This window comes from Bufo bufo, chromosome 4 (assembly GCF_905171765.1).
Source record: "Bufo bufo chromosome 4, aBufBuf1.1, whole genome shotgun sequence".
NCBI lineage: Eukaryota > Metazoa > Chordata > Amphibia > Anura > Bufonidae > Bufo > Bufo bufo.
In genome coordinates, this window is record NC_053392.1 from 264,320,775 (window position 1) to 264,464,953 (window position 144,179).

General features: G+C 44.4%; 1 protein-coding gene across 1 annotated transcript; it reads right to left on the reverse strand.

Moving 5' to 3' along the window:
* Positions 1–43,312: 43,312 nt before the first annotated feature.
* On the reverse strand, positions 43,313–107,197 carry GCLC (glutamate-cysteine ligase catalytic subunit). Its single transcript, XM_040428567.1, has 16 exons — positions 106,939–107,197; positions 80,314–80,426; positions 71,511–71,693; positions 67,342–67,455; positions 66,696–66,754; positions 66,045–66,181; positions 63,763–63,837; positions 62,685–62,801; positions 62,427–62,565; positions 53,953–54,065; positions 53,508–53,600; positions 53,070–53,174; positions 52,619–52,700; positions 51,575–51,672; positions 51,358–51,478; positions 43,313–44,784 (listed from the first exon to the last, which is right to left on the reverse strand). Exons 1-16 carry the CDS (start codon positions 107,086–107,088, stop codon positions 44,585–44,587), a joined length of 1,899 nt encoding a protein of 632 aa, XP_040284501.1. The 5' UTR covers positions 107,089–107,197; the 3' UTR covers positions 43,313–44,584.
* Between the last annotated feature and the right edge of the window lie 36,982 nt (positions 107,198–144,179).

Consider the following 144,179-nt stretch of genomic DNA (forward strand, 5'->3'; position numbering starts at 1 on the left):
GCAGTCCTGTGTGTTTAGTGGGCAGCGTGTAGTGGGCACCATGCGGTAAAGCTATGTGTGCAGTGGAACCCATGTAGCAGAGCTGTGTGTACAATGAGCACCATGTAGAAGAGCTGTATGTGCAGGGGGCACCATGTAGCAGGGTTGTGTGTGTAGTGGACACCATGTAGCAGAGTTGTGGGTATAGTGGACACCATGTGGCAGAGCTGTGGGTGTAGTGGGCACCATGTAGCAGTGGTGTGTGTTTAGTGGGCACCATGTAGCAAAGCTGTGTGTGTAGACTAGTGGGCACCATGTAGCATAGATGTGCGTCTAGTAGGCACCATGTGGCAGAGCTGTGTGTACAATGGGCACTATGTAGCAGAGCTGTGTGTACAATGGGCACCATGTAGCTGAGCTGTGTGTACAATGGGCACCATGTAGCAGTGCTGTGTGTGTAGTGGGCACCATGTAGCATATCTGTACCTGGCCTCTACTCTGCTCTCCCAGATTCCAGAGCAGTCTCCCAGGAAAGTTATTGTAGTTCCTACCCAGACTAATTCAGAACTGCAAATCACAAGAAGAGGTTGCACATGGCAGGGTGATAAGGAACCTCTGTCCACTCCTATACCCAATCTCCCTGTTATCATATCAACCAATCCCCCCCCCCCCCCCCCAGCCCCCCCTCCTCCACATGCCCAGAACTTTTTTGCAGGCAAGGGCCAGGGGGGCAATGTGTGCCACTGTGCCACTCCTCTTCAATGCTGCGCTGTTTCTCCTGCCTGCTGCTCCATCTGGTCTTCAGGAACTTGGTGAGCATAGAATAGCACGCTGCCAGCTAGTACTGTTCTCTAGCTGGCGGCACATGGCAGGCACTGGCTGCTGAATCTGGGGTACAGTGGGCGACCTTCTTTTATTGATTGTGGGAATGGCAGGGAGCTGTCACCCCAATGTGACCGCACTGTATGTGAAGGGGGGTCGGGGGCACTGGCACATGACAGGCCAGAGCGCTGTCATCACACAATGTGTATGCTTATGACAGGACTGGAATGTGTTTTACAGCCCTAATAGACATGGCAAAGTGCGGACACCTGGGATGTGTATTGGGAGCTATAAAACACATTGCAGACTGGGGCTGTCATTAGCAGGGAGAAAGAGACAGTGCGCGCTCCCGTGTGGAGTGAGGAGGTTTTACAGAGTCTCGGTAAACTCACTGAGAGCAGCCTGCTGTGCATAGGAAGCACAGCAGGCTGTAGAATAAAAATGAAAAAAAAAAAAAAAAGAAGATAAATACAACCAATTGGAGAAATGATTTTCTCCACAAAATAAATTGGTGGAAATTATTATTATTATTTTTTTTTACAAAGGTGTCCATATCCTTTAACTTAACTGAAACAGAATATGAAGTTATTTCTGTTCCAGAGCCCTTTTTTCCAGGCGATCTACTGTACTTACTTGATTGACCTCCTATTTCAAGTGTCTAAATACCTATTGGCCTTTATACCATTACTATGTATAAATATATCGGGGTTCAGTACAGAGATCTATCCCGTCATCTATTTATCCCCAGGACTGTGACTGTGATGAGGGGACATCCTCTGCGTCTGGAGGAAAGAAGGTTTGTACACAAACACAGAAGAGGATTCTTTACGGTAAGAGCAGAGAGTCTATGGAACTCTCTGCCTGAGGAGGTGGTGACGGTGAGTTCAATAAAGGAATTCAAGAGGGGCCTGGATGTATTTCTGGAGTGTAATAATATTACAGGCTATAGCTACTAGAGAGGGATCGTTGATCCAGAGAGTTATTCTGATTGCCTGATTGGAGTCGGGAAGGAATTTTTCCCCATTAAGTGGGGAAAATTGGCTTCTACCTCACAGGTTTTTTTTTGCCTTCCTCTGGATCAACTTGCAGGATGACAGGCCGAACTGGATGGACAAATGTCTTCTTTCGGCCTTATATACTTTGTTACTATCTTACCATGCAACACTAGTAAGGAGAGTTTTTTGAAGGGGTGGGTTGCTCTCACAACTACTTTGTACATACAGACCCTATGTTAACGGTTAGTATTAAATTGCATTGATAGAAAATAACACCACCCTTGCTGAGGGTGATCTCATGAACTTTCCTTATGGTTGGTGGTCTATCTGTGAGTAGTGTTGATTGCGAATATTCTAATCGCGAATTTTTATCGTGAATATCGGCACTTCTAGAATTCGCGAAGATGTAGACTATAGTGCTATATCTTCGTAATCACAAATATTCTAGATTTTTTTTTCCATCAGTCCCCTTTTGCTTCTTGCTTGTGGGCCAATAAGAAGGCTGCAATATATTTGTCAGAGCTTAGCAACATCCCTAGCAACCAATAGGAAAGTTGCCTACCCCATTAGTATATAAGATACTCCCCAGTAGCCATTTTTGCAGTTTTTTGCAGTTGTGAGAGAGAGAGAGAGCAGTGTCATTGCTGTGCTCTGTGCTTTGCTGAGTCATCTGGATCCTTATTCAATTACATTAGATAGTTAGCTCATATACACTCACATAAAGAATTATTAGGAACACCATACTAATACGGTGTTGGACCCCCTTTTGCCTTCAGAACTGCCTTAATTCTATGTGGCATTGATTCCACAAGGTGCTGATAGCATTCTTTAGAAATGTTTGCCCATATTCATAGGATAGCATCTTGCAGTTGATGGAGATTTGAAGGATGCACATCCAGGGCACGAAGCTCCCGTTCCACCACATCCCAAAGATGCTCTATTGGGTTGAGATCTGGTGACTGTGGGGGCCATTTTAGTACAGTGAACTCATTGTCATGTTCAAGAAACCAATTTGAAATGATTCGAGCTTTGTGACATGGTGCATTATCCTGCTGGAAGTAGCCATCAGAGGATGGATACATGTTCTCATTCTGTTTACGCCAAATTCGGACTCTACCATTTGAATGTCTCAACAGAAATCGAGACTCATCAGACCAGGCAACATTTTTCCAGTCTTCAACAGTCCAATTTTGGTGAGCTCGTGCAAATTGTAGCCTCTAGGAATTAGTAGTGGAGACGAGTGGTACCCGGTGGGGTCTTCTGCTGTTGTAGCCCATCCGCCTCAAGTTTGTGCGTGTTGTGGCTTCACAAATGCTTTGCTGCATACCTTGGTTGTAACGAGTGGTTATTTCAGTCAACGTCGCTCTTCTATCAGCTTGAATCAGTCGGCCCATTCTCCTCTGACCTCTAGCATCCACAAGGCATTTTTGCCCACAGGACTGCCGCATACTGGATGTTTTTCCCTTTTCACACCATTCTTTGTAAACCCTAGAAATGGTTGTGCGTGAAAATCCCAGTAACTGAGCAGATTGTGAAATACTCAGACCGGCCCGTCTGGCACCAACAACCATGCCACGCTCAAAATTGCTTAAATCCCCTTTCTTTCCCATTCTGACATTCAGTTTGGAGTTCAGGAGATTGTCTTGACCAGGACCACACCCCTAAATGCATTGAAGCAACTGCCATGTGATTGGTTGACTAGATAATTGCATTAATGAGAAATAGAACAGGTGTTCCTAATAATTCTTTAGGTGAGTGTATATATAATACAGATAGTTAGTGGGAGATGATCAGTGTAGGTTAGATAGTGATATAGTGTAGATGATAGGTTCCAGTGCAGGGTGTTAGGTAGTGTGATAGGAATTACTGTGCTGTGCATTTTCTCCAGTCTCAGGAAACTTCTAGCAGCTTGAAAAATGTAGCAAAAGTGAGCCACGCCTGTATTGTGCACGCAATACGCGCATATTACATTGCCGGGTTTCGCAATCAAGAAAATGACTGGAGATCACAAATTCTAGAATTTGCAAATTCATGGTGAATATTAGGCCAAAAATTCGCGAAATATCGCGAAAACGAATATTGCCTATGCTGCTCATCACTATGTGTGCGAGCCGTCATTGATTTAAAACTGACTGTGTTTTATGAAACCATATAACGAACATATGGTCTGCAGAAATGATAGGTCATTCAAATGGTTTTGTCCGGTATGCAAAGTTTAATAGACCATCAGGTTCTTTTAACCATGTAAAGTATATTTACTACAAAACTAGTGTGACATAGAACTACGCATTTCGTGCCTGAAGCAGATAATTTGTCAGGTTCAATAACAACCAGATCATACACCATTACGTAAAAGCTCTGAACAGCCAATTCTGGCAGGTTAATGTGGGCAGGATGTCTTACTGCCGCAACATACAGCATGGAAACAACAAAGCCAAAAGAGAAGATCAATATATGCACAAAAGGCATACTATTTGCATTGTAACACTATTACTAGATAAAAATATCAATTTGACATCTCTGTGCAATACCAGACACAACCTATATATGGATCTGGCACTGTTTGCGGTAAAAAACAAACTGATCATCCCCTTTAAATTTGACTGTGTACTGCCATGTAAATTTCACATGTCCCAGCCCTTCTTTACCACTATTAAAGAGAACCTAAACCAGGAAAATGCAGTGTAATCTGCCTGCAGGCAGCAAGTTATAGAGCAGGAGTAGCTGAGCAGATTGATAGACCGTTTTGTCAGAAAAGATTCAGCAAAATGTATAATGAGCATTCACACGACCATGTGAAGCCCGTGCCCGTATTGCGGACCGGATTTGCGGATCCGCAATACATGGGCACCGTTCCGTGTGCATTCCGCATCACGGATGCGGACCCATTCATTTCAATGGGTCCGCAAATCCGGAGATGCGGAACGGAAGCACGGAACGGAACCTCACGGAAGCACTACAGAGTCCTTTCTGAGGTTCCGTTCCGTGCTTCCGCACCGCAAAAAGATAGAGCTTGCTCTTTTTGCGTAACGGAGGGATCGCGGACCCATTCAAGTGAATGGTGCCGCGATCCCTATACAGCTGCCACACTGCAGGTGCCCGTGCTTAGTGGACCGCAATTTGCGGCCCACAGCACGGGCACGGGCTTCACACGGTCGTGTGAATGCTCCCTTATACAGTTAAATCTCTGCTCTTGCTGAGCTCAATAGACACGTGGGTTGTCTTGCTCAGTGACTGACACGTACTTGTATCTATGTATACAGTTATCTATATAGGATTGCCCACATGGCTACTGAACATAGAATGAGCACTAAAAATAGGAGCCAGCCTGGATGCTGGGTGACACAAGTGCTGTGTGGATAGACAGGGTTAATGTAAATGTGTGCTCAAAAATGACCCATTAATAAAACCAATTTTTTATGCTAAACATTTTTTTTGACATTTTTGCGATCCCGAAATCATATACTGGGAAAGACTATGTTTTAAATGTAGCTTTTAATTAGTATAGATAAAATATAAGGCCCAAACCAAACAAAACACCTTTTTGAAATCAGAAAATATACAAAAGAGGAACAGTATTACGAGATCTAGTAGAAAATGGCTACCGTGTAAAATGAATACTCTAGGTGGGATCAGGAAGGGAAGACCTGGCTGCCCCTACACCTGATCTGATTGTCCAGGTGAGCGGAGTGTCCGAGTGACCGCCCTGTCGAGAGTGGTCCCCCTGGCAGTTTCCCTCCCTATACAGTCTTATAATTTAAATGTCCAAAACATGCTGATTCAGGAGTGCGTATGCGTAGTTGATGCTGTGGGCTATGTCCCAATGCTTTTTCACTGAACTACGGCATTCAGTTTCATCAGGGGACATCTTGGTTGCCAGAAACAGTACGGCATGTGGTACAATGTGGGGAACAGATATCACAGAAAGGATTTCAATGATAGCACCTCTGTAAAGATAACACAGCATCAGCCATTTACAATAGGTGATGGTCACATCTACTCCCCCTCCCTGCACAATGACCGGCGTATTGTTGAGTCGCTCACCCCTTACCCTCCCCATTCCCAACCCAGACTCAGCAAGTGGATTCATTGGCCACAGCAGCCTTTTATTAATAACATAAATACCATAAATATAACTAACCCAAGGCCTTCCTACCTGAAGGCCCCCGCCCCAAGAACCTTACCAAGAACCTAGAGAAATGACAGCACAGGGAGGGTCCTTGGAGCCCCGTAAAATGACGTATAACTTCCCCGCCATCAGTTAACTTACCTCTAGCCGATAAACGCCAGCTCAGAGGTAGAAACTAGTAACCAAGAGCAACAAACGTGGGCCGCTACCCGCCATATCACACTCAGAAATCAATACCTGGGGAGTCAAGAGCCCCCTTTGGCTCCCTCCCCACCACGCCAGAGCCACCATAACCACCAACTCCAAGGACCCACCATCACCCACGACACAAGAAGGTGAACACCTCAACTCCTTGCGTCCCGCCACACCCGTAACGCCAAATTAATCCCGTCCTGCAAATCTGAACACCAGAGATCAATCCCTACCGCATCCAGGTGTACCCCATCACTTCTCCAAAATGCCCCCTCACCCGACTCCAGCTCCCTATGCCGAACAACAATTCCACCGTTCCTCTCTACAAACCTACCCACAGCCTTGTTCATCCTCACTTTATTCAGCCGTTCCACAGACCTCGCGTCCCTCCAGTGCTTACACGGCACCATGTCTGACCAAACCGTCACCAGTTGCGAATACTGCGCCCACAACCGCAGTAAGTCAAACTTGATGTCCTTCACAAGCTCCCGGAAGGGGCGTGTCCCCAAACCTTCCCCCCTACATGCAACACCAAAACTCCGTGGGGCATATCTAACCGTGCAAACCTGTGAAACTCAGTAAGAACCCGACTCCACAGCATGCCTCTCATCCCCAACCATCGGATCAACGGCACCTCTCTCAAAAAATCCAACTGCCTTCCGTCCAGCCTGACTGCTGCGCATAACGCTCCCCGGACATGTAAGAGTGCCCCATAATCCACACCAGACACTGTGAAACACCTGTAGGGAACACAAAAATAACACACATCAATCCACGACCGCCGCCAAGACCCAACTCCCGCCAAAAAAAAATCCCCCCCATTATACCCACGCGGGTCTAACATATGACCGGAACCGAATAGACTCCCAATGGCTAATGCGCCAAATAACTTCCTCCCCAACCCCCTTCTAGCCGCTTCCATGGCTGCGCCTATCTAAAAAGAATGACCCCCATACAACTAGGGGTCCCAATCCAACCCCTTCAAGAAGGCTCTCATAACAGCTATAAACTGGAAACGAGAAAGAATCAACCCATCCTCATGAACCTACAACGGTCCAACCCCCCCAAACTCTCTCCCTCCCTAAAATTCCCTAAGGCATCGAACCAGGCACGCGTTCGACCCTGCCACCTGATACACCACCATCCGACAACTCCGCCCCAATTGGTCCGTCTTTGACCTTCTGATGCAAAACTCCAACCTATCATCAAATAACTCCACATCCTTTCCGCAAAGGCCCCCGGTTCGACTCTTACTTGGACTAACCAACTCCCCAATCCTCAATGCCCCAAAAGCGAGCGAAAAAGCCAGCTTAAACACCCCGAACTCCCCCGCCGACACACAAATCTGCTCTAGCTGTCCCATCATATCTACCAACAAAGCGAACGAAACGGTCGACGTTGATCCACCCCGATGAACGCTTCCTCCAACCCCTTGGGGCCTGCGCAACCCAAAACGATTTGGTCACATCCGCTGCCTCCCGGCACCTACAATTAAAAGCCACCCCTGCCATAAACTTGTTCAATCTGGAAAACGACCATCCCTCCTCCCTACAGTGCCCCACCCAAAGCAACATCAAAGCTCCATCATCCAACCTACTTCCTTGAAAACGCTGCCTCCAGACCTGCCAAAAGCCCCATGCCCTCGCATACGCCGCCCAGGTCCCCGCCGACAAGGAACCCCTCACCAGATCTTCAACCGACCAAATGGCAGATTCCACAGCTCCTGGGGAAAGCTCGTTCCTTCGATCTCCGCCTCCGGTGCCAACACCTGAAAACGCTCCCACTGGAAACTGCGATTGAGTTACTAACCCCAGGGACATGAGACGCTACCACCCATGCGTTCAAGGATAAGCAACCCAAAATGAAATGCTGAAGCAAGCGCACAACCGGCAGCGATGAAGCTGAATTGCGATTAATGGCCTCAACCACCACCATATTGTCGCAATGAAAACACACCTTCCGGTTGCAAAAAAATTCACCCCAAATGGACACCGCCACCACAATGGGAGAGAGCTCCAGCAACACCAAGTTCTGCACTAAACCTTCCTCCTTCCATTTATTCGGCCACTCTCCCACACACCAACGACCCCCCAAATACGCCCCAAAACCCTGACCCCCCAGCCGCATCCGTAAACAAATCCAAATCTGCTGCCAACACCCCGTCCGCCATCCACAAAGACTGCCCATTATACGTCTCCGAAAATGACGCCCACACCCTCAAGTCATCTTGCAACTCACGATTAATCCGAACAAAATGATGGGGAGCCCGCACCCCCACCGTCGCCTGCGCTAACTTCCTACAAAAGATCCGCCCCATGGGCACTATACGGCATGCAAAATTAAGCTTTCCCAATAGGGATTGCAACTCGCGAAGCCGCATTTTCTGCACGCCGCAGACACCCCCCGCCGTAGATCCATGACTTTATCCTCCAGCAACCGGCACTCCATAGCCACAGTATCAATGACTATACCCAAAAAAATTAACTGTGTCGTAGGGCCCTCCGTATTCTCAGACGCCAAAGGAACCCCGAAAAGGCGAGACATGGCTTCAAACGAATGCAACATTTCGGAACAGCCATTCGAACTGGACGGACCGATGAACAAAAATCATCCAGATAATGGATCATGGAAGCCCAACCTGACCACTCTCGTACCACCCACTCCAAAAAAGTGCTGAACGGTTCAAAATAGGCGCATTAAACCGAACAACCCATAGGCAAACACGGATCAACGAAAAATCCCCCGTCCACTTTGGCCAACAAAGCTCCCTGCCCATAATACCGTACCCAATGAACCACCTCAAATGACGTATACACGACAGAACACAATTCTGGCGCAATCCCATCATTAACCGAGCCCCCCTTTGGGAACGAAAGGTGATATATAAAGCGAAATTTATTAGGCTCCCTTTTCGGCACAACCCCTAACGGTGACACCCGCAAATCCTGCATCGGCAATTCCCTAAAGGGCCCTGCCATGCGACCTAACTCCACTTATTTCTGCAATTTCTCCGACACCACTCCAGGAAGCTCCGTCGCTGACCTCAAATTCTTCCCCCCCTTGCTAAACGACCCCCTCCACAAATAGTAAACAAAAACCTTCCGTAAAACCAGTTAGCCAGAATTCCGCCGCCTCCGCATTGGGGTACCTATTTAGAAAATTCTCCATCTCGGCTACCCGGATTGGTGTCCGCCCCTTTTCCCGCCGCATCACCCCAACTATTTCCTTTTCGCCCTTTGAAGCACCTCTGTGCTCTGCGATTCCCATCGCATGAGGAACACTCGTGCTTAAATTTGCACTTGTCCCCATACTTGCATCCTCCCTCCTTGAACAGAAAACATAACACCTTAAGCGAGGCTGCCGAGCGCTCCGATTGCCCAGAACCCCCGGCGCCCCCCGGAAAGGCCTGCCCTGCCCTGACAGGAGTCATCACCCGCATCCACAGACCAATGTCCTTATGGTCCCAGCGCATACTAGGCTGAACCGCCTTTCGCTGCCAAAACTGCTCATCGTACCTCAACCACCCCTGCCCCCCATACACTCTATACACCTGCCCTATTGCGTCCAGGTAACAGAAAAGTGCCGGTCAATTGACCGGCGCTTTCTCCCCAATAACACTGGCCAGGATCACAAACGCCTGCAACTAGTTAGAGAAGGTCCGCGGAATCAAAAGGTACTGCCGCTTGTCTTCCTCCTCCTTCCTCCTATCTTCCCGCCTATCCCGATCCAAATTAAAATGCTCAAGCGGGAGCAGCGAAAATATGTCCACGTACTCCCCTTTCCAAATTTTCTCCCTAACCTCGTGCTTCAAGTGGGCCCCCAGGGGCCCCTCAAAACACACATAAACCTCCCCCTTAGCTGCGTCATCCACTCGCAGCTCCTCCCTCTCTTTAGTCCCTTTTCTCTCCTTATCCCCGTCCTTATCCGCCGATCCATGCTGCGTGGCCCAAGCGCCCCCCCGTACCGCACTTGTACTCGGTAACCCCGCTCCTTGTACGCCCCACACCGCCAATGGTGACCCCGCCACAGACCCCATACCTACCAACCCCGTCACCAAATTCCGCAACCCCAATAATAACTCCCCCGACCCCGGGAGCCCCCCCACTACAAGCAACCACTAATGAGGAATCCCCGCACATCTCGCCTGGCTGCATGAATGCTGTGATTCCACCAGCCGAAACGTAAGGAATTGGGACTTGACTGGTGACGAACTCTCTTCCGGCCATCCTCTGATCTTCAGCACCACCTTCTTGCTTCCGCCGACCCCAAAGCCTGCAAATCTGCAACCGCGCCACTAGATGCCACCCTTGTCACAATTGGAGATACCAAGGCCTGCAGTTCCGCAGCCTCGCCACTAGATGTCACCCTTCTTCCTGGAGCCGCCTCTGAGCCAGCACTGCGCTGCCCGAGTAAGTAACCAAGCACAGGGCCGCCATCTTGATCCCACCGTCCTGACGCTGCGACCTGCGCATCTCTCCCCCGCTGGGCAAGGGGACCACGGCCTGGCTCCCCCACTGATCCAGGTCCGCACTCCCCGCCCCCTGCATCTGTGGAGGGGGCATCCCGCAGCCGCCTCCTAGGGTCCTACTGAAAAAACTGATCCAGTAAAAATGGCCCGCAAAACACTAAAAAAGTCATACTGTCGTGTGAACAGGCCCTAAGGCTGCATGCACACGAACGTTTGTTTCCGTGTCCGTTCAGTTTTTTTTTGCGGATAGGATGCAGACCCATTCATTTCAATGGGTCAGCAAAAAATGCGGACAACACACGGTGTGCTGTCTGCATCAGTATGTCCGTTCCGTAGCCCCGCAAAAAAAATAGAACAGGTCCTATTCTTGTCCGTTTTAGGCATTGTTACAATGGATCCACAAAAAAAAACGGATTTGCGGACCGCAAAACACATACGGTCGTGTGCATGTAGCCTAAGGCCTACCTGCTGCTGGTGAGTAGTTTCTTCAGTAGGTAGGTGAATAAAACTGCTCATCAGCGACTCTAGACTTAAGTTGGTGGAGCTGGTACTGCCCCTGCCCCCCACCCCCCTCCAGCAGCCATGGCAGTGGAACGTGAGTGCAGAGGGCCCCCCCCCGTCAGAACTGCGTGAAGATGGGCGATGGCGCACATAGGCAGCGGCCAACTGACTACATAGGATGTCTCCACAGTAGTTCAGTTTGTCCTCCCTCTCAGCGGGTGTAAAAAAGGCCCCCATTTTGGACCGGTAGCAAGGGTCCAACAAGGTGGAGAGCCAGAAGTCATCCCTCTGCCGAATGGTGACAATTCGGCTGTCACTACGCAAGCAAGAGAGCATGCATCGGGCCATTTGCGCAAGTGACTCGGAGGGACTCCCTGCCTCCATCTCCACTGCATACTGCCACGTTGTGTCTGGGTCCTCTGCCTCGTCTTCCTCATCGCCCCGTAGCTCCTCTGGCTGCTCCTGCTCCTCCTCTCCTGTCACCTGTGTAGAAAAACCACCCATTTCGCTACACATTGCTTGTGCTCCAATGTCCTCCTCCTCCTCCAGTTCAGCCCCCACAGGGCTCATGTGGCCATGAGATCTAGGAGCCACGTCTCCAGTCCCCTGACCAGCCAGATTTACCAGCATCTGTTCCAGGACATGAAGCAGTGGATTGACATCGTTCATCCCCTAGTCCTGGCGACTGACAAATAACGTGGCCTCCTCAAAGGGCCTGAGCAAACGGCAGTTGTCACGCATGAGCTGCCACTGACTAACATCGAAGTTACACAGGGGAGTACTCCTGTCCGCTTGGATCATCAGGAAATCGTTTATGGCCTTTCTCTGTTCGTACAGTCTGTCCAACATATGGAGGGTGGGATTCCAACGGGTGGAAACGTTGCATTATTTAAAAATCATACAATGTGATTTCCTGATTTTTTTATTCTGTCTCTCAGAGTGGGAATGCACCTACAATGTGAATTTCAGACCCCTCCATAATTTCTAAGTGGGAGAACTTGCAAAATTGCAGGGTGTTCAAATACTTTTGTTCCTCACTGTATGTTGACGCAGGGCCATAGTGCCAACATTGGCACCCTGGCCACGCTTCACCTTCTGCCCACAGATTCTACATATGGCTATGTTCACCTCCTCCGGCAGCTTAACAAAAAAACTGCCACACCGCCGAGTAGGTGATTTTACCCTCAACACTACGCACTGACTGACTGCTACCGCTGCTGCCTCCGTGAACCTGTGCACCGCTACTTCCTGGGCAGGTAGGCTCCCGCAAAGCGGGTGGTCTACCCCGGGCACGTATGGCTACAGTCATCCTACTGCTGCGACCCGGCTGACTCCCGGCCATGCTAGCAACTTGCTGGCTCCGCCTCTGCCTGATGGGCAAGCTGCCTACCTCTTCTTTTGATGATGCTGAAGCTCCTTTGTTACCGGCTCCCAAGTGAAATCAGCTACATAAATCATCGAGTACTGTCTGCACGTCACTGATGTCCTCCTTAACCGTCTCTGAATCAGGAGCCTGACCGCTCGCAACACCAGCTCTCACGCCACTCTTCTCCTCACTACTTGCCCACCTAACGGAGGAAGCGGCGGATGTCTCCTCCAGATGTTGGCTGGGCAGTAGCTGCTGACCGTCATCTAGTAGCTCATCCTCGCTGAAAAGTGGAGCCGAGCCTACAGCATATAATACTTCTCGTGATGAGGAAACTGAAAATGACAGAGGAAGGTTCAGGACAGGTGGGGGCACAGGGCCTGCTCCCAGGCCATGCCAACTAAGCGTTGTGTCAGAGAAACCCACCGAAAATGGCTGGGGGTGTCTGATGTCACTTGAGACGAAGTGGATGACCGAGTCAACCATTCAAAAACTGCTGGGTTGCTGGTCAAGACACGACCCCTAGATGACACCGGGAGCTCAGGCCTCTCGCTGTGACTCCTGCTGCCACGTGCCCTTACACTGCTGCGACCTGTGCCTGCGCCAGAAACATTTAGGTCCCTGCCACTCCCCTGTGCAGGGCCTGGCACTTATATATCTGACATACTGTTAGATCAAATAAATAAAAAGGAAACTAAAACACCCCAAAAAACTTCAGCACACAACGGCTTATAAGCACTTTTTTTTTTTTTTACCACTAATACACGCCTAAAAGGGCTGTAATTTTCTCACTTCACCACACAATGGCAAATACTTTTTTGTGCCACTAATACATGCCAAAAAGGGCTTAACAACATATAACTGCACCAATGAATGGCAAATAGGCCCTTATTTTTTTCCACTTTTATACGCTACAAAAGGCTTTAGAACATATAACTGCACTGCTGACCGGCAAATATATTTTTTCTTTTTCCACTAATACACGGCACAAAAGGCTTTAGGACATATAGATGCACCGCTGAACTTCAAATATATTTTACTTTTGCCACTAATGCATGACAAAAAGGGCTGTAATTTTCGCACTTCACCACACAACAGCTAATAAGCCCTTTTTTCCCCACTAATACAAGCCAAAAAATGCTTTAGAACAGGTATGCTCAACCTGCGGCCCTCCAGCTGTTGCAAAACTACAACTCCCATAATTCCCAGACAGCCTACAGAAGGGCATGGTCGGAGTTGTAGTTTTACAACAGCTGGAGGGCCGCAGGTTGAGCATCCCTGCTTTAGAACATATAACTGCACCGCACAAGGGCAAATAAGACGTAGAGATATTTCCTTGTAATAAACCCTGTTAATGCCTGTTTCAAACAGCACTTGCACCCAGGGGCATAGCTAGAAATGACTGGGCCTAATTGCAAAAAAATTTTATAGCCCCCCCCCCCCCCCCCCCGGATCTCCCACCCCCACATACCTCTCGGACCTTGCCGCCACATCCGCGACGGTTACGCGTAGGACTGAGCACAGACAGTTGGTCACTGGCAACGCATTTGTGCCAGTGTAGGAAATGTATGAATCTAAATGTCTGTGTATTAATAAAGATTGTTAAATTGTACAAGAGTCTGTAACACAAGAAGGTGAAAGTACATATCGTGGGGTGAGTATGTGTATTAGACAGAAGGTAGGGATATGTATATTGTGTAGTTTGGGTATTAGGGAGCGTAAGGGGTATATATTTAGTGCTGATAGACGTGTATATATATTTAGCAGAAAATTCAGTGCAACATAAAACGTAAACAAAAAATGGAATTTGCGCTTTATGTCTGTTCAGACATAATTCGTCTCTTTCATATTATAAGCTCCCCTTATATAATTTACGTACAGTTCTGAAGACTCAGGGGTGCTGGCTGGCTTGGCCTCAGGGGTGCTGGCTGGCTTGGCCGGGCAGAAGGAGTGTGGGAGACTGTGAGGCCTTTTTTCTCCAAGCTGCTCCAGAAAAAAATATTTTTCATTATACCTCAGGTCAGACCACCATTCAGACCCCCAATGTTAATCAGACCTCAGCTAACAGCCCCAATAAGATCTCCAATGTTAATAAGACACCAATAAGACTTTAGATAACACCTCAGCTCAGACCCCAATATGAATGACCCCCAATCAGACCTCAGATAAGAGCCCCATGCCCCATAGCAGCCCCCAGTAGCCTCATAGCAGCCCCCAGTAGCCTCTCCATCAGCCCCCGGTGCCTCTCACCAGCCCTCAGTGCCTCTCCATCAGCCCCCAGTGCCTCTCAATCAGCCCCTAGTGCATTTCCATCAGCCCCCAGTACCCTCTCCATCAGCCCCCAGTACCCTCTCCATCAGCCCCAGCCCCCAGTACCCTCTCCATCAGCCCCCAGTTTGCCCTCCCCGGTATTAAAATCATTGGAGGGAAGTGCACCCCCCCCCCCCCAAGTATTAAAATCATTGGTGGGCAGTGCACACCCCCCCCCCCCCCCCCGGTATTAAAATAATTGGAGGGAAGTGCACCCCCCCAGTATTAAAATCATTGGTGGGCAGTGCACCCTCCCCAGTATTAAAGTCATTGGTGGGCAGTGCGCCCTCCCCCTCCCCCCATCATTGGTGGCAGTTCCAATCGGAGTCCCAGCAGTGTAATGCTGGGGCTCCGATCGGTTACCATGGCACCCAGGACGCTACTGCATACTTACATGCGCTGTGGCCGCCCAACGCTCCTTCTTCTTGCACCGCACAGACCTGTGACGAGTTACAAGAAGGCGCGCCGGGCGGCCACAGCGCATGTAAGTATATTGCTGCAGAGTAACTGGCCATGGCAGACAGGACTTCAGTAGCGTCCTGGCTGCCATGGTAACCTATCGGAGCCCCAGCATTACACTGATGGGGGGGGAGGCCGCCCCCTATCGCACCGCCACTCACCCCATGAATTTTTTTTCAAAAATCCTCAGCCGGCGGCCCGGGCCATTGCTATGGCGATCCCTACGCCACTGCTTGCACCCTAATAAGAACGGTTTGCTGGAATTACAGAGCTGTATAATAGCAAATTGGATCCCCAGTCAGTGCAGCAAGGTGTAATCGGATTGTTCCTATTACCCAGGCTGTAATATCCCCTACTGAACCCTGTTCTACATAAATGCTGTGGAATGATTCTTCCCTATCCTTTCCCTACACCTTAAATAATCTTGCCCTGCACTAGTAAATTTTTTTTTTAGCACAATGAAGTTTTTTCTAACACTGTCCCTAGTGCCTGCTGACATCTCTCCCTGCACTAAGTACACTGGTAAATGGCAGAATCTAAGATGGCTACCGCTATTTATAGGGCTGTGACATCACAGGGCTGGCTGGCTGCTGATTGGCTGCATGCATGGCATTATGGGTGATCCCGCCTTACCAGAGTTCCTTGCTCCATGTCCTCACATGTGCAGCAGCCATTTTAGGAAAAAATGCGATTCGTTACCACGAAGCGCGAGGAAATTCGGAGGGAATCTAGTTTTTCCTGAAATTCAGAACGAATTCCACTTCGCCAGCTTCGATTCGCTCATCTCTAATCACAATGATTGCTGTTGTATAAGAACACCATATACTATCGGGCCTACTCATTCCTTTGCAGGAGTGCGACCTGCGTGATCAGAGACTACAGTAGGTATGAACGGACGTTCTTCAGCCCCCCCCCCCCACCCCCACAGGACACACTGGGGAATTCATTATTGATGATAGATAGATCAGAGGCAGGGCCTACTGAAGGATTCCGTGGAACTCCGACACTGCTGCTAAAAACTAGTGACGCATTGGTTTGCCCTTTAATCGGGGGCATTGTTAATGGATTATTTCTCAGTTGACATTCTGTGCTGCACAAGTGTATTGCTCTCATTAAGGCTACATGCACACGACCGTATGTGTTTTGCGGTCCGCAAATTGTGGATCCGCCCAAAAAAAAAAAGGATGCTTACAGGTGTGAAATTCTCAGATACCTGATGTCCCCGCTATCTCTGCAGTTTTGAAAAGATTTAATATAAGTTGTAATTTAGACATTTCAATTCCTGCTAATTCTGGGCGTTAAAGTCAAGGAGGCGGTCTTATCAGTGATTGACAGCTATCTCTATAATGGATACAGCCGCATCCTCGACTTTAAAGTCCAGAATAAGCAGAAATTTTTATGTATAAAATACAAATTTTAATGAATCTTTTCCCATAAAATATATAGATCAATCTGCTCAGCTCCTCCTGCTCTATAACATACTGCCTGCAGCTCAAACACCAGTTTCAATGTGACAGATTCCCTTTAATAGCATTTGTTCGATAAAAATACTAGGTAAAAATAATACAAGTAAAATGCGGACTAGAGAAGACAACCTCTTTACCATCTCTACCTTTATTATATTTCACAAATAAATAAAGCACACAGAATACCAGAACAGCAAGGATTTAATTTAAAAAGTGGAGCTTTGCTTTTTTGACCTGCTCTTTACTAAACTGCACTGTCCTCTGGTGGACATTATTGGTAATGCAATTAACCAAGCCACAGTTTTGACTCAAAAAATGTAGTTAAAGGGGTTGTCTCACTTCAGTAAGTGGCATTTATCATGTAGAGGAAGTTAATACAAGGCGCTTACTAATGTATTGTTATTATCCATATTGCCAGCTCAAAGGAAGCGTCTCTTCTGCTGCAGCTCGGGAGTTGTGTCCATGCTCTCCCTATCACAGCTCAGGAGGCAGTTGAAGGATGAAGGATGTGTAGCCTTCTTAATGAGCCGGACAAAGTATTCAGATCCAGGTGCTAATTTAAAAACTGCAGAATATTTTTTGTGGGACAACCCCTTAAAGGCGAGCTTACACAGCCCGATGGATCATGTGATGGAGCAACACTTCCTTCCCGATAACTGCCTGCTTGTCCGTGGAGGAAAGAGCTGCACTTACATACAGCGATCACCTCCACAGTATGGGGAGGTGCGATCGCTAATGCATTCTCTCATCCTCAAATTCATTTTTTCTGGTCAGCTTTACAGGGGCTGCTTATTTGGAATGAGCGTATAAATATGAAAGACTGAACTTGAGTTTAGCACATTAAAGTATTATGTTTAGGGGAAACATTTTAGCGGTTATTAGGGAAATTATCAAACCGGTTCTGGCTTGGTACAAATGATGGCTTCATCAGCGCTATTGCCATTATGCATAGTGTGGAGACACATGACCAACACCAGGTGTCATGGTGTCGGGTGCCATTAGCTACTATGGCCGTACCCGTCTGATATTACTGGAGGGAACATCCAGCCTTCAGTATGTTCAGGACATTTTGGAACCAGTCCTACTGCCCTTTTGGACTCGGGTAGGACACGTGGTGTTTCAACACAATAACGCCTGTCCACACATTCCCTACACTACACAACATGCTCTTCAGGGTATCCAACAATTCCCCTGGCCAGCTCTATCTCCAGATCTCTCCCTCATTAAGATTGTCGGCTACTGGATGGGGTGACGGATCTTCCATGCACAGCAGCCGACAACCACCTTTGCTGAACTACGATTCCAAGATGAAAGAGGTTACAATGAGGAGGATATCCAGCATCTGTATCAGATGCCACCCAGTATTAACCTCTTAATGACCACCTTTTTGTGATTAAGCGTACATGGTGGTTTAACGGTAGTAACTTTTTAAAATTATTGAACTATCAAAATCATTTTTGGTATATTTTTTTTACAGGAGACATTTCTTTTTTTAATTATTTTTTTTTAGCAATTTCAGTTTTTATTTAGTTTAGTTTTAAAAATATTTATTTCAAGCTTTTTATTCTTTAAATATGCAAACTGACACCAAAATAAATTATTGAAATAGTTCCCTATTTTGTGCCTGTTTTTTTTTTTTTTTTAATATAATATGTAATTTCACCAACGGAGTGGTAATGGCAATGGTTTTGGTTGGCATTGTATGCCTCTGGGGGCATTGAACACAGGCAGAGCTGATCAGGGCCCGCGAAGGATGGATTCTTTCTGGGTCTGTTCAGGAAAAAACTGATGGTTTTGCACACAAGTTCATTCAGTTTTGTCTGCGATCACGTTCAGCGGTAAATTTTTTTCCACATGGACGCAATCAGTTTTTGATGTGTTTTTCACGTACTTGAAAAAAAAATGAAGAATAACAATTTACATCTCCTAGCAATAATAAGTGAACAACGCATTGCATCCAGATGCAATCCATTTTTCACTAAAGCCCCATTCACCAAAAATGCAGAATATAGAACATGCTGTGGTTTTTCCTCAATGCAATTCACTGCTTAGTGCTCATTGGGCACTATGCACCGAGAAATGGACTAGACCAAAAGACAAAAAAGAAGCCGGAAACCAAAATCAAAGAGAAAAAAAAAAACGCAAAAAGCCACCTCATGAACAAAAATGCCTGTGTCTCCCGCATTCCATATTTCTCATAGACCTTCAGCTAACATCTGTACTGTAGTTGTAGTGTTTTTACTGCAAAAATGCACCAAAAAAATAAAATAAAACACAGGAGCAAAAATGCCACTAAAAACACACAAGTGCTGAAAAACACCAGCAAAAAGCTGTGTGAAAGCAGCAGCTGTGGGGGTGATCCCAGGGGAGGTGGATTATCTAGGAAAGCTAAATTGACGAAATTGTGAGCTACATCTTGTAGCTGAACTACCATCAATGGAAAATTCATTCATTCATGATTTAACAGGTAAATAGTAAATATCGGGTTAACATCTTGTGCATTACGTCCACAGTTAGTTCAGAAATATTCACCTGCAGATAAGCTGAAACTTGGGCTGTAATATGGACATTAAAACGACTATATTCCAGACGGCTAGATACAGTAGTGTGTTAGGATCATCAAAGGTGGAATCTATTCATTACAACATTCAAATATTTAAATTGTAGTCAAGACAGCAGTGCATCCTATCTGAATATGTGCTAGGTCATTCTCTTAATAAAAAAAACAGACGACATTACTGGCTGCCCAGAGGGTACAAAGGACTGATCAGAACAAGAAGGCCTAACCTTCTCTCAAATGACATCACTTTACTCTTTTACAATTTCAGCATAATTAAATATTGACCTGGGCATGTTCATTTCACTGACCTGGCAATGTTCATCGGTACGTAAAACATTTACTTACCTTGTCTTTTTAGTTTTGAAAGGAAAATCAGGTGAATATCTTAGACCAGTTGGCCTATTATGGCTGCACCAAAATATGTTTCCTATGTTCAGAAAAAACGGAGTAGTCTTTGTTAGGAGCTATTACAAGAGACACATAAATTCTCATACGGCATTAATCTATATGAAAAGTTACGGTAAGTAACCCAGTATATACATTACTCATCTTGTACTTTGCCTAAGGCCCCTTTCACACGGGCGAGAATTCCGTGCGGGTGCAATGCGTGAGGTGAACGCATTGCACCCGCACAGAATCCGGACCCATTCGCTTCAATGGGGCTGTTCAGATGAGCGGTGATTTTCACGCATCACTTGTGCGTTGCGTGAAAATCGCAGCATGTTCTATATTCTGCAATTTTCACGCAACGCAGGTCCCATAGAAATGAATGGGTCAGCGTGAAAATCGCAAGCATCCGCAAACCAGTGCGGATGCGGTGCGATTTTGACGCATGGTTGCTAGGAGATGATGTAAGTAAATTGATAAAAGTTAATTTACTGTAATATTTTCCCTTATAACATGGTTATAAGGGAAAATAATAGCATTCCTAATACTGCTGAATGAAGATAGAAATCTTCTATCTTCATTCAGCAGGACCTGCGCTGACGTCACCGCGCTCACCACGTGGTAAGCGCAATTACGTCATCAAAGGTCCTTTGGCAGGTCCTGAAAGAAGAAGAAAGAAGATGATGCCGGCTGCGCGAACATTATATATATTTTTTTAACCCCTCATGCCACATTTTACTTAGCATTCTGTATTAAGAATGCTATTATTTTCCCTTATAACCATGTTATAAGGGTAAATAATAAAATATACAGAACACCTAACCCTAACCCAAACCCGAACTTCAGTGAAGAAGTCTGGGTCTGGCTACCACAGTCAGTTTTTTATCACGCGCGTGCAAAACGCATTGCACCCGCGCGATAAAAACTGAACATCGGAACGCAATCGCAGTCAAAAAATTGCGTACCCACTCGCACGATTTTCCCTGATCGCAGACGCAACACATCCGGACCTAATCCAGACACGCTCGTCTGCAAGGGGCCTAAGGCCTCTTGCACACGACCATATGTATTTTGCGGTCTGCAAAAAACGGATCCGCAAAAAATACGGATGACTTCCGTGTGCATTCCGTATTTTGCTGAATGGAACAGCTGGCCCCTAATAGAACAGTACTATCCTTGTCTGTTATGCAGACAATAATAGGACAAGTTCTATCCTTTAGCGGAACAGATCTACGGAAACGGAATGCACACGGTTCCGTATACGGTCCGCAAAAAAAAAACGGAACGGACACGGAAAGAGAATACGTTCGTGTGCAAGAGGCCTAAGTCGCGACCTCTTTTATAGCCCTTGATACATCCTGGGATATCTATTCTTTACATCAGGCACTGTACAACAATCTGATGTAGGAAAAAGGAAGGGTCAGGTGGGCTATACGGTCTCCACAGACACAATTCTAATCAGGTTGTACCAATTGCAGTAGGAGAGAGACAATAAAAGCTGTTTCAACAAGAAACCAACGTGTCCTGAACCCAGGAAGGGAAATCAGAACAACAGTCTAGAAAGAGGAAGACAAATAAAGAACAGAGGGTGGTGCCTGTGTCCCCCAATTAATTGAACAAGGAATTATATGGTAATTTCCGAAATCCAATTTTCTCACTAATATAATTGGGGGGACACAGCACCATAAGGGCTCATGCACAGGAACGTGTGCAGGCTGGGCCCGCACTGCAGACCGCAAAGTAGGGTCCAAAACGCACGGGCACCAACCGTAGGGCCGCTGTATGTGGACGTGGGACCCAGTCACTTGAATGGGGTCTGCGATCTGCATCCGACGGTCCGCACCACAAAGAAGTATTGCATGCCCCTTAAGTCCTGGGCCCATTTTTGGTTTAGCATTTTCATTTTTTCCTCCCCATGTTCCAATAGCCATAACATTTTTAATATTCTTTAAAGGAGCCATTTCATTTATCATTTATCATGTCTGTTATTGTAAAACGTGAAAAAAATTCTTTGGCGGGTTAAATTGAAAAAAGAAATAATAATTCCGCCAAAGTTTTGGGGGTTTTGACATCACGCCGTTCACTGTGTGCTAAAAATGACATTAAGTGCTTATTCTTGGTCTCAATACGAATATAGTGATATTAAACTTTTTAAGTTTTTTTTTGTTTTACTATTTTTAAAAAAAATAACTTTTGACAGCTATAACTTTATGAGGGTTTGTTTTTTGCGGGACGAACTGTATTTTTTTTATACCATTTTTGTGGTGCATACGGTACGACTTTGATTTTGATCACAGTTATAATTTTTTAAATTTTTTTTGTGGGGGGGGTGGACAAATTTTGATCCCAGCGATTTCACTAAGAGGGCAACAATTGGAAGAAAGAGGGAGCCACATCTCTCTGTCTTGCCTCACAGGTGCCGCGATCAGCACGAGGGGTTAAATGACAGGGTTTGGCGGGATAGCTGTTCCCAGTTATTACGGACGGGTGCCTGCTGTATGATACAGCCGGCACCCAGCACGTATTGACCGGGCTCACAGGAGCAGCCTGCTCCATACAATTACCTCAACCACTGTAACATACGGGTATGTCACGCTGTTTGAAGGGGATAAACAAAAAAAAAAACAACAACATTGCGGGCATCGCAGCGTGCGAAGACGCCTGTGCTATTAAACAACTAATCCCATAGGGTGAATGGCGTGAAGGAAAATAAATGACCGATTCACCATTTTTTCATCACTCCCCCAAAAAATTTATAAAAAGTGATAAAAAAATTATACACACCCCAAAATGGCATTAACAAAAACTACAGATCGCCCGCAAAAAAAAATCATGGGAATCAGAGTATAGTGATGAAAAGAAAAATAAAATTTTTTAAAAAGTTTTTTTCAGTACTAAAATTCAAGAAAAACACACACATATATACACACACACACAGGTGAAACTCGAAAAATTTGAATATTGTGCAAAGTTAATTTATTTCAGTAATGCAACTTAAAAGGTGAAACTAACATATGAGATAGACTCATTACATGCAAAGCGAGATACAGTCCTGATCAAAAGTTTAAGACCACTTGAAAAATGCAAAAAATCATATTTAGCATTGTTGGATCTTAACAAGGTTCCAAGTAGAGCTTCAACATGCAACAAGAAGAAATGGGAGTGAGACAAAACATTTTTTGAGCATTCAATTTAATGAAAACAACGAATAAACTGAAACAGGCTGTTTTTCAGCTGATCAAAAGTTTAGGACCACACCTCCAAAAACAACTAAACCCCCCCAAAACAGAAATCCAACTTCCAAACATGAACTCAGTAATGAGTAGCTCCGCCGTTATTATTTATCACTTCAAAAATTCGGGAGTGGGAACATTTCTCCAAGTGGTGAAGACGGCCGCACGAAGGCCATCTACTGTCTGGAACTGTTCGTTTTTGTAAACTTCCCTTGCCATCCATCCCCGAAGGTTCTCAATTGGAACCTTTGGCTCTACTCGGAACCTTGTTAAGATCCAGCCATGCTAAATATGATTTTTTGCCATTTTTCAAGTGGTCTTTTGATCAGGACTGTATTTCAAGCCTTTATTTGGTATAATTTGGATGATTATGGCTTACAGCTTATGAAACCCCAAAGTCACAATTTTGAGGTACCCTTTGCTTAGGGGGTATGGATTAATTAGCTGACTAGAGTGTGACACTTTGAGCCTAGAATATTGAACCTTTTCACAAAATTCTAATTTTAAGCTGCATTTTGCATTACTGAAATAAATGGACTTTTGCACGATATTAAAAATTTTAGCGTTTTACCTGTATATTGTTGTGCCTTTTCATAGGTAAATGCATTGATATCCAATTCATTCTAGTCAAGATGGATGTTCATTACCTTTAAGAGCCATGCTCGACTATAGTTGCAATTTTGTATGTCTTGAGTAGGCCGAAGTAAGGTCACACAAAGGTTTCTGCTTTTTAGTGTTATTCTTCTCATGAATGTACCAGTCTGAGAAGAATCCTCCTTGTCTACTTTTAAATTTCTGACGGGAGATAAAGATAAGCTCTATGCAGCTGGTGATAATTACCTATACAATTAGGCATTTATTAATGAAGCAAAATATATAATAGTCATGTATTCATTTAATGAGCCTTAGTTAGTCCTTAGCATAAGACAATCAGTAGGACATATATATATATATTTGTTTATATTATATTGTTATATGTTACGAAGACAACATGTATTCAGTATATTGTATATATCTTTCTCATTAGGAGAATATCTGTCTCTAAAAGAGTGTCTGTGAAGATGTGTGTTTTGTAACAATTATTCACATCTTTGGTATGACAGGAGGTACTGATGTCTCTGTGAGAAAACAAGGCCATTCACATACCATCATGGTCCATAAATCAACAGTGTGAGAAACATTCAGAGAGACGCCTAGAGGTCTGTCTCTAATTGCTACAAGTGTCAGAATTAATCCCTATGGCTTTGAATTAAAGCTTTTAAGGTCAAAATGTATAGAATACGTTTTATTCAGACTTACATAAGTTAACCCTTTATACTATGATGCAAATAGCTTATACAGCAGTGCCACCTAGGTATCAGTAGGTGATATTACAACAGTAGAAAAAGTGCATTCTGGGTAAGGTTATGATGTCACATTTTTTATCAATGGTCACGCCCATCCGACAATGATTGGAAAGTTCCAAACTAGGAAGGTGTGTCTAACTGATAAGTTTGTGATCATAAACCATACACAGAAGGAGAAAAGAAAAAGAAAGAGAAGAGAAGTTGAGCTCTCTAGAGGGGTCTATCAAGATGACAGCCATGGTGAAATGTGCTATGATGGACCACCCAGCTTTTTCTAGGAGCAGAAGTGAGATTCCTACTAGGACTTGGTAAGAGACACAGAAAATGATATTTCATTTTATTAAGACTAATTTGATAGTGTGGGTGAAATTATACCATCTAGATTGGCGAATAAATAAATAATTAAATTAATTGATCATCTCCATATTGAGATGTAGTCTTAGGATATTGTGAGGCTTCATTCTACCTGCAGAAGAATCTAGACTCATAATCTAGCAAAGCATTAAATGATTGCTTTTATATATATATATATATATATATATATATATATATATATATATATATATATACACTGCTCAAAAAAATAAAGGGAACACAAAAATAACACATCCTAGATCTGAATTAATTAAATATTCTTCTGAAATACTTTGTTCTTTACATAGTTGAATGTGCTGACAACAAAATCACACAAAAATAAAAAAATGGAAATCAAATTTTTCAACCCATGGAGGTCTGGATTTGGAGTTACACTCAAAATTAAAGTGGAAAAACACACTACGGGCTGATCCAACTTTGATGTAATGTCCTTAAAACAAGTCAAAATGAGGCTCAGTAGTGTGTGGCCTCCACGTTGCCTGTATGACCTCCCTACAACGCCTGTGCATGCTCCTGATGAGGTGGCGGACGGTCTCCTGAGGGATCTCCTCCCAGACCTGGACTAAAGCATCTGCCAACTCCTGGACAGTTTGTGGTGCAACGTGACGTTAGTGGATAGAGCGAGACATGATGTCCCAGATGTGCTCAATTGGATTCAGGTCTGGGGAACGGACGGGCCAGTCCATAGCATCAATGCCTTTGTCTTGCAGGAACTGCTGACATACTCCAGCCACATGAGGAACCCAGGGCCAACCGCACCAGCATATGGTCTCACAAGGGGTCTGAGGATCTCATCTCGGTACCTAATGGCAGTCAGGCTACCTCTGGCGAGCACATGGAGGGCTGTGCGGCCCTCCAAAGAAATGCCACCCCACACCATTACTGACCCAATGCCAAACCGGTCATGCTGGAGGATGTTGCAGGCAGCAGAACGTTCTCCACAGCGTCTCAAGACTCTGTCACATGTGCTCAGTGTGAACCTGCTTTCATCTGTAAAGAGCACAGGGCGCCAGTGGCGAATTTGCCAATCTTGGTGTTCTCTGGCAAATGCCAAACGTCCTGCACGGTGTTGGGCTGTAAGCACAACCCCCACCTGTGGACGTCGGGCCCTTATATCACCCTCATGGAGTCTGTTTCTGACCGTTTGAGCAGACACATGCACATTTGTGGCCTGCTGGAGGTCATTTTGCAGGGCTCTGGCTGTGCTCCTACTGTTCCTCCTTGCACAAAGGCGGAGGTAGCGGTCCTGCTGCTGGGTTGTTTCCCTCCTACGGCCTCCTCCACGTCTCCTGATGTACTGGCCTGTCTCCTGGTAGCGCCTCCATGCTCTGGACACTACGCTGACAGACACAGCAAACCTTCTTGCCACAGCTCGCATTGATGTGCCATCCTGGATAAGCTGCACTACCTGAGCCACTTGTGTGGGTTGTAGACTCTGTCTCATGCTACCACTAGAGTGAAAGCACCGCCAGCATTCAAAAGTGACCAAAACATCAGCCAGAAAGCATAGGAACTGAGAACTGGTCTGTGGTCACCACCTGCAGAACCACTCCTTTATTGGGGGTGTCTTGCTAATTGCCTATAATTTCCACCTGTTGTCTATCCCATTTGCACAACAGCATGTGAAATTGATTGTCACTCAGTGTTGCTTCCTAAGTGGACAGTTTGATTTCACAGAAGTGTGATTGACTTGGAGTTACATTGTGTTGTTTAAGTGTTCCCTTTATTTTTTTGAGCAGTGTATATATATATATTGATAGAACATTTTTCGCCAAGCTAAGTGATGGATTCCCACAGGAAAGACTTGTTTCAAGTCCTTCCCATTTAAGTGCCTAGATCCCTGTTATTTGTCTTAATATTCTTACCAAAGTTATATATGTGAAAATAGTCCAGGATGGGGCGGAAGGATACAGTTGTCTCTTCTAAGTTATATCCTTGGATGATGGATTTACCCATCTTGAAGTCATGTGATGTGTAGTTGGTTGGGGGGGGGGGGGGGGGGGGGCAGAATGTATTTAGCATTCTATAATGATGTCTAGGATTAGACATGCCCATCCTGATATCATGAGGTTTTCTCTGAACAGAAGTAATGTATATAACTTATGTTCATATTTTGATATCCTAACCTATTAACAGCTTGTGTATAATGTAACAAGTTATTTACACTCACATGTATTGTTAAGCTTGTAATGCTTTATATTAACGCTATATATATTCATTTGCATGTATCATTGTGTTTATTTACTTATACAGTACAGACCAAAAGTTTGGACACACCTTCTCATTCAAAGAGTTTTATTAATTTTCATGACTATGAAGGCATCAAAACTATGAATTAACACATGTGGAATTATATACATAACAAACAAGTGTGAAACAACTGAAAATATGTCATATTCTATGTTCTTCAAAGTAGCCACCTATTGCTTTAATTACTGCTTTGCACACTCTTGGCATTCTCTTGATGAGCTTCAAGAGGTAGTCCCCTGAAATGGTCTTCCAACAGTCTTGAAGGAGTTTCCAGAGATGCTTAGCACTTGTTGGCCCTTTTGCCTTCACTCTGCGGTCCAGCTCACCCCAAACCATCTCGATTGGGTTCAGGTCCGGTGACTGTGGAGGCCAGGTGACTGTGGAGGCGCAGCACCCCATCACTCTCCTTCATGGTCAAATAGCCCTTACTTTCAAAGTTTTCCCTATTTTTCGGCTGACTGACTGACCTTCATTTCTTAAAGTAATGATGGCCACTCGTTTTTCTTTACTTAGCTGCTTTTTTCTTGTCATAATACAAATTCTAACAGTCTATTCAGTAGGACTATCAGCTGTGTATCCACCTGACTTCTCCTCAACGCAACTGATGGTCCCAACCCCATTTATAAGGCAAGAAATCCCACTTATTAAACCTGACAGGGCACACCTGTGAAGTGAAAACCATTTCAGGGGTCTACCTCTTAAAGCTCATCAAGAGAATGCCAAGAGTGTGCAAAGCAGTAATCAAAGCAAAAGGTGGCTACTTTGAAGAACCTAGAATATGACATATTTTTAGTTGTTTCACACTTGTTTGTTATGTATATAATTCCATATGTGTTAATTCATAGTTTTGATGCCTTCAGTGTGAATCTACAATTTTCATAGTCATGAAAATAAAGAAAAGTCTTTGAATTAGGTGTGTCCAAACATTTGGTCTGTACTGTATATGTTTATAACCTTGTAACCAATAAATCTGCATATTTTTATAATACCTGTGTATTATTGTATAATGCAGAACTACATTTTATCATTAACGTCATCTCACGTCAAAAAGAACTTATTTATCTGAGGAAATAGTCGGACTCAGATGTGAATTGTATCAATTAGGTTGTCTACAATTCACCAGGTCATGATTTTAAGAATTTATGACAAATTTAATAATTTTTTTTATGGTTAATAATTTTTATGACCATAATTAATAATTCTTAATTGAATTATTAACCCCCAACAATATATACACTCACCTAAAGAATTATTAGGAACACCATACTAATACGGTGTTGGACCCCCTTTTGCCTTCAGAACTGCCTTAATTCTACGTGGCATTAATTCAACAAGGTGCTGATAGCATTCTTTAGAAATGTTGGCCCATATTGATAGGATAGCATCTTGCAGTTGATGGAGATTTGAGGGATGCATATCCAGGGCACGAAGCTCCCGTTCCACCACATCCCAAAGATGCTCTATTGGGTTGAGATCTGGTGACTGTGGGGGCCATTTTATTACAGTGAACTCATTGTCATGTTCAAGAAACCAATTTGAAATGATTCAAGCTTTGTGACATGGTGCATTATCCTGCTGGAAGTAGCCATCAGAGGATGGATACATGTTCTCATTCTGTTTACGACAAATTCGGACTCTACCATTTGAATGTCTCAACAGAAATCGAGACTCATCAGACCAGGCAACATTTTTCCAGTTTTCAACAGTCCAATTTTGGTGAGCTCGTGCAAATTGTAGCCTCTTTTTCCTATTTGTAGTGGAGATGAGTGGTACCCGGTGGGGTCTTCTGCTGTTGTAGCCCATTCGCCTCAAGGTTGTGCGTGTTGTGGCTTCACAAATGCTTTGCTGCATACCTCGGTTGTAACGAGTGGTTATTTCAGTCAACGTTGCTCTTCTATCAGCTTGAATTTCTCCTCTGACCTCTAGCATCCACAAGGCATTTTTGCCCACAGGACTGCCGCATACTAGATGTTTTTCCCTTTTCACACCATTCTTTGTAAACCCTAGAAATGGTTGTGCGTGAAAATCCCAGTAACTGAGCAGATTGTGAAATACTCAGACCGGCCCGTCTGGCACCAACAACCATGCCACGCTCAAAATTGCTTAAATCACCTTTCTTTCCCATTCTGACATTCAGTTTGGAGTTCAGGAGATTGTCTTGACCAGGACCACACCCCTAAATGCATTGAAGCAACTGCCATGTGATTGGTTGACTAGATAATTGCATTAATGAGAAATAGAACAGGTGTTCCTAATAATTCTTTAGGTGAGTGTGTATATATATATATATATATATATATATACAGTGGATATAAAAAGTCTACACACCCCTGTTAAAATGTCAGGTTTCTGTGATGTAAGAAAATGAGACAAAGATAAATCATTTCAGAACTTTTTCCACCTTTAGGCCCCTTTTACACGGGCGAGTATTCCGCACGGATGCGATGCGTGAGGTGAACGTATTGTACCCGCACTGAATACCGACCCATTCATTTCTATGGGGCTGTTCACATGAGCGGTGATTTTCACGCATCACTTGTGCGTTGCGTGAAAATCACAGCATGCTCTATATTCTGCGTTTTTCACGCAACGCAGGCCCCATAGAAGTGAATGGAGTTGCGTGAAAATCGCAAGCATCCGCAAGCAAGTGCGGATGCGGTGCGATTTTCACGCACGGTTGCTAGGAGACGATCGGGATGGAGACCGAATCATTATTATTTTCCCTTATAACATGGTTATAAGGGAAAATAATAGCATTCTGAATACAGAATGCATAGTAAAATGGTGCTGGAGGGGTCCTTTGCTGAACAGGACCTGTGGTGACGTCACTCTGGTCATCACATGATCCATCACATGATCTTTTACCATGGTGATGGATCATGTGATGATCGGAGTGACGTCACCACAAGTCCTGTTCAGCAAAGGAGACAGAAGGAGATGCCGGGCTACGCGAGCAAGTGGATTAAGGTGAGTTAAAATATATAGTTTTTTTTTTAACCCCTCCAGCACCATTTTACTATGCATTCTGTATTCAGAATGCTATTATTTTCCCTTATAACCATGTTATAAGGGAAAATAATACAATCTACAGAACACCGATCCCAAACCCGAACTTCTGTGAAGAAGTTCGGGTTTGGGTACCAAACATGCGTGATTTTTCTCACGCGAGTGCAAAACGCATTACAATGTTTTGCACTTGCGCGGAAAAATCGGGGGTTTTCCCATAACGCACATTTTCCCGCAACGCCCGTCTGAAAGAGGCCTTAATGTGACCTATAAACTGTACAACTCAATTTAGGCTATTTTTTTACACTTGCGGCAGTGTGATCCGGCGGGCAGTTCCGTCATCGGAACTGTCTGCCGGATCCGCCCATCTGCATGTGACTGAAAGCATTTGTGAGACGCATCCGGATACGGAACCGTCTCACAAATGCATTGCAAGAACGGATCCGTCTCTCCGCTTGTCATGCGGACAGACGGATCCGTCTTGTATCTTTTTTCACATTTTTACCGGTCTGCGCATGCGTAGACCGGAAGGACGGATCCGGTATTCCGGTATTTTGAATGCCGGATCCGGCACTAATAAATTCCTATGGGGAAAAATGCCGGATCCGGCATTCCGGCAAGTCTTCAGATTTTTTTCGCCGGAGATAAAACCGTAGCATGCTACGGTTTTATCTTTTGCCTGATCAGTCAAAACTACTGAACTGAAGACATCCTGAACGGATTACTCTCCATTCCGAATGCATGGGGATATGCATGAACAGTTCTTTTCCGCTATAGAGCCCCTGTGACGGAACTCTATGCCGGAAAAGAAAAATGCTAGTGTGAAAGTACCCTTAGTTGAGTCTTTTAGGTAGATGGAAGAAAAAATATAAAAATAAAATAATATGGTTGCATAAGTGTGCACACCCTTAAACTAATACTTTGTTGAAGCACCTTTTGATTTTATTACAGCACTCAGTCTTTTTGGGTATGAGTCTATCAGCATGGTACATTTTGACTTGGCAAGATTTACCCACTCTTCTTTGCGCCAAACATATCTTTTGGATTTATGGCCAAAAAGTTCAACCTTGGTTTCATCAGACCATAACACCTTTTCCCTAATGCTTTTGGGAGACTTCAGATGTGTTTTTGCAAAATGTAGCCTGGCTTGGATGTTTTTCTTTGTAAGAAAAATCTTTCGTCTTGCCACTCTACCCCATAGCCCAGACATATGAAGAATACTGGAGATTGTTGTCACATGTACCACACAGCCAGTACTTGCCAGATATCCCTGCAGCTCCTTTAATGTTGCTGTAGGCCTCTTGGTAGCCTCCCAGACCAGTTTTCTTCTCGTCTTTTCATCAATTTTTGAGGGACTTCCAGTTCTTGGTAATGTCACTGTTGTGCCATATTTTCTCCACTTGATGATGACTGTCTTCACTGTGTTCTATGGTATATCTAATGCCTTGGAAATTCTTTTGTACCCTTCTCCTGACTGATACCTTTTAACAATGAGATCCCTCTGATGCTTTGGAAGCTCTCTGTGGACCATGGCTTTTGCTGTGGGATGCGACTAAGAAAATTTCAGGAAAGACCAACTAGAGCAGCTGAACTTTATTTGGGGTTAATCAGAGGCACTTTAAATGATGGCAGGTGTATGCTGACTCCTATTTAACATGATTTTGAATGTGATTGCTTAATTCTGAACACAGCTACATCCCCAGTTATAAGAGGGTGTGCACACTTATGCAACCACACGTTTTCTTCCCTCCATCTAAAAGATTTCAGTTTGTTTTTCAATTGAGTGGTACAGTTTATAGGTCACATTAAAGGTGGAAATGATTTATCTTTGTCTAATTTTTTTTACAGCACAAAAACCTGACATTTTAACAGGGGTGTGTAGACTTTTTATATCCACTGTATATATATATATATATATAAAAAAGGAAAAAAGTGGCAGCACCGTCTATTGAAAAGACAAGGGGGTGCAGCTGGCCCAGTTGGGATTAAGCAAACCCAATATATAAAAATCGAAAAACGGGCAGCACTCCATGAAATAAAAAATAGAAAACTTTATTCACCCAGACAGGACATGCGACGTTTCGGCTCTATGCTGGAGCCTTCCTCAAGCAGTGTATGCAGACAAAGTGCTCAGTATATATAGCAAACCAAGTTAATGTGCCAATTCACAATAATCACAGACAATCATGTAATAGCATAATAGAAAATGGATAAAAGTGAACTGTGACAATTACTTAATGTATCCTATGATGACATCATAGATATCAGAGTGATTACAATGCATACAAAAATTCATCTCATGTGAAAAAATACATATATATATATATACATAATTAATATAAATAGCATTATTAGTGCCATGTGCAAATGTTGATTTAAAGTGCTAAGTGCTTACTGGATGATGTAGCCATTCTCCTCATCGCTCCTCCTTCACGCTTCGTCAGCTACATCACCCAGTAGGCACTTAGCACTTTAAATCAACGTTTGCACATAGCACTAATAATGCTATTTACATTAATTATGTATATATGTATTTTTTCACATGAGATGAATTTTTGTATGCATTGTAATCACTCTGATATCTATGATGCCGCCATGCCGCTTGCATAGTGAAGGATAGGATCGGGACACGGAGCCGACGGAGTGGAGGCAAGATATTTTCCGACAATGTCATTGAATTTTATGGGCAGTGGCCAGCGGTGCTCAAGAGCCAGCTGCCCCTTTTGCCCCACGTTAGAGACAGCCCTGATGGGGGATCTGTGGATGATGCACTGTTATGGGGGATCTGTGGATGATGTATTGTTATGGGGGATCTGTGGATGACGTATTGTTATGGGGGATCTGTGGATGACGTACTGTTATGGGGGATCTGTGGATGACGTACTGTTATGGGGGATCTGTGGATGACGTACTGTTATGGGGGATCTGTGGATGACGTACTGTTATGGGGGATTTGTGAATGACGTACTGTTATGGGGGATCTGTGGATGATACTGTTATGGGTGCAACTTTGGATGACTCGCTGTTATGGGGGGATCTGTGGATGATGCACTGTTATGGGGGATCTGTGGATGATGCACTGTTATGGGGGGATCTGTGGATGACGCACTGTTATGGGGGATCTGTGGATGACGCACTGTTATGGGGGCAACTGTGGATGACACTGTTATGGGCATCTGTGGATAACACTGTTATGGGTGCAACTTTGGATGACGCACTGTTATGGGGGATCTGTGGATGACGCACTGTTATGGAGGTAACTGTGGATGACATTGTTATGGGGAGATCAGTGGATGATGCACTGTTATGGGTGCATTTGTGGATGACTCACTGTTATGGGGGGAATCTGTGGATGACACTTATGGGGGGAATCTGTGGATGACACATATATAGCATCTTATGCTATATATGTGTCATCCACAGATCCCCCATAAGTGTCCTGCAGCCTCCTCTGACCTGTAGATTGTTACATTGCATACTGAAGCCCGACCCATCCCCTAGTCCTCTGTTACATTGCTGCTCCCCCCCTCTGTATGGCAGATTTGGGCTCTGTGTGTTCCCCTTGCCCACGTTGGCCAACCTACCTGCCCCCTCCCTCTCCTCCTCCTCTGCCTGGGATGTCATATTTGGCGGGGCCTGTCTCTCCTGCTTTCCCGGCAGCCCCCCCAGTATGCAGACCCCTCTAATGCTCCTCAGCCTGGGGCTGGTCCACTCCCTCACCCTGCAGCCCCCCGATGAGTTCCTCTGGGATGGGGTCTCTCTCTTTTCCCGGGGACAGTGGTCGGAGGCCTGGGATAAAATTTTGGGGGCAGTGCGGAGCCTCCAGGAGGTGCGGAGAGTCTGGCTGAGATGCAGAGGTCAATGTGGGCTCCAAGGGGCCCAACTGGAGGAGGCGGTGATGGAAAGGGCTGAGTGCCTGCTGAGCTGCGAGCGTCTGCAGATGGGGGAGCCTTACCGGTACCTGCTCTGTACTAGTACTCACTATCAAAGTAGCGTAGCAGGCAGGCTGGCCAGACGGCAGCGTAACGTCACTCACTGCGTCATCTTCCTGCTCTTCCACTTTATTAATGAAGCAGGCCCGTGACGAAGTGAGTGACGTTACACTGCCGTCCATCCGTCCTTCTGCGCTACTTTGATAGTGAGTAGTGTACTAGTACACTGCGGGTGCAATGCGTTTTGATGCGTTTTTCACGCACGTGATAAAAAACTGAAGGTTTACAAACATCTCTTAGCAACCATCAGTGACAAATGCATTGCATCCGCACTCGCTTGCGGATGCAAAGCGTTTTTTATTGAAGCCCTATTCACTTCTATGGGGCCAGGGATGCGTGAAAAACGCAGAATATATTACATGTTGCGTTTTTAACGCAATGCAGAACTGATGAGTGAAAAAAACGCTCATGTACACAGACACATTGAAATCAATGGGTCAGGATTCAGTGCGGGTGCTATGCGTTCACGTCACAAGTTGCACCCGCCCGGAAAACTCGCTCATGTGAAAGAAGCCTAAGGCCTCTTTCACACGGGCGTGTCCGGATTAGGTCCGGATGCGTCCCGGTGCATTGCGGCAAACCCGCGCGAATAGGAACGCAATTGCAGTCAGTTTTGACTGCGATTGCGTTCCGATGTTCAGTTTTTATCGCGCGGGTGCAATGTGTTTTGCACGCGCGTGATAAAAAACAGACTGTGGTACCCAGACCCGAACTTCTTTACAGAAGTTCAGGTTTGGGTTAGTTGTAGTGTAGATTGTATTATTTCCCCTTTTAACATGGTTATAAGGGAAAATAATAGCATTCTGAATACAGAATGCTAAGTAAAATAGGGCTGGAGGGGTTAAAAATAAATAAAAAAATAATTTAACTCACCTTAATCCACTTGCTCGCGCAGCCCAGCATCTCTTCTGTCTTTAACTGTGAGCAATAGGACCTTTGATGACGTCACTGCGTTCATCACATGGTCCATAACCATGTTATGAGGGAAAATAATAATGATCGGGTCCCCATCCCGATCGTCACCTAGCATCCGCACTAGTTTGCGATTTTCACGCAGCCCCATTCACTTCTATGGGGCCTGCGTTGCGTGGAAAACGCACAATATAGAGCATGCTGCGATTTTCACGCAACGCACAAGTGATGCGTGAAAATCACCGCTCATGTGCTCAGCCCCATAGAAATGAATGGGTCAGGATTCAGTGCGGGTGCAATGCGTTCAACTCACGCATCACATCCGCGTGGAATACTCGCCCGTGTGAAAGGGGCCTAAGGGCTCTTTCACACGAGCGGATGCCATGCGTGGAATCCGCTGCGTGAAAGGATGCCAAACCCCGCTCTGGACAGCAGAGACACGGAGCATTATCTCACAGTGAGATAAAGTGGTCACCGTGATTTTGTAATAAAAAGGTCACAGAGAGGCACAGAGCATTATCAATCATGTTAATGCTCCGTGTCTCTGCTGTCTGGAGCGGGGTTTGGCATTCTTTCACGCAGTGGATTCCACGCATGGCATCCGCTTGTGTGAAAGAGCCCTAAGAGTACGACCACCTGGAACGGCCGTGTACAGCAGCTGCCACTAAATAAATGAATGAGACTGCACTGTTCAGTGGACAGTTTAACCCCTTCTTTCCCGGGCCACTTTTCGCCCCCCCCCCCCCTGCCCAGGCCATTTTTTGCAAATCTGACATGTGTCACTTTATGTGGTAATAACTTTGGAACACTTATTTATCCGAGCCATTCTGAGACTGTTTACTCATGACACATTGTACTTCATGAATTTAAGTCAATATATTTCACCTTTATTTATAAAAAAAAATCTCAAATTTACCAAACAAAAAGTGATACCTCATAAAATATTTATTACTTTACGTTGGCATGTCTACTTTACGTTGGCATCATTTTATAAATGTCCTTTTATTTTTTTTAGGACGTTAGAAGGCTTACAATATTAGAAGCAATTGAAGTCTGAAGTCACTTTGTGGGGCTTAGGCTTATTGCACACGACCGTATGGCTTTTTCTGTGTTTTGCGGTCCGTTTTTCATGGATCCGTTGTTCCGTTTCCGTTGTGTTTCCGTTTTTGTTCCGTTTTTCCGTATGGCATATACAGTATACAGTAATTACATAGATAAAATTGGGCTGGGCATAACATTTTCAATAGATGGTTCAGCAAAAAACGGAACGGAAACGGAAGACATACGGATGCATTTCCGTATGTGTTCCGTTTTTTTTGCGGACCCATTGACTTGACTGGAGCCACGGACTGTGATTTGCGGGCAATAATAGGACATGTTCTATGTTAAAACGGAACGGAAAAACGGAAACGGAATGCATACGGAGTACATTCCGTTTTTTTTGCGGAACCATTGAAATGAATGGTTCCGTATACGGACCGTATACGGAACGCAAAAAACGGCCAGTAAACGGGGAAAAAAAACGGCCGTGTGCATGAGGCCTTGTATAGTGGAAACACCCCATAAATGACCCCACTGTAGAAACTACACCCCTCAAGTTACTCAAAACTGATTTTTACTAACCTTGTTAACCCTTTAGGTGTTCCACAAGAATTAAAGGAAAATAGAGATGAAATTTCAAATTTTTTTGGCAGATTTTCCATTTTAATCCATTTTTTCTTTAACCCATCGAGGGTTAACAGCTAAACAAAACTCAATATCTATTACTCTGATTCTGCGGTTTAAAGAAACACCCCACATGTGGTCGTAAACTGATGTAAGGGCACACGGCAAGGCACAGAAGACAAGGAGTGCCATATGGTTTTTAAGAAGGCAGATTTTGCTGGACTGGTTTTTAGATGCCATGTCCCATTTGAAGCCCCCGATGCACCCATACAGTAGAAACTCCCAAAAAGTAACCCCATTTTGGAAACTTGGAGATAAGGTTCCAGTTTAATTGGTACTGTTTTGGGGTACATATGATTTTCAATTGCTCTATATTACATTTTTTGTGAGGCAAGGTAACACAAGGTTTTGGCACCACGTTTTTATTTTTTACAACATTCATCTGACAGGGTAGATCATGTGCTTTTTTTATAGAGCAGGTTGTTACGGACGCAATGATATCAAATATGTCTACTTTATTTGTTTGTTTTACATAATAAAGCATTTTTGAAAAAAAAATTATATTTTTGTGTCTCCATTTTCTGAATGCCATATTTTTTTATATTTTTCTGCCGATCGTCTTGTGCAGGGGCTTGCTTTTTCCAGGAAGAGTTGACGTTTTTATAGGTACCATTTTTGGGTTCATATGATTATTTGATCATTCATTATTACACTTTATGGGGCAAGCTGACAAAAAAAATTGGTTGTTTTGGCACAGTTTTTATTTATTTATTTTTACAGCGTTCACCTGAGGGGTTAGGTCATGTTACATATTTATAGAGCAGATCGTTATGGACGTGGCAATACCTAATATGTATACTTTTTCTTATTTAAGTTTTACACAATAATAGCATTTTTGAAACCAAAGAAATGGCGTTTTAGTGTCTCCATAGTCTGAGAGCCATAGCTTTTTTATTTTTAGACCGATTGTCTTAGGTAGGGTCTCAATTTTTGCGGGATGAGATGACGGGTTGATTGCTACTATTTTGGGGGGCATATACCTTTTTGATTGCTTGGTGTTGTACTTTATGTGATGTTAGGTGACAAAAAAATTGCTTTTTTGGCACAGTTTTTATTAAAAAAATTACGGTGTTCACCTGAGGTGTTAGGTCATGTGATATTTTTATAGAGCAGGTTGTTACGCATGCGGCAATACCTAATATGTCTACTTTTATTTATTTCACCATTAACACAATAGCAGTTTTGAAGCAAAGAAATAATAATCATATTTTAGTGTCTCCATTGTCTCAGTCATATTTTATTTTTTTGCGATTTTCTTATGAAGGGGCTTATTATTTCGGGATTAGGTGAAGGTTTTATTGGTACCATTTTGTGGGACATATGCCTTTTTTATCACTTGGTTTTTGCACTTTTTGTGATGTAAGGTGACAAAAGGCTTTTTTTGACACCGTTTTTATTTTTATTTTTTATAGTGTTTATCGGATGGGGTGGATCATGTGATATATTTAAAGAGCCGGTCGTTACAGACGCGATGATACCCAATATGTGTGTTTTTCCTTTTTTTCGATTTTTTTTATTATAAAATCAGGGGAAAGGGGCTTTTTTTACTTGATTTTTTTTTTCTTTTTTATTAAAAACACTTTTTTGGGTCTTTTTAAAAAAAAAAAAATTCTGCCCCACTCTGGGACTTCAACTTTTGAGGGTCTGATCCTCTCTGCAATGCATTACAATTAGTGTTGAGCGAACCCAAACTGTAAAGTTCGGGTCCGTACCGAACTTTGCAAATTCGGGTACCCGGACCCAAACCTGAACTTTGCTGGAAAAGTTTGGGTTCGAGTTCGGGCATTTAATAAAGCTTTTGAAAGGCTACAGGGCAGCCAATCAACAAGCTTTTAAACTGTGGGCACTTAGAAGCCATCACAGCCATGCCTAGTAATGGCATGGCTATGATTGGCCGGTGCATCATGTGACCCAGCCTCTATACAAGCTGGATCACATGTAGCACCGCCCATCAGCTCTGAGTAATGCAGGGACAGGAAGCAGGCAGCTGAAGCGAGGGAGTGTTAGGAATCGGCTATTTGTTTTGTGGGTGACCTATAATGGTTTTTTGCAGGTGCAATACACCAGCTTTGCACCCCTGACACAGAAATATAATAATAAATCTGGCTATTAATTCTATGGGTGACCTATAGTGATTTTTTTGTGGGTGCAATGCACCATTTTTGTACTCCTGACACAAAAATATAATAGTTAATCTGTCTGTTAATTCGATGGGTGACATATACCCATTTTTGGTCTGAGACACACATGCAGTGCATATGTGACAGGGAAATTAAAGTTCGGTGGCGTCACAAGAGGAAGCGAGGCGAAACGCACGTCGGGGTTGGTGTTCTCTCCAGGATCCTGGTCTGTATTTGTCTTCTCTGCTACATTGCACAATTGTTCATAACTTTTGCATTGCCTTATTCTGTATGTCTCACCCACTATGGTTTACTCATTGTTATTCCCTATTGTGACCTTTTTGAATGAATTTATGGATTGGCATAGATTGTATTGAGTTGTGCAATACCATCTGTACAATTTGAATGATTATTTGCAACCTGCATTAAGTTACTGACATTTTCTGTCAGGCCCTATATATGGATATTGCTCATCCTCTGAAGATTTAAGTATATGGTCCTGTGTGCCTGAGGGGGAGCTTTTCTGTTATAGCACTTCATGTATTGCTGCTATTTGATTAATTATGATATTTGTTATGTTGTATGAATTTCTATCAAATTATGATGTTACATTATATGTGTGTTTTCAAGTATTTGGTCATCTGTTTGGGAGAAAAAAAAAATGCCGCACAGGAGCTGTGGACGGGCATGGAACAACAGACCAATGAGTGGTTGGTGCCACTGAGCCTGGCGGTGTGCGATAACGGGCAAAATCTCGTAGCAGCTCTGGGACTAGCCGGTTTGATGCACATCCCTTGCCTGCCACATGTGCTGAATTTGGTGGTGCAGAGATTCCAGAAAAATTACCCCGATATGTCAGAGCTGCTGCAGAAGTGCGGGCCGCCTGTGCGCGCTTTCGCCGTTCTCATCCTGCTGCTACGCGCCTGTCTGCGCTGCAGCGTAACTTCGGCCTTCCCGCTCACCACCTCATATGCGACGTACCTACAAGGTGGAACTCCACCTTGCAAATGCTAGAAAGACTGTGCGAGCAGCAGCAGGCAATAGTGGAGTTTCAGTGGGTCTCTATGTGGGACATGTGTGCCGTGTTGCGCTGTTTTGAATACTCCAACATGGCCAGTGCTGATTACGCAGTCCTCAGTGTTATTATCCCACTTCTGTGTCTCCTTGAAAAAACACTTTGGGCGATGATGGAAGAGGATGTGGCACAGGAGGACGAGGGATTATTTTCACAGTTATCAGGCCAGTCAGTCATTCACATGTGGCTCGGAGGGTGGGTTCCTGCACCAACAGATACCAGGTACACAACTGTCCAGCCAGGGCACAGTTCTGCAGGATGATGAGGAGGAACAGTGTTCACAGCAGGGTGGCAACCAAAGCAGCTTATGGGCATCAATTGAGCGTTGCTGGGGAGGGGGGATACAGATGATACACCTACCACAGAGGACAGCTTGTCATTGGCTGGAACACATGAGCAACCACATGCTGCAGTGCCTGCGCAACGACCGCCAATTTGCCCACATTCTAACCAGTACCGATTAGTGTGCGGCCACCCTGCTGGATTCCCACTACATGGACATCGTGCTGTTCTTAATTCTGTCACTGGAGCATGATCGGAAGATGCACAAGTACAAGCGCACGCTGGCAGATGTGCTACTGATGGCATTCACACCTGACAACAGGCGCTCAGTTGAAGCACAAGGCGAGGGCAGAGGAGGAGGAAGTCACCAACGCAGCTGGGGCACCACCAGCACCTCAGAAAGGCAGGGTTAACATGGCCAAAATGTGGAAAAGCTTTGTCAGCACGCCGCCACAACAACTGATACGAAACGTATTAGCAGGAGGCAGCATTTCCGCTACATGGTTCAACAGTACATGGTCACATGCCTACATGTACTGACTGATGGGTCTGCCCCCTTCAACTTCTGGGTCTCCAAATAGGGCACATGGCCTGAGCTTGCCCTTTACGCCTTGGAGTTGCTGGCCTGCCCTGCAGCCAGTGTATTGTCTGAACGTGTGTTTAACACGGCAGGAGGCATTATCACAGACAAGCGCAGCCACCTGTAAGCAGCCAACGTGGACAAGCTCACGTTCATTAAAATGAACCAGGCATGGATCGCACAGGACTTGTCCGTACCTTGTGCTGAGTAGACAAGTATAACAGCCGCTCCTAGCCATTGTTATACTCCAGCGCACTTGCTCTCTGCATTCTCTTTTCTATTTCCCAATGTTTTGGGGTCTTCCCAAATTTATTAAATAAAAAAAAGTTTTGGCTACCTCCTCCACTTTGACCTCCGCCTCCTAGCTCAAGAGCATTTTTTTCTATTCTATGTTATTTTAAGTCATTTAGCTATCCACATTTGTTTGCAGGGCTACTGTCTTGCTCTTACTCCCATTTTGCAGCCCCCTAGCCCTTACTATGACTATTTTACAGCCATTTTAGTGCACCAAAGTTCAGTTTCCCATTGACTTCAACAGGGTTTGGGTTTTGGTCCAGAACCCAAATTCTGACCCAAACATTCACAGGTCCGCTCATCCCTAATTACAATATATCTGGGGCTGTATCTCCTCAGCCCCCTTAGAAAACAGGTCCCGATGCCATGCAAGGCATTGGACAGACTTGTCACCCATCAGGTCCCAGCCACAGCATGCCCAATGGGCTCCATTACCCACCGCATGCACCTTATATGCCGCAGTCAGCACTGACTGTGGCATAGAAGAGGTAAATCCGCCAGCATTGGATTTACAGCAATGCTGGAGGATACAGCCAGGCCCCTGCAGTGATAAGGCACGCACGCTCAGATGCCTGCATGATGACCATGATGTAATAGTACATCAAAATACAGCAAGTCTGTATTATGTCATATGGCAGGAAAAGGTTAAATAGAGGCAGCTGTGGTCTGTACAACTAGAGCACAGAACAGCCACAACCTCACTGTTCGGTTGTACCCCTAGGCCTAAATCTAGCCATACACAGTATATATTTTTTTTGGCTGAACCTGCCAAGAATGGTGGGTTCAGATGACTAATGTGGACGGAAAGCTTTAGACTCTACACCGACAGATGATGTTAGGGAAGACAAGGATTGGGCAAAATATTTTTGTCCAATCCTTTTGTTCTCCTGGGAGATAAGCCACAAGTGTCTAGCAGTGGTTTTCTCTGCTCTCCCCATAGAATACACAACATGTTCGGTCATACCATATGCGCATGTGGAAGTTGGGAGGGAGCAGTGAGCCAAAAAAATATCTTTTGGTCAACAGCTATTAAATGTGTTTAGGCAGCTTTAGTCTGCCTTCACACAGTCATTGATTGGTGATTATGCGGCAAAGCAAGGAGTGGATCCTACACAGAGAAAGAACACTGGAAAGATTTGCACCTGAACTGTGTTTTTGACCCACACCTGGTTTTGGCTGTGATGAGTACACAAGAGACACCACCACTGAAGCCAGTTAGTGGCTGCAGAAGAGCAGATTATCATGACCACGCCAGTGACAAATTACACAAGCAGCAGAACAGAATATGGACACATGGGAGCCAGCAAGCAGGACCAGGGTGGTGGGGAACAGGCAAGTTTTATTCTTTCCATACCAGAGGGAGACTGTAGGGAACCTGTGAAAAGTTACCTATACCCAGAAAACCCCTTTAATGCCATCTTTCCGTTCCGAGATGACTGCAGGCATGCCCAGTAGTGAACTTCCTCCTATGGTCCTCACTAGTGAGCATGTGCAGCAGTGTCAGGCATTGTAACTAAGAGCCTTGGAGCAGGATGAAGATAGAAAGTTCAAACTGAGTAGATCAGCAGTAGCGCACCCTGCTGGATAAAAAAAAATAAAAAAAAGCCTTAAACTGATCAAATGTAGAATATATTTATGATCAACATTTCTAAACTTTTCATGTATATGAAAGTGAATTACACAATAACCAAAAACTTTTTTTTTCTTTCAGTACATTTGGAAAGACTCCGACCCCACCCCAGCCCTGGATCAAACAGACTGTGTGAAAGCAGCATTTGGGTGCTGTCACATATTGTGGAAGTTTTGCTTTTTGAACTACCAGCATAAAAAAGGTACAGTCAAACGGTCAGATTCTTTAAAGCAGTTTTTGAAGTCAAGCCAGTAGATTTAAAAATAAAAAAAAGTAAACAATCTTTTTTTTTTTTTTTAGGGTATTTGTAACAACTATATTGATGACCTGTCCGCAGGATAGGTCAGTCTCCGACAGGCAGGGCTCCAATTACCAGCACCCCCACCAAACAGATGTTTGAAGAGCAGACGGCCCTCATGCATGTGCTACTTCTCCTTCAAGATTACACTGCATCTGTGCTGCCTCTGGAAGCGAGACAATGTGCAGTGTGATGTTAATGAGGAAGCTGTGCTTGTAGGAGTGTCGCCTCCTCTTTAGTCGGATCCTGACCATTCAGATATTGATGACCTATGCTGAGGATAGGTCGTCAATATTACTGGCTGCACAACCCCTTTAAGGGCCTTTTACACAGGCCAATAAGTTGCCAAACATTACCCTATATAAAAGCCCCGATCAACTGAGAAACCAGCTAATTTGTTTGCTGGCAGAACATGACCTTGTGTAAACAGATGTGCTGCCAGCAACAGTGTAAATGAATGATCCCTGTAAAAAGTCCCAGATCAGCACTCACTACCCCATGTAAAGTGACCCTCATGTTTGCATGTTGCACGCTCCTCCCCCAACAAAAACACAAACATGCCGTAGGTACCAGTTATGTATTTTTTAAATATACATCAGGATTAAAATAATGCTGTAGAACAATTGACCGTTCTTCTCCAGACTTTATAGCATACTTTATAGCAGGCAAGCATCGCAAGTTCAGCTACTGGAATAAAAGTTTAAACATCACATCTGTAATTTATAATATATATATATACATATAAAATATATTATTTTTACAGACAAGTAGTAGAATGGTAACAACCCACTTTATATTCAGTTATTAAAATAAACCTGGACTTGCAGTCAACAGTCAAAAACAACCAAACTGTTTGTTATAATTCCTTTACAACAGATAAGAGCAGTATTAGAAACAGTTAAATATTACAAAATCTCACATAAAATCAGGCTAACGTTCTTTGTACATAACGCACTCAAGTTTTAAGGCCAGTGAGGTTGTCAGTTGGACATGCTCTGATAAGTACTATAGGTAAAGCCTACAGCACAAGTCACGTTATCAAAACTGGAGTTCTGAAGTCATTTTAACTGCTCAGGTGAAAATAAAAAAGCCTAAGGCCTCATGCACACAACCTTATTTTGCATCTGTCCGATTCTGCATTTTTTTGCATATGGATCCATTCATTTCTAGTAACGGGAGTGAGAAAAATGCAGATTGCACACAGAAGGCGTCTATATTTGATGGGTCCGAGGTTTGCAGACACAGTTGTGTACATGAGGCCCAAGCAGTATTTTTCCTAAAACATGCAGAGTGGGAATCTGGCTGATCTTTACTGTGGAATTAAAATGGTTTGACAAAATCACCGAGTACAGGTCTCCCCGAGGCAACGCCAGTCCACTGGGCAAAAGGTGCTAGCTTCAGCACAGAGGACTTTCACCCGCCTGCTTCTTCATTTGGCAACTTTATAATCTGACATAGTAGTTCTGAAACTTGCCAATTTTTTGTACATTGGTTATAAAAAGGGATGCCATTCTACACATTCCTTTAAAAACAAAAAAGATAAAACCTTGAATTACATACACCTATTGGTAACTTAGTGTAGAACTAATGAACAGAACTGTATTCCCAGAGTATACATAAAAATAAGCTAATTTCACAGTAACATAATACAATGTTAACCAAATACATTGTTAGTCAAAAATATTTTACTATTTACATGTATACTGTATAAATGTTAATAGGATTCATTATGAAGCTACCACTACATAAAATCAGATCGACCCTTAAGTGCAGCGCCCCTTGGTCACCATACCACCAGGACTGACCGTACACTTTATAGGCGATAGGTCCCATCATATATATTTGTTCCCACTTTGCTTTACTCTAGTTGAAAACCCCAGCAGCTCTGGACAGCTCGCCTGTTCATTAGCTATTTGATTGCATTTCACTATCAGGTCATAATTAATTCTGTCAGTGATCACGCTGTCTTGCTTGTAATCCGGATGATTTGATACAAATTCTCTCATCCACCGGGCAACGGTCATCAGCTCTCCTACAAAACAAACATTTACGGGAATATGCATCAAAAATGGAAAGTTACTCATGCAGGTATCAATATATGAGCTTACAGAGGTTGTGTAGTGTCAAGATATTGACGACCTACAGTGAGGAACAGAAGTATTTGAACACCCGGCGATTTTGCAAGTTCTCCCACTTAGAAATCATGGAGGGGTCTGAAATTCACATTGTAGGTGCATTCCCACCTCAGACAAAATTAATATAATTTAATTTTTTTTCCAGGAAATAACATTGTATGATTTTTAAAGAATTTATTTGTCCACAATTTTGTCTGGCGTCTTGACAGCTTATTGGTCTTGCCCATGGTAGTAGTTGGCGTCTGACTGGGGTGGACAGGGGTCTTTAACCCCTTAAGGACCAGGCCATTTTTTGCAAATCTGACGTGTCACTTTATGTGGTGACAACTTTAAAACGCTTATACTTCTCCAAGCCATTCTGAGATTGTTTTCTCGTCACGTATTGTACTTCAGGACAGTGGTAAAATGGAATTTTTTAAAATTAGCAAATTTCCAAATTTCAATCTCTACTTTTATAATAGATAGTAATACCTAAAAAAAAAAAATGGATATTACTTTACATTCCCCATATGTCTACTTCATGTTTGGATCATTTTGTGAAAGCCATTTTATTTTTGGGGATGTAAGGCGGCTTAGAAGTTTAGAAGCAAATCTTGAAATTTTTCAGAAAATTTCTAAAACCCACTTTTTCAGGACCAGTTCAGGTCTGAAGTCACTTTGTGAGGCTTACATAATATAAACAACCCAAAAATGACCCCATTTTACAAACTACAGCCCTCAAGGTATTCAAAACTGATTTTACAAACTTTGTTAAACCCCTTAGGTGTTCCACAAGAATTAATGGAAAATAGAGATAACATTTCACATTTTTTGGCAGATTTTCCATTTGAATCCATTTTTTTTCCAGTTACAAAGCAAGGGTTAACAGCCAAACAACTGAATTTTTTTCAATTGGTCAATCAGACCACTAGTTGTCTCTGGGTTGACAGGTGCTACTGGATTACTAATGTTAAAAATTAACGTTTATTATATACCCATAAAACATAACTAGAACTCACACATTAAAATTGTCAGTGGTGCCTGCCCTATTGCACTAATATCTTGTATATATATATACTTTTAGGCCACTGGGGGGGCACTCAAACTATTTTCCTTAGTGATTCCTGCTATCTCAGGTTAACAGTTGTCACTGTTATTTTGTTGCGGCCTGTTATTTGTACAGTGCGCTCCTTTTAGGTACGAGCGTCCTCCCAATGCACCATATATTAGCAATCATATCATACATTATTGCTCGGCATGGCTCTCACTGGCTAAAATCACATATATAACACTCTGCCCCCCGACATGTTTCGCCAAACTCGCTTGGCGTCTTCAGGGGAATGGGCAGCCAAACAAAACTCAATATTTATTACCTTGATTCTGTAGTGTACAGAAACCCCACATGTGGTAGTAAACTGCTGCACGGGCACACGGCAGCACGCAGAAGGAAAGGAATGCCATATGGTTTTTGGAAGGCAGATTTTGGACTGGTTTTTTGACCCCATGTCCCATTTGAAGCCCCCCTAATGCACCCCTAGAGTAGAAACACGGGATAGGGTGGCAGTTTTGTTGATACTAGTTTAGGGTACATATGATTTTTGTTGCTCTATATTACACTTTTTGCAAGGCAAGGTAACAAATAGCTGTTTCTGCAGTTTTATTTTTTGTTATTTACAACATTCATCTGACAGGTTAGATCATGTGATATTTTTATAGAGCAGATTGTCACGGATGCAACAATACCAAATATGACTTTTTGGTTGTTTGTTTCAGTTTTACATAAGGTTAAAGAGCTCAGACAGGTGCTAATAAGTTAGTTAGATTAATGAGTGGAGTAGAGGTGGCCACAGTAACAGGTCTTTGAGAGCCAGAATTCTTGCTGTTTCTCAGGTGTTCAAATACTTATGTTCAGCAATGCAAGACAACAATTCTTTAAAAAAAAAAAAAAATCATACAATGTGATTTTTTGAATATATATATATATATATATATATATATATATATATATATATATATATATATATATAGATAGGATCGACCGATATTGATTTTTTAGGGCCGATACCGATAATTTGTGAACTTTCAGGCTGATAGCTGATAATTGATACCGATATTCTGGGAATTTTCATTTTTGAGAAAAAAAAAAAAATTCCTACACAAATCTGCTGAAAATTAATATGTTTATTGTTAATGTGTATTTTTTTGTTTATGTGTATTTTTTTCATAAATCTTTTTCATTTATACTTAATATTTTTGTGTTTTTTTTTTTTTACTAACTTTTAGCCCCCTTAGGGACTAGAACCCTTGTCCTATTCACCCTGATAGATCTCTTCACCCTGAATAGGAGCTCACACTGTCCCTGCTGCTCTGTGCATAGTGCACACAGCAGCATGGAGCTTACCATGGCAGCCAGGGCTTCAATAGCGTCCTGGCTGCCATGGTAACCGATTGGAGCCCCAGGCTTACACTGCTGGGGCTCCGATCGGAGGAGGAGGGGAGAGGGGATCCTGTGGCCACTGCGCCAATGTTTTTACTATTGGCCGGGATTGGGATGGGGGTGGGGGGGCGCACTGCGCCACCAATGATTAATAATGGGGGGCTTGGGGGGTGCGCACTGCACCACCAATGAAGATGTCTCTCAATCATTCATACAGGAGGCGGGAGCTGGCTGCAGAATCACATAGCCGGCTCCCGACCTCTATGAGCGGTAGCTGCGATCCGCGGCACCTGAGGAATTAACTACCGCGGACCGCAGCTACCGCTCATAGAGGTCGGGAGCCGGCTATGGGATTCTGCAGCCAGCTCCCGCCTCCTGTATATGAATGAATGAATGGCTTATCTTCATTGGTGGCGCAGTGGCCACAGCCCCTCCCCTCCTCATGTCCTCCCTCCTCTCATTGGCGGCAGCGGCAGCACAGGGGGAGGGAGACACTGCTTCCTTCTCCCCTGTGCTGCTGAGGGAACACGGAGAGCGCTGTCAGCAGTGCGTTCTGTGTTCCCAATACGTTATCGGTATATCGGCAAAATAGATGCAGATACCGATAACGTTCAAAATCCTCAATATCGGCCAAACCGATAATCATTTTTTTATTTTTTTTATTCTGTCTCAGTGGAAATGCACCTACAATGTGAATTTCAGACCCCTCCATGATTTCTAAGTGGGAGAACGTGCAAAATCGCAGGTTATTCAAATACTGTTCCTCACTGTATCCTCAGGACTGGTCATCAATATCAGATTAGTGGAGGTCCAACTTCCAGCTCCCCCGCCAATCGTCTGCTTTAAGAGGCTATGGCAATCAATATTTACACACATGCAGTCTACACCATATCACTGATGCAGTGTAATTACAGCTTCCTCTCTCACGAATGGGATGAGCAGCTGTAGTTACACCGCACTACCTCTACAAGCTAGAGCAGTGCAGCTAAATACTGAAGAGGACACAGCGCACCACTGATCACTAAGATCACCGACAGCACATCAGCAGGGGTGCCAGGAGTTAGCCCCCTTCCCTTGAGCAGATTGATGGCTTGTCCCAACATAGTACCTTATCCCCATGCATAGGCGAGGGGGGGGGGGGGGTAACTATCTGCCAGCTCCACCACCAAGTACAAAAAAGGGGTGCCGCATTTCTACAGACAGGTATAAGTTGAGCTTGAAATCAAAGGCAGTTTATCCTTATACTGAAACAGGTTAAAAAGGGTTGTCCAAGTTCCAGAGGGTTAACTGCAGAAATGCATTTTAGTTTTTCTGATCTGTCCTCTCCATCTGACGCAGCCTTGATGCAACGTTTTGTCTGCACAGCGATGGCCTTTATACTGATACAGCCAGCCACTCACTTGCCTCAACGGTTTTGAGCCATACTTTGCTTAGGCAGTGATTGGCTGTGGCGCTACATGGGGCATTACCACATAAAGGATAACTGTCTCTATTTTTATTTGTTAGTTTATTACAGCTAGGCCTGTATACCTGAGTTAGTCAATGATTGTCAAAAGATCTGTAATTACCTTATAACAGCTTTCATTAAAGGGGTTGTCCAGGTTCACAGCTGAACCCAGACATACCTCCATTTTCACTCCGGCAGCCCCCCTGACATGAGCATCGGAGCACTTCATGCTCTGATGCTCTCCTTTGCCCTGTGCTAAATCGCACAGGGCAAAGGCATTTTTTGGAGCTCCATGGGGCTGCGAGGAACCACGGTGACGTCACCGAACACACTGCCGGGCGGAAGTTTCTGCCCAGGAGTGTGTTATTTAAAACAAAATAGACCTTGCCCTGCGCGATCTAGCGCAGGGCAAGGGAGCGCATCGGAGCATGAGATGCTCCGATGCTAGCCTCAGGGGGGCTGCCTGGGTGAAAATAAGGGTATGTCCAGGTTCAGCTCTGAACCCGGACAACCCCTTTAAATGTCTTCTGTCCCTTTCCACTGCTCCCTTAATAGACCACCATTGCTATGGCTCATCTGTCTCCGGCTAGGAAGACAGAGGGGCGGTCCTCCACACTGCATGCTTACATTAGGCTTCAGAGTGAGGAGGAGTGCATCTCAGTAATCCAATCGGATTGGCTGGCAGGAAGCTTCTGGCTACAGCAAGTTTTTATGCGACCTGAGGGAATGCAGTTTTGGCCTCAGAGAACTGGCAAAGGAGCCATCTTGAGTAGATCCTCATAATGTAGGATTCAAAACAGCTGTAACTAAGGGGAAAACTCAAGGAAAACAGTGGTAAGTGAAGAAAGTAAAGATTGCTTTATGCATAAAGCTGCTGCAGCAGTAACATATGGCTAAAATAGATTTTTTTTAATGAAAATATGACAGTTATCCTTTAAGTAAAAACATTAAATAAGGGCTGCAGCCAGGCAGAGAGGACAGATTTGTGGCACTGGATCCAAGGGGTGTTTTTTTTTTTTTGAACTGCCTCTCCCTGCAGTTTGCTCATAAAAACCTTCAAGTTAGACAATCTCTTAAATGACTGGAATACAATGGTTGCTGTCAGTTTGCAATTCCAACACTATAAATGGACAATATATCAAGGCTTTAATCATGGCTCATGTATAATTAGTAATATACTGCCGTAAGACCATGATATCAGGCTTTTCATCCCCATTGTGTAATATTTTTATTTAGAAGATACAAATTGGTGTCAGTACCAACTCCACAGCTCAGATATATAGGTAAAGGAAGAATATAATGATAGAGTTAATTCCATTTTCCAAGATTAAATGGCTGAAGTGATCTTAACCCAAGTTGCTCATACATGTAACTAACTAGGCATCTAAAAATGTGTTGGGGGTTCATGCAGACCCATATCAGTATGCCAGGACCAAAAAGAAATAAGAGTCATATTAATCTTATTCAACACTATTGAAAGGATCAATCACTGTCCTTCCACTAAATATATAATACTACCAAGAACCACCTTTTCAGTTCTAAAAAGATTAAAGGGGTTTTCTGAGATTTTCATACTGATGACCTATCCTCTGGATAGGCAATATGGATATGAAAGCAGCACAGATATCCTTCCAGACAGGCAGCAGGAATGCACCAGCCCGTCTGCACTCACCGACCCACAGTGACTGCCTCAGTTAGGTACCAAAGAAAGTTGTAGACAGCATATTGTCCTCAAGTTCCTTTATTCAAGTGGAATCCATATAATGTACATAAAGTGCAAGGTTTCAACTAATACATACATGCTTGAGACTATGTATTAGTCAAAACCGTGCACTACTTACACTTTATGTACTACATGGATCACACTTGAATATAAGTAACTTGAGGATATGCTGCCGTCTACAACATTCTTTGGCATGTCCGGATAAGGCCTCTTGCACGCAACCGTATGGCTTTTCAGTATTTTGCAGTCCGCAAAAAATACGGACGACGTCCGTGTGCATCCCGTTTTTTTGCGGAACGGAACAGCTGGCCCCTGATAGAAAAGTACTATCCTTGTCAGTTATGCAGACAATAGGACATGTTCTATCTTTGAACAGAAAAATGGAAAAGGAAGACATAAGAGTACCTTGTCTTTTTTGCGGATCCATGGAAATGAATAGTTCCGTATACAGAACGCAAAAAAAAAAAAAAAAAAGTTTGTGTGCAAGAAGCCCAAGTCATGAGCATCTGATGGGTGGGGGTCCAAAACCTGGGACCCCCACAGATCAGCTGTTTGAGAAGGCGGCAGCGGTCCTGAGAGTGCTGCTATCTACTTGCAGCTCACCCTAGGCCAGTGATGACATGTTTATTGGTCACATGGCCTAGGCACAGCTGAGCCCCCAGTGCGATACCAAGCACAGCCACTATACAACGTACAGTACCATGCATGGCAAGTTGCGAGAAGGCAGCGGCGCTCCTGTGATCTAATTGGCGGTGGTCCCGGGTGTCAGACTCCCACTGATCAGATGCAGTTTACCTATCCAGAGGATAGGTCACGAGTATTAAAGTTTCGGAAGACCCTTTTAACATGTAGGTTAAAATCCATTTCTCTCCATATAACCTTACCAGATGCTCTTTTCTTGATAAGTTTTAGGTAGTTTAAGATGGTGCAGCGAGTATCTACATCAACCTCCATATTTTCAAGGTAGGAATTGAGAATTGGTAATAAACCTGGAAACACACCATCCTGTAAAATTATAAAGTAGGGACTTAATCTACTGCGCAAACAGACATTCAGATAATATTACTATACCTTATTAAAAAAAAAAAAACAACACCTTACCTTTCCATTGATGATTGTATCAATGCTCATTAGAGTGTATTCTTCAGCTTCTGTCCCATTAACTGCTGTGCAGCAGCCATCAACAGGAGCTATACTAGCTATTTGCAAGAAAACAAGAAAAAAGATTCAATAACCCTACAACACTGGTAAGACGGAGTCAAGATTTTTTTTTATCTAATGGATCCATCTTTACATGTGCAAAAACAAACCTTTATGGTTGCCTGTGCCTCTATGACAATTTACTAGGTATAGTGTGGCAGGAAATTCAGCAAGTTAACTGTTCTGCTTGCTGATACACAGGAATAATCAATGATTAAAAAAAATAATTTTTGCAGCATTAGCCAAAATATTGTGTAGCAGTCAACTCAAATGGTAAGACCTCCTATATTGATAGAATCCATTGCCAGATTACTGCTGCAATGCTCTTTATAATATTAGGTGTAGAATTTGGAGAACAGTACAATAGATCCATTGTTCTCATGATTACCCTGTGAGGCCATAACTGCGCCAGAAGGGCCAAGTTCAGCTAAGTTCACATATGCGGTGTGAACTCTGGCAGAGGAACGGGCTAGGGCTGCGCATCACCAGATCCCCATTGACTACAATGAGATCCAACAGCTTTCCAGCATAAAAAACAGAATTTATGCCAGAAAGCGTTTAAATCCCAGTCAGATCCCATTGTAATCAATAGGGATCTGGCTATGCCGTGTTCGGTGAATTCTGTCAGTACGTTCTTCTGCTGGATCAGGCTGCCGAAGTTTACATTGCATGTGAACCCAGCCTAAGACAGTTTGCCATGCTCAAAGTCCAAACAAATGAGGACGTAGAAGGGCCATTCCAGTCTCAATTACTGTAACCCATTACTAATTGGTCCCCCTTCACCAGACACTCCCCTCTCCAATATATTATGGAACTGCCTAATTTTCCTGTGCTAGATGGCTACTGCTCTAAGCTTCCTGAAGAGAAGCCTGTCAATCAGATCGCCCACAGTCAGCCTCTCATACTAAGTAGGCACATTTGACAACTACAAATCATAGCACATACCTTTACTAATATCCTTTCTGAAGTAAAACATGCCTTTCCGAACAGCATCTCTTTTTTGGGCCACTTTCATGTTTTCATCAACCTGTGAGAAAATAGATTAAATACAATGCTAATCTACTTCCAAATAAAAATAAATTGTTGTGCAAGTGTACAATAGGAATAATCCTATATCTAGAACATGTACTGCGGACCCACTGAAATGATGGAATCTGTTTACGGATCTGCAATATGCAGACCACAAAAAGGAAAACGGTGATATGCATTAGGCCTAACCGAGAGGAATTTTAGTGGTGATCTGAGTGAATTATTAGCACAGAAGAGAGGAGGAAAGATGGCTGTTGAGTGGAAAAAGACAATTATATTACTTTGCTTGCAGTACAGATTTATGCAAAGTTTGTTGAAATGACAGTGCCCATTTGATCTCCACCCAGAGGTTTCCGATACTACTTACCTTTGACAAAGGAATTAGAAAATCCAACTTGTATGAAAGAATTACTCTCGTCAGTAAAACCACAAACACTACATATGCAGAGTTCTCAAAATCTGTCAACTGAACCTAAAAATTAAAAAGTAAGCAGTTGTTTATGTACAATCAAACTTTGCACGTTCCTAGTTTTATGCCAACCAAAACCCTTCAGACACGAGCCCCTTTAGGAGATGCTCAAAAGAGCGACATCCTATCTGGCCTACGGCCAGATGATGCATTACATTCTTTAGGGTGTTAGCAACACCCACTTGTCACCGATGCCTGATGTAATCATTACGAGTTCTCTTGTAAAAATGCTAAACTATATAGAACACAGCTTTGCTTTTATAGCCTTAGAAGAGGGAAATACAGACAGGCATAGCAGTTAACCGGCTAAGATCTACTCATAAAACACAAACTAACCTCCATAGGACGAAACTCCACTCTCCAACCTATATCAGAGTTGGGTGGAGGTGGCTTAAACCTCATAGTCTGCCAATTTGTCGACTGAATATTCTGTGGGATTAAAGAAACGTAGGATAAGGCAACAAAACTGAACTCCTGATTCAAACTATGACAAACAGGCGTGCAAGATACACAAGGAGAAACAGAGCCAAGCCTGTCAATATCACAATGTACTTCTGTGGGCTTCCATAAGATCACAAGTAACTGTAGCAAGCTACTTAGGGGTGGTCCGGGATTACACACCTTCTCCTCATTGGGTTGTTAGACTAGGGTCACTTTCACACAGCAGCTTCAGCATTTGTTTAGGCTTACAAATAAGCAAAATACTGCCCAGAATATATTTCCATGTGAAAGCAAGTCGTAAAGCATTCCATATGCCCCATATTTTGTCCTGTCACCGTACCTCAAAATGATCAGATTCATTGGCGTCGTCCAGATCTATTTTCTCTTCAAACAAGGTCAAAGGATCTCGGATAAATAGATGTGCAATGTGTTGAGCCAAGAGATGGTCAATCCCTGTTTCACAAAGTAAATCACAAGAGGATTGAAATTGAATCGCCATGCTGGTGTGGTTTTAATATGAGAGGGAGTGGTCAGAATTTTAACCCCCTAGTAAAGTGCTTGGTTATTTCAGGTAGTTCCTTAGGCCTCTTTCACACGAGCGTGTCCGGATGCGTCCCAGTGCATTGCGGCAAACCCGCGCGAGTAGGTACGCAATTGCAGTCAGTTTTGACTGATTGCGTTCCGTTGTTCAGTTATCGCGTGGGTGCAAGGAGTTTTGCACGCGCGTGATAAAAAAAAAACTGAATGTGGTACCCAGACCCGAAATTCTTCACAGAAGTTCAGGTTTGGGTTCAAGGTTGTGTAGATTGTATTATTTCCCCTTATAACGTGGTTATAAGGGAACATAGCATTCTGATTACAGAATGCATAGTACAATAGGGCTGGAGGGGTTAAAAAAAAACAACACAATTAGACTTACCGGTAATTCCGTTTTCTTGAATCCACCATGACGGCCCACATTGAGATTGACCCTTGACCTCTGTAGGGGCAGGAACACAGAGAGTTTAAGAACCCCCCACCCCTCCACCTCCTCAGTGCTTTACAATTACCCGAAAGGTGGAACAAAAAGTAAAAGGATATTGATTCATACCCTTAAACTCCTAAATAATCATCTGCATGTATATGCAACTTATATACAAAAACATTTTTTTTTTTTTTTTTTGGGAAGGGGAATAGTATGGGCCGTCATGGTGGATTCAAGGAAACGGAATTACCGGTAAGTCTAATTGCAGTTTTTCCATTTCATCCACCATGACGGCCCACATTGAGACATATCAGATAACTAAATGGGTGGGGATATCGCCTGTAAAACCTTCCGGCCGAAAAGAGCTTCATTCGCATCCGGAAGATTAAGACGATAGTGTCTTACAAAAGTATTAGTACTAGACCAGGTTGCGGCTTTACAGATCTGGTCCAGCGAGACCCCTCCTCTCTCGGCCCAAGAAGAGGCAGTGGCCCTAGTAGAATGGGCTTTAATATTACCAGGACTGGGTTTGTTCTGGATCTTGTAGCAGCATTCAATAGTGGATTTGATCCATCTGGCTATGGAAGACCTGGCTAACTTCTTTCCTTTATTTTTTCCTGAAAACTGAATAAGAAGGTTGTTATCCACCCTGAAATCTCTGGTAGAATCCAGGTAATGGATAACTATGTCCCTAACATCCAGGAGATGTAACCTATCTCTAGACCCTGTATGTTCAGACCTAGGGATAGAGGGTAGGAAGATCTCCTGCTCTAGAGATGGAAAGGTGAGACTACCTTAGGGAGAAAACCTGGGTCGAGAGTTAGACGGATATAATCTTTGCTAATCTGGAGGTAGGGCTCTTTACAAGAAAAGGCCTGGATCTCTCCAATGCGTCTGGCTGAGGTGATAGCGATCAGAAAGGCAGTTTTTAGAGAAAGGTGTTTTAAAGAGATCTCAGATAATGGTACAAATTGAGGTTTTGTTAGGCCCTCCAGGACGATGTTAAGATCCCAAGTCGGAGCTCTAGATCTCAGAGAGGGTCTCAATCTAGAAACTGCTCTGAAGAACCTCCTGATCCATCTATGGTTGGCCAGGCTGCAGTCATAGAAGGAGCTGAGGGCAGAAACTTGGACCTTCAGAGTACTAGGTCTCAGGCCTAACTCAAGGCCGCACTGTAGAAAGTCCAAAATTCTGTTGATGGGAGGAGAGGTGGTGTCTGGGTGCTCAACTCCTAACCAGGAACAGTATTTCTTCCAGATCTTAAGGTAGATGGAGGAGGTCACCTTTTTTCTACTCGCCCTCAGAGTAAGTATCACCTTTTCCGAAAGTCCTCTGCTTCTTAATGTCTCGCTCTCAGGATCCAGGCCGACAGTCTGAATATACCTGGGTCTGGATGAAGAAGAGGGCCCTGGACTAGAATATCCCTCTGGAAGGGAATCTCCCACGGATCTTCCAGCGATAGCTGTTTTAGAGTGGAGTACCAACTTCTCTTTGGCCATAGAGGGGCTATCAGGATGAGAGTAGTTGGTTCCTCCAGGAGCTTCTGGACGACCCGCGGTATTAGTGGTATTGGGGGAAAGGCGTAGGCTAGTTTCCATTTCCATTGTATTGACAGGGCATCGATTGCCCATGGACTGTCTCCTGGGTTTAGGGAGCAGAAACATTTTACCTGCGCATTTCTTCTGGAGGCGAATAAGTCTACCTCTGGACAGCCCCATCTTTCTGCGATCTTCTGGAAGATATTCCTGTTCAGAGACCATTCTCCTGGATCTACTGTCTCTCTGCTCAGAAAATCTGCTACTACGTTTTCGCAGCCCCTTAGGTGGATGGCGGACAGAGATAAAGCGTTCTCTTCTGCCCAGGAGAAAATTCTTTTTGCTATCTCTCCAAGAGGCCGGGACCTTGTCCCTCCTTGGTGACGCAGATAAGCCACCGTTGTGGTATTGTCTGACATTATTCTTAAGTGTCGCCCTTTTAGAAGACACTCTCCCTTTAATAATGCCTCCAGGACTGCGTATAGTTCTTGGTAGTTGGAGGATCTGTGTTTTATCTCGGCAGGCCAGGTACCCTGTAGAAGATGATCTCCTATCTTTGCTCCCCAGCCTCCGAGGCTTGCGTCCGTGATTACTTGTACGGCGGGATGGTTCCGCCACTGAAGGCCTCCTAGCAGTCGTCTTTTTACTTTCCACCAATCCAAGTCTGTTTTTACGGCCTGAGGGATCCGAAAAATCCTGTCTAGACTTACTTGTCTTCCGTCCCAGATAGTTAAGATCCAATTTTGGATTACTCTTGTGTGGCTTTGGCACCATGCCACTGAGGGAATGCAGGCGGTTAGGCTTCCCAGGAGACTCATGGCCTTTCTGATGGAGCAATTGCGAGCCCTCTGGAATGTTCTGATCTTCACTGTCAGTGCAGTAGCCTTGTCCTGAGGGAGGAAGGTCATCAACAGGGACGAATCTAGTTCCACACCCAGGAACTTTATTCTCATGGACGGGGTTAGGGTGGATTTTTTTGTATTTATAATCCAGCCAAGGTTTTTTAAGAATTCCGAGAATCTTTGGGTTGCCAAACGGTTCTCGGATTCTGTCTTGCCCAGAATTAAAAAGTCGTCGAGATATGGAATGATTGTGATTCCTTCCTGACGAAGGTAGGCCACCATCTCTACCACGACTTTTGTGAAGACCCTGGGGGCCGAGGAAATACCGAAAGGGAGGGCGACATATTGGAAGTGATGGATAGACCTGTCTGGTCCTCTTAGAGCGAATCTTAGATATTTTTGGGAAAGATGATGGATGGGGACATGGTAGTAAGCGTCCTTTAGATCGATTGACGACATGAACGCCCCTTTTGGAATCAGAGGGATTGTGGATGGGATGGTCTCCATCCTGAACCTCCTGTATAGAATAGACCTGTTTAGGGGTTTTAGGTTTATTATCGTGCGAAAGGATTGGTCTGGTTTTTTTACTAAAAAAAAGACTGGAATAAAATCCTCTCCTTTCCTCTGAGATAGGAACCTTTTGAATTACCCCTAGCTCTAAGAGGTCCTGGACGCCCTGCCAGATTTTTGGAAGATCTGATCTGTTCTGAGGTGTGATGCAGAATCTTCTCGGGGGGACTGATGTGAGCTCTATCCTGTAACCGTGAGAGATTACATTTAGCACCCAGGGATTTGAAGTTACCTGACTCCAGGAGGATAGAAAACCCATCAGTCGCCCCCCGACCCTGGCGTCATTGCTGTTTATTTTGCCTATTCTGGGGATTGAGGATGAAGCCTCTTCCTCTCCCTCCTTTGGGATAGCTCCATCGGCCAGACTTCCCTTTCCCCCTGTAGGATCTCTGCTGGGGTTGGTACTGACGAAAGGGCTTCTTTTTTGGTTCTTTGTCCTCTGGAAAACCCTTCTTGTCTGCTGCTCCCTCTAGGATTTTATCCAGAGTGGGGCCGAAGACAAATTCCCCTGAAAAGGGGATAGAACAAAGCTTGGCCTTGGATGCCTTGTCTCCTGACCAGGCCTTCATCCATAAAGCCCGTCGGGCTGCATTAGAGAGAGCGGCATCCTTGGCGGAAAACCGGATGGACTCTGCAGACGCATCGGCCAAAAAAGCTGTGGCGGAGCGGAGAAGGGGGAGAGAGTCCCTGATCTCTTCTCTTGGAGTCTTATTTTTTAGATGTTCGTCCAACTCTCCTAGCCATATATACATTGCTCTGGCGACGGAGCAGCAATATTAGTTTTTACCCCAAACATAGCTGACTCCCAGGATTTTTTTAGGAGGCCATCTGCCTTTCTATCCATAGGATCGCCTAGCTGAGAGGAATCCTCAAAGGGTAGGGCGGTCTTTTTTACTACTTTGGCCACCTGTAGATCGACCTTAGGCGTCTGGTTGTATATCTTGCTTTCAGCCGGGTCAAAGCAGAGCCTATTCCTGAATTCTTTGGGAACGCCAAGCCTCTTTTCTGGATCTGACCACTCCTCCAATATCATTTCTTTTATATTTTCATTAATGGGGAAAACAATAGAGGACTTAGATCTGAGACCCCCAAACATCTCATCCTGCACCGTACGGGGCCTAGGAGTATCTTCAATGCCCATAGTGGACCTGACCGCACGTAGCAATTCCTCCATCTCCTCGGCAGAAAAAAAGTATTTTTTATCTTCTTCTAGAATTTCCCCGTCCGACAAGGGTTCCTCATTAGGAAATAGTCTGGATGAGGCAGAGGCCACTTCAACCTCTTCGCCCTCAGAAGAGGAAATAACAGACAGTTTGCGTTTCTTAGAAGGGATGGGGTTGCTGGAGGGGGTAGACAAGGTGGCTAAAGAGGACTTAATCTCGTCTGAAATAAAAGACTTCATTTCCGAGAGTATATCTGGTTGCTCTTCCTTCCAAATTTCCGTAGTGCAAGGTTTGCATAGCCTCTTTTTATAATTTTCAGGGAGACGCTTGGAACAAGCACAGCATTTTAAGGGTTTTGTTTTTGTTTTTAACTCCTTGCTGCCCTGCAGAAGGAAGCAACCAGATATACCAGCATTAGTAATTCAGATTAAGGAACTGAAATATATACCCCCCAGAAGGGGACTCACGGTACTGGTGGCAGAAGGATCAGGACCCTCCTGGCGGGGAGCAGGTGTCTCAGACATCACGGTGTAGCAGGCGAGGGGCCGAAAGGAACCGCGGTCTTCTCTTTTTAAAATTCCCGGCGTCTGACGTCATCTAGCTGCGCCCTGTTTGATGGCATAGGCCTGCGCCGCACCAGCCTACTAAGAGGTACGTGCGTCGCCCGGCCCGCCCATAGAGACGCTCCATGCGCCGCACCTGCTCCCCCTGCCGGACGCTAGAACTCGGCCCTCCTCCAGAAGGAAAGGACGCCGAGCGCAGCGCGCGATGATCCGAGAAGCCGACACCTCCAACTGCTTCCTCAAGGAGGGAAGGGAGTCTGAAGGTATGGGGAGGACCGCAAGCCTCAGCATAAGCCAAGACGAGGGTCCTCGATGCTCCTAGCTGGCCAGCCTTAGCTCCTGCCGCGGGAGGCCAGCTGGAGAACCTGTAAAGAAAATAAGGTTGCTTTATCCTCCATAAAGGAGGAACTCTCCACATGTTGGCCCCTGTAGGGGCAGGAAAGCACTGAGGAGGTGGAGGGGTGGGGGGTTCTTAAACTCTCTATGTGTTCCTGCCCCTACAGAGGTCAAGGGTCAATCTCAATGTGGGCCGTCATGGTGGATGAAATGGAAAATAATAATTTAACTCTCCTTAATGCACTTGTTCCCGCAGCCGGCATCTCTTCTGTCTTCATCTGTGAGGAAAAGGACCTTTGATGATGTCACTACGCTCATCACATGGTCATTCACATGATCCATCACCATGGTGATGATCATGTGATGAGCGTAGTGACGTCAAAGGTCCTTTTCCTCAGATTAAGACAAAAGAGATGCCGGCTGCGCGAACAAGTGGATTAAGGAGAGTTAAATTATTATTTTTTAACCCCTCCAGCGCTATTTTACTATGCATTCTGTATTCAGAATGCTATTATTTTCCGTTATAACCATGTTATAAGGGAAAATAATAATGATCGGGTCCGGCGTCTCGTAGCAACCGTGCGTGAAAAATCGCACCGCATCCGCACTTGCGATTTTGACGCAACCCCATTCATTTCTATGGGGCCTGCGTTACGTGAAATACGCACAAAGGAGCATGCTGCGATTTTCACGCAACGCACAAGTGATGCGTGAAAAATCACCGCTCATGTGCATAGCCCTATAGAAATGAATGGGTCCGGATTCAGTGCGGGTGCAATGCGTTCACCTCACACATTGCACCCGCGCGGAAATCTCGCCCGTGTGAAAGGGGCCTTAGAGAATGAAAGGAGTAGCAGAGCTCATGCTTGACCTGCTGCTCCATTCAGATGGGGGAACAGGACTCCAAGACGGTCTCAGTGGTCAGACTCCCCATCCAAGTGATAACATGTAAAATGGTATAACCTGAGGATTCAGCCCCCCCTTTTCTTTATCCCTGCATCTTTATCGCTGTAAGCTTTTAGTTCTCAGTCCACAGTCTTACAGGACTGACATTTACAAATCATTGCTCAATCGCCACATTCAGAAAGCCATAACAGACTGCTTCATAAGGCTTTTGAAGCACAAGTTATATTACCACCATTTTGGGGTACACAACCCATTTATTAATTATTTTAAGGAGGGTTAATTGAAACAAACCCAGCAGCTAGATGACTTTTTGGGCTTTATTTCTTTTTTTCTTTTTCTTTTTTTTTTACAGCTTTCACCATGTGGTTTAAAGAGGCAGTCCCATTTTCTTATATTTATGACCGATCCTCAAGATAGGTCAATAATATGTTGTCAGGGATCCGACTCCCAACATCCCTGCCAACCACATTTGCTTGAATGGAACAGAGCATATGTAATGACACTGCTCCACCGCTGCAATGTTGATGCCAAGCAGGTAAACAGTCAAAGGAAATAGTGCTTGCACGAGTGCCACCTTCCCTTCAAACTGATCAGCAGGCTGCTGGCAGTTGGTCCCTCACTGATCTGATATTGATGACCTATCCTGAGAATAGGTCATCAATGTGAGAAAATCAGACAACCTCTAACATCTTGACTAAGTACTAGTTGTCGACCGCCCTATATATCCATAGCAGGAAGAGGTGAAGGCCTACTTAAATCTCACCACTTTTATAATCAAATTCACTAAAAAACCCACCTAGTGGTAAGTTTTGAGATTGCATGTACTTTGTCTCATGGTAAAACATTTAAACTTGTGCAGCTCCTTTGAGTAATCTGGCCCTTTTATTTTCGCTGTTCTCCTGACTGGATGACAGTGAAAAACATTAGGTGCTCCTGGCTATACACAACCACCTTTGCATTTAAGGTGCCAGAACTACAGGCCTTGTCAATTTATTACTATATAAAACTTTTGAATATTTAAACCTCCCAGGCTGTGAGCTCTGCACTGCAATTGGCCAGCGCTACAGCCTAGGAGAAGGAGACGCCCAGCAGAACAAGGGCAGACTCCGCCTACTATAACCAAGTCCCCTGAGTCTCCGCCTACCATAACCAAGTCCCCGAACATACCGGAGGACATAACAGGAGAACGGAGCGGCGCCCAGGGATAATAGTAAGTGCAGCGAGATCCCTGGGCGCCGCTGTATATGTCATGATACTTAGTTCACAATGTCAGGATCGGTGAAAGGTCCTCTTTAAGGGAGAGGTGCAGAATGAAGGTGGTAGGCAGATTTAAAAGACAGGTTCTCTTTAAATGAACGACTGAATTACAAAGTGGTTATCCAACCCCTATAATGACCTCCACCCCACAATGCCCAGGCCCATCATATAGATTATACTTACCCTGCTCGGGAGCCTCCCACCCCCCCATGCAGCCTGCTATTGGTAGTTTCTCCCCTCCCCCCCTTAATCACCAAATGTTTTGATCCACGCGATAGGGAAATGCAGCAGCGACCGTGGGGGCATCTGGAGCGACGTAGGTGCCAGGGAGCAGGGTACGTGTAGTCTATGAGGTAGTAAAGATAAACCACAGCACTCGTTCTACAGAGTTGAATCAATTATGCTTTTTAATCATATATCCTTCCAGGAATAAGTAATATAAACTGGCCAACGTTTCGGTCCCATCTCCGGACCTTGCTTACAGCCTTAGTATCAGATGCAGGGTGTCTACGTTGATCCCAACTACCACTGAGCACCGTACTAAAGAAAAAAAAGAGGAGTGCCATCCAATTAAACTTTTAACACTAGTGTATATGAGGGGCCTGGGCATTGGGGGCGATTATAGGTGTTGGATAACCCCTTTAAACATTCGATACTTTTATGCAGATGTAATCTTACCTTCTCTTGTTAGCTGGCTATAGATTTCTTTATCTATAGTTAAGTCAATATCATTGTACTTTTCACCACATGTAGACAGATAACTGTCTATAGAATCATATCTAGATTTACTGATTCGATATTTGTCATTTTTTAAAGGCTAAAGGAAACAGAATAAAAAATACATTATTTCAACTTCAGCCATAAGAAACAATTTTATACTAAAAGAGCAGGGATGCAAACAAACAAAAAACATTATGCAGTAATATTAAAAGTTACCTCCAGGCCCCGTTCTTCTTTAGTGCGATCATCTACAGAGGCAGATATAACACCCCACCGGCAGTCAATATCAGATACATAGCCTCTGTAGAATGGAGCAGCAGCACTTAAAGCCATCTAGAAAACAAAAAACTTTTTTTTTTAATCACAAGGCTCCAAGAAGGCAAACTTGTCACTTAAACCCACATGAGAAAAGTCTGAAACTAGGAGCATTTCGCAAACTGCATATTCAGGGAGATCTGAAATTAATGAAGATGGGCCTTAAAGAGGACCTTTCATCTGGCAAAAAATTGTGAACCAAGTGTCATGATCTGTACAGCAGCACCCAGGGATCTCACTGCACCCATTATCCCTGGGCGCCGCTCCGTTCTCCCGCTATGCCCTCCGGTATGTTCGGTCACTGTGTTAAAGTAGGCAGAGACTTAGGGGACTTTGTTATAGTAGGAGGAGACTTCCCTTGTTCTCCTGGGCGTTGTCTTCTCCCAGGCTGTGAGCTCTGCGCTGCGATTGGCCAGCACTACAGCCTAGGAGAAGGCGACGCCCAGGAGAACAAGGGAAGTCTCCTCCTACTATAACCAAGTGACCCAACATACCGGAGGACATAGCAGCAGAATGGAGCAGTGCCCAGGGATAATAGTAAGTGCAGTGAGATCCCTGGGCACCGCTGTATTAATCATAATACTTCGTTCACAATTTTTTGCCAGATGAAAGGTCCTCTTTAAATTTTGTGAAATCCTGAAATCTCATCCTTTCATTTGAACTCATTACAATTAAAACGGATACATTTATGAAGAACCCTTCTGTGTGCTAGACAAGTTCAGACATAGCCCTCCTCCTCCACCCTGTCCTGTGTCTAGTCGCAAAACTGGCTGCAGCAAGATAAAAAGGATCATTAAATCCGGGGGATATCAGGCAGAGCCAAAAAAAAAAAAAAAAAAGCAGATTAACCTCTGTTCTCAGACAATCCTGCAGATGTAGAAAACATGAAGGTGATAATCTCCTTTTTACTTTTTGAATTCATGTCCTTTAAAGAATGAAAGAAATATGAAATACTGAAAAAAGAAAACTACACACTTACCACAATTGGGCATATTGTTGCTAGCTGGTCATAAAGACATCTGGCTTCTGAAATGCTGCACGCTTGGAAAGTTACCTAATGTAAAAAAAATATATACTAAATTAAATAGAATATCTCCCTCTCTGTTTCTCCAAAAATAAGACAGGGTCTTATACACTGCTCAAAAAAATAAAGGGAACACAAAAATAACACATCCTAGATCTGAATTAATTAAATATTCTTCTGAAATACTTTGTTCTTTACATAGTTGAATGTGCTGACAACAAAATCACACAAAAATAAAAAAAATGGAAATCAAATTTTTCAACCCATGGAGGTCTGGATTTGGAGTCACACTCAAAATTAAAGTGGAAAAACACACTACAGGCTGATCCAACTTTGATGTAATGTCCTTAAAACAAGTCAAAATGAGGCTCAGTAGTGTGTGTATGGCCTCCACGTGCCTGTATGACCTCCCTACAACGCCTGTGCATGCTCCTGATGAGGTGGCGGACGGTCTCCTGAGGGATCTCCTCCCAGACCTGGACTAAAGCATCTGCCAACTCCTGGACAGTATGTGGTGCAACGTGACGTTGGTGGGTAGAGCGAGACATGATGTCCCAGATGTGCTCAATTGGATTCAGGTCTGGGGAACAGGCCATAGCATCAATGCCTTCGTCTTGCAGGAACTGCTGACACACTTTAGCCACATGAGGTCTAGCATTGTCTTGCATTAGGAGGAACCCAGGGCCAACCGCACCAGCATATGGTCTCACAAGGGGTCTCGGTACCTAATGGCAGTCAGGCTACCTCTGGCGAGCACATGGAGGGCTGTGCGGCCCTCCAAAGAAATGCCACCCCACACCATTACTGACCCAATGCCAAACCGGTCATGCTGGAGGATGTTGCAGGCAGCAGAACGTTCTCCACAGCGTCTCAAGACTCTGACTCGTCTGTCACATGTGCTCAGTGTGAACCTGCTTTCATCTGTGAAGAGCACAGGGCGCCAGTGGCGAATTTGCCAATCTTGGTGTTCTCTGGCAAATGCTAAACGACCTGCACGGTGTTGGGCTGTAAGCACAACCCCCACCTGTGGACGTCGGGCCCTCATATCACCCTCATGGAGTCTGTTTCTGACCGTTTGAGCAGACACATGCACATTTGTGGCCTGCTGGAGGTCATTTTGCAGGGTTCTGGCAGTGCTCCTCCTTGCACAAAGGCGAAGGTAGTGGTCCTGCTGCTGGGTTGTTGCCCTCCTACGGTCTCCTCCACGTCTCCTGATGTACTGGCCTGTCTCCTGGTAGCGCCTCCATGCTCTGGACACTACGCTGACAGACACAGCAAACCTGAGCCACTTGTGTGGGTTGTAGACTCCGTCTCATGCTACCACTAGAGTGAAAGCACCGCCAGCATTCAAAAGTGACCAAAACATCAGCCAGGAAGCATAGGAACTGAGAAGTGGTCTGTGGTCACCACCTGCAGAACCACTCCTTTATTGGGGGTGTCTTGCTAATTGCCTATAATTTCCACCTGTTGTCTATCCCATTTGCACAACAGCATGTGAAATTGATTGTCACTCAGTGTTGCTTCCTAAGTGGACAGTTTGATTTCACAGAAGTGTGATTGACTTGGAGTTACATTGTGTTTAAGTGTTCCTTTTATTTTTTTTGAGCAGTGTATTTTTTTTATCCGAAAAAAAAAAAAGGTTAGGGCTTATTATTGGGGGGGGGGACGACGACTTATTTTGGCTGCATGAACATATTTTATATAGACACATGCCAATTACAGAACAGTCCCTGGACAGCGTTTATATTAAATATGATTATAACCCACCTTATCCATAGGAATGCACCCATATACTGCAGTACATGGGTGCATTACTATGGATGAGGGGGGGTACCGTATATTGCCCCCGAGCTGTCCTTACCCAAGGGACCCTAGGCAGCAGTCTACGGTACCAGGGAGAGCAGATACGGCACTGGAGAGATTTAGAGAGCTCCTCCAGGCAGCAGAGAGGAGAAGGAGGCAGCAGTACAGGGCAAACAGAGAAGCCGCCAGCCCGCCCAACGTGAAAGTGAAGGGAAGCGTGGCTGACTGCATCATTTAGCATTTAGTGAAGCCGCCAGGTGCTGTAATGTATGCAGGGGCTGGCGGCTTCACTGAAGCCTGCGCTGCACACCCGCTCAGGCTTATTTTTGGAGTAGGGCTTATATTTTAAGCCTACTCCAAAAACCCTACAAAATAGCACTATGGCTTATTTTAGAGGTATATATAATTTTTATTTTTTTTCCTCTCACACATACCTGAAGACAGCAGTTGCCCATCCCAAAACCCATGGCATCCATGTATATATGATCAGGTAATGCCGCTTTTCCTTGGTCACCAGGATCATTTGCAAATCTTTCAATAAATGGTGAGGGAGTATTTCGGTCTCTAAAAACTGCGAAACAAAAAAAGGGCACTGTAACAACAATTTTTTATTTTTGTAAACCACGTTTTTATTACGTTTCTTAGTAAACACCTACAAAGGACAAAGGTGCGGAAGGGGTGAAGTGAGACCCAGGAAGTTATGCATGATTACAGATCAATAAAATTTACAGGAAAATTATGGGTATCACATCAAAACAGAGCTTCCATGTATATTCCATTTTCCCAACTACCACTCAAAGGCCATTTTCATAGCAAAACAAACCAAATAGGACCTGCAGGAAGAAAAGAAAAATGTATCCATAGTCCCATCTTGTATGGGTCTGTCTGTACTGTCTTTTTAAAAGCTGATGGCGCATTGAAGAAAAATGTAGCGAGAAGATTCGATCAATGCAGTTTGAGCATCAGATACACTAGAATTTTATTATTTACTACTCCAAATTACTTCCTATTATCTGCTAAGAAATAAAGAGAGAGGGGAGCACTGTAACAAGTTAGTAATAACGGATACCTTAAAGTATACTTACTTGGAACATTAATGGCTACTTTATCACCACGCCTGTGTCGAATATTTCTGGTTAAAGTACTGTGTAAAAGAAAAGCCAAGAGTTAAGCCTCATTCACACGACTGTCCTTTGCAACCACGTGCTGTCCATATTTTTTGCGGATAGCACGCCGACCCATTCATTTCTGGGGGGCCAGGCACACATCTGTATTTCTTAGCGATCCGTGTGGCCATTCTGCAAATCATAGAACATGTCCTATTCTGGTCTGTACTGTGGACGAGAATAGTCCTTTCTAGTGATGGGATTTGGAAAAATGCAGAGTGCCCACGGAAAGTGCATGTATTTTGCAAATCCATAATTTGCGGACCAAAATACAGACACGGCCGTGTGCATGAAGCATGATCCTGAATCCAAGAGCCGTGACAATAAACTAAACCAAACTGCAAAACAGAAACTCCAAAAAACATTTCTTCCCACCTTCATAAAATATTTGCAATAAGGTTCATTTTCTTCTGCTATGAAACAAAAAAAAAAAAAAAAAAAAAAAAGATTTCCTAGTTGTATATAGTAACAGACGTAGCTCTAAACATATCCGGAGTTGGGAAATTCACTCGAGGTGTATTACTGAGCAATATTCAAAGTTTTACAGATTGAACCTAACATGTACCTAAACCGAGGATGCTTGTTAATCGCTTCATCTGGAAAGAAGAGAGACTTGGAGGCTCCTTGTTCCACTGGAGTTGGTTGAAATTCTGGAAAGGTAAATCCAGGACATCCCAATCTAAAACCATAGAAGGAATAGAAGGATTAGTACCAGGTCACAGACAGCTGTCATTTTAGAAAATGAAAGCTCATATACATTACTGCAGTTTTTCAACAGTGATTAGCCTTTATATAAAAATGCTAAAATGGTGTATTATAAGGAATGCAGACGTTTAGGAAAAGAGATTTTAAAATGGCCACTAAGGTATCAAACAACTTCTTAAAAGGTGGAGGTGAACCTGTACAAATCTGTAAATCATTTTGATGAAAAAAAAATTGTCATTTTATCCACCTTAAAAACCACATCTGAAATGTCTAACAGTTTTGCTGTCCACTCAACTGTAACTAGGTGAATCTCATCCTTAGCAGCATAGACCGACTGAAGGAAGTCGGTGTGTATCTTTAGTGGTTGGTTTTGGAGCTCAGTGCAGAGGCCCCTTCTCCATCCAGTTTGAACACTACAGAATGCTCAGACTGCTGTTTACTATGACAACCAATTCTTTGTTCCAATACATTGTAAGTGCATTTTTTCACCCCAGTCATAATAGATTTCATTTATGAAGTGCTTGAGTGCCTCTGTATGTGTTGGTTTTAGCTCATTAGTCAGCATCCCTCACTGGACTGACTGCATTCAGTTTAGGCCTCATGCACACAGCCGTTGTTTTGGTCCGCATCGGCGGCTTGGATGCCGACCCATTCACGTTAATGGGGCCGCAAAAGATGCGGACAGCACTCAGTGTCTGTCCGCATCAACAAAAAAACAAAAATAAAAAAACACACCACAACATGTCCTATTCTTGTCCGCGCTTTGCAGATAAGAATAGGTATTTATATTAAAAAGTGTAAAACAAAACATGCAATGCAACAGCTCTCTGCAAACCAAATAAAGCACAAAAATGCATAATTGCTAGTGCTATACTTATAAATTAGAGATGCTTGAAAAATAATTTTGTACAAAATTACTTGTGCCTGTCTGCCTTAATGTGCGGCAGACGGGCTCAAATAATTTTGTACAAAATGATTTGCAGAGCATCTCTAATTTATAAGTATAGCATTAGCAATTATTATGCATTTTTGTACTTAATTTGGTTTGCAGAGAGCTGTTGCATTGCATGTTTTGTTTTACAGAGTTGTTCTCAGCCATAGCAACATGCCCATGCGCATTGGGATGTGCTGACTGACCCCCTATTTATATTAAAGGCTGTCCGTGCAGTTCCGCAAATTGCACCATCTGTGTTTTGCGGATCCACGATTTGCAGACCGCAAAACACACCACGGTCGTGTGCATGAGGCATTACAGACAAGTAAAACTCCAAAAAATTTAATATCGTGCAAAGTTCATTTATTTCAGTAATGCAACTTAAAAAGGTGAAACTTACGAGATATCTCGCTTTGCATTTAATGAGTCTATTTCAAGCCTTTGTTATAACTTGGATGATTATGGCTTATAGCTTATGAAACCTCAAAGTCACAATCTCAGGTCCCCTATGCTCAGGGGGTATGGATTAATTAGCTGACTAGAGTGTGACACTTTAAGCCTAGAATATTGAACCTTTTCACAATATTCTAAATTTTAACTTGCATTAATGCAAATCCTTTTAAGTTGAATTACTGAAATAAATGACATTTTGCACAATATTCAAATTTTTCGAGTTTCACCTGTAGTCCTTGCCCCGTCTGCATTGTAAGCAATGATTCCTTGTCATCTGGATTTTTCGTCTCAAACTATCCCTCTCCCATAAGCTGTCTTCTCTGACCTGCAATTATTTTCCCCCTCTTTATGTCATCATCATATCTATTCTGAGTCCTAGATCAGTATGCTATAAGGATAAACTGTCTTACACACCATGTGTGCTGAGGATAGGTGCAAGGATTAGGATAGGGCTTACTGGCCTAGGAGTATGGGAAAGGAAGTCTAGAGCAGTATAGTACTGGCAGACTGCCTGTGTGTGGACATGCCCCAGGCTTGAGAACTGCTGGATAGAGGAGCAGCTAGAAGTCAATATAGCAGCACACTGGAGGAGGCTGGAATGGATACTCAGTCACCAGCAAAAGCAGAACTTCCTTTGTGAGAAGCTGTAAGACTCAGTTACCCCTTGACCATCTGTCGACAGGTTCCACCCTTTCACAGCAGAGAATTTATACATCTACTACATACCACTGTTTATGTTTTGTGATTTTAGGATTTGTCTTACAAATTCTACAACATTTACACTATGCACTTTAGTTATTTATTTTATGTACTTATACATGCTTTACAGACATTAGCATTAAGCCATCACCAGTGAGGCTCACAATCTAAGTTCCCCATCTGTATGTCTGAGTGTGGAAGGAAACCAGAGAGAACATATAAACTCCATGCAGAGGTTGTCCTTGGTCAGATTCGAACCTAGGACCCCAGCGTCAGCTTCAGACAACAGTGCTTTGTATTTTTCGATATTGAGGCGAGCTTCTGTTATTTATTTTTATAAGTATTGTAGTTTAACACTTGTGCAGTTCCTTTTAGGGAGGTTTCACACAAGGGAGTCTGTTGCGGGAATCATGCTCTATACGGCTATATCATGATTTATAATCTCTGCTTGACCTTACTTCATAGTGACATACAGCTGTCACTATGATTCTGTATCAGTATGGTGAAGCAGAGGCACACAGCATTATCAATCCGTATAATGCCCTGCGCTCCTGAAAATTCAGAACAGAGGATCACGTTCCTACACAGCGAGATTCCCACAATGGACTCGCTCGTGTGAAACAGCCCTTATTGTTAACAAGAGCCTAGGCCCCTTGTTTTACTTTGTGTGCAAGCGTACATAATGCCTGGTGGGGATGATCCTGCTGAGGAAAACCATACCTGAAATTAAGCAAATCAAATACATTGTTCCTGAGTAATTTCACTTTTCAACGCATGTAAATTAGGTCTTCACAAACCAAGAGGCAGGACCAAGACCTTTTGTACAGAAAGCCACTCACTTCCCCTGATGAATGGCAGGGCCAGGACCCTTGTCTGGTCCTGTAGTCTCGTGCCCGAGCCATAGACTACACTATCAGCGCATGAGCATCATATTGGTTTTTGCTTCCCCAGCATTGCAGATGACTATTGTGCATATGCCAACGGAGTCATCCTCCACCTGGAACAAGAAGATACATGGCTTCGTTTGGGTGGGAGGACAACATTGGTGTATGTGAATTAGTCTACAACTGAGGCGAGAGTTACAGGGCCAGATGGGATACTTGGCCCTGTCGTTCAAGGAGAGAAAAAAAAGTGGCTATCAATGCAAAGCAGAAATATTCCGGTACCCTGAAGAAACCACCTCTTAAGGAGCCAAAAACCTAATTTACGTATTAAGTTACTCAGGGAAGTCAGCTGTTATCAGCAGTACCTAAAACATGCATTGGGAATATACTGGTGGGAGGCGATCACCACTAAACGTGGTGGTTGTCTGTTAACCCCGGATATACAGCCCCCAATAAGAGTATCCTTTGGTGCTCTACAATTGACAAGCCGAGAGAGATTAGGCGGATGGGACCCATTCAACATACACTGTAATAAGGATCATATTTTACAGTTCTGATACTTCTATACACTCAGTGAGACACTAACCACTATAGAATACATTGCTCATTTCCTGGTTAACATAACAGAAAACAGGCATTCATGTAGGTGGGACAATATATTATAGTGGTTTTATGGCAGGGATGCTCAACCTGTGGCTGTTGCAAAACTACAACTCCCAGCATGCCCTAATAGCTGTAGGCTGTCCAGGCATACTAGGAGTTGTAGTTTTGCAACAGGTGGAGGGCCGCAGGTTGGGCTTCCCTGTTTTATGGGATATGAAATAAGAGGTAAGGTTTAATATGCCCACTATCTGCTGGGAAATTCAATAATTAGTGGAACGCTGCTGAGGGACTGCCATCCAGCACATTTCTACCCTCTCTATGCAATTAGGTATTGTTTTACTTATCAGCATCAACCTTACCAGGCTTTGACTGGTTCAATGGGGTTGATCCTGCTGACAGATGCTCTTTAATTACACATCACTATTGTCAATGGAATAAAACACCACCACATTTCACCTCGGAAAGGAAGTTATTGTGCAAATTGAGACGTAGTCTGAAAGCAAAGAAGAGGCTTCCTGGCGTCGTTTCCTCATATTATCTTCCACTGTGTTAAATTCGGACATTGTTCCACCGTAGGGCTGGCCAGGAGTCCCCTCAATCATATAGCTGCCATACTCGGGTCTCCAAAGTGTAGGATGGCTAAATATGGGATAAAGAAAAACACATCAACATTTGCCTACTGCAAATATGCAACAGATACGCACAGAATTACCTGCTACCAAGTCTCACAAATGAATGGGACAAACGTCCAAGCCCTCAAGTGTTTAACAAAACTGAATTTTCTAAGTTTCTCTATAATTATGTCCATGTTATTCACATCTCAGCATTTCATGGTCGAGATCTGAGTAACCTGAGCGATTACAGATACAGCCGAGCCGGCTGTGCAGTTTCCCCGACTCCCATAGGAGTGAATGGGAGCTACGCAAATAGTGTAGCACATGTTATGGGAGTTACAGAAATAGTGTAAAGCAGCCTGCTCAGCCATTACTACAATTACGCCAATCCCTGGCCTGTCACTTACCCCCAGAATATGGTTATGGGAATAACCAGAGTATGTACCTTCACAGTCTGCCACTATCCAACCACCCCCGCACTGGTAAGACCCAGATGCCAAATCATTAATAAAACTTCTAGTAGGGACAACACAGGAACGAAAAACAGTCATATGAACATACGTTATTGCATGGGGAATGACACCTGTCAGGAGAGGTGACATGTTCTCTTTAAGAGGGTGTCAAAGATTTTTAAATCAAGTTTTTTTTTTTTAGATTTTTACATTTTTCATGTCAATAGTTATATTAAATCTGCTGCTGACGTCTGAACTGAGGTCTGATTGGATGCTGGGGGAGGGGGGCGACAGGGGCTGATGTGAGGCTAATGGAGGCTGGGTCTGATAGGGGTCAAGATCTGAGACTGAAAAAGGGACAAAGGCAGGGAGAGTGAAAGCTAGGTGAACCCCTCTCTGTACCCCCCCCTGTGTTTAGCTTGGCTGACATTAATGCTAAATAAAGAACTAAATACATAACATTCTGAATTAAAAAATTAGACTGTGGTCAAAATGGCACCTGTACTATATGTAATATATAGCGCAGGCACCATTTTGTGCTGCAAAAAACACTGTGCTGTAGATTTTTTTTTTTATTGAACCACAATATATGTAACTTAAACCTAAGTCAATTATACAATCGAAGCAGAGTTTGGTTTTAAGTTCTGAAGTTCAGTTCCAAGGCATTTCACTGTAATAATCAATTTCCGAAGTTATTCAACATGTGAATAACGGACTTTGCCTCATTGGAGAAGGAAGGATTTTTATGGTTCTTGAAAATAAAAAATAAAAATAAAAAAAAGTCTCCTGCTCTGTCCCATTAGGTGTATTAGCACCGTATCAAGCCTTTCTAAGGGTACGTTCACACTTGCAGCAGAGTGATCCGGCAAGCAGTTCCGTTGCCGGCACTGGCAATCTGCATGAAAACAGACAGCATTTGTAGACTGATCCGGATCAGTCTTAGGCCTCATGCACACAGACTTTTTTTGCGGTCCGCAACCGTTTTTTTCGTCAGTGGGTCTTCCTTGATTTTTGGAGGATCCACAGACATGAAAAAAAAAAGTAGTTTTGGTGTCCGCCTGGCCGTGCGGAGCCAAACTGATCCGTCCTGACTTACAATGCAAGTCAATGGGGATGGATCCGTTTGACGTTGACACAATATGGTGCAATTGCAAACGGATCCATCCCCCATTGACTTTCAATGTAAAGTCAGGAGTCCCCATTAATATACCATCGGATCAGAGTTTTCTCCAATCCGATGGTATATTTTAACTAAGCGTCCCCATCACCATGGGAACGCCTCTATGTTAGAATATACCATCGGATTTGAGTTAGATCATGAAACTCAGATCTGACAGTATATTCTAACAGAGGCGTTCCCATAGTGATGGGGACACTTCAAGTTAGAATATACTGAGAACTGTGTAATAACTGCCCCCTGCTGCCTGTCAGCACCTGATCTCACAGGGGGCTGTGATCCGCACAATTAACCCCTCAGGTGCTGCACCTGAGGGGTTAATTGTGCGTATCATAGCCCCCTGTAAGAGATCAGGTGCTGACAGGCAGCAGGGGCCAGACCCCCCTCCCTCCCCAGTATTCTATTCATTGGTGGCCAGTGCGGCCCCCCTCCCTCCCTAGTATTATATTCATTGGTGGCCAGGGCGGCCTCCCCTCCCCCCATCATTGGTGGCAGCGGAGAGTTCCGATCGGAGTCCCAGTTTAATCGCTGAGGCTCCGATCGGTTACCATGGCAGCCATGACGCTACTGCAGTCCTGGCTGCCATGGTTACTTAGCAATTTTAGATGCATTATACTTACCTGCGCTGTCTGGCCGGCCGGTCGCTCCTCTTACTGGTAAGTGAAAGGTCTGTGCGGCGCATTGCTTATAGCACAGACCTTTCACTTACCAGTAGGAGGAGCGTCCAGCCGGTCAGACATCGCAGGTAAGTATAATGCTTCTAGTTATTGCTCAGTAACCATGGCAGCCAGGACGGCAGTAGAGTCTTGGCTGCCATGGTAACCGATCGGAGCCCCAGCGATTAAACTGGGACGCTGATCGGAACACTCCGCTGCCACCAATGATGCGGGGGAGAGAGGCTGCCCTGGCCACCAATGAATATAATACTGGGGAGGGAGGGAGGGGGGGCCGCACTGGCCACCAATGAATAGAATACTGGGGAGGGAGGGGGGTCTGGCCCCTGCTGCCTGGCAGCACCTGATCTCTTACAGGGGGCTATGATACGCACAATTAACCCCTCAGGTGCGGAAAGTAGCCTTACAAATGCATTGCAAGAACGGATCCGTCTCTCCAGATGTCAAAGAAACATAGAATGTGTCGGCAGATAGGAACCATTTGGCCCATCTAGTCTGCCCAATATACTGAATACTATGAAAGAGCCACGAGCCAGAGGCCAATCTTATATGAAGGATGCCTTATGCCTATCCCATGCATGCTTAAACTCCTTCACTGTATTTGCAGCTACCACTTCTGCAGGAAGGCTATTCCATGCATCCACTACTCTCTCAGTAAAGTAATACTTCCTGATATTACTTTTAAACCTTTGCCCCTCTAATTTAAAACTATGTCCTCTTGTCATCCGGAGAAACGGATCTGTTATATATATTTTTTCACATTTTTACCGGTCTGCACATGCCAGTAATAAACCCCTATGTCGGAACTCCGTGCCTGAAAAGAAAAACGCTAGTGTGAAAGTACCCTAAGCCAATAGCTGGTATAAGATTGAGAATTTAAAGAGATATTATGGCAATAGTAGTCAGTATAGTCTCCATTATTATGCATCTTCGTGCAGGGCTCGACAAATCCCAGGCGCCAGGTCGCCATGGCGACTAGGAATTTAGTCCTGGCGCTTGGGTATTTGTCAGCCCGTTTTCAAAGGTGCCCGGGCGATGGGTGCGGAGCTGCCGTTCTGTCCGGAGGCAGCACCGTGTGAAACAGCTCCGTCACAGCACACAATAGCAGAGACGCTGGCAGCAGGGAGGGGAGGGGCTCGGGAGGAGTGTAATCTGATCCTAGAGTGGAAGCTGCTCCTGCCAGCCCCTCCCCTCCCCACCCACCAACCAATCAGAGCTGAGGCAATGCAAGGACTAGCAGCTCTGAGTCTGAGTCACTGACACAAGTACCGGAGGGAGTCTAAAGAATCAAATGAGTCACAGGTTAAAAGAATCTAAAGATCTGACTCATTCGATTCTTTGAGTTAAAAGAACAGTCAGTCAGACTCTAGAACAGTAAGATTAAGTGACAGGACACAGAGCTTAGATTACAGTTTGAATTAACCCTTTAGGATCAAATTGGCTTCTCAAGGAGATCTATATGTTAAAGGCATCTTCTTCTGTCTCATTCAGTAGCTATAGAACTAAGGGTACTTTCACACTTGCGGCAGGATGGATCCGGCAGGCTGTTCACCCTGTCGGATCCGTCCTTCCGCTGTTTCGCCGGACCGCAGCTCTGTCCCCATTGACTATAACGGGGGTGGAGCTCCAGCACAGCACGGCAGTGCATGGTGAAAGGCCGCCGGACTAAAAGTACTGCATGTCCAACTTTTTAGTCCGGTGGCCTCTCACCGCGAACTGCCGTGCTGTGCCGGAGCTCCACCCCGTCCCCATTATAGTCAATAGGGTCCGGGGACGGAGTGGCGGTATATGTAACATGGCATACAGCATTATTGGGGGGCTCTATGGAGAAGTGGGGGGGGGGGGACCTACTGGGGGCATTATGACGCGGCTCCGCCTGGCTCCTAACTTTTTTAGCTGGCTCCTAGATTCCAAGGAAATTTGTCAAGCCCTGTCTTAGTGTCTCTGATCCATCATTTGTTTCACAGGTACATGATCAAGATTAGCATCTAAGGCCACACATGACTGATTTGCCGTCACGGATTTACATACGGCAAAACTGCAGCCTAGTACGGTACCAGCAAAGTAGATGAGAATTTTTTTAATTCTCATCTACATGCGGTTTAAAAATGTATATCTTTTTTTTTTTTTTAAAACCACCACACAGCAGAACAGCTCAGGTATTACGAATTTGAAAACTGCAGCATGTCGCTTTATACAGGGGATTTTACCCTTTCCAATGGAAAGAGTGAAATCTGCTGGATCGTCCACCGCAAAAACTGCATGTAAAACATGCGGTTTTTCATGTGGCTTTTTTTCTGCTGGATTTTCTGTCATAAATCAACACTATTTAATCGAGTTTTTGGTGCCGATTTGATTATAGTTGCGGAGAGAAGCTATACATCCCTCCTCTGCGCAGCCACGGCATTAAGCCACCACTCTGCGATACTCAGCACTGCCTCCCATTGAGATGTATAGGGTGCATAAAAGACGTGGCTGGCAGCGCTTTTTGACGAAATGTCGGCGTGGCTCTCCATGCCAAAACTCTGCTGAAGCAGTAGTGTGAACGTCCCCCAATGATGGCTGTACACGGTGTAGAAAAACAATTTTGGTGAGGACTTTATGTTAACAGACTTATTGAAGTCTATGGGGAAAACCACTCTACAGAAGGTGTGGAATCGCACAAAGAATTGACATGTTGCGGATTTTAAAGGTTGTCTCACCTCCTTGTTTCTTCTCTCATGCTGTTCAGAAGGGGGCAGGGGGCAGTTACTCTTGCATTGACTGATGGCAGCGGCAAGTGGTGCTGGGATCGTGTAATCCCGACCCTTGCCGCTGCAGTGTGTTCTCCTGAGGCTGCTCAAGCATCAGGAAAGTGCAGAGTTATCTTTATATTTGCACATCTAGATAAGTGTGTTGGAGCAAGAGCACTAGCTGATAATGTAGTCCTGAGTCAGTGTAGGGCACAGAAAAGGCACGCCCAGATAAGCACCAGATTGTCCTGAAGAGTCCCCCCTCCAACAGTCTGCAGCTCACTCATCGGAGGTGAATATGGGTAAACTGGCCATAGACTCTACAGGGAGATTTCCTGCTGGGCCAATTGCTCAGGGTACATGAAGAGCTGATGCCCTCAGCATTAATAAATGTGGTAACATCAGGCACTCCTGCATCTAGCCAACGGCCGCAGGTGTCCTCCTGAATAAGGCTGTGCTGCCGCGTTCCAGACGATGATAGTTTCATACTGTGAGCAAGTGGCAGTATTTTGTGATGCACGGTGGCATCTTGTTCCAGTGGGGCAATAGTTTGTGCTGCAGTGTGGAATTTGGTGCTGCTAGGGCAGTATTATGTGCTGCACTGTGGTATCTGGTTCTGTTGGGGCGGTATTTTGTTCTACACTATGGAATTGCTGCCGCCCCCCTTCTATCAATTTGGACTGGCCTACAACATGGGCCCACATTTTGGTTTATTTCAGTCCACTCATGGAGGCGAATCGCTGCATTTGCATGTGGTGATCACCTCTACAGTACAAGGCCAAGGGATCACGATCGCTCGTTCTCATACAGTGTGCAGTTTAGACCACACAATCTACTTCCCAGAAAAAAAATGTTTTTTTGGGTGAAAAACCGTTTCACTCTTTAACCAGCTGACTGGAGGGGTCTCAAGTGTCAGACCTTGGCCAATTTGACATTGATGACCTATCCTGAGCATAGGTCATTAACATTATAAAGCTCGGAAATCCCTTTAATATCACGGCGCCTTACAAATATTTCAAAAGCATTGTGAATATTCACAACTGTAAAACCTAGGAATGAAAGGAGGGATTTAATTATTTCACCCATGCCAATTTTCTGTTGTAAAACATTAGCAACCCTGTGTTTGCTACTTTTTAAGCGCCACTGAGCCCGAATCTAGGCACATGCGGTGTCTACATCACACTCACCACTTTCCAAAAAGTGCAGTGCACAGGATATCAGACTGGCGTAAAATGAAGATTTTCAAAGGGAACCTGCAGGCAGCACGTTATAGGAGAAGCTGAGCAGATCGATACATAGTTTTATGGTAAAAGATTTGGCAAGGTTTGTAACTTATTCACTTATGGTAAATCTCTGCAATGCCCAGAATGAGGGGTCATGCTGGTGGTCGTTACAGTGATTGACAGCTACCTCTGCATGACTGTACATACAGAAATCGTTATCACTAATACTACCAACATGACTCTTAAAGGGGTTGTTCGGGTTCAGAGATGAACCCTAACATACCCTTATTTTCACCCAGGCAGCCCCCTGAGGCTCTTTGTTTTCAATAAACACACTGCCGGGCGGAAACTTCCGCACGGCAGTGTGTTCGGTGACGTCACCGGCTCTGATGGGCCGGCTTTAGCGCTGCCCTAGCCGTTGTACTGGCTTGGGCAGCTCTAAGTCCCGCCCATCAGTGCCAGTGACGTCACCGGGGTTCCTGGCAGCCCTATGAAGAACCCGGTTAGTCACCGGAACTCCAAAAAATGCCTTTGCCCTGTGCGATTTAGCACAGGGCAAAGGAGAGCATCGGAGCATGAACTGCTCTGATGCTCCTGTCAGGGGGGCTGCCGGGGTGAAAATGGAGGGATGTCCGGGTTCAGCTCTGAACCCGGACAACCCCTTTAAGATGCATTTACATGGGCCAATATTCAGGCAGATCAGGAACGAATGTTCCTGTGAACATTTGTTCCCGACAATCTGCCAGTCTAAACGTACCGCCGATCACCCGATGAACGAGCAAAATGCTCGTTCATCGGGTGATGCTGTCGTTCATGCAGGCACATCAATTATTGTTTCCGGGCAGCAGATCGTGCCATCAGCGATCTGCTGCCCAGAAATCATTATTCTGTATGAGGACGAGCGATGGCTATAGCAACCCCATCGTCCTCCTACTGGGAAGCAGAACATAATAGCAGCGGTCTCCTTCACTGAGGGAGCAGCCGACTGTCAGGAAAGAATGCTTGCTTCCTGCCAGTCTGGTTGGCGCAGGTAAACCCGCCTTTAAGCCCAGAATCAGCAGACGTTTAAATGAATTAATGGTTTTGCTGAATCTTTTCTTAAAAAGGTACATATCAATCTCCTCAGCTTCTCATACTCTAACATGTTGCCTGTCTATCAGAATGCATTTTCATAGTGACCGGTTCCCTTCCTGTCAAACAAATGTCATTTTTTCACATTTCATACGTTGACAGTTCAGGTAAAGCAGGCATTGTAAAAATAGATTGGTTTCATATGTAAACTTGGTCAAGGTTTTTTTATATTGTTAAGATTTTCTTTTCATTAGCTCTTAGGAGACTTTAACAAGTCATCAATCATCAGATTGCTTCAAATGTAGACTGCAACAGTTTCGCATTGCAGTATATGGGGAAAATGGCTATGTTCCTAGGGCTGGATAGAAACTTCAGGCTTGGTAGCCTTCAGAAATCTGTTCCCGGTAAATAACCCCCACTCAGGGGTCACAACTGAGCATGGCATCCGAGTGGCCAAATGTCTGTAATCAAAGTTGCGGCCAATCACCAACACAAGTGTCAGTTGTGTGATAGCACTCACCCAGCTCCTGAGCTGGCGCCATCTGCTGTACATGTAAGGCAGATTTTGGGAAAAGGTTAAAGCCAATTTCACGTTTCCCATTTTGATGAGGTTCCTCTGCAGTGGAAAATATTTTGCACCAGCAAAATGAATCTATATTATGTAAATTTCTTACTCATATTCCACATATTTAAAACCCATCATGTCCTACGTGGTGCAGTTTCATGACATCAGAAATTGTGGCATTGAAAACCCATGTAGCAAACTATCTAAGGGAGCCTGTCAGCACCATTTTGAGTATAAAACCAAGCATAGTGCCTGCCAGGGCTTCCAGAGAGTATTGTAACAGTACCTTCATTACCGTAATCTGCTGCTGCATCCAGCCAAAATAAGCACTTTGTGCCAATATGCAAGTGAGCTATTCGGTGCACTGAGGGAGGGTCCTAGCCACTCTGCACGCCAACTTTGCCACTGTACACAGGAAGAGCCTCCTTTCCTTGGATGAGTGACAGAGGCAGCCTGAAGGCCTGCCCCTGGTATTCAAACTTCAGCACACAACCTACTATGACAGCAGCACTGCTCCCAGTGGCATTTGGCCTTAGTCTGAGAGCGAATTCATACATTTTCAACAGTTTTATATTTAACATGTGGTTTGAGCAGCTCCTCTCACTGTAACCATTTCCTAAGGTGAATATTTCAAGTTATACATTTGTAGCAGAAGGGGTATCAAATCAACAATTAAACTGAATAAATAGCATGGGGGAGGGGGGGGATTACAATTTTTTTTTTAAAGAAAAATAAAAAGTTAAACACATACTTTGGGTTTATTTTTTCACCTCGGCCTTGAAGTGTATCAAGCATTTCTTCTCCGTTAAGCACTAATCGTACCTTGTGCTTTTCATGATCGAAGGCAACCAACATGTACTCCACCTGGAGAGAAAGGAAAAAAATAAAATATAAATAATATATATACAAAAACACATGGTTTATATAGATGCCATTATCATACTTTTTACTTTTAATTTTCCATATCCCTTTCTGTGTAAATAGATATTGAAATTAGATTAAAAAAAAATTTTTTTTTACTTAACATGGCCTTATGAGATTGCATGCTTTTTAATGAAAAGCAATGGCCACATTCAGATTCAAAGATAAATCTGTCACCAACAACCTCCTAATGCAGCCGTTTGCATAGACACATAGCAGTAGGTCTCCTGATTAAAACACAGTTTTTCTTTTGTAGATCTCAGTCTGTCTTCCAGAGTCATGATACTTTTTCTTAATTTGCAAGTTATGACTTTGGTGCAATGAGGGAGTCCCCATTACTCTTGTTGCATCCAAGCTGTGCTCCTTTCTGTGGTCAGCACCTCCCTCACTACTCTGCTACTGCCTGGCCTTATCAAAGCCGTTGCTGACCACAGAAATGGGCAGAAGTTGGGTGCAACAAGAGCAATGGTGAAGCCTTTATTGCACCAAAGGCCTATAAGGCATAATAAAAAGTAACTTAACTCAGGAACAGGGACAAAAAAATAAAATAAAATTAAAATAAAAAAGAAGAAAAACTGTTTTAAATCAGGTGAACTACACCTATGTGTCTATGCAAACAGCTGGATAGGGAGGTCAATGGTGACAGATTCCCTTTAAAATAAATCTAACAGAGGAATTTCACATGTGCACTATACCTATCCGGCAGAAGAAAGGCCTGCTGGAGTCCACCGAATCCAGCCTGACTAATGGAACCCGCTGGCTCCCAGCATTAATGCCAGGTTGCAGGTGGACAAGCCCTTATTTGGCCGAATCCCATTATAGTCAGTGGCCTACGGCCCAATCTGGCAGAGGAAAGGCCTGCTGGAGTACACTGTACCCAGCATAGCTGGATAGGGCTGGTCACTGCAAAACCCCATTGACTAATAGGAGCCGATGGGTTACCAGCATGAGGGCCAGGTTGCAGTTGGACAACCCTTATCTGGCTGGATCCCATTAGAGTCAGAGTCAATGGGCTACGGCAGTGCATGGCCCTATCCTGCTAGGACAGATAAGGTGTGCATTTAGCGCATGTGTGAAAGTAGCCAAAAAAAGATTGTATTGTATTAGATGCCAGATTTTCATTTAATGAAGACATGAAAACCTTTTTGTCCTACAAGTATTCCAGCAGAAAGCATAAGAGGCGGCCAAGGAAACTGTAAAACATGGGATTTGTTAAGAACAAACCAGTCTCTGGAAACGTCTCCAGTTCTAATCACATTAGTGTAACCGCTCTATACAAAGAGCCGACATGCCATCCGCAAAAATGTCAATTATGTCACCGCACTTATTTGCCACAAATAGTTTTAAAGCAAGATCCTTTTTAATTAAGATCTCACCGAGTTTTAACCATTGATGCTCAGGTAACATTTTAGCCTAGTCTCAACGCAGCCATTTTCAGTTTTTATCTTGCCTTAAAGGACCAATAAGTTAGATTTCCCACTTGGGCTATTTTCACACCAGGGGTTTTGCTGGATCCGGCAGGTTCAGCAAAAATGTGTCTGTTACTGATAAAACCACCATCTGCATCAGTTATGAATGGATCCGGTTGCATTATGTCTTCTATAGCCAAGACAGATCAGTCATGAACTACATTGAAAAAAAAATAAAAAATCAATGGGGGACGGATCCGTTTTTTGATTGTGTCAGAAAACGGATCCGTCCCCATTGACTTACATTGTGTCCGTCTTGCTCCGCACCACATTGAGGACAGAAAAATGCTGCTTGCAGCGTTATTCTCTCCGTGATGGGGATGCAACCAAACAGAATGCATTCTGGTGCACTCAGCTTCATTAAGTTCAGTTTGGTCCCCATGGACAATGAATGGGGAAAAAAAAGGAAGTGTAAAGGAAAAAATTTGAAAGTAGCCTTATATAGCCAAATTAGGGCTTGTTTTTTGCAGCTGTACTTCTAAGGGCACCACTTATTACATATGGTGGGAGGCTGGAAAACTTTAAAGTGGAAAGAAATGCCATTCTGACATGGTTTTATGGGTTTACTGCATTCCCCATGTGGTAAAAATGGCGAATTAACAGGGTATTCTAGTTGTTTGAAGTTACACAGGATAGGGGATAAATATTAGATTGGTGGGGGTCCCACTGATCACAAGAACAGGGACCCCATACCATCTGCATCCCCCCCTGAAATGAATGGAACAGCCAGTCGGGTATGCGTGCGGCTGCGAATTCTGGAGATAGTGGAGCTCTGTATCTGGCATGTGCCCCCGGCCCCAACCGATCTAATAGTTACCTCCTATCCTGAGGACTTCTTTCTCTGGGTCTGTGCAATTACTGCAATTTTAGAACTAAAAAATAAATAAAAGCTCTTTGGATCGCCAAAGTAACTTTTATATTAATGACTATGGAGCTGCATAATGGCAAATTTTTTGCAGGACGATCTGTAGATTTTGGGATCTTATTCTATTTTTTGGAAGGCAAAAAAAAATTATTAAAAATTAAAAAAAATTTCAGCCATAGGCTTTTCAACATGCAGGAGTGCGTGAAAAAAAAAAAATTTGAAGTTTTATATTGATTTGTACTACTAAAAGTATGTTGCAATGGCAGGGCCCATTTAATCAAAGTTGAGCAATTTCAGAGACGCATTGCAGTTTCACAGTTTTAACAATCTTAAAAGGGGTTCTCCAGGAATTAAGAAAATGAAATGTTACTTTCTTATAAATATATTCCAAAATACCTTTCATTAGTTATAAGGGCTTGTTTTGTCTGGGGAGCAAAAAGGAGAAATAAAATGTCCTCCTGTGTGATTAGGAGAGGTTGTGTGTGAACTAATAGGACGGCGGCCAAGTTACTTCAGAACACTGAGCTAAAGAGCCGTCTCATCCTCCTCTCTGCTCTACTTGTCAGGGATGAATAGCGTTGAGGGATGTCACTTCTGTCAAAACTTTGAATGCTGTAAGAAGATCCGTCTCCGTGTAGTATTCAAAAGGTATGGGCTCCGCCGAGGTGAAATTCATTATACCAAGTCGTGTGTGACTTTGTTGAACAACTTTGGACATCGATTATTCAACTTGAAAACAAATTTTAAAGCTGGGATCCGAAGTCAGCTTCAGTACCTAGGTACCGAAGCAGACTTCAAATCCCAGTTTTAAAATTGCAGAGCAGAGGCAGCTCTTTAGCTCAGTGCTGTGAAGGAACTTATCCTCCTGTGTTATGAGGACAGGTTTTGTGTGCACCAATAGGATGGCAGCTTTTTTATTTCTCCTAATGATTTCTCCCTAGACAAAACAAGCCCTTATAACTAAGGGAAGGTATTTTGGAATATATTTATAAGAAAGTAACATTTCAGTATTTTTGTTTTCTTAATTCCTGGAGAACCCCTTTTAAGATTGTTAAAACTGCGAAACTGAAAACGAGTCATTGTAACTAATAAAAAAGGTATTTGGGAATATATTTATAGTAAAGTAATATTTAAGTATTCATTTTCTTTATTACCAGGGAACCCCTTTAAGCGTTCAGCTTTGCTCACATAGTACAGCATAGACCGTATATAAAATTAGGAGTGGATACCAAGGGGAGTAGTATATAGAAAGTCTAGAGCCATGTTCTCATGTGGTAGATTTGCTGAAGATTTTCTGCATGAAATCTACAGTTTGTGTGAAAACCATCAAATGTGAATGGAGTTTTACAATCACTGTGCACACGCTATGGATTTAAAGGAAACCTCTCTGAGGGCAGGACGAGACCCTCAGGACTTTTATAGCCCGCGCCAGCACTGCAGGAGATATAACTCCAGTGTGGCTCCCTGCCTTCGGACAATGAAAGATAGGAAAGTTACAGCTACCTACAGGAAAGATGCCAATGTAAACTGGAAAATCCCTTTAACCCCTTAAGGACTTAGGATGTACCAGTACGCCCTGTTTCCCGAGTCCTTAAGGACCCAGGGAGTACCGGTATGTCCTGTGTAGTTTTGATCACTGCCGCACGGCCGGCAGTGATCGGAACAAGGTGCCTGTTGAAATCATTCAGCAGGCACCCTGTGACAATGCCTGGGGGGGGCCTGTGACCCCCCCCCCCCCCCCCCCATTGCCGATCGCTACAAGCCTGGCCGAGCGCTTATGCAAGTTTCTGATCCCTAGCCTGGCCGAGCTGTTGAATCAGAGTGTCAGCTCATTGCTGACACTCCGATTCAAACAGCAGACATCTGTGCAGATGTCCGCTGTTTTAACCCCTTCCATGCCACAGTCCGTAGGGACCGGTGTATGGATGAGGTGAAGAGGGAGGGGGGGGGGTGCTGTGCCTTTGCAGCCCCCGGACAGGATGGGGTGACGGAGGGAGGGAACCAACCCTCCTCCCTCCCCTTCCCTGTCCTAAGGTTCCCATGGCAACAGGACACCTTCTCAGGCATCCTGCTGTCCATGGTGCTGAAAAGATCTGTGCTAAAGGCAGAGATCTGTTCAGACAAAGTGTAAGTAAAATACAGTGCAGTACGTTATATAGTGTACTGTACTGTATTATACAGACATCAGACCCACTGGATCTTCAAGAACCAAGTGGGTCTGGGTAAAAAAAAAAATAAAACGAAATAGTACCAAACAGTCTCATCCCGCAAAAAAAAAAATTAGCCCCTACATGAGACAATGGCCCAAAAAACTATGGCTCTCAGACTATGGAGACACTAAAACAAGTTTTTTTGGTTTAAAAAAAATTACTGTGTAAAACCTTAAAAAAAAAAAAAAAAGGTACACATTAGGTATTGCCGTGTCCGTAAGAACCTGCTCTATAAAAATATCACATGATCTAACCCGTCAGGTGAACGTAAAAATAAATAAAAATGGTGTAAAAAAAAAAAAAAAAAAGCCATAATTTTGTCACCTTACATCACAAAAAGTGTAATAGCAAGCGATCAAAAAAGATATATGCACCCCAAAATTATACCATTAAAACAGTCATCCTGCAAAAAAATGAGACCCCAAGACAATCGCCCAAAAAAAAAACAAAAAAAAAACAAAAAAAAAAAAAAACACATGGCTCTCAGACTATCGACACACTTAGGCTACTTTCACACTAGCGTTAGGAGCGGATCCGCCTGATGTTTCATCAGACGGATCCGCTCCTATAATGCAGACGTTTGCATCCGTTCAGAACGGATGCGTCTGCATTATAACTTAGAAAATTTTCTAAGTCTGAAAGTAGCCTGAGCGGATCCGTTCAGACTTTACATTGAAAGTCAATGGGGGACGGATCCGCTTGAAGATTGAGCCATATGGTGTCCTCTTCAAGCGGATCCGTCCCCATTGACTTACATTGTAAGTCTGGACGGATCCGCTCGCCTCCGCACGGCCAGGCGGACACCCGAACGCTGCAAGCAGCGTTCAGGGGTCTGCTCGCGGAGCGGAGGCTGAGCGCTGGCAGGCGGATGCATTCTCAGTGGATCCGCCTCCATTGAGAATGCATCAGGGCTGGACGGCTGCGTTCAGGACCGCTCGTGAGCCCCTTCAAACGGAGCTCACGAGCGGACACCTGAACGCAGGTGTGAAAGTAGCCTAAAATTATTTTTTTTGTTTCAAAAATTATATTAGTGTAAAACTTAAATTTAAAAAAATGAAACATTAGGTATCTCTGTGTCCGTAACAACCTGCTGTATAAAAATAGTACATGATCTAATCTGTCAGATGAACGTTGTAAATAAAAAAATAAACTGTGCCAAAACAGGTATCTTGGCAAATTTTCCATTTTAATCCATTTTTTCCCCGTAACAAAGCAAGGGTTAACAGCCAAACAAAACTATTTATTGCCCTGATTCTTTATTTTACAGAAACACCCCATATGTGGTTGTAAACCTCTGTACGGGTACACAGCAGGGTGCAGAAGGAAAGGAATGCCATATGGATTTTGGAAGGCAGTTTTTGCTGGACTTGTTTTTTGACACCATGTCTCATTTGAAGCCCCCCTGATGCACCCCTAGAGTAAAAACTCTAAAAAGTGACCCCATTCTATAAACTACACCCCTCAAGGTATTCAAAACTGATTTTATAAACTTTGTTAACCCTTTAAGTGTTCCACAAGACTCAATGGCAAATGGAGATGAAATTTCAGAATTTCTATTTTTTGTTACTTTGCTTCACAAAAAGTGTAATATAGCGCAACCAAAAATCATATGTACCCTAAAATAGTACCAAAAAAACTGCCACCTAATCCCGTAGTTTCCAAAATGGGGTCACGTTTTTGGAGTTTCTACTCTAGGGGTGCATTAGGGGGCTTTAAATGGGACATGGTGTAACTAAACCAGTCCAGCGAAATCGGCCTTCCAAAAACCACATGGCGTTCCTTTCCCTCAACGCCCTGACGTGGGGCTGTAGAGTGGTGTACGACCAACATATCGGGTGTTTCTGTAAACCGCAGTCAGGGCAATAAATAGAGTTTTGTTTGGCTGTTAACCCTTGGTTTGTTAGTGGGGGGGGGGGGGAAATGGAAGTTTTGGCAAAAAAAAATTAAATTTAGAAATTTCATCTCCATTTGCCATCAACTCTTGGGGAACACCTAAAGGGTTAATGTTTTGTAAAATCAGTTTTGAATACCTTGAGGGGTGTATTTTCTAGAATGGGGTCACTTTTGGGTGGTTTCTATTATGTAAGCCTCACAAAGTGACTTCTGACCTGAACTGGTCCCTAAAAAGTGGGTTCAAGATTTGCATCTAAACTTCTAAGCCTTGTAATGTCCCTAAAAAATAAAATGGCATTCCCAAAATGATCCAAACATAAGTAGACATATGGGGAATGTAAACTAATAGCTATTTTTGGAGGTATTACTACAGGAGTGCACAACCTGCGGCCCCCAACCCTCTGGTAACAAATGTATGTCTAGGTCTTGTGGCTGCTCACATGTATCTTTCATGTATTTTTCCATCAGATGGGAATCCTGGAAGTGTAATTAGACATTTCTGATATATACTGTGTGTTCAATATGCTGTAAACATAGTATTTCAGTTGGTAATACCACTTTAAGTTTTATTTTCGGCCCTTGGAAATGGTTCAGGCTGACGAGGTGGCCCCCAACCAGAAAAGGTTGTTCACCCCTGTATTACTATGTATTATAGAAGTAGAGAAATTGAAACTTTTGTAAATTTGGTATTTTTTTATAAATAAAAATGAATTTTTTTTACTCCATTTTACCAGTGTTATGAAGTACAATATGTGACGAAAAAACAATCTCAGAATGGCCTGGATAAGTGAAAGCGTTTTAAAGTTATCAGCACTTAAAGTGACACTGGTCAGATTTGCAAAAAATGGCCAAGTCCTTAAGGTGAAATAGGGCTGAGTCCTTAAGGGGTTAAAGACCAGCAAGTCAAAGTAATAAAAGCTGTAAATTATTACAGTCAAGTCATTTTTGGTTAACTGTACTTTACCTTTGGACACAAGAGACCATCATCAACGTTTAAAGAGAACCAGACACCTAAAGGGACAAGCCTGATTCTCCTTACCTCACCAGTATCTGCCACTAGGGGACAGTCCAGAGGACCTCATTAGGGACATATTAGTTAATGGGGCTGTCTGGTTACAGGACGAAACATGACATCACAAAGGATCTGCCTGCAATAAAGCTGTTAAGTACTTACCTGACAGACCCTGCACCAGTTCTCCCGGCCAGGCTCCATTTATCCGGCTGCAGCAGTAAAGTAACGTCAATAACACGTGACCACTGCAGCCAATGACTGGCCTTGACAGGTGCACCGCTGAGGCGGTTGTCGACAGGACATCGCCGCTGCAGACAGGTAAATAGAGCCCGGCTGGTAGAACCTAAGAGGTTGCGGGGAATCTGTCAGGTAAGTCTTGCAGGCTCCAGAATGTGTTCATGTACAGGTTAAAGGAAATCTGTCACCAGGATAATCTCTATTGAAGTAAAGCCATGGCCTATATAGCACTCAGTACCTTATTTCCAGATGTGCCTTTGTTCCAGCAATGTATGTTTTTATCCTCTTAAAATCTTTTGGTATGCAAATGAGCCAGTAAGGTGCCCAGGGGGGCGTCACTCTTGCAGGAAGGAGCCCAGATACGCCTCCTGTCACAATGAGTCCACCCACCCCTCCTACATCACATTCAATCTATAACTCTGCCCCCTTTCCCCTGCTCCCAGCATGAGGGCGGGCCTGGGCTGCTTCCTGCAAGAGTGACGCCCCTCTGGGCACCTCACTGGCTCATTTGCATACCAAATAAACTGGATTTTCAGAAGATAGAAAACATCTATTGCTGGAACAAAGGCACATCTGGAAATAAGGTACTAAGTGCTATTAGGCCATGGCTTTACTTAACCTCCCTGACGGTATTCCCGAGCGTGACTCGGGGTTAATTTTCGCTGCCAGAAGCGGTAATCCCGAGTCACGCTCGGGGTACATTGCAGAGGGAGCGGCGGGTGTCTGTACCTAATCCCGGCGATCCAGCGATGTTCCCCGCTGTGATCGCCGGTGAGAGCTCCGGCGGATGTCTCATCTCTCTTCCTGGTTTCGTCTCTGTGAGCCTCAGCACCTCACAGAGGCGGAACTGGGCGGGAGATTCAAAAAAAAAAAATAAATAAATACATTGTATAAAAGTCAAACACACACATAAAGTTAGGTGATACAGTGGAATCCTGTCAGATTACACTATCACCTCAGATTTGACAGATTTGACATCTGATCATTCTACACTGCCCTGGCTGCCCTTTTAGCTGTTTTTTCTAAGCAAAAAAAATATATATTTTTTACCATGGCATCAAAGCGTCACTTTAGCATCACCAAAGCGGGTTTGGATCAGATAATTGACAGCGACACAGAGCCCCTCGCAGAATTGAGCGACAGCGATTCGTGGAAAGATTCGTCATCCGACTCTGACCAGAGAAGTGGCGACAGCGACGAATCTTCACTTGAGCTCAGTGAGGTGCGCTCTTGGTGCCCTATTGATTGCGGTATGGATGCAGTACCACCGCCAAGATTCCCGTTTACAGGATCGCCTGGGATGAAGGTAGACGTTGATCACAATGATCCTTTGGCGTACCTAAAATTATTTCTGACGGATGACGTCATTGAAAAGATTGTCACGGAGACAAACCGCTACAAAGAGCAGCAATCCACTACTCTGCACAGCAGATTTTCCAGAACCAGAAAATGGGAACCGGTGAGTAAGGAGGACATATGGAAATTTCTGGGGCTAATACTTCTTCAGGGGGTGGTGGGGAAACCCCTGCAGAAATGGTACTGGACTACCAATAAATTGCTGGCAACCCCATTTTTTGGCACCATCATGTCCGAGTACCGATTTTCCCTCATAATGAAGAATTTACACTTCACCAACAATGAGGAATTTGACGAAGCCACACATCCAGCGCCAAAACTGAAGAAGATCTGGGAAGTATTCCAAATGATCATAACCAATTTCCAGCAGGCCTATGTGCCAGACAGAGACATTAGCATTGATGAAAGTCTGATGGCTTACAAAGGACGCCTCAGCTGGATTCAATACATCGCATCCAAGAGAGCGCGGTTTGGAATAAAATCCTATATGCTCTGCGAGTCTACAACTGGCTATATATGGAATTCCATCATATACACCGGCAAAGGAACACAATTCAACCCCAGGTACAGCGGCTATGGGATGGCAACGTCATCAGTCCTTTCACTGCTTGAACCATTGCTCAATCAGGGGTATTGTGTGACAACAGACAACTTTTACACGTCGCCTGAGCTGTACGAGTTTCTACTAAAAAACAAGACTGACGCATATGGAACCGTTAGGGCCAACCGACGTGGCCTGCCATGTATGTTTTCCAAGAAAAAACTGAAAACAGGAGAAATGGTGGCCTGGCAGAAAGGAAAGATGATGGCAATGCGTTGGCGTGACAAAAAAGACGTGTGCCTAATGAGTACAGTACATAACACCTCCACTACCACGGTCCACACAAGAGGTGGGAAAGATGTCATAAAGCCACAACTTGTGATCGACTATAATAACACCATGGGAGGAGTCGATAGAGCCGATCAGGCGATGACATTCTATCCAGCTATGCGGAAGCAACAAAAAAAATACTACAAAAAAATATTCAGGCATCTCCTGGAACAATGTCTGTGGAATGCCTATATACTGCACAGAGGAAAGAGTGACAAGCCTCTTGTTCACTCTGACTTCATCTGGAAGGTGGCGGAGCAGATTTTTGTGAACTACCAAACGCCATCAGTGGCCGTGAACAGATCTGGACGTCGCGCTGTTGACGTTGTAAACCCAGAGAGGCTGACTGGTCGTCACTTTATGGATTACATCCCGCCAAGCGCAAAAAAGGCAGCACCTACAAGGATGTGTGTAGTTTGCTGCTCAAAGCGAGATGGAAATGGAAAAAAAATCCGAAAGGAAACCAGGTTCCATTGCCCTGATTGTGACGTTGGTCTATGTGCAGTCCCATGTTTCAAAATTTACCACAACCAGGATGTTTACTGAATTTTCTTTTGTTTGACAAATTTCATTATTTATTACATTACTGAATAAAATTATATTATTTATTAGATTATAACTCATGATTTTATTTTTTCGAACTTTATCACATCTGAGAGGTCTACTAGAGTCTTTATTGGTCAGGTTTAAGTAAGTAATTACTAAGAATTGCAGGCCTACAATACATAACACCAAATTTCCATGCAAAAAAATGGTACCGCTTTTGGAACAAAATTCCTGACATAATCATACCGCCAGGGAGGTTAAATAGAGATTATCCTGGTGACATGATGAGCGGGAGAAATGTTGTAGGCCTGCATTCACACAACGCCGTTCTGGTTTATTTGCTTTCAGGTATGCGTATTATGAAGTAGTGAGAGAAGAGCTTCCTTTATTCTTTTTTCCACTCTTTCAGGACCCACTTAGCCTTTGCTTGAGAATGACGGACAACTCTTTACTGGGAATCCCCTATGACATCTAGATCTCCTGACATTACATTCTCACAGAGGTGGTCTTGACTGGTTAACCCCTTTAATTTATGCACCATTTACAGTAAGTGTGTAGGGCGATATCAAAAATATTCAGACAATAATGAAGATTACGAGGGAGAGCCCCCAAAGACAGTAAACCTGTAGTACAAAAAGGCGGAGACTCCTCTCCCACTTCACCATGTCTTTTCCGAGGATTTGAGGAACTCTGCCCCATAAGGTTAGCATCATGAAAATAGGTCTTTTTTTGCTGCAGCACCTGTAAATAGTTATCCAATCACCAAGAAAAGGGGAGGGAAATATGGGTGCTGTCGTTGGTTCAGGAAAATACGATTACCGGTAAGAGTAATCTTAATTTTTCCCCTCACCCACGACTGAGTGTGGGATAATAGATGAAAGCACCTTTGAACCAAAAGATTAAAATCAGAAGGAGAATTCAACTGCAGACGATAGTGATTGAAAAAGATAGAAGGTGAAGACCGGACTGCTGCTTTACAAATATCCTCAATAGTAATCGCAGCTTTCTCCGCCCAAGAGGTAGAGATTGCCCTCGTAGAGTGAGCGTGAAGGCCTTCTGGAGGTTCCCTTCCTGAAGATAATAGGCCAGGGATACCACAGAAGTGATCCATTTTGCCAAGATTTATTTTTAGACGCCTGCCGACCTTTATTTTTTTCCCCTGAAAAAGAATAAACATGGAGGACTTCCTCCAATCTTTAATTCTAGAAAGGTAATGAAGTAAACATCTCCTAACATCTAGACAATGAAAATACTTTTCCTCCTCAGATTTTGGACTCGCAAAGAAAGATGGAAGGATAATTTCCTGAGACCTATGAAATCTGGATGCTACTTTTGGAATAAATGCAGGGTCAGGTCTGATAACTACCCCATCATCTAGGATGGTAGTATAAGGCTTATTGCACACAACCGTATGGCTGTTTCAGTGTTTTGCGATCCGTTTTTCACGGATGCGTTGTTCCGTTTTTTGTTTCCGTTGTGTTTCCGTTCCTGTTCTGTTTTTCCGTTCCGTTTTTCCGTATGGCATATACAGAATACAGTAATTACATAGATAAAATTGGGCTGGGCATAACATTTTCAATAGATGGTTCAGCAAAAAACGGAACGGAAACGGAAGACATACGGATGCATTTCCGTATGTGTTCCGTTTTTTTGCGGACCCATTGACTTGAATGGAGCCACGGACTGATTTGCGGGCAATAATAGGACATGTTCTATGTTAAAACGGAACGGAAAAATGGAAACGGAAGGCATACGGAGTACATTCCGTTTTTTTTTGCGGAACCATTGAAATGAATGGTTCCGTATACGGAACGCAAAAAACGGCCAGTAAACTGGGAAAAAAAACGGCCGTGTGCATAAGGCCTAAGGAGTATAAATAGAGATCGCCTGAAGCTCACCAATTCTACAGGCTAAAGCGCCACCAAGAGACCCAATTTAAGATATTGCACTAATCTGATTAGGATACTTTCAGGACAAGATTCAAGTCCCAAGGAGCTACCCTTGGGGACAAATTCAAATCCGTTTTAGTGACTGACAAAGAAACGTATGACCCATGAGCTTGTGGAAATTTGTTCATTAAAGAGAGCTGATAGAGCCAAAGTCTGAACTCTTAAGGTGTTGGGGGGACAACCCCATCAGCAAACCCCTCTGTAGGAACTCCAAAATTTCAGTAATTGGAGCCTGACATGGAAGGTCTGAAAAGAGTAACCCTGTAAATAGAAGAAAAAATTAATAAAAAATCATCTAAGACTCTCGTATAGATAGAAACTAACTCTTTTCCTACTCTTTAAGAGGGTATTTATTAACTCATCAGAAAAACCTCTTCTAGCTAGAAGCTGCCTTTCAAGTTCCAGGCCGTCAGATGGAGACTGTCTACCTGAGGGTGAAACACCGGCCCCTGAGAAAGAAGATTGTTGGTTGTTGGGCGAACCCATGGATCAGTGTTGAGGAACGGTTGAGACGTGTGCATATATATCCATGCATGCCTGCAAACACGTGCGGGCATGTATGGTATATATATGCATACATTAACCACCGCATCATGGGGTGATGCCCATGGTGATCCCCAGGGGCTCATGGTGGCCCCTGTGGGAAATATGTGGTCCCTGGAAGCTGTGCCCCCTTATAATCCCCCTTATATTAGTATATATATGTGCCCCCTTATATATGTCCCCTGTATGCCCCAGATATATGCGAGGGTGTGTGTATATATAGATATGTGTGTATGTATTTGCACACGTGTCTATGTATATACACTTATGTCAGCATGACAGTATGTATGTGGGCTTATTGCTGCCCATTCATACCCCCGGTTTTGTATGTGTTTATAGATGAGCCCCCAAGCATCTGTGGATATATATATGCATATATGCAATTCCAACTGTTATCAACAGAGTTGTTATAGCCTGTAGGATAACAGCTGATTAGCATCTAGTCCCCTTTTGTTCAGGCCCAAAGCAATCAGACGCTTTGGCACCGTTTGTGAGGGGACCTTCTAACCAGACACCAAGAACCTGAGAACCTGTTTTTCCACACCTCTGCCCATGGCTAAAACTCCATCCCACTACTCCCAGCATCTTTGGGACTAGGGGGGGGGGGGGGGGGACTCTGGGGATTGTAGGCAGGCATACGTCACAGTGACACTATGATGTCACATCCCTGAGGAAGGAGGAGGGGGTTGCTTTTGGGCTATAAAACCCCGAAATGGCCAGAGGTGCGCTCTCTTGCAACCAGACTAGATTCAGAGACGCATAGGAGAGAGGAGCTCCATGATGACCCCCTGGATAAGGCCTAAGTATCACCCCTGGTATATTTGTGTCCTTGATGTGATGTGACCCTGGGCCCTGATTTACCCTTGCCGTGTTACTGGACACCCTGATCCCCCAAACCCTTGCCTTATTGTATCCTTGTTTGTACCCCTGATCCTGTGATCCCCCAAACCCTTCCCCTGTTGTACCCCTGATCCTGTGGCCCTATTAGTACCCCTGATTACCCCCACTCCCTGCTGTGTCCCTGATCCCTGCTGTACCCCTGGTAAACCTCAGCACTCACTTGCAAGTAACCCTTGCAGTGCTGAATCTATAGTGTCTGTGGCCTGCACTCCCTTGCAGTGCCACCGTTAACCCCGTAGGGACAGTGAGTACAGACACCCCTGGTCTCCCCTGGTTCCCTGTGTGCCTGCTCTCCCCTGGTTCACCCCCCATAGACCCCTGAACCCTGAATAACCCCTGTTTCCCTGCCTTGGTTCCTTTGTAGAGCATGCTTCTGCTCTGCAAACAAATCCTTATAACCCTTCGTCATACCCCGTAGGGACAGTGAACAGGACAGACGGGTGGGATTGTTAATATACTTGTATGTGTGAATTGTCTAGTTAGTTTATGGGTGGAATATGGGAATGTGTAGTGTAGTTTAGGATTGTATATTTGTAGTGCTGTGTATTGTTAGTATTGTGTGCGTAGTGTATTGTTAGTAATAAATACTGTTACTTGTAACTATCTGTGTAACGTGTAGTTATTGGCGATAGTTAGTAAGGCGCATGCAGCTAGCATAGTGATCAGTGTGAAGCATAGCGAAGGTATTGTTATGATTATATAAAGGCATAAATGGGCGGAGTTATCACTAGATGGCTCCTCCCATTTATGAATATTAATTATCGATATTTGCATAAATATTGGTGATTAATAGTCCCCCTTTACAATCAGTTACCGACAATCTCCTTAGCCAAGTGAACCACGGTCTCTTGGGCAAAAATGGAGGGATTAGAATGACCCTCGCTCGGTCCTCCCTTATCTTTCAAAACTCGTGGAATCAAGGGGAAGGCATAAGCTAGAGGAAAAATTCACCTGTGAAGAAAGGCATCTTGACCACAGGGGGATCCCTCCAGAGACAGGGGGGGGGGGGGGGGGGGGTTTGATGCTGAAGGGGATTTAGTTTTGATTTTTCCCTGTTCAAGATCCAATTTCTCCAGAATTCTGATCACCTCTTGTACTGCCCTGCTGCATGCCTCTTTGGTCTCTGCTACAATTAAGAAATCGTCTAAGTATGGGATAAGGAGTATGTCTTTTTCACAAATGTGAGCTGACATTTCTGCCACCACTTTGGTGAATATTCTGGGGGCCATAGTAAACCCTTCTCCTTCCTGACACTTTGGTACTGAAACCAATACATTTTTCTCCTTTAGGGACAATACTTCTGACACTATAGCCTTTCCCTCTAACCCAGTGGATTTTGTCATTACGAATCTTAATGGAGGAACAGAGCAGAATTCCAGTTTTAGACCCTGACTGAACATAGTACATAAGGCCGAAAAAAGACATTTGTCCATCCAGTTCGGCCTGTAATCCTACAAGTTGATCCAGAGGAAGGCAAAAAAACCCTGTGAGGTAGAAGCCAATTTTCCCTCACTTTAGGGGAATAAAAAATTCCTTCCCGACTCCAATCAGGCAATCAGAATAACTCCCTGGATCAACGACCCCTCTCTAGTAGCTATAGCCTGTAATATTATTACACTCCAGAAATACATCCAGGCCCCTCTTGAATTCCTTTATTGTACTCACCAATAAGGTGTCCAAAATCCAAGGGCTTCTGGAAATTAGTTTCCATGCAGGAAGAAAATTCTTTAATCTTCCTCCCACATGGTACTTGGTGTCATTGTTGACACCCCCCCCCCCCCAGATTTACATTTAAGATCTTTGTCTTTTCTCTCTCTCTCTATTGGACTGAAAGGGGCAAAAGCATTGACTATATCTTCCTCTTGAGGAAAATAAGTTTTGCACAGGAAATTTCTTCTTCTTGTCCCCTGCTTTCTCTAGCAATTCATCCAATTAGGGTTGCAGCGATTAATCGACTATCAATAATATTCGATAACGGGATTAGTTGTTGACGAATCCAATTATCGAATAATCGCCGATTCGTTGCTATGCGGGCAGTTTACTTTAAATCAGCACATCTTTATTTTACCTTACAATGAAGCTCCAGTAAGTTAACAGGCAGAGCGGACGGCGGCGTAACGCCACTTACTCACGTGACGCGCCTGCTCCGCCTCCTTCATTCATAAAGTGGGCGGAGCAGGTGCGTCAAGTGAGTGACATTACGCCGCCGCACGCTCTGCCTGTTGCCTGAGCTTCATTGTAAGGTAATAAAGATGCGCTGAGTAAAAGTTACAGAATAGTCTGCTATGGGGCCGGAGCTGTTATGGGGAGGGGGATCTATGTATGGCACCGCTATGGGGAGGGGGATCTGTGTATGGCACCGCTATGGGGAGGGGGATCTGTGGATGACACATATAGCATAAGATGCTATATAGTGTCATCCACAGATCCCCTCCCCATAACAGCGCCACACCACAGATGCCCCCCCATAACAGCGCCACACCACAGATCCCCCCCCCCATAACAGCGCCATCCACAATTTGTTTTAATATGGCCTTTGAACATAATTTTACACGTAAAATCATATAAACCTCTTTGTTTTGTAATTTGTGTTTTTTCCCCGATTAATAGATTAAATTATCGACAACTAGTCGATTATTCAAATAATCGTTAGCTGCAGCCCTACATCCAATGATTAACAGAACAAATATTCCCCTTCACAGGGCACCACACAAAGCCTCTGACTAAAGACCTTCATTCCACTTTTTTTTAACCACAGGGCTCTGCGTGAAGAATTGGTCAAAGCATAGGAACGAGCAGATAACAATTGCATCTGCCCAAAAAATCCACTGCTTTCTTGATAGTTGGGAGTCCAGCTAAAATGTCTTCTCTGGGACACTAATTTTTTTATTTGATCTTCCAGCTCCAACAGGTCGAGGCGATAGAAGGTCTGAAGGAAGAGGTAGACCCTTCCCAGGGTCCCTTTAAAAAAAAACCAGCTTTCTTATCTAAGGGATCTTTTAATGATCCCATGTCTTCAGAAAAAGACATCCACCTTGGGCGCCTTATTCCAGGGGGCTGCTACCTCCTCAGAAAAAGGATATTTTTTCTTTATATTTTTGGAGATATAAACCCTCTTAAGGTCTTCTCCATTCTTCCTTAAAGGAACCCGGACATGCCCTCATTTTCACCCAGGCAGCCCCCCTGATGTTGGCATCGGAGCATCTCATGCTCTCCCTTGCCCTGTGCTAGATTGCGCAGGGCACGGGCTCTTATATTTACATTAACACACTGCTGGGCAGAAGCTTCCACCCGGCAGTGTGTTCGGTGACCTCACCAGCTCTGATGGGCGTACTTTATTGCTGCGCTAGCAATTTTACTGGCTAGGGCAACGCTAAAGGCCGCCCATCAGTGCCAGTGACTACAACGGGCTTCCTGGCAGCCCCATGGAGAGCCCGGTTCGTCACTGGAACTCTTGAAAATGCTTTTTCCTGCGCGATTTGGCGCAGGGCAAAGGAGAGCATTGGAGCATGAACTGCTCCGATGCTCAAGTCAGGGGGGCTGCCTGGGTGAAAATAGAGGTATGTCCGGGTTCAGCTCTAAACCCAGACAACCTTTTTAATGCGGACACGTTCTTGTGAACTGGGAAAGATCTTGGATGTCTTGTTTCAAGGCCACCAAACATTATATCCTGCACTGCTCTCAGTTCCTTAGAATCTTCTATTCCCATAGTTTATTTAACGGCTTGTAATAAACGATCTACATCTTCAACTGGAAAGAAGGGCGTCCCTATCGCTTTTTCTTCATCAGAAGAGTAAGATGAAACGTCCGAACAAGCATTTTCCAAAGATTGTAAATCTTCCCCCTCTTCTGAATCTGAGGAAACCACATCACATCTGCATTTTCCTATGTTTGTGGTCCTTAGTAGCATTGATTTTTTTAGATGCCAGGGACAAGTCAATCTCGGATCTGACCAGTGACTGCAGACATTTATAAAATGATGGCGACTCCTCCGTTTTATCAATGCAGGTCTGGCATAGCTTTTTCTCATAATCAGATGCTAGCGAATATTTGCATATAGCACATTCTCTATTTCGCCTTTTAACCACGGCTTTCCCTGGAAAACACATAAATAAAATGCCATGAAAAAATAATAAGTATACATGGCCATAGGCCTCCCACCCCTCCAATAGGTACCAAAGCCGGAGTGGACACTGGATCTTCCGCTGTGTCCTTTCTTCCTCCATAGTGGCTGCCAGACAATTTTGGCGCTCCTAATCCAAACTGATATCGCTCTGCCAGGAACTCTGCTGTAACACTGAATTCCGTGTCTAACCGCCAGCAACACACTTCCGGGATCTGTGCCTTATCTGCACCTCCCCAGACGTCACGTGATGGGTCATGACGCCACGTGCGCTCCAGGCCTCCTTCTGGAATCTTACCATAGAGTGGAGCAGAAAGTGGCCTTAGGTGGACACCGATGGGTCCCCTTTAACTATAAGGGATTTGACAGCTTTCAGCCAAAGGAGGTTGCTGTATTTGTGTGGCTGAAAGCAGCCAGGTCCCATTATAGTCATTGGGAATCCGGCGCTATCCACCTGGATACAGTAACTTTGGCAGTCTTTTCCCCTGCCGGAACAGAATACCAGATTATATTTACCGCAGATCTTTCCTCTGAAATTTCCAATTCCTTTGGAATCCACTGCTGGCTTCAGCTGAAAAAACCTGCTCCAAATAAGTCTACTTTCACACTGGCGTTTTGGCTTTCCGTTTGCGAGATTAGTCATGGGCTCTCACAAGTGGTCCAAAACTGATCAGTTTGCCTCGGTTCCGTCTCCATTGCGCTCTGGAGGCGGACACCTGCCTGCAGCGTTTTGGTGTCAGTCTGATGAAACTGAGCCAAACGGATCCATTCTGACACACAATGCAAGTCAATGGGGAACTGATCCGTCCTCCATTGTCTTTCAATGGTGTTCAAGATAATACAAACGGATCCGTTCTGAGCGGATGCAGACGGTTGTATTATCTGAACGGATCCGTCTGTGCAGATCAATGACGGATCCGCACCAAACACGAGTGTGAAAGTAGCCCAAGTCAGAACCTACCGCTCAGTGAACCTGTCACCTCTCCGGACATATCCCTTTTAGCAACTACTAGTGTTACCCATGTAATAATTCTGGGGAATCTATTCTTATGACGCTGATGTGCCAATCCTTTGTTACTCCTGCAAGAAGCTGTGAATACATTAATAACCGTTAATAATGAAGGTCCATCTGAGGTGTTACCAGTTGGGGGTGTGACCCTGCACAGCCTAAACTATGCAATCAACGCTACGCAAGAACACCCCCTTGACTGGTAACTGAAAGGAATCCATGTTTTTATATGTTAAAACTAACTCTTTTCTGTTAAATTTCTTTTCTCTGTAAGCCTGAATCTTATCTCTTTGGCACTACTCCCGGACAATATCCCTAATATGGAAGTTCCGTTTTTTGTTTCTCTTATTGCCTGTAGAATAGAATGTGTTAATATGATAGGTTGAATGAATAACTTGCGTTGATATTATAATAAAGGGGGTAAAACCCCCTGTATAAAACCTATGTGTGCTAATAATAAACTTCAGAGCGTTCATTCAGTACATCATTGTTGTGTCTGTTATTCCCTACTGAGTGAAGTGCTCTCCTGACGTCAGAACAAGACTCAAACCAAGCCAATACTAGAAGTTCGGTACCAGAGGGACGTTGAGATTTCCTATCAGTAACCAACTGGACCTTTATTGCAAATTGCTAGTAACTCATTTATAACTTAGCAGGAACAATAGAGGAACAGAACAGAGTCATAAGAACAGACGCTTCAGAATTGTTATTACATGGGGAATGCAATGTGTTACTAAAAGGGACATGTCCTAAAGGGGGTATTCCCATCTTGATGATCATAGTTAAACTAGTTCCTAATGTAAAATTATAAACCTTTGCAATTGCCTTTTATTTATTTTTTCTAATTTGTTTGCTAGGTATTCCTCCTCCTTCCCCTTCTATGTTTATCTTCTGTTTCCATTAGTTACGGCTACCACTGCTACAGTGGCGGCCGCGCTTGCGCAAATACCTCCATTTGTCTCTATGTGGCTGGCCAGGCCGACGGGACCGCGCATGGCTTTCTCATGTGCACTAGCTCCCAGGCCGGACACTTTGTCCCTAAAATGTGAAGCCACTATGTATTGACCATCTTCTGCCTCCAGCATCGTGCACGGAGCAGGGACCTGCTGTCACAGCCTTAGGCTGGGTTCACACGGGCGTTGCGGGAAAATGTGCGGGTGCGTTACGGGAACACCTGCGATTTTTCCGCGCGAGTGCAAAACATTGTAATGCGTTTTGCACTCGCGTGAGAAAAAACACACATGTTTGGTACCCAAACCCGAACTTCTTCAGAATGCATAGTAAAACAGCGCTGGAGGGGTAAAAAAATAAAAAAAATTTAACTCACCTTAGTCTACCTGATCGCACAGACCGGCATCTCCTTCTGTCTCCTTTGCTGAACAGGACCTGTGGTGAGCATTCATTACATGAACAGGACCTTTGGTGACATCACTCCGGTCATCACATGATCCATCACCATGGTAAAAGATCATGTGATGGATCATGTGATGACCAAAGTGACGTCACCAAAGATCCTGTTCATGTAATGAATGCTCACCACAGGTCCTGTTCAGCAAAGGAGACAGAAGGAGATGCCGGTCTGCGGGATCAAGTGGACTAAGGTGAGTTAAATTATTTTATTTTATTTTTTAACCCCTCCAGCGCTGTTTTACTATGCATTCTGTATTCAGAATGCCATTTTCCCTTATAACCATGTTATAAGGGAAAATAATAATGATCGGGTCTCCATCCCGATCGTCTCCTAGCAACCGTGCGTGAAAATCGCACCGCATCCGCACTTGCTTGCGATTTTCACACAACCCCATTCACTTCTATGGGGCCTGCGTTGCATGAAAAACGCAGAATATAGAGCATGCTGTGATTTTCACGCAACGCACAAGTGATGCGTGAAAAACACCGCTTATCTGAACAGCCCCATTGAAATGAATGGGTCGGGATTCAGTGCGGGTGCAATACGTTCACCTACCGCATTGCACCCGCGCGGAAATCTCGCCCGTGTGAATGCAGCCTTATTGAGGTGAGCAGCAGAGGAGACACAGCAATGCTGTAATCCACAATCATGGTCTGTAGGACGGGATAGAGCGCACTGCAGGATCCTCCCTTGTGTCTGGTATGAACCGGGTTAGCTCGGCACACAGTAGTGGAAACCTGAGAGCAGCTCCGAGATAACCATCTGAAGCATTCCTTCTGCTCGGTCTCCTGAACGGTCACACCCATAAGCACTGAAACGGACGCTGCCTGGCAGTGCCACTTCTCCAAACTCCTCAGAGCTGGGGAACAAGGATGAGCAGAAGTAGACCGCAGGAGATGAAAGTGAAGACCCTGATCACAAACTGATCTGGCAGCTTACATACTCTATACTCACGTGAGCAGACTGCGATGGACAGAAATCCCGGGCTGGTATACGGCAGATTAGTCACCCGTCAGATTGTTTCGGCAAACCATCAACACCGCACACTAGAGGCGGGTTTACACCGCACAATGTAGCCGCTGATTGTTGGGAAGGAAGCAATCCAGCGATCACCTCCACAGTATGAGAGATCACCACTACGATCGCTTGTCTTTATACAGCTGTTCACAGAGCCCAACCCCCCCCCCCCCCCCAGAAAAGATCATTTCTGTGTCTGCACAAACGACAGGCTCACCCGATAAATGAGTGTTTTGCTTGATCGTCAGGTGATGTGCGCCGCACTTACACAGGCAGGTTGTCGGGAACGGGCGTTCACAGGAACAGTCGCTCCTGATAATCTGCTCGCTAACTGGCTTGTGTAAATCCACCTTAACCCCCTTAAGGACCGGGCCATTTTTCACCTTAACCCCTTAGGGACACAGCCCTATTTCACCTTAAGGACTTGGCCATTTTTTGTAAATCTGACCAGTGTCACTTTAAGTGCTGATAACTTTAAAACGCTTTGACTTATCCAGGCCATTCTGAGATTGTTTTTTCGTCACATATTGTACTTCATGACACTGGTAAAATGAAGTCAAAAAAATAAATACCAAATTTACCCAAAATTTGGAAAAACTTGCAAATTTCAAAGTTTGTTTCTCTACTTCTGTAATATCCCTAAAAATTGTGATGACTTTACATTCCCCATATGTCTACTTCATGTTTGAATTATTTTGGGAATGATATTTTATTTTTTGGGGATGTTACAAGGCTTAGAAGTTTAGAAGCAAATCTTGAAATTTTTCAGAAATTTACAAAAACCCACTTTTTAGGGACCACTAGAGCTCTAAAGTCACTTTGCGAGGCTTACATAATAGAAACCACCCCATTCTATAAACTACACCCCTCAAGGTATTCAAAACTGATTTTACAAACTTCGTTAACCCTTTAGGTGTTGCATAAGAGTTATATGGCAAATGGGGATGAAATTTGAAAATTCTCATTTTTTTGACTAATTTTCAATTTTAACCCATTTTTTCCACTAACAAAGCAAGAGTTAACAGCCAAACAAGACTATCTTTATTGCCCTGACTCTGCCGTTTACAGAAACACCCCATATGTGGTCGTAAACTACTGTACAGCCACACAGCGGGGCGCAGAGTGAAAGGTGCGCAGTTTGGTTTTTGGAAGGCAGGTTTTGCTGGACTGTTTTTTTGACACCATGTCCCATTTGAAGCCCCCGGATGCATACCCAAAAAGTCTGTACCATAGAAAATGAGATCCAGTCCAGGTCTTTTGAAAGACCCACGGGCGGCATAAAAGGCAGGATAACGGCAGTCAGAGGGCTACCACTGATGAAGAAGGCAGCTCAGTCCTTCGAAACGCGTCTGGTGACTCCCCTCTAGAAACCTGCCAAGAATCTTACTTTGGAAGCGCTTCCACACCACCGACCGCATTCAAATCCCCTGGATCGAAAATACATCACCAACGAAGATCCCAATACTGCACCCGGCAAAGACACGCGAGTCGCCTGAGAAGTGACGTCACACACACGCGGCACGCCGAGAAGACCGGGAAACAGACACCGCTGAGCGCTGTAAGGCTGCTCCAACAGCCAGGAGATCCATACCCCGCAAAGAAGGTAAAACAGTCTGTGTGCAGTCTTCACCTAATGTGTGGGACGCCACACTGAAGCACAGCACCCGACTGACATACCACTTACTTTTTTTCGTATATTTTTCACTGGATACTCCTTGCTTTTTATTGTTCTACCCATATTATATATTTTATATATTTTATATTTCTCACATTACTTTTCCACGTGGTATGACAAAGATAATTTTTAACGGACTGCATAACTAATGGACATAGCTACCAATTGAAAAGGGGTAACCACCACTAGACAATCACAGCATTGTCATACCCCCCACCCGGCACAAACATTTTTTACTGTGCACCTGCATCCCCACTGCCGCATATTGCAAATCAACATTTTTTCTTGAGTACTCCATTTTTTTTCAGTACCTCTACAATTTCAGAACATTTACTCCTACTCCCCACTCCCAAACCTACCTTTCTAAAAATAAATATATATTTTTTACCATCACCTGTGTATATTGCTTCTTTAGCACCTTGATAGATGTAGAGTGCCGGTTCTCCATTATATACCCCTAGAGTAGAAACTCCATAAAAGTGACCCCATCTAAGAAACTACACCCCTCAAGGTATTCAAAACTTATTTTACAAACTTTGTTAACCCTTTAGGTGTTGCACAAGATTTAATGGAAATTAGAGATACAATTTCAAAATTTCACTTTTTTGGCAGATTTTTCAGTTACAAAGCAAGGGTTAACAGCCAAACAAAACTTAATATTTATGGCCCTGATTCTGTAGTTTACAGAAACACCCCAGATGTGGTCGTAAACTGCTGTACGGGCACACGGCAGGGCGCAGAAGGAAAGGAATGCCATAACTTTTTTAGATGCCATGTCCCATTTGAAGCCCCCCTGATTCACCCCTACAGTAGAAACTCCCAAAAAGTGACCACCATGGAAACTAGCGGATAAGGTGACAGTTTTATTGGTACTGTTTTGGGGTACATATGATTTTTAATTGCTCTATATTATGTTTTTTTATGAGGCAAGGTAAGCAGAAAATGGCCGTTTTGGGAGCGTTTTTTAAAAACATTCATTTGACAGGGTAGATCATGTGCTATTTTTAGAGCAGGTCGTTAGACGCAATGATATCAAAAATGTCTACTTTGTTCCAGTTTTACATAAAGCATTTATGAAAAAAAAAAAATTATGTTTGTGTCTCCATTTTCTGAATGCCATATTTTTTTAATTTTTCTGCCAATAGTCTTGAGCAGGGGCTTGTTTTTGCAGGAAGAGTTGACGTTTTTATTGGCATCATTTTTGGGTACATACGATTATTCATTATTACACTTTATGGGGCAAGGTGACGAAAAAAATTGGTTTTAGCACAGTTTTTATAGCATTCACCTGAGGGGTTAGGCCATTGACATTTTTAAAGAGCAGATTGTGACGGACGTGGCAATACCCAATATGTATACTTTTTCTTAAGTTTTACACAATAGCATTTTTGAAACAAAAAAATAAAATTTTAGTGTCTCCATAGTCATAGCTTTTTTTATTTTTTGACCGATTGTCTTAGGTAGAGCTCATTTTTTGCGGGATGTGACAGATTGGTACTATTTTGGGGGGCAAACACCTTTTTGATCACTTGGCGTTTCAATTTTTGTGATGTAAGGTGACAAAAAAAATTAACTTTGTTTTTTTAGCACTGTTTATTTTTTTACAGTGTTCACCTGAGGGGTTAGGTCATGTGACATTTTTATACGGACACAGCGATACTCAATGTCTACCTTTTTAAAATTTCACTTTAACACAATAACATTTTTGAAAAAAATAAAACTAAATGATGTTTTCATGTCACCATGTTCTGAAAGCTATAGTTTGTATTGTAATGCATTGCCTGTTGGTGTGTGACTCAGGGTTGCCTAGGAGACGGGCCTGGGGCTTGATCTCCTCGGCACCTGTAGAAGGCAGGTCCCCATGTCGTGCAAGGCATTAGGCGGCCTATGCACAGCAGCCACGCAGTCACGCATCGGGTCCCTGCCACAGCAGCGCAGGGAACCGATGGGCTCCGTCACCCGCAGCAAACCCCTTCTATGTTGCGGTCAGCGCCGAACGAAGCATAGAAGGGGTTAATCCGCCGGCATCGCAGTAAACAGCAATGTTGGCTGATACAGCAGGGGCCGTCGGACCCCTGTAGTGATCGGGCAGGCGCAGCTCCTGCACCCGCCCAATGAGCCCACAGTGCATGTACAGCAGAAAGCGTTCTGCACAGCTTCCCCTCCCGTACATGTACGGCGTTTTGCGTTAAACAGAGAAGGGAGGTAGAAAATAAATAAATAAATAAAGCCAGCAGACTTATGTAAAGTGGCAAATGATCAGCCTCATTCAGACAACAATGTGCCACCTGCTAATGTGATACCCGAGTATCACCAGCTGAAACAGTCCTATGGATGTACATGGACAGGGTTGACCACTTTCTGGCTTGTAACCAATGGTCATGTAAGATGACTATATGACACTTAATATAGTTTTTGTTGATATTCTATGCTATTTGCTATTTTTTCATAAGCCATGCCCCTTTGTTGGACAAATCCTCTGTGCTGTCCTTATAGAGGTCCTGTCCATAAGATGGCAGCTGATGGAGGGTCATGTGACCAGGCACATCACTCGGCCTCCTCCATTCAAACATACAGCACCCGCACTACACTCCCAGCAGTGCAAGTACAGATGACAGGTGTAATGGACAGAGGAGACATCAGATGGAGGTGATTTGCCTGGTCACATGACCCTCCATGAGAAGCCATCTTATGGACAGGACCTCTGTGTGGACTTTATATTTCAGGAGGTATGCCCCCTTGTTTATAGACAATAGTGCAGGTGGTCAACAAAGGCTCTATTAGTAAGTGGCATAATATATATATATATATATATATATATATACACACACACACACACACGTGGCATATAGTCATCAGTATATATATATATATATATATATATATATATATATATATATATATATATATAGTCATCATTTGCTAGAAAGCGGCAGAATTATAAACAGCAGCATGCCCCCAGAGCAGGGCACGACCTGTTCATCAGGACATGTACCTGGCATTTTTACACTTCTACTCCATATCCTGACATTGCACATACCTGGATCCATACGGCACACAGGGTCTTCACAGGCAGGAGGAGTCTGCACTACTGCAGCAAGAAGCCAAACAGCTGGGGGTACTTACCTCGAAGGTCTGACATGGGGCCCGCCTGTCACCCCAGGAGCCCCGCTCAGGCCTAGATGAGTAAGTGACAGGTCAGGAGATTAGCGCCAGGGCTACCAATGGACTGAGCTCACACAGAGCACGCCGCAGCCATGGCTACCATACTGAGGAGAATCCCTTCCGGGAGCCACCTGACAACCTGTGCCCCAATCAGCAGCCAGCCGGAGGGGGCGCACTGCTACCCAAGTCCCCGGGGGTCCTCACCTCATCGCCCCACTTCAGCACGTCCTTCTGGCGCTCCTTCAGTTTGTGGTAAATGTTTAAGAACTGGATAATGCCGTGCTGCCGCACATGGTCCGCGTATTTCTTGGTTTCCTCCCAGCTGAGCGGGGAGCCCTGAGACAGGAGACCCATAACTGCAGTGTGCGTGACTGAGCCCCCGGTGCTGAGCGGACGGACTGTGAGAAAGTCTGCCCCGCGCTCTCTCACGCCGCTCTGTCACACAGCCCCGCCCACCGCAGTCTTGTTATGAGGAGGCGGCCGACAGACCACGTGACCCGCTAGCTGCGGAGTCGCCTTCTCCGCCGGCTCCTCGTCATGTGGGCGGGGCCTCGGGGGGTCACTCCCCTCCGTGACTAAGCAGTTTTATTGAGGTCGCTGCCTGGAAGGTTAACTCCTCCGCTGCCGACCTTATGTCAAAGAGAGATGTTCTGGGCACAATTGACAATGTTATCTGATACTGTATGACTGTGCAGTGTTCTCTATAGTCTCAGCTTGTCACAGTGACATGGTCACATTCCAGCCATGAAGAATACTGACTCTTTTTATAGTGTTCTTGGCAGGGCCGATTTTAGACAAAGTGTGGCCCTGGGCAGAATTTTAGGTGGGGCCCCAAAAGAAATATTGCGCAGACAACACATTCACACATAGCCTGCCTGCACTGATTGCGGATTACACATGGTTTTTCCACGCAGATTCTGGTGTAATACAGTACCAGCAAGGTGTATAAGACTATCTTTAGGAGAGGTCATCAGTGATGGCCAGTTCGCATTGTTCGTCCGTGAACATCCTGCCATCTTTTCTCACAAGTCCGGCGAGGCACAGGTAAGCCCTTACCTGTGCCTGTACCGCGAGACGGTCTGAAAACAAGTGCGGTCACCGGGAGCAGGCAATTCCGAGAACAGCCCGATGAAGGCCCCCGGTGGCTGTTCTCTGAACTGCCTGCTCTCGCTGACCGCAATTGTTTTCAGACCGGCTCGCGCACAGGCACAGGTAAGGGCTTACCTGTGCCTCGCCGGACTTGTGAAAAAAGATGGCAGCCCGCATATGTTTGCGGGTGAACAATGCGAACTGGCCATCACTGTAGGTCATCACTATCAGATCGGCTGGTGTCCTTCTCCTGGGATACCTGCCGATCAACTGTTGGGCGGCCAGTGATGTCACTGTATATCAGTCACATGGCCTAGTCCCATTCAAGTGAAAGGAGATGATCTGCATTACCAAGTATGTGCTGTGCTTGGTGAACTATGAAGAGACCGCAGTGCTCACCGGAGCTCTGCTGAGCGCCGTGGCCTCTTCAAACAGCTGATCAGCAGGGCTGTCAGGAGTCGGATCCCCACTGATCTGATACTGATGAGCTATCCTGAGGATAGACCATCCATATCAAATCGTTACGGACATGCCGAGTTTATTAAATTCAGTGATACTGCTTTCCACAATAAGAACACATTTAAAAAGATATAGATAGCTAGGAGATAGATAAATAGATAATAATCTTATTTATATAGCGCCACCATATCCTGCAGCGCTTTACAAATTCATAGGGTTCATGTACAAAATAAAAGACATCACAATGTAACTAGCTAATATACAACTGAAACACTAGGAGTCAGGGCCCTGGTCGCAAGAGCTTACAATTAGGGATGAGCGAATGGACTTCGGATGCTTCATCCGAAGTCGATTCACATAAAACTTTGTTGTATACCAAGTTCAGTATCGAGTTTTTTTTTACAGTAATAATTAATTCACTAAGTTATTACACAAAGTCTTGTGAGACTTCGCGAAGTAATAACTTTGGCTTATCAGAACCAATACATTCTCTTTCTGTTTATTAGGCAAATTAGGAATTATATATACATGGCCGTTTATTCAGAGCTCTGAATTAGGCCTAGTATCAACATATTTATTATACAGGAATCAGAACTTTCCAGTTCCATAGATTAATATACAAAGGTAACATACCATATCTTAGTCAGATTGAAACAATATGTAAAAGAACAAAGATCTACAGTAGTATTAGATGGGTGGGGGGGAATCAGAAAAAAAAGAGGTAGTGGGAGGAGGGGTAAAGGAAGAGGGAGGTCTTTTCATTCCCTTCGTCCCCTCTTACGACTGGCACACTTGGTTTACTGGCTATTTAAGCCAATTTCAGGCTTAGTTCTTGGCATAATGATTTGTATTATCAAACAGAACAGATTGCAACTATTAGTAAAGATGACCTATGAGGACCCTGCTGTCCGGGCAGTACCCCTTCCAGAGTGCGCATACTTCCCCATATTTTACCCCAGAGGGAATTATTACGTTTATATGTTCTCCAGGGGCTCCACATAAGAATTTGTCATTCCTCCTTTCTTCCCAACTGGCCAGCTCCTCCAATCGGTACATCTCATCGACCTTATCTCTACGGTGAGTGGATCTTCACTTAACCATCTCATTGGGATTAAAAGTCTCGCTGCCTGGATGGATTAGGTGGTTGAGTAGGTTCCCCTTAGAGGGCTACAAATCTGGAGTGGGTAGCCATAAAAGGACAGCTTATGGAGTTAATGCAGTGGGCAGGGGCGTAGCTAGAAGTGACTGGGCCCCACAGCAAATTTTGTATGGCCCCCCCTCCCCCCGCGCACTTCGCAACTCCCTCCTCCTGTGTAAACCCCACTCCTTTGGCTAGTCACGATCTAGACCAGACCAGGCTGTCACGCCATCCTTTTCCTATATAATATATATATATATATATATATACACACACACTGTCTGTCATGTAGTATAGGGTGGGGGGGCGCAGACAAGGGCCGGGGGCACAGGCCAGGGCCACGGGGGTGCAGATAAGGGCCAGGGGCTGCACTGAAAGGGCTAGGGTGGCGCACACCCTGACCACCACCTCTCTCCCCACTGTGCAAATCAGCTAACTCAGCAGTTCTAAGTTCTTCCATAAAGCCTCTGGTAGGGCAGGCAGACCATGTCCTTCCTCTCCCTCATTGTCGTAAAAATTACAGGTGAACTTTTAAATATGTCTACATGCCTCAATGTACTAAGTGTGTGCCACAGATCTGAAAAGACAATGCATGCCCTATGCCCCCTATATACTGTGCCTGCCACATGCTGCCCATCTACAGTGCGTGCCACATACTGCCCATCTACACTGCCTTCCACATGATCACCATCTCTATAGTGCCTGTCACATGCCCCCATCTACAGTGCCTGTCACATGCCCCCATCTACAGTGCCTGCCACATTCCCCCATCCAGTCACATACCTTGCCCACCATCTACAGTGCCTGCCACATGCCCCCCCATCTATAGTGCCTGCCACTGCCACATGCCCCCATCTATAGTGCCTGTCACATGCCCCCATCTACAGTGCCTGTCACATGCTCCCATCTACAGTGCCTGCCACATTCCCCCATCCAGTCACATACCTTGCCCACCATCTACAGTGCCTGCCACATGCCCCCCCATCTATAGTGCCTGCCACTGCCACATGCCCCCATCTATAGTGCCTGCCACATGCCCCCATCCAGTCACATACCTTTCCCACCATCTACAGTGCCTGCCACATGCCCCCCCCCCATCTATAGTGCCTGCCACATGCCCCCATCCAGTCACATACCTTTCCCACCATCTACAGTGCCTGCCACATGCCCCCCATCTATAGTGCCTGCCACTGCCACATGCCCCCATCTATAGTGCCTGCCACTGCCACATGGCCTGATTCCTGTATTGGCAGCAGCCACAGGCAGGCAGTATAATCAGGGTGGGCAGTGCTACTGCTTCTACGAAGGGGCCGGGGGGGGGGGGGGGGGTGTTGCGGCTGCACCGCTGCTGCTGCTGCTGTGAAGGGGCCCAGCCCGAAAAACTTTATTAGTAAGATGAATGATCACATCATAAGACACTAAGAAGAAACTGTCACGCTGCCGGGTGCCGGGCCCCTTGTCAGGCCGGACCCCGAAGCAGCCGCTTCCCCTGCTTCCCCAGTACTTATGCCACTGGCGGTGGGGCGTGTTAGTATTTTGCTGATTAAGCATGTGATTTCTGACCAGAAAGGTACTATCTTAGGGTAAAACCAAAATATATGGCTAAATGAGCCTTCCCCTGATCTGCATCTCCAGCATTCCTGGAGACCTCTTGAGTACAATTGTTTGGGGGTCTTGTACCATTGTGTCAGGACTTTATAAGAGTGCTCTTCAACCCTAACACACCTCGAGAACCCATGAGAGTATGAGTGTATATGCAGGATATCTGTTTCTGAAAAGCCTCTTCCCATCTCTGAAGCCCATATCCGTATGTACTGAGGTGTGACTTTGTTCTTTGTTGTGAGTAGGGTGAGGTATAAATGTGAGATTAGTTTTCTTGGGATAGAGTCTTTATTCATTAGTTTCTCAAAGCATGTCATTTCCCTATCCTTCCCTATCTTCTTAAATAATAACTTTTCAGTAGAGTGAATTTCTGAAGTGTCTAGGAAGTTACTAGACCCAAGGGCCTGAGGAATAGGTTGGTGAACCTCTTCCGCCTTAGAGCCTTAGATGGTTCTCCTAAAAAGTCTTCTACTGTGTGGTTCCTAAATTTTTCCCATTTCGGGGCAATGTCAGTCGCTCCGGGTCTGACAGAAAAAGGGATAAGGTCTGCTGACATATGTAGGGATGGTCTTCCAAGGAGCTTGTGATCTCTATTTAGATTTTGTAGCACAGATGCTGTTCCTCTCAGGAGTGGATTGTCCTCTATGGGCGAAGTGTTGAGGCACTACAGACCAGATCTCTGCACATGTGTGAGGCATGCTAGTTCTGTTTCATTGCCTAGGGCCCTATAATTGGGGATTTGTATTTGGAGCCATCTTTTTAGGTGTATTGCTTTGTAGTATGTAAGGGCATCTGGGAGGCCAAACCCACCCTGCTCTTTTCTTAGTATTAACCTTTTGTAGGTTATTCTGGGTTTTCTCCCATTCCATAGGAAGTTAGAAATGATCCTTCTTATTGTAGAGAAGAAAGAGCTGGGCAGAAAGACAGGCAGCATTTGCAGTACATATAATAGTTTGGTCATAATAAAGATTTTTAACAGGTTTTTTCATCCCATCCATGAGACATATGGGATCTTAAGGGATTTTAAGTCTGTTTGAATATCCTTGAGCAAGGGCAAGTAATTTAATTGGAACAGCTTTCCCAGCTGAGAGGGTATTTTAACCCCTAGGTAGGTGATATGGGACCCCTGCCATTTAAATGGAGTTGAGGCCTTAAGGGTTGTGACTATCCCCTGAGGGGTTGAGACATTCATAGCTTCGGATTTGGAGTGGTTAACCTTAAAATTGGATAGGCTCCCATATAGGTCAAATTGCTCCAGCAGATGCGGGAAGGCCTCAACAGAGTTTGTGACCATGATGAGAAGATCATCGGCAAAGGCTGCATTTACATGTCTTGGCCCCTTATCTCCGATCTGGAATGCCGGTATGCCCGGATGGTCTCTGATGGCTTGAAGAAGAGTCACCATAACAAGGATATAAAGAGTGTGAGACAAAGGGCGCCCCTGCCTCGTACCATTCCTGATAAGGAAAGAGTTGGACAATGTCCCATTAACGCTAAACCTGGCGCTGGGTTCACTATATAAGGTCATAATGGCTTGTTGAAACTCTTCCGGTATTCCAAATCGCAACAATGTTTTTTGTAAAATGTCCCAATTAACCCTGTCAAAGGCCTTCTCCGCATCTTTTCCTAATAGTACTAAGGGTTTGTTTGTCTTTTTGGCCATCTGGATTATCGATGCTAGCCTACAAGAATTGTGGTTCCCCTCCCTGCCCTGGACAAATCCTGCTTCCTCAGGATGTATAAGTTCGGAACCAATACATTCTAATACTGTACGGAGCTCCCGCTCTGTATAGTATTACAATGAAGTTTTATGCGAATCGACTTCGGATGAAGTATCCAAAGTTGATTTGCTTATCCCTACTTACAATATATGAGGAATTGGGGGTGAAACATAAGGTAGTTGATTGTGATAAGTAGTATTCAAGCCATTGTTGTACTGAAAGCATTGGTGCTTTGGGTGTAGGATTGTTAGAGGATCCAGTTCAGGCCAGAGGAGTTGGTGGGGGAGAGGTTTACTTGGGAAACAGTCATGTTAGGAAGCATAATAAGCCTGCCTGAAAATATGTTTTTAAGGCATGTTTGAAGGTAGGGAATTTCGGAATTAACCTGATATTCCGGGGCAGAGCATTCCAGAGAGTAGGTGCAGCTGGAGAAAAGTCTTGAAGACGGGAGTGAGAGGTACGAATTATGGAAGATTTTAATCTTGGGTCACTAACACTACAGAGAGCATGAGTAGGGTGGTAGACGGAAATGAGGGAGATGTATAGAGGGGCAGTACTGTGGAGAGCTTTGTGGGTTGGGTGAGACGTTTGAACTGTATTCTGTGGTGGATGGGCAACCAGTGAAGTGATTGGCACAGGCTAGTAGCATCAGTATAGCAGGTGGACAGATAGATGAGCCTGGCTGCAGCATTTGAAGAGGGAGAGTTTAGTGAGAGGGAGACCTTAATGAGTTGCAGTAGTCAAGACAAGAATGAATCAAGGCAACAACAAAAGTTTTGTCCGTTTCCACTGTAAGAAAAGAGCGAAATCTGGCGATATGCTTGAGGTGCAGACGACAAGAGCGAGCAAGTGATTGGATATGGGGAACAAAGGAAAGATCTGAGTCAAACATGGCCCCAAGACAGCTGGCATGTTGCACAGCAGTTATGATCGTGCCGCAGACCAAAATTGAAATATCAAGTTTAGGTGTGTTAGTAGATGGGAGAAAGACAAGAAGTTCCGTTTTTGAGAGGTTCAGTTTTAGATACAGAGAGGACATGATGTTAGAGACAGCTGCCAGACAATTACTGATGTTTTGGAGTAAAGCAGGGGTGATGTCAGGGGATGAAGTTGGGTGTCATCAGCATAGCGATGGTACCGAAATCCAAATCTACTGATAGTCTATCTGGAGGCTGTGTAGAGGACAAAGAGTAGAGGACCTAGTACTGAACCCTGAGGAACACCAACATCAAGAGGAAGAGGAGAAGAAGTAGAACCAGCGAATGATACACAAAAGGAGCAGCCAGAGATATAGGACGAGACAAGAACCAAGAGAGAGACGTGTCTTTAAAACCACATGAGTGGAGCATGGTGAGGAGGAGTTTGTGGTTTACGGTACCAAAAGCTGCAGAGAGATCCAGAAAAGTCAGTAGAGAATAATTGCCATTTCTTTTTCCTGTCAGAAGATTGTTAGACACTTTAGTAAGGGCAGTTTCTGTAGAGTGGAGAGGGCGAAAGGCAGATTGTAAGTGGTCAAGAAGAGAGTTTGCAGAGAGATAGCTTATTAAGAGAGAGTAGACAAGAAGTTCAAGGAGTTTAGAGATAAAGGGGAGGTTAGAAACAGGTAGGTAGTTAGCAGCATAGGTCGGGTCAAAAGATGTTTTTTTTTTTGTATTGGGGTTATAACATAGTGTTTGAAAGAGGAGGCAAAGATACCAGAAGAGAGAGAGAGGTTAAAAATTCTAGTTAGGTGAGTAATGACAGCCGGGGAGAGGGACTGGAGGAGGTGTGACAGGTTCTGGAACTTTAGAGCTTAGGGTACTTTCACACTAGCGTTATTCTTTTCCGGCATTGAGTTCCGTCCTAGGGGCTCAATACCGGAAAAGAACTGATCAGTTTTATCCTAATACATTCTGAATGGAGAGCAATCCGTTCAGGATGCATCAGGATGTCTTCAGGATGTGCTGCAGTTTTCTCTCCGGCCAAAAAGACTAAACACTTGCCGGAATGCCGGACCGGCATTAATTTACATTGAAGTGTATTAGTGCCGGATCCGTCATTAAGTGTTTCGGCAAAAAGGATCCGGCATTCCTGCGCAGACGAAAAAAATGCAAAGAAAATTTATACCGGATCCGTTTTTTCCGGATGACACGAAAGAGACCGATCCGGCATTTCAATGCATTCGTCAGATGGATCCGCATCCAGATCCGTCTGACAAATGCCATCAGTTTGCATACGTTTTGCGACGGAACTGCCTGCCGGAATCCTCTACCGCAAGTGTGAAAGTACCCTTAGAAGGGAATGAAAAGTGTCAAAGAGTCATTTTAGATTATTTGAGAGTAAGGAGATGAGAGAGTGAAGTACTGCTGTTTGGCAATGTGGAGGTCTAAATTGTATGTTTTGAGCATAAATTTATAATGCAGGAAGTCTGCTGATATTCACAATATCTCCATAGGCATTCTGCTTTATGGGAGGATTGGATTGATATTGGAGCTGCTTCATCTAGTGTGGTCTGAGGGTATGGTTTAAATGATTGGCAGCCAGGTCTGGACAGGAGAGGGAAGACATTGGGGTAAGAGCCAACTGTAGGGTATCAATAAGTTGCTGGCAGTTAATGTGTAGGTTTCTATAAGTGTGAAAAGTAGGACTGTCATGAGAAGACTGACAGGTCTTAATAGTAAATCAAAGAAGATTGTGGTGAAAGAAAGTGGGAAGGATGAGTTAATAAAGTTTGAGACTAAGCAGTGATGGAAGAAGACTAGATCTAGTGTATGTAAGTAAGTAAGTTGTGATAGGCCAAGAGAGGAGGTTATAGAAAGAAAGTGAGATGTTGATGGTGAGATAGGATCATCAATGGGGATATTAAAATCACCCATAATAAGAGTTGGTGATTTAGAAGATAGGAAGTAAGGAAGCCAAGCGGCAAAGTGATCCAGAAATTGGTGGAGAAACGTGGGGGACGATAGACAATTGCAACCCGCTGGGGGAATGGATGGAAGAGTCTGATAGTATGGATTTCAAAAGAGTGGAATGTGAGAGAGAGTACAGGGGGAATGACCTGAAATGTGCACTGTGGAGAAAGTAGTATGCCTACTCCACCACCATGCCTGTCATTAGGTCTGGGGGTATGGGAGAAATCTTCGAGTAGAATAGTGCGTAGTTTTTTTCTGGTTTCTCTTGGTACCTCTAGTTGTGGGTTGTAGTTCTTCACTGGAGGTACACGTCATTGCCTTCTTTTTGGTTATATTTGAGGAGTTGATTTCTGGGAATCCTGGTGGCTCTGTTATTTGGTCCTGAAATGTGGTAGGATGGTAGCCTTGGTGTAAAAATATTCTCTCAAGGTGGCCCATGTGTTTCTCCCTGTCTGTTGGGCTGGAGCAGATACGATTGTATCTGATGGTCTGGCTGTAGACAATGGATTTTTTTTTATGTACCTGGGGAGGAAGCTGTCCTATCTCAGTTGTGTAAGGGCGATCAATGGGATTCTGATATAGGGATATCTGTATTAAGTTGTTTTGAATACTTATGGCAGTGTCCAGAAAGTTGATTTTCCTATGTGAGTAATTCAATGTAAGGTTTATGGTGGGAAGAAAGTTGTTGACTCTCTCATGGAACCTTAAAGGAAGCATTCTTTCCCGACAATCTGCTGTTTGCTAGTGAAGGAGACTGCTGCATTTACATTTAGCGATCTCCTCCAACGCCATCACTCTTCCCTATACTGACTAGTTTCACAGCACAATCTGCTGCCCGCAAACACAATTTTAATGTTCGCACAACATTTTGCTTGTTCATCGGGTAATCGCGATGCATTTACACCACCAGATCATAGCTAACAAGCATTACAATGAATGCTTCTTTAGTAGTTTTTCTTCAGAGTCGGTCCAGACAATTAGTATTTTAATCGTATGTCTTTAATACACTTAACACAGGACTGAATTTGTCTCAAGGTTTTATGGCCTTCTACAACATCTGAGGAGAAAGAGGGGTCCTCTCTTCTCTAAACTCAGAGACAAACAAACTTTCACACAGCTTATCTGCAAACTAACTAAGGACTCTTTTTCCAAGACCTGTTTGATGGTGTTTTGCAGTTTATTACTCCACCCTTTCTGTTTTCTCCTGTGCATATCCAAGTCTCAAAAGCTTGTCTTATAACATGATTTGTTTTAGTTAACCATTAAAAGGTATCAAATTACAATATTTTCTATTGTTTCTCTTTTTGAGAGCATCAAGACTTCTTACTACTGGCTAACACGGACATGTCGTAGTTTTATTCCGGCTGCCTCTTGGCATGTTTGCTGTGCTGCCGCCGGACCTCCGGCCAGCCCCCATTATAGTCAATGGGGCCAGAGCGGACCTCCGGCGGAACGCGTGCCCTAGCGGCAGCACGGATACGACAGGCTATTCACCCGCCGTAACAGCCTTCCCGGAGAAGTAGCCTAAGCCACAAAAGGTCATTGCTAACCGATTTGATACATATGCAAATTAACCTCAGATGAGTCCACTCATCTCAGGTTAATTTGCATATGTATCAAATCGGGTTTTTTACACAATAAAAGCACACAGAGCTATGGGGACTGGATATTGCGGATGTGCTACGTGGCTCCCAATAATATAATATTAATGCCTCCATTAGTGTTCCCCAGTAATAGTAATGCCCCCATTAGTGCTGCCCAGAATTAATAATGCCCCCATTAGTGCCGCCCAGAATTAATAACGTTCCCATTAGTGCCTCCCAGCATTACTAATGCCCCCAATAGCACCCCCCAGAATAATTACTGCTACTGCCCCATTAGTGCCCCCCAGTAAGAGTAATGACCCCATTAGCACGCCCCAGAATGAAAAATGCCCCCATTAGTTTGCCCCAGAATTAATAATGCCCCACATTAGTGCCCCACAGTAAGAATAATTCCTCCATTAGTATCCCCCAGTAATAGTAATGCCCCAATTAGTGCCCCCAGTAAGAATAATAGCCCCCATTAGTGCCCCAGTAAGAGTTATGCCTCCATTAGAGCCCCCTTCTCTGCTTCTGCAAAAACAATAAACCAAAAAAAACCTCACGTCATCCATTTGCTCGCACTGCGGTGAATGCTCACTGCTGACTGGAAGCTCAGGACAGGACGTGCGCTCCAGCGTGATGACGTCTCGCAGGTCCTGTCCTCCAGTCAGCAGTGTGTGTTCCCCGCAGCGCAAGCAAATGGATAAGGTGAGTTCTAAAAAAGGTATAATTCTGCCACTTTTCCTCCAGACTGTAAGACCTTATTAATATTTTAGTAGTTCAGACATTTTCTAATGAGGCAATACCTTTTTTGTTTATATATTTTTATATGTAAAAATTGTGAAAGGGAGTTTCTTTTTTTTATACTATTTTACTTTTATAGTAACAACTTTTAACCCCCTTAGGGGACTTGAACCTGGGATCTTTTGTTCCCTTGTCCTATATTCTAATAGAGATCTATTAGGGTGAATAGTATTTTGACAGGTTCTGTGTTGACCTCGTCCACATGGTAACTGATCGGAGCCCCCGCAGTGAAACCGCATCCCTCTGCCTTGCTGCACAGTTGCGTCGATCGGTGTTGATTGTGGCATCTGAGGAGTTAAATGACAGGGTTCGGCGGGATCGCCATTCCCCGTCATTGGGGCCGGGGGTGTCTACTGTATGATACAGGGGGAACCCGTTGCGTATGGAGTGGGCTCAACGCAGCAGCCCGCTCCATACATTTCCTCAGCCACCGTAACGTACTGGTATACCTGATTTTTAGCGATTCCTGACAAATGAATTCATAACAAATCGAATTTCTTGATGAAGTTTGGCCAGTCAGCCACATCAAATTTTTCAAAACTTCGCTCATCTCTAGTCAAGATGTTCATGAATGCAGGGAATGGTTACTCATATGAGGCGAGAGGAATAGGATTTTAATGGAAACCACAATAAACTCTAATGGTCAGATTCCACCTTTCATTTTTGAAAAGTTCCTTTGGAAAATGAAAGGTGGAATCTGATTGGTTGCTATGGGCAACTAAGCCAGTTCTACTTTACACCAGTTTGATAAATGAGCCCATACATTTTTACTCCTAAATATCGCATGCTGTGAAATCCTAGGTACAGTGTAAAAGATGCCGATACAATATGACACAGCAAAATCAACGCCATACCTTCCACTGCTTGCTATAGCTCGCCTACACAGTGGTAGGTGTTTCATTGACTGACTAATTCATACACAGATTTAAATGTAGACAACTAGAGAATGCATTATCAAATGAAATGATTCATGCAGGTCTAATCTACACAAGCAGAATGGATTATCCTATACCCCACCTTCTGTTGGGACACCAAGTGAATCAGCATAGATTTTTTATAATACGCCTACATTACTTATTGCTAATGTATAACTATCTTTGAAAGGTATTTTATGTCTCACACCTTGGAGGTTTTGCCCTTGCCAACAGCTATTTGGGCAGCTTACAGTATATATTCATGTATAGAAATGTGAGTATTGTAAGGGATCGCTCTCTCCCAGGAGGTTTAAGCTCAAACAGTGCTTTATTTGTCACACAGCACATCACACTTCCAAGTTTGGCATCACTTGGCACCATGAAGTCGCAGCTTCACCTCACAATGTGTTACATCAACACAAAACAACAAATGCTTGCCCGGCTAGGCACTAACTATACAGAAGTTTTCCCTAATTCACCTCTAGGTCACTGTTCACACTGCGGTATTCGGCTTCACTCAGTCATGCAGCTTCCTAGCAGGGCCGTCTTTAATATTGATTGGACCTTGGGCAAAAATTTACTTGGGCCCCCTGGATCCCGCCTTCCCACACCCTAGCATGCAATCACGGCCTCCACCACAACAAACACACAAAAAATCCACACATCTGGTAGAGTACAGTGAATGACTGTAAATACTTCCAGTTCTGAAGACTCCAGCGGCTCAGGATCAGTGCTCTGGGCAGCTGGGCTCAGGCTGGAAGTGGGCACCGCTCTGCAGGAAGGAGACCAGGGCTCGGCTCACCCTAGTGTTCCAGTGCACCCCAGCACCCCACAGTATGCAGTATAGCACCCTATAGTATACAGCAATACAGCACCCCACAGTATGCAGTATAGCACCCTATAGTATACAGCACCACACAGTATGCAGTATAGCACCCCACACTATACAGTACCCCACAGTATATAGTAGAGTAGTATAGCAGCCCACAGTATACAGCACCCCACAGTATGCAACACCTCACAGTATACAGTAGAGCAGTATAGCACCTCACCGTATACAGCACCTCAAACTATACACGATACAGCACCCCACACTATACAGCCCCCCACACTATACAGTACAGCAGTATAGCACTCCACAATATACAGCACCCCACAGTATACAGCCCCCCACAGTATAGAGCCCCCACAGTATACAGTACAGCAGTATCTCCACAATATACAGTATACAGCCCCCCACAGTATACAGTACAGCAGTATAGCATTCCACAATATACAGTATACAGCCCCCCACACTATACAGCCCCCCACACTATACAGCCCCCCACACTATACAGCCCCCCACAGTATACAGCCCCCCACAGTATACATCCCCCCACACTATACATCCCCCCACACTATACAGCACCCCACTATACAGTAGTTTACAGTATATTAGCATAACAGCCCCTGTCACCTTTTTCTGATGTAATCTTCACAAAAAAAGCTCCACAGTTAAGGCAAACTTCTGTTACAACACTCCTGGTAGGACCTTGATGACCTCATAGCCATGTGACCAGTAATATTGCTAGGTTACTGGTCACATGGTGATGATGTCATCTAAGGTCCTAGAGAATCACAGCTCACAGCACGCTGGAGTGCCGGCAGGCATGGCATGGCAGCACCCCCTGTGTAGCTGACAGCCTGACACCCAGGGCAGTGGCTAGCAGGGCTCAAGAGCTCAGGAGCAACTGGGCCCGGGGCAGCTGCCCCTTTTGCCCCTTGGTAAAGACGGCACTGCTTCCTAGCTGTGACCAATGCAACCCATTGGGGTTTTGGTCCACCAGTCCTCCTGATGGTGACCACGCAATACCTTGGGGGGATATGGCTCAACAGTCCTCCTGACTCTGACCGTGCTACCTGGAGTAGATTTCATTTTTAATTTACACCATTTTTCAGGCTTAAACTATAGTAAATGTGTGGGCCGGCAGTGGCCCTGCCCCATCCACTTTTTTTAAAAAGTTCAGAGAGAATAACAGAACACGAAAAAAAAAAAAAAATCACATAATTTTCCTTTGTGGCAAATTTTGTGACTTTTTAAAGCCAAATCATTACGTAAAATTTTGATACGTGACCCCATCATTTTTTCCCCACTTTTTATCTTCGTTTAACCAATGCAAGACAGTTCCAATATTAAAACAATTCTTTGCTCACAGTTGTATTCACATTACAGGGGTCATTTACTAATCTGAAATACGCCTAAATTAGGCGTAGTTCTGGTGCAGATGGTTGCGCAGCTATCTGTGACTTTTATCCACTCACGCCAGGTATAAAATAGTGGGCATGATTTGGGCAGGGAAGGGGGCATGCCGGCAGGGTCATCGCATTCATCATTTTCTACATCATTTTTAGGTGTAGAAAATGGTCTAAATGTAAGACAGCTCGGAAGCTGTCCTACATTTAGAACTGGCGCTGGATGCACCAAAGTTATGGAGAGGCCAGCTTAGGGCTCCCATATTTTTCAATTCATGCTACCATAGTTCTTCCCACATCTTCCTAGAGATTCCTCCTGGTGAATGAATTGTGTCCTTGACTGAGTCATGACCTAAACAATAATTAATAGGATTGGAACTTGACCAGCGTGGAAAGGGTCTGAGGCTCTATACAACTGTGTCCTAGTTCAAGTGCTTAAAGAGGACCTTTCATGGGATTCCATTGCAATTTTTTTTTTCAGATTGTACACTCCGTTATGCCACTATGCCCTCGCTGTGTTCTGGTACCAAATATGCTAATTAGTAGCATCAGTACAGGAAGGAGGAGACCTCAACTTTCCTCAGCGAGCATCTCCCTGGCTGTGATGCTGTCCAATCACAGTGGACAGAGGAGACAAAGCAATGAAAAAAAACAAAGCAATGGCATCTGGTAGTTTAAAAAATATCTCATCAAAGGTCCATGAAAGGTACATCACAATGGCTGAGGTAATGTATGGAGCAGGCTGCTGTGCTGAGCCCACTCCATACCCGGTGGGTGCTGGCTGTATAATACAGCTGGCACCTGACCACAATGACCGGGAATGGCGATGGCACTGAAACCGGTCATTTAACCCCTCAGATGCTGGGTTCAGTAGCAATTGCTGCAGCTGTGAGGTTAGGCAGTGGAATGTGGCTTCCACTGCCTTCCGATCAGAGCCCCCGCAGTGAAATTGGTTACCATGACAGCCTAGGGCCTGATGAAGGTTCCCTGGCATGGCATGGTAATGTGCCTGCAAAGCTGTGGATCAGGCACAGCTTGCACTTTCACATATGTATTCAACTGACCAAAATAGATTAAACACTTTCTTTATTCATAAATCCATTAGATATTTCACAAAAAAAAATTAAAAATCTGTAATACATTACATACATATTCCTTTCTGCCATGTTCAGACTGCTGCATCTCTGTGCATTACAATCCATGTGCACTAAGTTGGCGTTTCCATGCAGCAATATCCACAACAGATGATGACATGTGCTTGACAAAGGGGGCTTGTCCCCCAAAACATTGCTCTTCAGCTGTGTACAATATTGCTACTCCTGTGCTTGTGTACAATATTGCTGCTCCAGTGCTTGTGTAAAATAGGCCACGGCAACGCTAAAGCCCGCCCATTAGTGCCGGTTACACTGCTAGGCAGAAGCCTCAGCCTAGCAGTGTACAAATAAAAACAAAACAGCCCTTGTCCTGCACAATGCAGCGCAGGTAAAGGGAGAGCATCTGAGCATGAAAGAGCTGTGTGGGTGAAGAAGGGGATATATCTGGGTTCATCTCTGAACCCGGACAACTTCTTTAAGGAACAAAGCCAAATTGACTAAGCAAAGAAGCTGGATATTTTACGGACACAAAGAATACCGAACAGGTACAGCGAAAGAGGTTATATATTTTTTCGTCCATAATGGGAGCCATATACAGTACAGACCAAAAGTTTGGACACACCTTCTCAATCAAAGAGTTTTCTTTTATTTTCATGACTATGAAAATTGTAGATTCACACTGAAGGCATCAAAACTATGAATTAACACATGTGGAATTATATACATAAAAAACAAGTGTGAAACAACTGAAAATATGTCATATTCTAGGTTCTTCAAAGTAGCCACCTTTTGCTTTGATTACTGCTTTGCACACTCTTGGCATTCTCTTGATGAGCTTCAAGAGGTAGTCACCTGAAATGGTTTTCACTTCACAGGTGTGCCCTGTCAGGTTTAATAAGTGGGATTTCTTGCCTTATAAATGGGGTTGGGACCATCAGTGGCGTTGAGGAGAAGTCAGGTGGATACACAGCTGATAGTCCTACTGAATAGACTGTTAGAATTTGTATTATGGCAAGAAAAAAGCAGCTAAGTAAAGAAAAACGAGTGGCCATCATTACTTTAAGAGATGAAGGTCAGTCAGTCAGCCAAAAAATTGGGAAAACTTTGAAAGTAAGGGCTATTTGACCATGAAGGAGAGTGATGGGGTGCTGCGCCAGATGACCTGGCCTCCACAGCCACCGGACCTGAACCTAATCGAGATGGTTTGGGGTGAGCTGGACCGCAGAGTGAAGGCAAAAGGGCCAACAAGTGCTAAGCATCTCTGGGAACTCCTTCAAGACTGTTGGAAGACCATTTCAGGGGACTACCTCTTAAAGCTCATCAAGAGAATGCCAAGAGTGTGCAAAGCAGTAATCAAAGCAAAAGGTGGCTACTTTGAAGAACCTAGAATATGACATATTTTCAGTTGTTTCACACTTGTTTGTTATGTATATAATTCCACATCTGTAATTCATAGTTTTGATGCCTTCATAGTCATGAAAATAAAGAAAACTCTTTGAATGAGAAGGTGTGTCCAAACTTTTGGTCTGTACTGTATGTGGATGAGATATTCCTCTGATATGTGGATAATATTGTCACGAACCAGCGGGTGTGAACCCACTGTGCCACGTGTCCCATCTCCTCTAAGGGCATTGTCTAAGTGTACCCCCTCGATTCTTCACAGTACCCCTGATGGTGGGGATAGACTTTCCCGAGGGGAACACCAGGTCGCTACCTCTTGAGGAGGGACGGCACACGAGGCAGCTGGTCCAGGTGGACCAGGAGATACCTGGGTAGGTACCATAAGTACAAGCGTAGTCAGGCAGGCGGGGTAGTTACCAGGAGCAACAGAGCAGGACCGAAGGATGAGGCAGCGGCCTAGTCAAACAGGCAAAAGGTCAGGACAGGCGGCACAGGAACAGGTCAGGTAATCCGGATCAGCAACAGGAGAGTCAAGGCAAGCAGGCAAGAATCAGACAAGTACCAGAATCCAGGAACAACGTTTAAGTCAGGAGCACACGAGAGTATCAGTAACTTAGCAAACACAAGGACCTTGACTGAGGCATCTGGGAAGGGGGCTGAGCCACTTAAGTACCTGTAGGAGAGCCTGGGTTGATCAGCGAGTGTCACGAATAATGGGGAGGGACATTAGAAAGACAACAGAAGGGAGAAGACAAAGAACTAGGCCTCAAGGATAGGGATAAGGGAAAGGCAGGCTCCTAGGAAACCCCTAGATCTGGCCCTGACTCCTGTCAGTATGTATAGACCCTGAAGGTGGGAAAATACATACGCCAGAACCTAAACCCTAGGAGCCCTGAGATGCCCTAGAGGTAGTGAAAGGGAATGAAACTACTGGTTCCTTCCCAGGTGAACGAACCAGCGTTTCCCTGAGGCCTAGTAACAACAAGCACAAGGGAACAACCAAATACAAAGAGCAGTACAACTTATCTTGTAGAAAATGGATGAGCAGTGTGACACAGTGAGGGGTTGTGTCCGGCAAGGCAGGTATTTTCCTCCAAGCATGTGCGGCTGGGCTGGTTTCCAGCCAGGTGAGGTCAAATACCGGACTGGAGTTGAAGTGCCGGTCCGGGTTTTGGCAGCACCTGGCTGTCCTTAAATAGGCAGCTGGGCTCAGCAAAGATGTCTCTGTTTTTGGGATCTGAGGCTTTGTGCCGTGCTGGAGGGCTGAGAGCCGCACGCTGGGGAAACAGGCCCCCTAAAGCCTGCTGTGGACTACTGGAGGCAGAACTGCCAGCAAGGTGACCTGTGTTATATGAACTTTCCATTGTGTGTAAATTAACAGCAAGACTGCAAAGTTACGTGCTGTATTGTGCAATTGCCTTAAGTGTGAATAAACACTGACGTTTGGAGTTAAGAACTAGTATTTTGCCTCTGTACTGCGCCCGCTTACTCTATCTACTAGTGTGAAACCCACAGCAGGAACACAGGTAAGGTCCACACACCAACTCTTCCAAATCCAAGCAGAGAATATCAACCGCATGGTATGAAGTGTGAAACCAAACTAAATAGGGAAGCAGTAATTACTGCCAGCTGCACCTGACAAAAGGTGTGGTCATTACCAGTGGCGACTCTAGGTACAATATATAGGGGGGGGGGGGGCACAAAGATACCACAGTCAAAAATGAGGGGGGGCAAAAACAAAATAAGTATATATAAATAAGATTCCAAAATACGAGAGAATTGCGGTATGCAGGGATACATTTATAATAAAACAATTTACTTACAAAAGAAGCTATTCAGTCGTCTGCTGTGCCGTCCTCTGCTTGCTTCCGTGGATTCTTTCCCCTTCTTTCTGTCTCTCTTCAGTGCGCAGGCGCACTGTTATGGTGGATCTGTGGAAGACACACTGTTATGAGGGCATCTGTGGATGACACATTATGCCTCTCATTAGCCCTCATTATGCCTCTCATCACTCCCATATCAGCCCCCATGCCTCTCATTAGCCCCCATATCAGCCCTTATGCCTCATTAGCCCCCATTATAAGCCCTTATGCCTCATTAGCCCACATTATTCCTCTTATTAGCTCCCATTATGCCTCTTATCACCCCCATATCAGCCCCCATGCCTCTCATTAGCCCCCATATCAGCCCTTATGCCTCATTAGCCCCCATTATAAGCAATTATGCCTCATTAGCCCACATTCTTCCTCTTATTAGCCCCCATATGCCTAATTAGCCCCCATTATGTCTCTAATTAGCCCCCATTATGCCTCATTAGCCCCCATATGCCTCATTAGCCCCATATGCCTCATTAGCCCCCATATGCCTCATTAGCTCCCATATGCCTCTAATAGTCTAATTAGCCCCCATTGTGTCTCTGATTATCCCCATGATGCCTCTCATTAGCCCCCCATTATGCATCATTAGCCCCCATATGCCTCATTAGCCCCATATGCCTCATTAGCCCCCATATGCCTCATTAGCTCCCATATGCCTCTAATAGTCTAATTAGCCCCCATTGTGTCTCTGATTATCCCCATGATGCCTCTCATTAGCCCCCCATTATGCATCATTAGCCCCCATATGCCTCATTAGCCCCCATATGCCTCCAAATAGCCCCCATATGCCTCCAATTAGCCCTCATATGCCTCCGATTAGCCCCCATATGCCTCCAATTAGCCCCCAAGTGCCTCCAATTAGCCCCCATATGCCTCCAATTAGCCCCCATATGCCTCCAATTAACCCCCATATGCCTCCAATTAGCCCCCATATGACTCCAATTAGCCTCCATATGCCTCCAATTAGCCTCCATATGCCTCCAATTAGCCCCCATAGCCCCCATATGCCTCCAATTAGCCCCCATATGCCTCCAATTAGCCCCCATTATGCCCCCAGCAGCCACATTTTTTATAAAATAAAAAAACACTTACCTCTCCTGCTCCTGGACGGACGCCGCCTGCAATTTTCTCTCTCCTCAGTCGACTGTGCTCTGAACTGGCGCGCACAGCGTGAGGTCACAGAGCACCCTCACGCTGTGCGCAGCCCTGCACAGCCGACAGCCGAGTACCAGGAAGTGGTAAGTACAGAGCGTTTACCGCTTCCTGGTCCTTCGGTACTAATGAGCGCTTCCACGTGCAGTCAGTCTCTCCGATCTTCTAACCTCTGTCTCATAAGGTACCATGACAGCGAGGTCACATGACCCAACCGATGCAGCCCAGGGAGGGATGCGTGCTGCCCCTAGGGCAGTGTAACACAAAACCAGCAGCAAGCATGCTGTGGCCAGAGCTGAGTGGAAACTGTGGAGCGGAATCCTCAGCACCACAGCACGTACAGCGACAGAGACCAGGACTGCAGCGATGGATGGAAGAATCACCGCTGAGCATGGCGCCCAAGACCACGGCGGTAAGCAGAGGAACAGCGGCTTACAGCAGCTGCTGTTACAGATATATTCCTCCGATATGTGGATGATATATTCCTTGCATGGGGTGGAACTGAGCATGAATTAGTTCAATTTTTTGTGATTATATAAATCAGTGATATGAGTCTATTAAATTCACTCTAGAGTGGAACATGAATGTTGTCACTTTTCTAGATATGAAAGTGGTAAGAACACAAGGGAGATTTTTTACCACCCTTTATTCTGAAAGTACTGAAAAAAAATAACCTGCTTTCTATTATGGTGAATGGGACAAAGGATCCCTGGTTCTAACCCCCTAAAAAAGTGTAAAAAAAAAAAAAAGGTTAAAAAACATAAATATTATTAATAATACATCATCGCCCTTTCCCAATTTTACATACAAAAATATATAAACACCAACATAAACCCCCAAGGGGGCAAAGGGAGATAAAACTTAACTTTTACTTGTAATAAGATAAAATAGATGCACTGCACCAGAAAGACGTACAAACATAAAGTTCAATTCAAATGGCATACTATACAGCCCCCTAAATTGTAGCAAAACCATGAGGCATGTCAAGGCCCATTAAACACAGTAGAGAAAAAATGGAATGATCTCACCAATCTTGAAACGCCTTGATGTGCTTCAATAGATGCAAAACAAACACATGTTTCAATGGTTATTGGGGAGTTTCACGAAGTTCTTACAGCGTCTTAGTATGTTTCAATGGATGCAATGCAGACCTACAACCTTGTGACTCTTAACCTCTTGTATAGATAGGACACCTGGAACAACTAACACTGGAAGACCATAATTAAAGGGAGGGAACTAAGAATGCTCTGCCTATCTATACAGAGCACTTGCCCCGAAAGGGGCGACCCCGTCCGGATACCTAACCCTATACTCGGGCAATATCCCTAGTAGACCCTATAAAATGATTCTCGACATGCCACGTTTCGTTAAATAACTAGTCAGGGGAAACTGGCAAAATAGGGTATCCTTCAAAAATAGATTACAAATGGAATACAAATGGTATAAAGCTGGCAAAGTTAGTGAGTCAAAAGTATGCATAAATAAACTGAGAGGGGAGGGGAAAAATAACCCGCAAACCTCCCTTGGGGTCAGTAGACCAAAGAGGGAGGAAAAATCATAATATTTCCCTAAACATTTATGCCCTACAGTAGGTAAGGGCTACCATCTAGCAATGGCATACATGCCCGCCAGTGGGCAAAATCTGTGTCACCGCCGGTTCTGTGAGAAGGTCTGGCAGACGTCCTTCTCTACCTCTTGCATGATGTTCTTTGTTTTGGTTTCACTTTGTCATCTCCTTTCCTTCTCCCAGGTATTTAGACTAATCGTCTCCCTTTATATTCCCTCCCATACTGCCTCACTTTGCGGTTTATACTACTTTCTGGATGAAGTGTTCACTGCTGGAGGCTGCTGCTGCTGTTTACTCAGATAAGTCTTTTCATGTATTGTGTTTCCTTGCTGGTTTGATTCTAGGTGACCCTGACTCCCTCCGTATTAAGTTCAGGGAGCCGGTGGTCGTGTCCCCTCACTATTATAGGGTTTTCAGGTGGCACACAGTCTTAGGTACGTGGGCATGCAATCGTCTACCATTGAGACCCTTGCATGGGCATAGGAGCCGGAGAGCTCTTAGGGTTTTATAGGGCTCACCTATCAAGCCAGTCGGACATTTATTCATAAGTTCCAGCTATCTGCAACATCATCCGTGACAAGCTGTATGTCTATACGCCGGATCTGGCGTCTGGTGTAGCAATTTAAAAGGCCGCATCCTGCGTGCCTAATCCCGGGAACCGCCCATACGTCGTGTACAGGGAACACGTGACCTACGTGCTGCGTCACGTGGGGCAGAACCTCAATAATTGGGAAGGCGGGCCTGATGCCTAGAAACTGGGATGCCTGGATAAGCCCAGTGGCGCCCCGATTGCTGCGAGCAGGCATAAGTAAAAAATGCCTGGTAGTATTCCACAAAAGAGAAAGAAAAGAACAAAGGAGTAACCACATTTGATTACTCATAGGGCTGAGGAGGCAAATCTTATAGGACAACTCAGCAAAAATAAGAACAAACAAAAAGACTAAAAAGGCAAGGGGAGATTATAAAACATGCAGGGGAATTAATTATAAATATAAAAGGGGTGAGATTGGACAGAATAAGGAGAATATCACTCCTCGTACTCTGACATTTAACATTGAGGGTTAGACCCTAGGAATACCATTAAACAAAACAGCTAAAGCTGAGCTGCTCATTAGGTCCCAGTGGTGCTGTAGTTTTAAGATAGTAGATCCAACGGGCCAATTACCACCCCTTCTAGGTGGTATAACTTTATCAATGCCCATAAATGACACACGGCCCCTGCCATTATGAAGGCAGTGAACATGTTTAGCTACAGGTGTGTCCTTCATATTGGCAATATCATTGAGATGTTCACCTACTCTTCTGCGAAATTCGCAAATGGTTTTGCCAATATATTCTTTGCCGCATTCACATATAAGGCGATAAATAACCCCTCGTGTTTTACAATTGATGTAGTGACAAATGACATTCTCTCCCAGTGATGTTACTTTTAAAAGTCTTACCAGTCTGAATATGTTTACATGCTATGCAACCACTGAACCTATAGCAACCCTTAGTACACGCTTGTAACCAAGAGCAGCCCGAAGGAGCTAGTGGTGCAAATTCACTGTGTACCAATCGGTCTTGTACATGGGCGTCCGCAGAAATTTTTCCAGGGGGGGGCATAATTTTATTGACATCCATGCTCAGCTTGTTTCTGAGAATGTAATGAAGGGGAGGGGCATATTCATTATCACAAAGTATAATAACGCATGAGCTGTGCAGTGGCGGATCCAGAGCCTGGTCTCGGGAGGGGCACTTCCAGATTATTTTCTGTCCGCCGACACAAAACAATGGTGCTTATAGAACAGACTACACAGTGTAGAGGTATACTGTATATTGTGTATAACAAACATATTTCACATGAAAACTTACAATTACTTGGCTTGGCCCTTGGGGATCTCGGACACCACTTCAACACTTGGCTGGGGGGCTCGGCGGAGCTGATGTTGTGTTTTATCCTAATGAGAAAGATTTCATAATAAGGATTTGGAGAAGGGGCAGAGGAATAGCAGAGCAGGGAGAGGATGGTGCTGCTACTAGGGGGTCATACCATGTGGGAGTAATAAAGCCCACCATAATGCCCCCCAGTAGAAATAATTCTACTTATAATGTGACAGTGCAAAAAATACCCCCTTGTAATGCCCCCAGTTGAGCTAATGTCCCCATAGTGCCCCCATAATGTACCAGTATAAAATACCCCTATATAGTGCCCCAAGTAAATGCCTCCATAGTGCTCCTCTCCCCCCTTCCTCCTAGTGCCCCCCATAATGTACCAGTATAAAATGCCCCAGTAGATGCCCTCAGTGTCCCCCATAATTTGCAAGTATAAAATACCCCTTCTTAGTGCCCCCCGTAGATGACCCCATAGTACCCACCATAATGTATCCCAGTATAAAATTCTACTGTACAGAGCCCCCATATAAAACACCCCTTCTTTGTGGCCTAAGTAGATGCCACTATAGTGCCCCAAATAATGTGCCAGCAATAACAGCCCCCCATCATGTGCCAGTAATAACAGCCCCCCATCATGTGCCAGTAATAACAGCCCCCCATCATGTGCCAGTAATGACAGCCCCCCTTGTGCCAGTAATGACAGGTCCCATTATGTGCCAGTAATAACAGCCCCCCCATTATGTGCCAGTAATGACAGCCCCCATTATGTGCCAGTAATGACAGCCCCCATTATGTGACAGTAATGACAGCCCCCCATTATGTGACAGTAGCCAGAGACCCCCATTATGTGTCAGTAGCCAGAGACCCCCATTATGTGCCAGTAGCCACCAGTATTGTACACAAAAAAAAACACTTATACTTACCTCCTTGGCAGCGATGCGATGCAGGCCTCTTCCGGCCTGTGTCCCGCGCTGTACGGCTCAGGCGGCATGATGATGTCATCACGCCGCCTGCGCCGGCCTCTGATCGGCTGCCGGCCTAGTGCCTGCAGCCTATCAGAGGAAGGGAAAGGGACACGCCTCTCCGTCCCCTGCCTCAGCACAGTCATCTGTATCGCTGTCCTGAGGACGGCGATACAGATGACTATGGAGATGAGCGCTTCCACAATGGAAGCGCTCATCTCCCTGTGCCCCGCCGCCGCCCCCCCACACACTTCTGAGCAGCTCGGGGGGGAAGGGGAAAATCTTTCCAGGGGGGGTGGCGATTCCAGGGGGGGCACTTGCCCCCCCTTGCCCCCTACTGCGGACGCCCATGGTCTTGTAGGCTCCTACCACGACGGTAAGTAATGTGTGGTTTATCACCTATAACCTCTTTCAAATCATGGTCGATAGTAAGGATTTCCCAATGTTGGTTCACAACTAGTGTTGAGTGTGAATATTTGAATAGCCGTCCTAGGCAACGGAGCGCAACTTGGCGGCGATAACTAACCTGCATAAGTGCGGAGGGACAAACAAACATACAAACAAAGAGAGTTCGAATAGCAAGGACAAAACCAGGAGGTCAAGGCGGCACAAGGGAAAAGGCAGAAGCAGCGTCAATGAACAAACTGAGTGTCAATACCAGGAGAAGCAAGTCAGACAAAAGGAGCAAGCAAGAGACGAAGTCAAGTAACTAGCTGAAAACAAATACCAAGTAAAAATGCCAACAGAATATTCACTAGGTATAGGACATTAATCTCATGCAACCTGTGGCCAGCAGGCTGCCTGTTAAATAGGGGAGCGAAGGAGTCATGTGACGTGGCCAGCGTCACATAACTCATCCCCCTGCACACCGCTGAGCGCCGAGTGTCCAGTTCGGCTCTCAGACTTTTTGTCGAACTTACGGCAGCGGAAGACGCTGTCCACGCTAAAGAGCGTGCACAGCCGGGTCCTCTCCACCCCTGTTGCCTTGGAGACGAGGATGCAGGGCAATTCCTCGCTCCGAAGTTATCGCAGGGCACCGGTGGCCCCGAAGGGAAGGAAGAGAGAAGCCGGTGCCCTGTGACAGTATATTATAGTGCATTTGTATTGTGCAGCAGTTGTGTGCAGTTCTGCTGCAATACTGCAGCTATACAGAGGGACAAACGCTATCGGAATAACTAATTGCAACTGATGTGATATAACAGTTGTCCCCCCAAAAAACTGATTGAGGCAGGAGTGTGATATACATATAATATAATTTCTATATAGTGCATTTGTATTGTGCAACAGTTGTGTGTGGTTCTGCTGAGATTCCGCAGCTATACAGAGGGACAAACGCTATTGGAACAACTAATTGCAACTGGTGTGATATACCAGTTGCCCCCCAAAAAAACTGATTGAGGCAGGGGTGTGATATACCTATAATATTATTTCTATATAGTGCATTTGTATTGGGCAGCAGTTGAGTGCGGTTCTGCTGAGGTACTGCAGCTATACAGAGGGACAAACGCTATTGGAACAACTAATTGCAACTGGTGTGATATACCAGTTGCCCCCCCCAAAAAACTGATTAAGGCAGGGGTGTGAAATACCTATAATTATAGATGGCCTTGCTGTTCGCCCAGCAGTCATTTCGCGGCGAACTTCACTCGTTCGCGGTTCGCCGAACATATGGAGATCTCCACCACCGCCATATTCTTTTACATTGTGAAGAACTTTGACCATGACACATCCATCAGGTGGTACAGGACAGCCAATTGAGACATTTCAGCACATGAACATACCCCCTACCTTATAAATAAACCCGATCTGGCCGCCATTTTACATTCAGTTTTTTGCCAGTGTAGGGAGAGGTTGCTGTGTGGAGCAGGGACGGATTGTTAGGGACCCCAAACGCTAGCTAATAGGTCCTTTAAGGACTGGTATAGGTGTGCTATTAATAGGTGTGACTTACAGTAGGCCCCTTTCACACGAGCGAGTATTCCGCGCGGATGCGATGCAGGAGGTGAACGCATTGCACCCGCACTGAATACCGACCTATTCATTTCTATGGGGCTGTTCACATGAGCGGTGATTTTCACGCATCACTTGTGCGTTGTGTGAAAATCGCAGCATGCTCCTCTTTTAGCGTTTTTCACGTAGGCCCCATAGAAATGAATGGGGTTGCGTGAAAATCGCAAGCATCCGCAAGAAAGTGCGGATGCGGTGCGATTTTCACGCACGGTTGCTAGGAGACGATCGGGATGGAGACCCGATCATTATTATTTTCCCTTATAACATGGTTATAAGGGAAAATAATAGCATTCTGAATACAGAATGCATAGTAAAACAGCGCTGGAGGGGTTAAAAATAAATAAATAATTATTTAACTCACCTTAATCCACTTGACCGCGTAGCCGGCATCTCCTTCTGGCTTCATCTGATCTCTGTGCAGCAACAGGACCTTTGGTGACATCATTCCGGTCATCACATGATCCATCACATGATCTTTTACCATGGTGATGGATCATGTGATGACCGGAATGACGTCACCAAAGGTCCTGTTGCTGCACAGAGATCAGATGAAGACAGAAGGAGATGCCGGGCCACAAACAAGTGGACTAAGGTGAGTTAATTTAAAAAAAAAAATTTTTTTAACCCCTCCAGCGATGTTTTACTATGCATTCTGTATTCAGAATGCTATTATTTTCCCTTATAACCATGTTATAAGGGAAAATAATACTATTTACAGAACACCGATCCCAAGCCCGAACTTCTGTGAAGAAGTTCGGGTTTGGGTACCAAACACGCGCGATTTTTCTCACGCGAGTGCAAAACGCATTACAATGTTTTGCACTTGTGCGGAAAAATCACGGGTGTTCCCGTAACGCACCCACACATTTTCCCGCAACGCCCGTGTGAAAGGGGCCTTACTGATGGGTGTAATATACTTATAATATACACTGCGTGCAGAATTATTAGGCAAATGAGTATTTTGACCACATCATCCTCTTTATGCATGTTGTCTTACTCCAAGCTGTATAGGCTCGAAAGCCTACTACCAATTAAGCATATTAGGTGATGTGCATCTCTGTAATGAGAAGGGGAGTGGTCTAATGACATCAACACCCTATATTAGGTGTGCATAATTATTAGGCAACTTCCTTTCCTTTGGCAAAATGGGTCAAAAGAAGGACTTGACAGGCTCAGAAAAGTCAAAAATAGTGAGATATCTTGCAGAGGGATGCAGCACTCTTAAAATTGCAAAGCTTCTGAAGCGTGATCATCGAACAATCAAGCGTTTCATTCAAAATAGTCAACAGGGTCGCAAGAAGCGTGTGGAAAAACCAAGGCGCAAAATAACTGCCCATGAACTGAGAAAAGTCAAGCGTGCAGCTGCCAAGATGCCACTTGCCACCAGTTTGGCCATATTTCAGAGCTGCAACATCACTGGAGTGCCCAAAAGCACAAGGTGTGCAATACTCAGAGACATGGCCAAGGTAAGAAAGGCTGAAAGACGACTACCACTGAACAAGACACACAAGCTGAAACGTCAAGACTGGGCCAAGAAATATCTCAAGACTGATTTTTCTAAGGTTTTATGGACTGATGAAATGAGAGTGAGTCGTGATGGGCCAGATTGATGGGCCCGTGGCTGGATTGGTAAAGTGCAGAGAGCTCCAGTCCGACTCAGACGCCAGCAAGGTGGAGGTGGAGTACTGGTTTGGGCTGGTATCATCAAAGATGAGCTTGTGGGGCCTTTTCGGGTTGAGGATGGAGTCAAGATCAACTCCCAGTCCTACTGCCAGTTTCTGGAAGACACCTTCTTCAAGCAGTGGTACAGGAAGAAGTCTGCATCCTTCAAGAAAAACATGATTTTCATGCAGGACAATGCTCCATCACACGCGTCCAAGTACTCCACAGCGTGGCTGGCAAGAAAGGGTATAAAAGAAGAAAATCTAATGACATGGCCTCCTTGTTCACCTGATCTGAACCCCATTGAGAACCTGTGGTCCATCATCAAATGTGAGATTTACAAGGAGGGAAAACAGTACACCTCTCTGAACAGTGTCTGGGAGGCTGTGGTTGCTGCTGCACGCAATGTTGATGGTGAACAGATCAAAACACTGACAGAATCCATGGATGGCAGGCTTTTGAGTGTCCTTGCAAAGAAAGGTGGCTATATTGGTCACTGATTTGTTTTTGTTTTGTTTTGTTTTTGAATGTCAGAAATGTATATTTGTGAATGTTGAGATGTTATATTGGTTTCATTGGTAAAAATAAATAATTGAAATGGGTATATATTTGTTTTTTGTTAAGTTTCCTAATAATTATGCACAGTAATAGTCACCTGCACACACAGATATCCCCCTAAAATAGCTAAAACTAAAAACAAACTAAAAACTACTTCCAAAAATATTCAGCTTTGATATTAATGAGTTTTTTGGGTTCATTGAGAACATGGTTGTTGTTCAATAATAAAATTAATCCTCAAAAATACAACTTGCCTAATAATTCTGCACTCCCTGTACTTTCTAACATAGAAAGTATATTATAGTGCATTTGTATTGTGCAGCAGTTGTGTGCGGTTCTGCTGCGATAGTGCCAAACGCTATTGGAACATATAATTTCTACTGATGCGATATACCAGTTGCCCCCCCCAAAAAAAAAAAATGATTGAAGCAGGAGTGTTCTATGCCAATAATATACTTTCTATATAGTGCATTCAGGTAGTGTAGCATTTGTTTTCAGTTTTGCTGCGTTACCTCAGCTGCAGATAGTGACAAACAACACTAGAACAAATACATTTTACTGGTGTGATATACCAGTTGCCCCCCCAACAAACTGATTGAAGCAGGGGTGTTATATACCAATGATATACTTTCTATATAGTGCAGTTGGGTAGTGCAGCATTTGTTTGCGATTTAGCTGTATTACCTCAGCTACAGATAGTGACAAATGACATTGGAACAAATCATTTCTACTGGGATAATAAATAAACATTGGAATGTAGTGTCAAAGTCGTACCCACAAGTAGTGGAGTTTAAACTACCACCTATGATGTGCTTCAAAAGAGCCAGAAATATACGTGATAAGATAGTACGGGCGGACATTGGAAGTAGTAAAACTGCATCTATACAGAGAGTACTGGCTACTCCTAAAATGGGAACTTTTCCCATGCTTAAATTGCGTACACTGCTCTAGTGTGATTAAGGGTACACACTTTACACATCCACAATCTGGCGAACGCATACCTATAAAAAAAAATTTCACCTGTGACAGTCGTTTTGTTATACATATTTTAAAGTGCCCCTGTGGTCTATTGTACGTGGGAGAGACTTCCACTAGGATGAAAGACAGACTTAGTAACCACAAGTCCACCATCCACAAGCAAAATTTATTATTTCCTGTACCATTTCACTTCCATGCACATAGACACACAGTGGCACAGTTGCGTTACCAGATTATAGACAGTGTACCCCTTCCACGTCGGGGTGGAGATAGGAACAAGTTATTGCTGCAGAGGGAAGCTTATTGGATACATCGATTACAAATGATTGAGCCCCACGGACTCAACCGGGAGTATAATGTACAAAGCTTCCTCTGATAGATCACCTTGGTATAATAATATTTTTCTCAGGATAATAATTTTTCTATAATGTTATATTTTTGAGTATTGCAATAGTGCAATTAAAAACAAATAAAAAACTTTAAAACAAAAAATAAAAATAAAAAATAAAAAACAAAATAATGAAAATAATAATTTTTTGACAAAAATATCCTTTGTAAGAAAATAAATGGATTTTTTTCTATATATTATTTACAGCGAACATAATGAAGGAAGAAAGAAGTAAGGAACAAACTAAAGTGAATTTAAAGGAACTCATATGTTTTCGTTTTAACACTGATTGATGGGTGTGGTTTTCTGTGTGATGTCATTTCTCTGTGTTTGGGCGCTCTATTTAAACATGAAATGTTCTTTGTATGATGATAAGTCTGAGGAAGGTGCGGCAGCACCGAAACGCACGCGTCACTTATTGCCTGTACATGTGACTGAATAAATACAAAGAAAGAATTATCAACAGCGAGTGCCGGTCTTTTTCATTGATTTCTACTGGTGTGATATACCAGCTGTCCACTCGGAGGCCTTTAGAAAATTTGTGGCCATTGGCACAACGCAATGGATGGTACCCGGAAGGAAATATTTCTCCCAGAAGGGCATCCCGGAGCTATATGTCCATGTTTAGCGGCAAGTGAATGTATCTCTGGCACACAGTTTCGGTGCCAAGATACATCTGACCACAGACATGTGGTCTAGCAAACACAAGCAGGGAAGGTACATAACTTTTACTGCCCACTGGGTGAACCTTTTGACGGCCGTCAAGCATGCAACAGGTGGCACCCGTGTGGATTTGGTGTTACCGCCACGGATTGCATGCAGGCCTGCCTCTTCTTCTCCTCCTCCTTCTCCATCCTCCATCTCATCCTCGGCTGACTCCTCCTTTTCCACTGCTACTGCCTCTTCTGCTGCTCCCCCCAAGCTCCCCAGAACCTATTCGATGTGCCAGGTGAGACATTGCCATGCTGTGCTGCGGCTTTTGTGCCTGGAAGCCAAGAGCCACACTGGTCCTGCACTTCTTTCAGCTTTGCGGTCACAGACCGATCAGTGGCTAACCCCGCTCTATTTCACAGTTGGTAAAGTGGTGTGCGACAACGGTGCCAATCTGCTGAGCGCTCTGAAACAGGACAAAATGGCACATGTGTTGTGCATGGCACACGTCCTGAACTTGGTAGTGTAGCGATTCGTTGCCAAATACCCCGGGGTCCAGGACGTCTTGCAGCAGGCCAGGAAAATCTCTGACCACTTTAGAAGATCTTACACGGCCATGGCTCGCCTTGCTGACGTTCAGCGGCGACACCACCTGCCCGTCAGATGTCTGATTTGTGACTGCCCGACGCGATGGAACTCCACCTTGTATATGCTTGATAGGCTTCTCCAGCAGAAACGTGCCGTTAACGACTACCTGTACGAACTCTGCGGCAGGACAGGTTCTGGGAGCTTGGTTTTTTTTTACCGCGCCAGTGGCTGCTCATGCACGACGCATGCAGACTTCTGCGGCCATTTGATGAGATTACCAAACTGGTCAGTCGCAGCCAGGGTGCCATCAGTGACATCGTACCTTGTGCCTTCTTTCTGGAGCTTGCATTGTGTCGTGTCATTGATCAAGCCGTCGAGGAGCAGGAGCAGGAAGATGAGGAAGTCACAATGCTGAATGAATTCCCAGAGGGCTATTCCATCTGAGACAAGTCAGCAGGAGTCTGAAGAGGACATGTTTCCAGCATCACAGAGGGCTGTCAGAATGCAGCATTTCCAGGCCTTGCTTCGAGAAATGCAGCATTCTGCTGTTGCGGGCGCTGGAAGAGGAATTTCCAGAGAAACTGTTGCGGGTACCAATCCTACAGCGCAAGTAGAGGGCGGTTTGAAGATGTGTTGGTCACTTTGGATATGAGATCATTCTTGCAGCCAACTCAACGCCCTCCGGATCCAGCCTCAAGGAATGCCTGAACAGACAGGTGTCCGACTACATCGGGTTAACGGCCGATGTGGACGCTCTGAGAAGCAAGGAACTTCTTGACTACTGGGTGTGCAGGCTTGATCTGTGGCCAGAGCTGGCACAATTTGTCATGGAACTCTTGGCTTGCCCCTCGTCGAGTGTCCTGTCCGAAAGGACATTCAGCGCAGCAGTGGGTACTGTGACCGATAAGCGCACTCGCCTAGCTCACGACAGTGTGCACTACCTCACATTTCTAAAAATCAATAAGGCATGGATTTCAGAGGAATTCAACACCTGTGACGACCACGTTTAATTGAATTTCCTCATGCCAGCCCACACATATCCACCACCACCACCCAGAACAAATAATGGTCCCTGTCTTATGTAAATACAGCGGCATAAAAGGCCTCTTCTGTCCGGTGAATGCCTAATGTTTGGGACCACCTGTGACAACCACGTATTTCAACTATTATCATTAGGGTTTTTTTCAAGAGGGGGGATTTCATTAGCCATGTTTTTAATCCAATTTTATATTTTTAGTTTTTTTAACCACCTCAGCCCCCCTAGCTTAAACACCCTTAATGACCAGACCACTTTTTACAATTCTGCACTACACTACTTTCACGGTTTATTGCTCAGTCATGTAACTTACCACCCAAATGAATTTTACCTCCTTTTCTTCTCACTAATAGAGATTTCATTTAGTGGTATTTCATTGCTGCTGACATTTTTACTTTTTTGTTATTAATCGAAATTTACCGAAATTTTGGCAAAAAAATGACATTTTTCACTTTCAATCTTGGTTATAACCTTGTCGCACTCTGTTGTAGCTTGGAGTAGGGTTCCCGCCCCAATTAAGCATAAATAGACAAACTCCAGCGTAATTTGAAAGCTTGTTTTACTTTTTATTGAATAGATATTGCGGCTTCAATGTAATGTTTCGGCCTATTGGCCTTCTTCAGACTGCCGTAAACATAAGATATATTGTACATCATAGTTTGATATGCAAGAGTATATATGTATAATAAAATTTCATCTATATATATATCAATATAGATGAAATTCTATTATACATATATACTCTTGCATATCAAACTATGATGTACATGTTCTCCGATGATATGTAATGTATACTGAAACAATATATCTTATGTTTACGGCAGTCTGAAGAAGGCCAATAGGCCGAAACGTTACATTGAAGCCGCAATATCTATTCAATAAAAAGTAAAACAAGCTTTCAAATTACGCTGGAGTTTGTCTATTTATTTTTCACTTTCAGTTGTAAAATTTTTCAAAAAAAACTACATTACTATATAAATTTCTCTCTAAATTTATTGTTCTACATGTCTTTGATAAAAAAAAAAAGTTTGGGTAAAAAAAATAAAATGGTTTGGGTAAAAGTTATAGTGTTTACAAACTATGGTACAAAAATGTGAATTTTCGCTTTTTGAAGCAGCTCTGACTTTCTGAGCACCTGTCATGTTTCCTGAGGTTCTACAATGCCCAGACAGTAAAAACACCCCACAAATGACCCCATTTCGGAAAGTAGACACTCTAAGGTATTCGCTGATGGGCATAGTGAGTTCATAGAACTTTTTATTTTTTGTCACAAGTTAGCGGAAAATGATGATTTTTTTTTTTTCCTTACAAAGTCTCATATTCCACTAATTTGTGACAAAAAATAAAAACTTCCATGAAGTCACTATGCCCATCACGAAATACCTTGGGGTGTCTTCTTTCCAAAATGGGGTCACTTGTGGGGTAGTTATACTGCGCTGGCATTTTAGGGGCCCTAATGCGTGAGAAGTAGTTTGAAATCAAAATGTGTAAAAAATGCCCTGTGAAATCCTAAAGGTGCTCTTTGGAATGTGGGCCCCTTTGCCCACCTAGGCTGCAAAAAAGTGTCACACATGTGGTATCGCCGTACTCAGGAGAAGTTGGGCAATGTGTTTTGGGGTGTCTTTTTACACATGCCCATGCTGGGTGAGATAAATATCTCTGTCAAATGACAACTTTGCATAGAAAAATGGGAAAAGTTGTCTTTTAGAGAGATATTTCTCTCACCCAGCATGGGTATATGTAAAAAGACACCCCAAAACACATTGCCCAACTTCTCCTGAGTACGGCGATACCACATGTGTGACACTTTTTTGCAGCCTAGGTGCGCAAAGGGGCCCACATTCCAAAGAGCACCTTTAGGATTTCACAGGGCATTTTTTACACATTTTGATTTCAAACTACTTCTCACGCATTAGGGCCCCTAAAATGCCAGGGCAGAATAACTACCCCACAAGTGACCCCATTTTGGAAAGAAGACACCCCAAGGTATTTCGTGATGGGCATAGTGAGTTCATGGATGTTTTTATTTTTTGTCACAAGTTAGTGGAATATAAGACTTTGTAAGAAAAAAAGAAAGAAAAAATCATCATTTTCCGCTAACTTGTGACAAAAAATAAAAAAATGTAGGAACTCGCCATGCCCCTCACGGAATACCTTGGGGTGTCTTCTTTCCAAAATGGGGTCACTTGTGGGGTAGTTATACTGCCCTTGCATTTTAGGGGCATTTTAGGGTGCTCTTTGGAATTTGGGCCCCTTTGCACATCTAGGCTGCAAAAAAGTGTCACACATGTGGTATCGCCGTACTCAGGAGAAGTTGGGCAATGTGTTTTGGGGTGTCTTTTTACATATACCCATGCTGGGTGAGAGAAATATCTCTCTAAAAGACAACTTTTCCCATTTTTTTTTATACAAAGTTGGCATTTGACCGAGATATTTATCTCACCCAGCATGGGTATATGTAAAATGACACCCCAAAACACATTGCCCAACTTCTCCTGAGTACGGCGATACCACATGTGTGACACTTTTTTGCAGCCTAGATGTGCAAAGGGGCCCAAATTCCTTTTAGGAGGGCATTTTTAGACATTTGGATCCGAGACTTCTTCTCACGCTTTAGGGCCCCTAAAATGCCAGGGCAGTATAAATACCCCACATGTGACCCCATTTTGGAAAGAAGACACCCCAAGGTATTCCGTGAGGGGCATGGAGAGTTCATGGAAGTTTGTTTTTTTTTTGGCTCAAGTTAGCGGAAATTGATTTTTTTTTGTTTTTTCTCACAAAGTCTCCCTTTCCGCTTACTTGTGACAAAAAATAAAATTTTACATGAACTCACCATGCCCCTCACAAAATACCTTGAGGTGTTCATGTGAGATCTTATTTTTTGTCACAAGTTAGTGGAATATGAGACTTTGTAAGAAAAAACAAAAAAATAAATAAATAAAAAAATAAAAATTTCTGCTAACTTGTGCCAAAAAAATGTCTGAATGGAGCCTTACAGGGGGGTGATCAGCCTTACAGGGGGGTGATCAGGGATTCTATATGGGGTGATTACCACCCTGTCATTGATCACCCCCCTGTCATTGATCACCCCCCTGTAAGGCTCCATTCAGAGGTCCGTATGTGTTTTGCGGATCCACGGATCCATGGATCGGATCCGCAAAACACATATGGACGTCTGAATGGAGCCTTACAGGGGGGTGATCAATGACAGGGGGTGATCAGGGAGTCTATATGGGGTGATCACCACCCTGTCATTGATCACCCCCCTGTAAGTCTCCATTCAGAGGTCCGTATGTGTTTTGCGGATCCACGGATCCATGGATCGGATCCGCAAAACACATACGGACGTCTGAATGGAGCCTTACAGGTGGGTGATCAATGACAGGGGGGTGATCAATGACAGGGGGGTGATCAGGGAGTCTATATGGGGTGATCACCCCCCTGTAAGGCTCCATTCAGAGGTCCGTATGTGTTTTGCGGATCCGATCCATGGATCCGTGGATCCGCAAAACACATACGGACATTTGAATGGAGCCTTACAGGGGGGTGATCAATGACAGGGGGTTGATCAGGGAGTCTAATATGGGGTGATCAGGTGTTAATAAGGGGTTAATAAGTGACAGGGGGGGGTGTAGTGTAGTGGTGTTTGGTGCTACTTATTACAGAGCTGCCTGTGTCCTCTGGTGGTCGATCCAAGCAAAAGGGACCACCAGAGGACCAGGTAGCAGGTATATTAGACGCTGTTATCAAAACAGCGTCTAATATACCTTTTAGGGGTTAAAAAAATCGCATCTACAGCCTGCCAGCGAACGATCGCCGCTGGCAGGCTGTAGATCAGCTAGTTTACCTCAGATTCCTGTAAACGCGCGCGCCTGTGTGCGCACGTTTACAGGAAATCTCGCGTCTCGCGAGAGGACGCGCCGGCGTGTCCACCCAGAATAACAGGGCCGCCGCAAAGACGCAATCCTGCGTACGGCAGTCCTGTAGTGGTTAAACATATGTATTTGACATGTACAGTCCTGATCAAAAGTTTAAGACCTTATCATATTTAGCATGGCTGGATCTTAACAAGGTTCCAAGTAGAGCTTCAACATGCAACAAGAAGAAATGGGAGTGAGACAAAACATTTTTTGAGCATTCAAGTTAATGAAAACAACAAATAAACTGAAACAGGCTGTTTTTCAGCTGATCAAAAGTTTAGGACTACACCTATAAAAAAAAAAATAAACCCCCCCCCAAAACAGAAATCCAACTTCCAAACATGAACTCAGTAATGAGTAGCTCCGCCGTTATTGTTTATCACTTCAAAAATTAGTTTCGGCATGCTTGATGCAAGCGTTTCCATGAGGTGAGTGGGAACATTTCTCCAAGTGGTGAAGACGGCCGCACGAAGGCTATCTAGTGTCTGAAACTGTTGTCCATTTTTGTAAACTTCCCTTGCCATCCATCCCCAAAGGTTCTCAATTGGATTTAGATCAAGGGAACACACAGGATGGGCCAAAAGAGTGATGTTATTCTCCTGGAAGAAGTCCCTTGTCCTGCGGGCATTGTGTACTGTAGCGTTGTCCTGTTGAAAAACCCAGTCGATACCACACAGACGAGGGCCCTCAGTCATGAGGAATGTTCTCTGCAACATCTGGACATAGCCAGCGGCCGTTTGACGCTCCTGCACTTCCTGAAGCTCCATTGTTCCGCTGAGGGAAAAAGCACCCCAGACCATTATGGCGCCCCCTCCACTGTGGCGCGTAGAAAACATCTCAGGTGGGATCTGCTTGTCATGGCAGTAACGTTGGAAACCATCAACGTTAATGTAACAATCCTACAGGCTCACCTGAGTCAGAGGACCGCTGGCTGGAGGTAGGAGTGGAGCCCAGTGGCAAGGACCGCAGGCAGGTAGTAGGTAGAGACAAGCAGAAGAGTAGTCAGTAGGCAGGCGGTGGGTCAGGGCAGGCGGCAGTAAGCGTGGTCAGACAATCCGGATGGCAACGGTGGTAGCAGTTCAGTAGGTAGGGACAAGCAGAAGAGTAGTCGGTAGGCAATTCCTGGTCAGCAGTGGACTTTCAGTAGTAGCAGGAGCAGCAGATGAGGAGAAGCTTGATCAAGGCTCAGGAGCTCAATAATCAGCAAGCTAGAATGCAAGGGGCTGGACTTATATAGGGAAGTACCAGGTGTGGGGAATCAAGGGTGATGAGTAAGGCTTGGCAAGACTGAGG

What these genes read in the sequence shown, in the direction of transcription:
- GCLC (XM_040428567.1), bottom strand. Translation starts at nt 107,088, where the DNA reads ATGGGTCTCCTGTCTCAGGGCTCCCCGCTCAGCTGGGAGGAAACCAAG. An exon ending in ATGAATCTGATCATTTTGAG is followed by an intron (nt 53,601 to 53,952) that starts GTACGGTGACAG and finishes TTAATCCCACAG; the next exon opens with AATATTCAGTCGACAAATTG. An exon ending in ATACAATCATCAATGGAAAG is followed by an intron (nt 51,479 to 51,574) that starts GTAAGGTGTTGT and finishes ATAATTTTACAG; the next exon opens with GATGGTGTGTTTCCAGGTTT.